Source organism: Homalodisca vitripennis, chromosome 6 (genome assembly GCF_021130785.1).
Source record: "Homalodisca vitripennis isolate AUS2020 chromosome 6, UT_GWSS_2.1, whole genome shotgun sequence".
Classification (NCBI taxonomy): domain Eukaryota; kingdom Metazoa; phylum Arthropoda; class Insecta; order Hemiptera; family Cicadellidae; genus Homalodisca; species Homalodisca vitripennis.
The window spans coordinates 82,276,683-82,420,861 of NC_060212.1; the positions used below are offsets into that span (position 1 = coordinate 82,276,683).

Genomic DNA, 144,179 nt, shown 5'->3' on the forward strand with positions numbered 1-144,179 from the left:
CCATCTCATCTATGTTTTGTTTGTATGAATATTTTGCCGTTACGTTGTATTTAGATATTTAATGTTTTAAAAGTTTTTATTTAATTAGTGGAAATTTACCACAAAATGTTAACGTTGTTGTAAATTTTATGTTGTTTTTTTAGACAAAGTCTTAGAAATGCTTGTAATTGTAGGTTCCTAAACCTAATGTAACTTTTTATAGAAAAACACTTAATTATACAGGGTCAAGACTTTTTAATAGGTTGCCGCAAAATAAAAAAAATATTACAAAATTTAATGAATGCCTTAGAAGTGTTAAAACGTAGCTTTTAAGTATGGACAGAAGCAACGTGAAGCATCTGTTAACTATTATTCATTAAATAATTTGTTTTCTCTTACAGTGTATGTTGCTGTGGTACGTACATATGGCATTGTACTAAGTTTCTTTAAAAAACAGGCGTGCTTCAGTGTATAAAATACAACCTTTAATATTTATCATTTTAGTTTGGGGGTCTTTGGCAATGTTTAAACATATATTTTCTTTAAAATATGTATATTCTGTTTATTTTTAAATTCAACAAGGATAAGTTTAAGTTTCGTTAATTCTGTTAGGTTAGCCATAAAGAGCGTAACAATAAATTAATTTATGGGATTAGTAGATATAAATATTTATAGTGCCTGCAACCGCAAATACACACTTTATATAAATGGACTCATCTGAAGGAATCCCTTATCAGGCTTTGCCTTTGGGACCTTATTTTCTTATTACAATTATATTTGATTTGTCATAACAGAATTTTATATTACGTTAGTATACATTTGTAATACTCATATGGTTTTGTCTTGCTACTTTTATTTGTGTTTTTTTTAGGAAATAAATAATTTATTCATTTAGTTTATAAATCAAGATATCCGATCAATTGTAGACCCATTTGAAATCATATAGCTTTAACTAATTCCCTACCAGACGTAATGCATATGGAAATCAAAACATTTTAACTTTAACTTGCTTTTCAATTCTAATATTTTCTTTAATAATAGTTTTAAATAGGAGAAAGTATCAATAATGATACGAGGAAAACCTGATTATAAGTTTTGCCATTGCTATTTGTTACAAAAATAGAAACTACTTTTCATAGTTCAGAATATAACCTTTTCTTCATATATAATTTTTTTTAATGACAAAGAGGCACCAGAAAAGTTGTATAAACTAATATTTCAGAATTCATGCACACTTGTATATATGAACATCAAGAGCGGTCGATTAAACCCCGAACCATATGAATACACAAAATATATAATAAAAAAAAAACACTGTACACAGAGAAGGCAAAAAGCCGAGGACTATAACATACAGAATGTTACCAAACCAAGGGCAGAGCTTATTCAATTCGTACGGTAATTTTGCCATTTGTTTTTACAGACTATAAGTCTTAAATATTAATTTTTTTCCAGAAGAAGAGAACGGATGTCAATACTCGAAACTTATTTTTCTGTTCAGGACCTGTCAGGTCCTCAATAATGTTTATTCAGTCCCTTTGTGATATACATCTTTAAATAAATGCATAAGGAACTCGGTATATAGGTTACTCTTATTCTATGGAAGAACAGACAATATCACTTTTTGGTTAAAAAAACCGAAAGGAGAGTCCGTCCCCGTTTGTCAGACGGTGTGCGCTATAGCTCCTTCGATAAGTACTGATTGGTTTGTCAATACTCCGTTCTGTTGTTTTATTATACCACAAAACAAAAGAAAATATAAAAAATTATGGTATCCTTTTAAATAATCCATCGTTTTTAATGCGTTTACTACATACTAATCAAATCAATCGCGTGCATCAAATTCAAACAGATTTAATGCTGGTCCCACTGTACAGAATACTGTGCCTCATACCACGTACTACTAGATAACTTGTTGCTTGAGTATCTAAAGGGAATTACTACGAATATTAGCCTGGATCAGTACAAGGATTGTACTGAGGCAGGCTAATATTCTGTACTAGATAAAACATGGCGATTAGAGCTATTGAGGCTACCTTGTATCACACACACACACCATGCATCAATGTTAAGATCCGCGGCCTTTTACATCCAAACCAGTTATGGGATATTGGTGGCCTTATACGGGTTATTAATGTGAAAATCAGCGCTGTTAATTTAACTCCATCTTCTTCTTTTTAAATTTATTATATTGATTTCTGCAAAGTAACTTTAAAGATAAATTAATTCTATTCCTGCAGAGTTTAACTTCTGAACAAATAAATTATGTTAATAGTTTATTTCTTATACATTGTTGTAACCTTCCTGTATGTAATGCTAGCAACAATAGAAATTAAGTGAAAAAATTACAATTAAATTTTAGTAGAATAAAAAGTAATTAATTGAATTTTTAAGAAATATAAAATTCTCATCGGAATTCAAAGAAGAGTAACAAAGGCGCATATTTCAGTAAGTTGCTCCATAGAAATACAGTCTTTAAATATTTAAGTAGGGAGAGAATCACAATACATCCCTTATCGTTCTTGTTCGTGGTCAAATAATAAAAAAGGATATAGAAATTTGCCTGAATATTTGAGTAATCTAGTTCTTTATAATAAAATGATTCACCAAAAAAATTACTGTGAGATTAATTTAAGCACTCAAAATCTAATATTTTTGTTTTATATACTTACTCTTCAATCTTGAAATGACGTTATACTTAGGTTTATTGATGTAATCGGTGACATGATTTATTTATAATAAAAGCTAAAATCTATTAAATAAATATTATGATATAAACTTTGTTAATTCTTTTTTTAATAAGCTTACATTAAAATATACTGCTATAAATACTTTTATCTATGTTTTCTTGTAAGTCTTACATTAAATTAGATGATAATAATCCATTAATACTTTGAATTATATGTCATACGTCAACAGTGTTGTTATGTTTTACTGGAACGATATTAGAATAATATATTGTAAGTTTAACGTAAATATTTATACATGTATACTATTATAAAATTACCTTCAAAAAAATAAAATGAATTACTTTAAACATTGATGACGTAACTGGAAGATTGCTTCTATCACTTTAAAACCATAGAGTTTCATATGTTTGCATGAATATAGTTATGTTATAAAATTCTCATTATAATAAATACTTGGCTTATACTATTCTTACTGAATCTAGTATTAAAAAAATAAAACAATTAATATGTTTATAAAGAGGTTTCGAAAACATTTAATAGCTAAACCCTACACCATTTTGTGAAAGAATGTACAATAACACTGACTCACTAACATTGTTCACACTATACTTCCCTTCGATATGATTCATGTAATTAAACAAAAATTTATAAATGCATATATTGCTAATTATTTATGATGGATTGAATGGTAAGTAACTGATATGTCTACTTCTGTTTGGAACATATTAGAGGACTCCATGATAATACATAACTAATGCGTTCACACAGCAGAGTAAGTTATTCGATTTTGAAAATTTCGTGGCAATAAGCGGGTATCTGCTATTCTCATAAATGAAAATTAATATTAACCCTTTCCGGGCCAGGCGGCAATATATTGCCGCCACAGATCGTGTCTGAAAAGTGCCAGGCGGCAATATATTGCCGTCGGTGACATACGAGAAAAGCGCCAGGCGGCAATATATTGCCGCCTTGATATTCGTCGTTTTCTTAAATAAATACGACGTCAAATGATTAAAGTTTTATGTTTTTTTATTCCCTGGTATATTTGTAGATAATTAATATGAATATCATTTTTATTTTGGAGGTCTATGCATTTTTATTTCGTAATTGTCACGTGACATTATCAGCTGACTCGATCTATTGTTGTTAAATCTTTATGCTTTTAGTGTAATCGTACTATTGTATGCTGGATTCTCCTTTATTATTTTATTTTGTGGTTGTAAATATTAGTAGTGTTAGTAGTTACGTGCTTAGCTATTGTGTGTAGTAGTTACAATGACTGACAATTTGCGATTTCACAGGAGTAAAATTGTAAGTGGCATATTTGTAAATAGAAAAAGTGTAAATAAATTTCAAATAAAATTGTGTAATTATTTCTTGGTAAATAGTGTTTTTAACTGTATTGAAACTGTTTATGGATGCTACAATCATCTGTTTACCGGTACATCCATAATGTGAATATTTATTTTAAGTTTCTTGCAGTGTAAGAGTCAGTTGCTTTATCACTTGTTGCGAAGTACAATTATGCGTATTTATACAAAATGTGTCATAAAAAAATTTATTTATCAGAGAAATAACACAAAATTTTGTATGGTTGTTCCTTTCTAAATGTACAATATAATAAAATAGCTTCCCACGGTAAAATTATTTTTCCTTTTTTAGTTATTTACAAAAAAAAATAAAAAAATAAAAAAAATTTATGTAATCTATTAAAACACTATTTTTTTTAAATTTAAAATTACTTAAAACTAGATCTATATATTTTTTGTTGATAGTATATATCTATACGAGTAATTTGGTGCAACTTTTAGGTAATTCTCTAATTGTTATGAAAAAGTTATAAATTTTAATCTTAGAGACTGCAAAATCGCCAATTTTAGCCTGGCACTTTTGACTAGTCACAGGGGATATGATATGTGAAAAAAATTTTGCAACATCTCATATTTGGTCCTGGCCCTGAAAGGGTTAAAGAGTATTGCCTATTTCTAATATCGAAAAAGGTTGGACTAATTAAGTAAATTACAAAAATAATATCCAATGAATGATTAAATGAAGAAATAGATTAACAAAGTTAATATTTAATGTTTAGTCATAACTGCTCCAATTTCGAATGTATGATACATTATAAACATTATTATTACAGTATCATATAATGTACATAGGACTCTGAGTCCTAAGGTACAATGTATATTTTCTTCGACGGGATTAAGGCCATAAACTATGGAACTGCAAATTCCTTAGACCGAAAGTAGATTACAAGAGTTTGTGATCGTTGCAATCAACTAAACTCATTGAGTGATTTCATGCGATCAAACGTACTGGCGCGCGATGGTTTTAGACCCAAATCTTGGTAAACGTAGACAAAATGACCGGAAGGGTATGGCTACAATTCTGCGTTTCTCAATAGTCCGTTGTAACTCTTGCGCAATCAGTTAATGTGGTTTTTGTCAGTTCGTCACTCTGTAGCAGCGAAAGAGAGTTTAGAATTCCTTTTTCAATCAGGCACTTATATTATCTCCTTTGTGTTTGGCATTTGAACTTTTTCACTTCATTAATTAATTATTATTGTACAATGATTGTTGTGTTTTATTTTCTACTTTCATTTGAGTTGCAGATTGATAATGGATTCAAAACAGAATAAATTAAGCAAAGATTTGTCAAAAGAAATGTAGTGAAGTTAGCAATTTTTTATTACGGCGGAATCTTTGATGAAGAAACTATATGAGTCCTTCTGACCACGACACTATCTCTACCGCAGATAGCAACGAGGAAATGAACTTGATTTACAATGGTAAAACCTAGGGCTGTGAGGTAATCTACTATTGATCATATTCCATTGGAGGAAGGAAATACTAACTGAGCAAATGTGAAAAGATTGAAAGTTCGATCGTTAGTGTTGCCCACAGAACAGGGACATAAAAACGAAAGCTCACTGAGCAACATGTAGTAAACAATTGAATACCGTTGGTGAGGAACACCTGAAACCTGAGCCTGAATCACAATTGGAGTAGATTGTTTAGATTTTCTTCAACAGTGTTATTTATTAATTATAAAAAAATATCTTTATATTTGCTATAAAGTTAAATGGATAGATACAGAGTAATATTTTTAGGTAACGTCTAAACAGCCCCTCAGGGGTACACGTGTTCCAATCTGTTAGAGCTAAACTTACTCTGATCTGTGAATTGTAGCATCTTCACATCTTCATATCGCTAATTAAATTCTTCGTCTATTAATATTGAATTTGAGACTACCACTGTAGAGAGGTTTTGCATCGGCATAGTTCTGTATACATAACTTGATTACTTGGTTTTTAAGGCATCAATTTGATGAATGAGTATTTGTTTTAGTGAGTATATAACATTTCCAAGGACTAACAAGGACCAATAATAATTGATTTAAATTTAGACCGTTTAATACGTAGCCTAGATTGTTAAGTCCATTCTTTACATATACTAGATTTAAAATAGATGTCCAAATCTTTTCTAAATGACAAATTCCTTATATTTTAAAGTTGTTTGGTGATTGATCATGGTTATTGAATCTGCAGATATTAATCTCCAATTTTTTCCAACCCATATCATACAATGACTAATATTTCTACTAATAATAAGTGATTATTTGATAATAACAATAGTTATGATAAATCATAATCAGTGTTGTATATTACCTCATTTGATAACTAGAAAGAAGAATAGGTCCACCCGATACAATTTTTAAACCAACTATTCTTACACTGCACTATAAAGCTTATCGCAGCATCTATTATTGTGCTTTTAATCTTTTTAAAGAGTGGAGTGAAGAAAATTAATTTTAGGCTATATCTTACACTTTTAAAGTATGTGAGTTTTTCACTGAACCTTTAACTGTTTTTAAAATTATTTTGCTATAATGTGACAATAAAATTACTTTGCATATGAAACATTTTAAATTGTCCCAATTTGCGAATATGAGTTATAATGACTTTAATAAAATGTATGTGTACAGCGTATAATTATGATTAAAGTAAATAGTTATAATATGTAAATACTTATTTTGTAGGTACAGTACATGATTATACCGTTTTATGACCTACTCTCAGTCAGATGCCATCCAAAAAACACTACATCTGTACATCATCCTTAACAAACTTTTCTGCACAATCAATGCCACTTTGAGTACACCGTTATCACATAATACGCTCACCTGGTCACTACGTGGCGATGGATTGTTTACTAAGCCTACCTACCCACAGAATGTATTGGGATTTAAATTTAAAAAGAATAGGTTAGAATTAGTTACATGAAAGCATGTATATAAATTACTATTGTCTCAACCTCGTGGACGTCTATAACTCAGGGAGCTGGCAAATTTCTTCTTCTGTATGTTTTGGGGTAAGAAATGTATTAAATTTTCTCTTCGATTGCCGTTCTGTCCACAGGACATCTCGTGAAGTTAAATTAGCTATATATTTAAACAGGACTAAACATTAAACAGGAATAATATAAAATGTAAGCAACAAATAAATTAAACCACATAATAATTTTGTTTCTTAAACACTTAAAATATGTCAAAAAGTCCCAAATAAGTTACAGTAATGTATTGATATCCAAATCCTTAGACAATAGTGAGTTTTCCATTGGTGATGTATTCTTCACTTTTTGTTTCCAATATATACTTTAGTAAAAACGTTTTAATATTATTGCAGTAACCTGAATTGCAGTCACCATATGAGCTACAGCGTTCCATAGTTATATCTTGCTTAGTTTACCGTATGTCTGATATTGTTTTTTTAGGAGATAAATTATTATTTGAAGTGAATAAAGGTACAAATTTAAAACTGTATACAAACCTAACTTTAATTAAGGGGTGTTTTATAAGCAATATAGCAGTATATATTCTCGCTAAAAACACTTTATAACAAGGCAAACTATTAATATTATAACTAGATTAAAATTTAACTTATAATTACATTTAACTTTGTTCCTAAGGTCTTTCGAGAAAAACTGTAGAATCATAACTATTATCCAACTATTAATAATAAAAAGGAAATTCATTATTTCAACTTATATCTCTGTGTAATATAGTACAAAATCAACTATTAATTTGTTCTGTTTGTTATAAAAGACTGTGTCGTTTCAGTTTTTGCCTAACATAAAACTTGAGGCTATTTACTATACTTTTAGTTTATTTACTCATGATTATCTGTATTCTACATGATTTCCGGACTATGTAATAACACTATTTGAGAACTGATTGGTGTATTTAATGACGTCATCTACGATCTCAAGGATTACGACTCTGACGACCCAACAATTTAACCTCCACACATGCAAATTTCAGATGTGAAGAATGTGAATCCGTTGAGAAGTAGATTTAAAATCATCTGCACCTCCATATACGAAGGAAGATACGACCAGGCCAACAAGAATTATTTGAAAGCATTAGAAATAAGTTAAACTTTGCCACCAGATTCTAAAAGTTCAGATAGTCCTAAAAAATGTTAATGACATGTAATTCCTTAGACCACTATAAATGTTTAATACTTAAATTTTATTCGTCTATAAATAAATAAGTACAATGAGTAACCAGAATTACATGAAAAATAATAAGAAGGAACTAAGTGTCCCCTAAAGAAATAAGAAATATTTTGGCATAACTATAGCTATGTCCTACGAAAATGTTTCCAAGAATCCGTATGTACTGGAACCAAGCAACAAGAGTGCCTCGGATCTGAGAAACAATGAGTAGAGACAGGTACTTGCTCCTGAAAAGGAAAATCTAACTATTCAAGATGTTTTCATTTATGATAAGTTTTACATTTTGGAAGATTCAATATTTACTTGACAATCTCAATCTTGTTTTAATATCTCTAGACCTTCTAAAGCCTCGATTGATGAGCAGATGATTCCCTTCTAGGATAGCAGTCCTTTTGTTTCTGCCAGCTCTGATAGGCTACCTTTATACATATATTTCTATAAATATCTTGGTGACACTATTACCGATGATCTTGCCTCTTGCCTGAACAGATTCGAATATGGGAGGCTTGTTTGTAATGCGATTAGCTGCAAATGTTTAAGAAGGCACCACATTGCAAGCCATTGGAACTTAGAATTTTAGGAGCATCCCAAAAGAATTAACATTCAAGTGAAGACGCTGAATGGCTAAGAGCAGTCTGGGAATATTCGGATCAAGTTGTAAATAAACATGATAATAAATCAGTAACAGTAACTACCATAAATGAAGGAATTTTCCCACCTGATATATGTTGCATATGGGATAAAAATGTCTATTTTAATGTTAGCCTTCCGTCTTCTATTAGAAGTTTTAACTTCATCAAGGGAGGAATCAATTTATTACATCGCCTGATCAGCTTCAACAATATGTCTGGGAGTACTAGGAAGTAGATTAACTTCCATTTATCTGATTTTGCATTAGTGGCTACTGGGATTTACAACAGAAGGGAAGAAGACTAAGAAATCATTCCTAGATGTGATGAGCTTGATTCATTAGAGTTTCGTACAGGAATACTTACAGATTTGGTACACTCTTAAAACTCACTGGCTATATAAGTCTAAAAGTTATTCCGTTCTAATCAAAAAGAATGATGACATTGAAAGACAAACGTAGAAGCGCACACTTGCTCATCCTTAGGACAGCAATAATTCTCCACTTACCTTACCTACAATACCTGATGCAGACAAATGGTATTGCTGCAGAATGCTATGTTGTGAAAATAAGTCCTGCTCGCTTTCAGTGCATCGCTTGTAAAATGTAAACTTTGTATTGCTTAAGATCTAACTATTACAAAACACATTATTCATTTAACTGTAGGTTATTTAAAAAGAAATATTGTTCTATTTTACTACTATAAACTACATCAATAAATTTACCTAAGAATGTAAATACAAATTTTGAAAACTAAACAAAATATTTAGAATCAGAGAATAATTGTTATTTATGAATATTGCCAGTAACCATCGTATGGGAGTGACGATAGAGTAAATAACGTTTTACATAAAATAAACTGATGAATAATATGCATATGTAGTGGCTACAATTTAATTGGTTTCACAATAGTAGACCTTACTCATGTCACGTACTTATTCATGTGAACTAAATCTAACTTCTCCACTTCTCATTCAGGCAATGTCAAGCACTGTTTGATTTATGGGTTTGATTTATGAATGTTTCACACATTCCCACCTTACAGTTTGTACACTAAGTATATTTGCTTTCCATCCCAGCTGTTCCAAGTACAGAAAGAATTTGAAAAGTATTTAGTTAACTGCGATGTTAACAAGAAACGCATAAAAAAAATCACCTATATATATATATATATATATATATATATATATATATATATATATATATATATATATATATCATTTATTATGATAATTTGTTGGGTAAAGAACAAATTGTAAACGGTATTATTTTCAGAATGAACTAATATATGTGCACTGGATTTTTAGATTAATGATGTATGAAAACTACGTTTCGAACATTACAACATTATACTTCAAGTATTTTAATCAAAAATAATAAATAATTTTATATAATAGGAAGAAATCTGAAAGAGGAATCAGGTTTATTTATGTACAATACTCCAGGAGTTTAAATCGGGCATTACACTGTGGAGCCTGTTTTCAGCAGTAAATTTACTCATGAAATCTCTAAACAACAAGCATTGGATGTTGTCTGTGCCAGGGCAAAGAAAATTAGGTTCTCCAAACTTAAGTCCCCTTGGGAAATTAAGTCCTTTTTACGCTATTCCGACTGTGGGCATGTTTTGAGGTGGAAGTTTTGTATTTGACGGTCCCTAAATCATAATTTTATGGTAATGATTTAATTCAACACGTTGACTATTGGTTGGAATTAATTTATATTTGATGATCGTGATTGAATCAAATAATTGCATCAAATGTATATAAAGCTAGATGCCTTGTCCTAAACGGACTTAGGCTAACGTTGCTTTGCTAGATAGGGGTTCAAGACTCTAGTGTAGAGATCACTTTTTTAGAAATACAAATTTAGATGAAGCCATATATTATGCAACACCGTTCTCTTGACAAAATGAGCACGTTATGTAAATATTTTTGTGGGTGGAGCAGAAATTAATGTGTGTGCGTGTATGAGTGCGCGTGCGCGCGAGGGCGCGTGTGTGTGTAATTAGAGGTTAGGAAATTAACCCCTTTGGGTACTAAAGTCTCTATATTCGAACGTCAGTCTATAGCGAATGTTTATGTGTGTACATATGTGTGGATGGGTAGGAGCTTCTTGTCAAGACTTATTTTACTAAAATTTATTTTGTGCCTGCCAAAGTCCAGAGTATATAGTGTTTGGATTTATTTATTTAGAAAATATCCACTTTTAATTAATAACTCACTTACGGCCTAGTTAAAATATATTAATAATAATGTGATATATATTATAGTCGTTACAATTGATTCAAATCAGGTAATTCTATGATGTTCAAGTAAGAAAATGGGAGTGTTCATACCCTATTAATTACTTATTAATTTAAACAAAATCTCCAATAATATAAGTTTTTATTTTTGTGAGGCCTTTCGTACTCAATGAGAACATCTTCGGAACCACACAACTAAATAAAAGTAATAATAACAATAATAGCATAAACAATTTTGTACTAAATAAAAACATATGTCATTACAAATTATAGAATATTATCTCTTTGTATTTTTAATGATATATGTTTTTATTTAGTACAAAATTGTTTATGTTATTATTGTTATTAATAATTTTATTCAGTTGTGTGGGTTCTAAGATGTTACCATTGAGTACGAAAGGCTTCAAAAAAATAAAAACTTATATTATTGGAGAGTTTTTTTTAATTAATATATAATTTACAATAAGAAAAGAGCTTCAAGAATCTATTAATTACTATTCGGTATTAAAACCCATAAATTGGTTAATTATAGGGTGTAAAATTTTTAATAATCATAACAGTTTCTGCCGTCGTTTCAAATAACTGTATTGTGTGTAATATTAGTTACCGGTTTGGTTTTATAAAGCTTTTGATGTAACTAAACTACCATGCACGACGTAATTGAAAAAAGTAAGGATTTAACGTACCGAATATGAATGACTCCTATGGATTTTTTAATCGTAATATACTTTGATTACGCATTGCTTTTACCTCATAATTATTCACTTAGTATACTCACTAGAGTGGTATAGATGCCTTATTGTAAATGTATTAAAGGTGTAGGAATCCAACAATCCTTTATTATGTGATATTGGCTACTATTCAATATTTTTTTTCCACAACTCCGCACCTTTGAATTTAAAAAAAGAGCACGACAGAGACGGTCGTGCTGCCTAAGAAGTACGCATTATAACATATACGTGGTACATTACTTCTTAACTTCCGACCCTTAAATCTCGATATACTACAGATTTGGTTTAGAACATTGGTGTGATCATTTGTTGCTTTTTATAAGTTTTACATACAGATTGTTTTAATTTTTTGATAAAAATCACGTATTTAATTTAAAATAATCATAAACACTTCCTACATTTCGTAAAAGTTTTCTTGTATTAGTGAAAATGAATTTTAGAGAAGTCTATCACTAAATAGACTAAAAATCTTAGATTTTGTTAAATTTAGTTATGCTGCTACGTGTTTTTTATAAATAATCTCTTATAGTAAATAATGATGCATAATTAAAAAAACTATAGAACAGCAAATTTCCTCAACTAAAATTTTATTTTAACATCAGAGAGTGGCACAGAATTAAATGTAGTCCTCATTTTAGAGAGAACCATGTCTCCTAATTCAATTTTAATCATAAATGTATAAAGTTCATGTTACAACTCGTTATTATCATTAAATTAAAGCACAGGTTAGTATCTTATAGGGAATTGTTTCCGCCACGACAACTTAGTTCGTTAACAGACACAAAACTCTTCTAGCAGAAAATGAGTTCCACTGAACTCATCAGTCATTAAATCTCCGTTTAACCTCTGTCGGCCACAAATATATAATCATCTACATACAGAGTTATAGACCAACACATTAAAGCTTCTGTAACGAAATATTGTTGAGAGTCAGCATTCAATAACTCACATTAACTATAAAACCTTATATTCACCCTATAATCTTATATTCTTATGTACCACAATATAAAAAATAAAAGTTAATTTAACTCCGAATAAATTGTTATATGAATAATACGGTCAATCCATAAGTTGTGTGTAAAAATTTGTCATGATACTGTATCAGGTATAACATGATGTACATATAAGTTATTGTTGGATCTAATAACACCTTTACGTTAAAGTAAATGCACGCAAATTAGATGAAGTCTCAAGGAAAATATTATAGCATACCTGTATTTTAAATATTATAAAACTAATGCAAATAATATTTTAAGTGATATTAACGTAAAATTCGGCTTCATGAAACCTTGGGTTTTCGGTATAAAAAACAATGTTAGATTTTCAATACATGGTTTATGGCCCTGATTATAAGCCATAAACATTTAGAATGTTGTCTCATTTTAAAGACGAGATAAATCCGCAAAGAATCCGTGTTTCCTATTATTAAATCAATACTATATTAATTTTACTATGTACGTATGAAACTCTTTATTTTTAGATTAATCCACATACTATCGAAAAATAAAGGGTTTATACTGATATTTGTCATATATTTGAAATTAGGCTTGGCAAATAATTCCAACGAACTGTAATAAGGAATTTTAACACGCGATAGCACTTGAAACTTTAGATCTGCTCAAGCAAACTAGTTGAAGCGTGTTATTTGATATATGGTGTGGTATACTCCTACTCCTGCCATATGGTGCGGTGTAGCGGGTACAACGGTTATCGCAAGATAACCAGATCAACCAACGTCGAGCGTGGCTGCTGCTTGGGTGGATAACCGCTAAGTGATGCTTTCCTTGCAAGCAGCTCGCCTGCCGGGCAATTTTTTGTGGTTTGGAAGTCACCTTTAAGCCGTTGGTCTCTAGTTTAAGTGTTAGAGAGGACTTATTAGCCCTAACTTTATCTGGTAAAATAAGAAATGTTTTATTTTTTAAATCTATTACGTAATATAGATTAAAGATATTGTTTTTTAGGCTAAGAGACTTTAATAACTAAACCCAACTAAGGATTTTAATATTACATCTGTATTTATTACTTTTTTTATTTTGTTTAAAAAAGTATTAAAATAACTCAAACTAGGTACACTTATTTTCCTGCAGTCTCCAACCAAGCGAAAAATCAGTATTATATTATTGTATTATGTTAAAATGTGCCGGTTGTGTGAAGCTGTATAGCTTAATACGGTAAAAATGATGAATATTATGAAATGTGTTAAAAAACATTAAACTTTTCTTAAACAAATTATAAAAATTTGTCGGTCAGTACATAATGTAAATATAAGCTTTTAATTTTAGTAATTAACTGTTAACCTGTTTTGAAATGATGCGGTAAATATGTAAACAATGACAATTTCAAATGCACTGCAACCTCCAGCTTGCGTATTAATTCTTAAATGTCCAATGTTTATTATTTAGTTTATAAAAATATTTATAAAATCAGGTATAACCTATTATTATCTTTATAAAATTTAATTGTTTTCTTAAGATTTTAATTGTTTAAGCCATTAAAATTACCAAAATCTTGCTATATTTAAGTTTTATTAACAATGATTTGTCTCTTGATTTTGTTATAATATATACTTGTTTATGAAGTACAATTACAAAGCGCAAAAATACTCATGCAGGCTGACAAAAAGTAAACAAAAAAAAGCTGACCATTAGTTACATTTAGTTGTGAGTTCTTTTCGTCTATTGAATAAACATCATAAAATTTTTGTAGAGAGTTTTATTACGCCCTGTATATAAGAACAATCAAAACTTAAAATATTGATATTTTTATTAAACATAGACATAAACTTCTGTTAAACTCTGATGGCATGGTGAAGAAATTGACATTTTAATTTCATTACTCATAGATAGTAAATAACAACTTAATCTTCTACAATACACTTTTGAACGAATGAAGTACAACCACTTTGCGAGTTGCAACACATCAAGGCGTAAAATGAATCCCATCTTGTGGAATTATTTATCCTATATTTTACAGCGACTCTCCTTTTAAAATCTTTTAATAGATTTATTAAAGAAATTCTGTGATTTGTTTACCACCTCCACTAGTAAACGGAAAAGTTCTGTTTAGTAATATAACTTTTTAAGTCATGAGTAGACACGAAAGAGTGTCACTTATCATTGAGTGTTAATATTTTTTGATAAAGCAATACACACATTATAACATGTATACATTTTGATAAATCTAACATATGCATGTATTGAAATATACATTTGACTGCTGTGTCAATTATTGATGATATGTTTTATGCCTAAAAGCTATTCCTATGACAAATTATATTTAATTTGAACTTATACTTATATTGTGTTTAAAAGTATTATTCACGTGCGTAAATCCTCTGCTTTTGGAATATTGGGGTGTGATTGTCATGTCATCACTATAATAACTATTCAATAATATATATCCAAAGATATATTCATGAATCAGTTTTTGAAATATGATTTTATTCTATAATTAAACTTTTAACTGTGATTAAATTAAATTTATAGTTACAAAACCCAATCATAAAATATAAATATATTATAAACCGACAGAATTAACATGCCAAAAGTCTGTATGTTTAGTGTCTATGTAAATGATTTACATTTCAATCTCATAGTCATATTACATAAACATATTACGCTGAGATAGAATAGAAATTGTTTTGTATATAAACTCAACAAACTGTAAGAAACAAAATGCAATTAAATGCACAAATTGGTTGATTTAAAATAAATATTATTTATAAATTATACCTTTTACGAATATTACATTTCCAGCCATACAGACGGTTGAATAAGTAAAGTTAGGTTAGTAAAGAAAAATTTATAGGAAAGGACGATGCCAATCACAAAAACAGATCTCTTAAATTTACATAACTCTAGTCTTACACTATTTTTATGAATTGCCTTTATTAAGAAAGCTTCTTAAGCTCTATTTGCATATTTGCTCTATGAAGAAAGCAATCGAAGTTAACTAGTGTGTGTATAGTAATAAGTAAGTGTGTTCTGCTATTGACTCTTCCCACCAGAAGTAAGGCCATGGAAGATTAAATTAAGTAATAATTTTGCTCATTATTACGAGATAAAGGCAAAAGGCTGTTTCTTTGAGGAACTACTACTTCTTTCAATTGAACGGCAATTCAACGATTAAAGGATATAAGTACGAGTATTTTCAGTCTACATATCAAGCAAAAACAGTAATATACATATGTATATATATATATATATATATATATATATATATATATATATATATGCTTAAGTTATTATTACTTATATAGTAGGCTTTTTCATTTTTAGCTTGATAATGAGATAACTGACAGCCAAATGGCAAAAGAGATTGAACGTTGTTTCTGAGTTATATATAGCGCAGGATTGAATCTTGACTTTGACTGCACCACGTTTTGTGAGTAACAACGAACTTGTACTGTATCGACTCTCTTTCTTATTATGTTTGGATAGGAACCTCGCACAGGCCAGTGGCTCATTATGTCGGACAGGATACAGTTTAATAAGAAAACGATATCTCCTTTTCATTAACAAGTTTTTTTACTTTTAAAAGTCTATGATTACATTCTGTTATTCCCAAGATTGAAGTTCTATATCTAGGGAGAAACAAAAAATAAGTTATACTACGACTGTAAATTCCAATTTATCTTAAAACGTATTATAAATAAAATCAAACTTCACAAATTTACAGATTTGAAAATATACTCCTTAATATTCTATTCCTTTTAGTGATTTCTACGTAAAATATTAACTTTATTACGTGTTTGGGAATATTCAGAGATGTGTTTATAAAAGAAGTCCGTAAAATAAACACTGCATATAACGGATTTAACTGTAACACCATTATAGTCGTGTAAAGTAGCAGTTCAACTATTCCTGCACAGGAAGTTAATACTGATTGTCTCATTGTACTTGATTGCACAAGATATAAATACAAGCTGCGTGTCAACTGCACACAGATCCACGTTTGACGTCATTTCCGGTCTCTCTTATCCGTTATCTCGTATTTAGTGGTTTCTGAATGGATTTATGTCAGAAAATATTCCAGATCCTAATAGTGAAAATGTAATTCTTATTTAATTTTCCAAATTGGCTGCACTATCTCAGTATAATTTTACTCTCTTTGCCAATATTTAACTAAATGTGATCCTTATAGAGTAATCCATTACTTTCTGTTTTGATATTCCAGAAGCTGTAAATAATGAAAAAGATTGGTTTATAATCGTGCATTAGATATAATAAGCATATTTAATAAACTGGCATGAAATGCATCCTAAACTTTCATTTACACAATCTATGAACTCCTGTATTTATTATATGGGCCACTTATGAATTTCTTAGGCTCACAATATACGGCCAACTACTTCAGGGATAGAGTAGCACCGATGTATAGACACCGAAATCACCTAGAGATTCGAAATTTTAAAAAGCCTAAAAAAATGGGTTATTAATGGTAAAATATAGAGTAACTAAGAACTTTAGCTGATCTTCACCCACTATTCCGTGAGAACTCATAATTTGTTCTCTACATGAATTCAGGAATGTTGGGAAGTAGTATATTGTGGATGGAGGTTCTAAAAACATGAATCTACCATAAACACAGATTTATTAAAACTTACCTGTTGTTCTAAGAGATCAATAAATTCGAGAAAATTTAACCTGAAAGTTTCTGAGGGATTGATAATTTCTAGAGGTTAGCTCTCCGTAAATATTTGGATATGACAGAGAGCCCGTTGTAGGGACAGCATTTTTAATTTGGCAGCTATCACTGTTTTTGGGACTTTCTAGACACTGGCTTTTCCCATAGGAAATCAGTCTTCAGAGTTTGAAATATTCAAGGGGATCTAATACATGCCAATAACGAGCACACATTTCATCTTCATCCAAATCAGGAGTTTTTAGAATTGAATACGTTAATTTTTCTGACCATCTACATTATAAGTGATATTTGTAGGGGTACGGATACAATACAACATAGTAAAATAAATCTTTTAAAACAAACAATAACGAGAAGTAAATGTAGGTACACATTTTACTAAAGTTGCAATCTACAACAGTCTAAAAAATGTTTTCCTTTGTATTAAATAAACTACTAAAAATAGGAACAGTTTTGAGGATGTACAATATAAACATACTCGTATATTATAGTCAGCTAAAAATTTAAGAAGTGTTGGATACTAGTAATGCAAGTACATGGAATCGTTTCCATGTACTTGCCTGTACACTCAATTTTAAAGTGTTTCTCTACAACGACACTGAATCATTTAAGCAACTTAATTCTAAAAGATATTTTGAAGCAGTAAGAACCAAAAACAATACTTGTATTTATCATACCGGTCACGTAAGTTTACTCTTTAAATGTAGAAAAAGCTTATAAAATTTTTATTTCTTAACTTTTTCCTATTTTTATTCAATGGAGGTTGATCTTATCTATTATTACTCACTATTGTATTATTTCTCACATTGTGGAATAAATATATACGAATACGGCTTAAAAAGTGAGTTACTGCCACTCTGGAAGTGATTCTTAGGAAATATGTAATTTAAACGCTACTGTAACTATAATTTGAGAATGGAAGAACAAAAAAGGATTGTACCAGCTCTAATCTATAAAACTATTTGACTGTATTAGAACTAAAACTTGTAAGTGGTATACAAAATAAGAATTATCTTTGCTCGTTTGCAAAAACACTGCCAAGTATTAGTGTGACTAACTAATTACAGTACGCGGGAAACCTTGCTAAAGAGTCTTAACAAAGTACTTCTCGAGGTGTTCCGCTATTAGTGAGTGTTAATTTAACATTTCGAATTACAAGTAAGTTATATTGGTGTTTATGTACAACGGTATTCTTTCTTGTTGACATTAAACGAAGATTTAACTAATAATACGAATGTTAATAATGCGTATTTTGAATGAAATAATAAATGATGTTTAATATGGTATATTATTTATTATTACCGTTAAAAATTTACAATATTTATAGTGATTTTATGGACATTTCGATTAAAAATCTAGTCTATATCTATAAAGTTAAAGAATACCAATTAAATTTATTTCATTTGCAACAATAAACAATCAATTATCCTTTGTAACAACCATAATTGCTTTTGCTAAGTTTCTATTTACTTAAAAGTGTATAATGTTGAAAAATATTTAAAATGTATACTCTTGTGACGTGGTATCTATGTAAAAATTACAAAAAGAAATATTGTAGTGTAACTTTTAAAAACCACATTTTTTGGACAATTTAGGGATATTTTCACATGTAAATCTAGGTTTTATTCTGGTAGTATGGAATAACAACTTATTTGAAAAGAAAAATATTCAAAAACTGTACCATGTAACAAATTGCATTAAAACCTGAATTTCTTTATTATACACTCAAGTATAGGTAGATTTTTATTCATCGCAGTCACAACTGCCTAATTTCTTTAGGGACTTAGAGTAATAAGATTCTTTATAAAACATCTGCAACTATATTATGATTTTAGAAACGTTATTAAAACAACGTACCCGTTGCAAAAAATAATACATAAAAAATGATTTATTGAACATTCAAAAGAAAAATTATAGTTTATTACAATGTATAATGCTCATTAAGCAAGGAATATTACACCATTTAAAACATTTATATCTGTTTTATTAAGAAAGCATTAGTAAACAATTAAAATCAAGTAAGGGCGGGAAAAAGGGAACCAACCCGGGAGCTTGATCGAACATAGTCTGGATCCCTCCCGCTATCTGTAGAATCCCTCTTTTTTGTTTCTGAGTAATTAACACTTGAGTATCAGGATCAATCTGATAGTAGAACTTGCTATTCCAATTTTTACAACAAAATTCACATCATATAAGAAAAAAGGTTTCTATGTCACTATTGTATTAGTTCTTCTTTATTATATAATTCTTATTATTTGTACAACTATTCGTAAAAATATAATAAAAGAAATATCACATTTTCATGTGGGTGCTTAAAAGAAAGATGACGAACATTTAACTTTTAATAGATAAGCAAACCATTTCACGCGTTTGAATGATTAATTTTGTGCATGCCTCACTGAATTAAAATTTTAAATCAGTCTGTTTTATTTTACCCGATGAAAAATTTAAAATGAATTCAGTATTATTTCTTTTTATATATTTATAAACGTGTTATAAATGTGCGACTATTGGATGTTGTCACGTCTCTCTAATAGTGAGAAATCTCATGTGGAAATCCCGATTAGGTTCCATCATGATATGACAGAAATAATAGCCAAACAGACTCAAAGAAATAAGCATAGGCCAGAGCTATGGTTTATAAGAGATAAAAATTGTGTGTTACATGACACATGTTTTAAATTTATATTATGTAATATTAAATAATATAACATAGTATGTAATAAAGACTTAATCAGTTAATACTTTTCTGGTTTATTACCCCTTAAAATTAGTTGCATAATATATATATATATATATATATATATATATGCATAGTACAGAAGAGTACTTTATCACATTCATTACATAACATTTATGATGGAAGTTACAGTTTTTTTGGATTATTTAGGACTGTTTAAATGTTGATTTTCTTTAATTTTAGACTAATATTAGAGCTTAATATACATACTAATTTCATTTAAGTGCTTATGCGGTGTACACGCTATTCATAAAAGGGTGTCACAAACTTCTGTAACTTAAAACTCATAATTAATTATAAACAAAAAGTGTTATTAAACACACGTAAAGAAATATCTGGTTTATTAAAAATTATTATTTGTAAAACATAGGTTTGAAGAGAAAAAGTATTTTGTACTTTTCGTTAATACTAATTGAATGGCGCCTGTTAAAAATTGTTTTTATTAAAATAACCGTCCAGTATTGTCAAAAAATGCGGTAGATATCAAATATATTTATTTATATTTACTTTTTAACAGGATTTCCAAAAATAATAGCAACTAAATCCGTTAATCCGTTAAGCAAGCTCGACTAGTTAGGCTTGCACAAGCCAGTGCTGGAAAATTTTGTCTTGTGATAGACATGAGCTATTTTAAATGAGCTTTAAACACTTTCAAAGAAACTAATAATTTTTGAATTTCGATATCAAATCCAACAGTGCATTGTGTCAACGAAATCCGTCAAAGAATAAGCGAGCACGTCAAATTTATATATATATCTGCACATGTCACAGTTGAGATGCATCACTTGATTGTTTCTCTAATTTTACTGTGTATAGCAATAAAATTAGGATTTAATGTAGTATCCGTGGTTGTACATGTCTCTATTCATATTGGAGTCTGCAGTATCAGCAAAGTCCTTAGTTACTTGTAACTTGCTGGGCTTCAAATGTCTTACCAAATCAACCAAATGCAATATTTTTTTTATTTTATTTACAGTAAAACCTTAACTAATCATGGTTGCCGTTAACTAATCTTGCAACGTTTACCCAAAATTACAACTGTATACCCATTTGTATTTTAATATCATACTCTACGGTTCTGAAATCTCTACTATTCTTATAGTTCACATCAAACTTTATAACTTAAATCGTATATTGCATTTTGCTTAACACTTACATTTTCAACGTTCACCTCAGTACCCTGAAATAAGTTTTAACCCGAACTCTAACTGACTTTGATCGTACGACGATTGCTACATTACTGTATCCATCCTGCAATAATATCTATGAAACCAAAAGCATTTTTTCTACTTATATACAATAAATAGATAAATTAGAGTTAAATATAAGGTTTTAAGTATTCATATAAACTAATTATTAATATATATATATATATATATATATATATATATATATATATATCCAATATAAATATAATTGGCCAAATAAAGAACACAGTAAGAGCATACTTTTTCAAATGCTTTTAAACACTACAATCAAAATGTATTTTTTTATTTTTGAGTCGCCTTTTATGCTCAAAAGTGTAAACTATGTACTACATGTGTAAAGTGTATAGTGTTAAACATAAACCCTTTCAGAAATGGCTCACTGGCAAGCAAACACAAGATACTAGTATAAGTAGTTAAGTTATTTTCTGAAAAAGTTTAATATATTCTAGGCTGCCAGTTATTTTCCCTCCTTTGGAGAATCGTCTTGCAGCTAAACACATAAAGAACTGGTTATTTTGCTACATTTCAGACGCAGACTCTCATAAAGACCTTAACGTCAGAGACTTGGCTTTTACCTAGTGAAGGTGGGAGGATTAATTGCACTTTTTTCCATCTTGTTTATAACTTTAAATTGTTGTTTTTCTACGTAATAATAAAATTAAATACTTCAGAAAAATTTAGTTCACCTTGAAAATCAAGTTTAGGTGTTAGATATGGCTTTTCAACTCTAACTTAGCCTGGTAAAATAAGAATTTTTTTTTTACAATGACGTTGTACTTCTTTCAATCAGATAATTAAGTAACAATTTGCTTAGGTGTTCATTAATTTTGTAATTTAAGTTCGTTTTATTGTTCTATGTCTTTTGGTATGACGACATACAATGAATTGAGCTGGAATAATTACAAACTAGGTTAAAATAATGAAAGTAAATAAGTAAATAAAGTAAATTAGGTTAGTTATTACCTGAAGAAGAGATCGCATTGCAGATCTCGAAACGTAGTGTTACTGATTTATTGTTTTATTCAACGATGGCAAATGTCCGGAAAAATCCTGTTTCCTTCACAATCCTTCCATCGTCTAAAATAACCTTCAAACAAAGGAAGCAATAAGATTTTAAAAACAACTTACGCATCTTCTCTAAATTATATTCGTCCCAAGTTACACTTATCATTTCCAATCCTATAGTGCCTCACTTGGACGCTATCTCTAACCTCTAAAAGTCTCAAAATACCAACTGCACTATCTTCGTAACTTTAAGTTTTATTTAACTGTGTGTTGAGTGAACAAAGATTTGTTCTCACTTTTCTTCTAAGCATTAGGAGGTATAGCGAAATTCCCCTCGCGTGGAATGTACTACTGGCTTATCAGCCACTTTACGAGGTCATGTCTTATCGTGGATCTGAGTGACGTGACCGTTGTGTCTGTGAGTGATAGATAGACTACAGTTCTGTTTTACAGCGGCGCGCTGCGTCACTGCCGATGAGTTTTGCTGTTACAGCCTGGGGCTGTTTACCCTGTATCGTGCTCTACGTAACACACATTTCAGTTCGTGGTAATACAGGTACATCATATTTATATTTATAAATCATAAATTACCGACTATTGTTGTTTATTTCACTATTGTAGTGTTATTTTATGTTCATTGACGTATGTCAAAGTTACTGCCAAACAAGCATCTATTACTGAAATATTTGTAATTAGTTCTAATTAGTTCATTGGCTTATTATAAAATATTTTTCAGAACTCCACTCCACGTGGAGCAACAGGTTTGCTGAGTTTGCAGGCAATAATTATTTTAAGTCTATTACTCATTATACAATCAAGGTGTCTTCCGGACAAAGGAAAATTAGCATATAATCGTAAAAGTACAGATTCCCAAAAAAAAAAAAAACGTAATAAACTCATTACTAAACAAATGAAGAATCATGGAAAACTTTTAGTTTTCATTGGAAATCTTTCTCTACATCTTTCCATACATAAAAATACTTACATTTTATTCATATTCGTATTTGCTTTCCTTAATTTAGATATTATATCTATTTCAATAATATAAACGTCTAAACATTACACATCAATAACATTATTTTTAATTAGAAACGTTAGGCTGCGTGTTATAATATATCACATGATTGAATCTTACGGGCGTATAGAGATCGTTTGAAAGCTTGTCATTATGTTTTGTTCTCGTTGCCATTATTTTCTGTAAAAGACCTTTTAAAAATGTTTGTCAACTCTTTTTTCTATATGAGTCGAGCATATAATGAATGAACGGTTTCAGCGTATAAGTGCTTATCAATGAAACAATTAGAACAATACAGAATTAAGGAATCTTCAGAAGATAAAATTTATATTAATTAATTATTGTTGACGTTCCAGTAGTTAAATATTTACTCTAGTTTAATTCTCATCTCTAAATAGTTTTCCATCCTATCCCATCCTGCACTGCCCTTTGTGTGGATTGATAAATTCAGACAAATCCCTAAGGATGCCATACAAATATTAGGAAAACTATCAGAAAATTAAGTTTTGTCTCACTTAAAAAATATATTAAGTCATAAGCATGCAAAATATCTTTGAGAAATATTAATCTGGTTCAAAGTGCTTCCAAGAATTTTTACAATAGTATTTTTGCTTGAAACCAATCTGAACATACAAATTCCTTTCAACTAAAATGCAAACATGTCCTATAAGACTGTGACTTTTGTAGATAACAAATAAGAACTGAGTAGTTTCCAGTACGTACTCATTTTGTTACAAGTACCAAAGATTTCTGTTGTACTTTTTATAGTATATACATGGTTTCATCACATTTTTTCCTTGTACGAAAGGAATGACCTTATTCTATAACACATATATCAAAATAGGTGCTCATAAATAATTAACTTTGTTAAGATGCTTTATGTTAATCGTATACAATATATCTGCATTAAGCTTCCTGAAGTGTAAAATATCTTTTAGAAATACCAGGTGAAGTAAAGCCAAAGACGAAGAGGCGAGATCTAGAATAATCCGATAACAACTGCCCTCCAAAGTCAATCTAGTTACTAGGGTCTATTATTTTAGAAATACATTACCAGGTGAAGAAAAGCCAAAGACGAAGAGGTGAGATCTAGAATAATCCGATAACAACTGCCCTCCAAATTCAATCTAGTTAACAGAGTCTGTTACTTTAGAAATACATTACCAGGTGAAGTAAAGCCAAAGACGAAGAGGCGAGATCTAGAATAATCCGATAACAACTGCCCTCCAAAGTCAATCTAGTTAACAGGGTCTGTTATTTTAGAAATATTTCACTATGCTTCCAACTCTTCAAAGAAAGTATTCTTCGGAGAGAGGAAAAAATATTTTTAATTATTAGAGATTAATAATTGTGATAGATGTTTCTGTAAGATATAAATAGGTGTGGTTGTATTGCTCACTTAAACTATAGCTCAAGTACAATTTACTTTTTAATAAGTATAATTCAGAACATACCACCAAACATAACGGAATGTTATGTGCATCAGTTTCGTTAATTTAACCGTGTACTTCAACTACATTTCCACATGAGTCTACCAGACCTAATAGCGGAACAATAAACAATGCCTATATTGCAAAAATTTTTATACATTAAAAATATACTTAATACATTTAGTTGATATTATTATTATATTTGTTATTTCATAAAATAGAATTTTAAAGTTCTCACATTTTTCATATAACTAGTTATGGATTCATAAACAAAATTTAAAATATTAGCTAAGTATACTGAACTATCTATCAGTTTCGTAATAACCTGTGATCGACTAAATTACGTAAAACGCAAAGGTCAATGGACTGTTCATGTGGTTTAAAACAAATCGAATTCAGTCAGATTTTTATTGAAAATCAAAGATTTAAGATTGCTGTCACACAACGAACGTATTTAAATAAAAAAAAAACTTGATACAAATATATAAACATTATTTTCTTAATTAACGTGGAACTGCAATCTTTCTAGTTCTTCATTACTTCAAATTGTCTCATTTTCAACACCTGTATTACTTGTATGTTGAAATGTTTGAATGGATTTAATGCAATATGAATTTATAGATTGAGCCTATTTCCACTCAGGATGAAGTAATTATAACTCAATCCCAAACTTCTGGAAAAATACTGTCTGTACATAATATATTATCGCAGTATGGTATTTACAGTAAGGCATCAAAAGGAAATTATTAGAAAATTCATGATATGCTTTCATTTTGTGCAAAACTAACAACAAATAGTGTATAAAAGCTACCGGGGCAATAATTCACGGTATAACAAAGGACAAAGAATGTGTCATACCGGCAGAGGTGTCGAGAAGTGCAGCTATGGGAAGAATGTAATAAAACGCTTTCGGCATTTCAGATTACTGGCTCAATTGACAAGAAATTATTGTCAAAAGACACAGCATCGTAAAATAATTACCTTTGTTATTAATACTGTTAATTAAATTCTATTAAAGCAATCCTTGTGTGTTGTTAATATATTTTCATAAAAGTAAAATAACTCAACAATTGCCAAAATATTGATTATAAACCTTTAGCTTTTAAAACATTGTACGTTTGTTAAAGAAGCGTATTAAAAAAATAAATGGTTATTTTAGATTAGTAACGTATTTTGTAATAAGGAAAAGTCTTATCAGATATGCACAATATTGTATTACTGTACAATATATTATGAAACTAATATAGATAAAGTTAAGTATATTTATTATATTTATAATCTGCGAAAATTTTATTGAAACCTGTCTTGAAGTTTTCAATGCAATAATGACCTTTATCAAGAGTATACGAACTGTTTCCACGAATTCTGATTCAAGCAATGCTGAGTGTCTTTATGCGACGCTGTTGCATAATTCCCCAATGGTCCAAGCCTTGTTGACGAGGATGAGGTGGCCAGTGCAATACGGACAATACAACCAAAAACTTAGCGTGATGTCAACTGTATACCTCAGTCGCTTTTCACAAGCTAGTACAAGTATATTTCGAAATTACTCTATGGATTGATTAATTCATATTTCGAGAAGAAAATTTTCCCTTTCATTTCAAAAGTAACCTATGTAGCCCCAATTTTCAAAGAACCATTTGTTTTTAGCACATAATCATCGTCTTAGATCTTCATTTCCTGAGCATAATATATAATACGAATCGGCTTTTGCAGGTACAAATGGAAACGTCTCTGTATACAGAAGTTAGAATTTTGGGGAAACTAAATTCACCATCGATGCAAATTGTAAAAAATATTGGTTTTAGTTTTTGGGAACCTGGAGATAGGTGAGCAGGTGCAAGTTGAGTTCCTAGATCTGTGTAAGGCACTTGAATGGGACCAATATGAACTTTGATGCATTCACTGGAAGCGATTTGGGTTCGTGACCTCTCGCAATAGTGGTTTGTATCAAACCGCAGCGATAGCAGCCAGACCATGCTGTTGGCCTTTGCCTTATCACAGGAAATAGTGGTGAGCCAGGGAATTCCTAAAGTATCCAGTCTAACTTCTGGGTTGTCGTGGTATATGTCAAAAACTTTCATAAATCCAATCAATATGAAAAAAGTCAGTATGCAAATGACACAACCAATTTCATGAAAACACAACATTTATCTAGAAATATAATCCCAGTTTTAATTACATTCTTTAGTGAACCAAATTTATATCGATATTAAAACTAAAAACCTAAAGTCGATAATAAAATAAAATTAATTAGATGTGTCTGAAGCAGAACTTTACACTGGGTCAGTCTTTACTTAACTTTACACTTGCTGCCAGCATAGTCGTGGATACCAATTTTGAAGTAGTTGAATCTACCTGATTATTGAGAACATAATTTGCACAAAGACTGATCTACGGCAAATATGCCTAAAAACTCTGTACTAGTATTGTGCCATGCATTCATGCCCCATGCTATTCACTTCAGTTCTGTTCGCTGATTTACTCAAAATAGTACAATATATATATATATATATATATATATATATATATATATATATATATACACATATATATATATTTCTTCAACATTTAAATCCATGCAGTTATTTATATTCCCTTCATATGTTAAGTGACCACGGCTTCTAAAGAGGTTTTCATGAACAGAACACTATAGGTCAGGACAGCGGTAGTTGAATGACTTCTCTATCAGATTTTCATCATGCTAAACAATAAGCTCTCGGAAAGTGTAAAAAATATTTAAAGATTTCAGCAATTTCATTCTCATCTAAAATTGCATCTGGTTCCATATAAATTTTACACTGTTAAATAGTTTATGGCGTGTCTCATTTGGTGTTTATGTATGGTAATTCGTTAATTAAACAAGACATAAATGTTTTGTTACAGTTTGGATGTAACGCAGGAATCCTTTGCTATGTTTAATGAACTGCAAAATCCCATCCAAATATTTAGTCATATAATATAAAATTGTATTTAGTATTTATTATATATATTTATTGTTATAATTTAATTAATAATTACCACAAAATCCACTACATTACTATTAAAATTATAATCCTAATATTTCCAGTTCCAAATAAAATGATTACTGATTGAAGTATAAACCACAGACTTCAAGTTCTGCAGTTGTATGTAGCCAATATTATAATTAAAATAATTATAAACAAATCAAGTGATTTTGATAAAGATGCCAAATATGAATTATTTCATAGCATAATACTTTCTAAAACTGTTTTAAGTTTTAAATTCTGGAAAATAATATTATAAGTTTAGTAAAACTTGCAATTGAGATACATTAAACTGTGATTAATTTAGTTAAAGATGTATTAGTAATATTGTGTCGTTTTTACTTAACATGCTTATCTGTCAAAATGATAATGACATTCTGATGTTACAATGGTTTACCAGCATATACATAATAACTTTTTGAAGTCGACGACCTTAAAAAATACGTAAGTACAGTTGTAGCATAGGGAATCTTCTGTCCGGAAAAACAAGCAAAGGTTTTCCATACCATTCAGAAACTAATAAAAAGGTAAAACTGTACATATATACTTATACAGACTACGTTATAAACGTGCTTAAACGTACATTTAACTGAGTCATTAAATAAATTCCCTGTAAACGTGTGGCACTGTATTTACATTCAATATTACTCAATCCGTCCCACAAAGTTTAAATTGAAGAATAAATACTGACCTGCCATCACGTTTACCTTTTATCCAAGCACATTACCATTTGTCGATATTTAAATGAGTTCTGAAACTTGTTTATTGAAATAATGGAAAAACTAAAGTTTATTTGTATTAAGCGTAAAATAAGCTCAGAATATTGAATAATTACGTATAAAATGAATCGTATTTATTTTTTATATTGATTTTATTTTATTTACTGTAAAGGAGGTGCGCAATATCGGATGGTTTCATTAACATTATATAAATATTAAACGATAATTTTAAGATAGTAGATTGTAACCTACCTTTAAAATGTAGTTTATTTTTTATTTTAATTTATAACAAACTTTCAATTAGTAATCGAAAGTATACTTATTAATCTGTTATATCTCAATGTATCTGTTCGTATCAACCATTAAACACTACGCATAAGATTTCAAGAACGAGTAGACGAAATGCTATGAAATGTTACCCAGTTAAGCTTACGGTAAATACAGATGTAAGAATATTTAAATTATATCAAAACTACTAAATGTGCGAGATTTTCCCTTTCACTCTCAACATTTCTTTCTATTTACCTTTAACTTAAAACATTGGAGGAACATCAGGAGATCGTATGAAATTATCAATCAATGAAATTTATGTTGCTATCTTACAAACAGCTAAATTTATTTATTTCCGGCGTTTGGCAACTAATTTAATTCGAAAAATATTAGAAACACGAATCTTAATTGTTTTAGACAGTAAGTAATAAATGCAATTGATCCTTACCAGGCCTCTCAACTTTTATTGTAAAGAAATGTAAGTGCTGATCGATAATTCACATAAAAATGTATTTTTTATTATTTTAAACATATGCCCTTTCTTCTAAAATTTAATAGCAACTTCAAATGAAAATTATTTTGCACAATTAAATATTATCGTGAATTAAGGTAAATTTATGTAAAATTACAAATAAAGCATTCGGTTTTTTCTTAAGTCGTTCTGAATTTATCCAAAAGTATAAAAGTGTTCCTAGTATTATTGAATATTTCTTTTATTAAAAATATAAACCTATTTTTACATTTATTTTAAAGATTACATATAAATAATATGCATGCATTCCATCCCTACGGATTTTAGAAACAGACTCTACCTTAAGACTAGTATGAAGTCAATACTCAAATGCCAGATATTTTATTAAATACACTAGATCAAGTATTTGTGACTTCAAATCAATATGCCATGAATTTTTGGGTGAACAAAAATGTCTTTCCAAGTTCTTGGCTAGAAGTTTGCAATCAGTATATGTTACAAAATTATAACGCTACGTTACATATATTGTAATAAAACAATACGTTTACAGTAAAAATATGTCTGACAATGGCAATGTTCACACATCGAAAACTTTCATAATAATTAATCCATACCTGACGAACAGCATGAGGTGCAGACTGTAGATGTGCTAAGGATAGGTATTAAGGAGTGATGAATTTGAATATTGATAGCTTATAAAATTGGAACGTATCTTCAAAATGTATATTTTTACTCTTAATTAGTGCAGGAGATGAAGTGTTTTAAATTTGCCGTACTTTGTATCGCTCAGCCCACAACCTCAGGGATTTCATTTTCTATCTATGTATATGATTGTTTGAGCTGAACAGACGGAATTACCTCAAATTATTTTATCATCTGATATTGGTTGATTGGTTTGTAATACTTTGTTGACACTCTTTTGTATAATTTTATTTGTATATGTAGACAAAAGATGGCGTTCGATTGTGTCCCTTCATATGATTAGACTAAGCATTAACAAAGACCACTACTATAGAGAAATCTAGAGAATGAATTGAGTTATAAATTTAAGATATTACTTATATTAATGAAATATCACAGATTCCTATTAAAATTCCTTTTATGTCTATATATCCGCCTAGGTGTTTATTTCTGAAGAGTATCTTAAGAACGAGTTAAGCTGTAGAGTAAAATGTTCCAACGTTGTTTCCACATAGGTAATATAGTGAGTGATGATATGCATGTGGCTAAGCTTTAAATAAATAAAGCGTCTGCAGGAAAACAATTTAAAACTGTCTACATTAAGTTTGAGACGTCTATTTTTTTACCAAAGTGTGTTTCGCTACAAAAATTTTAATTACGCAACCCGTATATTGTAAATATATTTTATACACTCTGACCTAGCCTGTAAAAATAGATTTAGTTTATTATTGTAAGATAAAAATCACCTGCAGGTTTTAGAGCCCTTACAAATGAATCAAATGTCTCATTTTTACTAACGTTTTATACTAGAATACTAATCGCAATTCTTATAAGTCATGTACTAAACATACTAGTAAGATAACATTAAAATCTGCAACCGATACACTCTTTTTGGAATACACCCACACTCGTTTTAAATAAATCCCGTGTTATTTACAAGTTATCTTTTTAAAGAAATGATTGAGTCTGTGTTTTAATTTACACTCTACAAATGTTAGGAAACGTATAGCAATTTCTTAAACGTTCATAAGCCTAGTAAACGTTATATCAAATGTAATTAGATAATAAAAATTTGGTAATAACAACACGTAAGAAATAGTATGTGTTGTTTATTAGGGCTAGTGCCCGTTTGCTGAAAAGGTCACAAAGCTGTAAGCAAAAACAAATAACCATAGCAACACTTCCAAACATACTCAAATATCGAAGCTAAACTATAAGAAATGAAACGAAAATTTCTCTGAAATGCCAGAGCACTTTTGAGTATAAAGTATCGTAGGTATGCATCCCCCATCAATCAGTGTATATCTAGGCAAATGATTACAATACATAAGCAAATCGCGCCCTCTCTCTCTCTCTCACGCTCTGATGATAAAGCAATAAGGCCTTCAACTCATGCAGTATATATAATTTATTCAATATATTTGTTGTCAAAACAATCAATAATTTACCCTATCAACATTGATAATAGGCTTTATTATTATTTAATATTTGTGCCTTTTAAGCTATTACGTAATAGAAAATTACTTTTTCAGTACAGATTTCATTACTTTGCCGGCGCATAGAATTATTCCGAGGAATTGTGCTCTCTTGTGCTCCTTTTTGGGTGATTGGGGAAAGTGGAATATCTAAAAGAGAAAACAGGTCTTGCAAAAGGAAACAGAATTCCTGATAGTGGCACTTGTACTAATCCTGTAATTAGCAATATTTGTGGTTTCATGTTTAACAATTAAGTAATTGACGTAAGATTTTATCTTCTTTGTAGAACTTATAAATAATTAATGAAAGCTCTGATATTTATTCTTTAGTTTGGTTATTTATATGATTAATCTTACCATCAATCATACCAGAATGTAGATTTTAATTTTTCATCTGTTTTATATATCTCAGTTAAATTATTAACGTATTTGATCGTACGTGTATGCTGCAAAATTACCAAACCGATTTTCCGTATCAATTGGAACCCATCAATAGAATTTTTTACACCACTGCACTGTTCGAGCAACCCACAACAGCAAATATCTGTGATCACTGTGAAAAGGCATTCGGTTTTGCAATCACGGAAACCGGTGCATGTGAATCACGTGTCGATTAGAGAACATGTCACTTCAGATTATGGCGTAACCGCAGTGTTGAGACCGGGTACTTTGTTGTGTAATCCTGAGATAGACACCGCAAACCAAACGGAGGCATTGTGAGGACGATGTGGTTGAAGAAGAGGAGATACCAGTGGGAAATGTAGATGATTGTAAATTACTTTTTCATTTATAATAGTTTATTATTATGTCTTTTTTGCAGCCAATAGCACTTTTTAGTTGGATAAGGTTTCTTTATGGAACATAAATGTTATACCTCTAAACAAAATAAATCGATTACACGTTTACGAAAACAAAAATAATGTTGGATGACTTAAATGATAAATATGGTAAATATAAGCATTAAACTATTAATAATCCAAGAGAACAACAGCGCAGGGAATACTAAGTTTGACAATCAGCCCTCTGATTAGCTTCGAGGAACAACTTTAACGTTACTAAACAAGGATTTTCTGTAGATAATAAAATCTTAAATCTAAAGGAATTAAATACATTAGCTCATATTCACACTGTCCCTGAAGTCAATTTTCATATATTACTTTACTGAATAGAATGTTCTTGGCCATTATTTTAACCAACTTATTAGACATCACTACATACTGATGGAGAGAGAAAAGAAGATACCTGGATTCTGGCCTATCTGAAAATTGCAGGCCCTACTACTAGTATGTTGCCGCGCCTTGTTTCGTAATTCTATTATTGTTTCACTATTTTGATTGATTTGCGGCGTAATTGTTATGTTTTATAATATATTTAAAATGACGGTACTGTTTTATCAATTAAAATTGAGCAAAGTTTATGTTTGTAATAAATTCTAATAATAAGGCTCTACAGAGTTTGTAAACAAACAATAATAATTAAAGGAATGAATTGCTGAAATTGAAGATTTTTTTATTGTTAAGATAACAATTACTAATGTTCATATATATGTATAATGTAAATGCAGTGCTTTTATGTATATAAAATTTAACATTGATACCTTACTGACTAACACAATATTAAATATACAGTAAACAAAAAAACTCTTACGTAAAAAATAGGAACATTTGTAATTGGATAACAAAAATTTGCTTAAACAGCTTTACAATTACCATGTCAAAAGAAAATAATTACATTCTGCTAAAGTTGTAAATTGTTGAATATGAAACCGAGAGAACACAGTTTAATCCTCCAGTGGTAAGGATGTTCGGAAGATAACATAAAAAACTTACTGTTAGTAATTTTGAAATTAACAACCCATTATTTAAAGTTAAACAAGTGTGTTCACATTTATTTAGAAAACATTTTGTTCTCTGTGCTTGTATCAGTGTCCATCGGCAATGGTACTACTAATTCTTCATCAGTCTCAGGGTCAATAGAGTCATCCGAACTGTCAGAGCTGGAACTATCATCGTCATCTTCGCCTAGTCGTTTGACGAACTCATCTATTGCGTCTTCCGTGATGCCGTCCTTCTCCCAGTACTCCTGTACAATGTGCTGCACGTGGTCACAATAATTTTGACAGACTGAAATAATGGGCGCGTCTAAGATGAGTCACACTCTGCAGGAATGCCACATTACTGAAAACAAATAACTCCATTGCTAGGATAAACATTTCGCAGGGTTGGATGTGGGGCGAAGCGCCTGAAATTACCTCGCGGCAACACACTAGTACACAGCTGTGCGCCGGCACGGGCCAGGTCTCTTCTTTTCTCTCGCCACCAAAAACAAAGTCGGTTTCTCTGTCCCTATGTCCCTTTGTATGCTTAAATCTATAAAACTACGCAACGGATTTTGATGCGCGTTTTTTAATATATAGAGTGATTCAAGAGGAAGGTTTATATGAAGTTAAGTATAAGAAAAAATACCTGAAATATTTTGAAATTCAGAAAAAATTTACTTTTTATGTTTCATAATCCAAATTAACCTGGCACTAAACAGCTGCAGTTCACACCTTCAGTTTCATGTCGACTGGCTAAAACATCTGTTTACATTTAAATTCAATCAAATATTAAGTAAACAGTACTTGATCAGTTGTGTAATGCAGATAGTAAATAAAAGGTTAATATCGAAATTTTACTCCAGATTGCGCTAGTGATGAATTTAAGTCATCTAATAATGAACAAGGTTATAAATGTTTTCACATACGTTGCTTTAAACTAGTGGGCTTCCTTGACATTGTGATATGGTATTTTAACAGTGGCTTATGGGAATACAGAGAAATTAATACTAACATGCCTCAACGTAACAAAAAGGTTTTAATTTTTTAATGTAACGTAACCCTAATAAGGATTTCTGCCTTATACCAAATGTGCATAGGAAATAGGTAGGACTTCTCCCTAGGTCGTAATAGGTCCTACGTATGTGTATATTTTCTTCATCAGGACAAAAACACAAAAACAACCATGTCCCTGGAAACATTTTAAACTGAAAATAGATTACAGAAGCCGATAGTAGACTATAACGACTTGGAGTGTAGATAATAATATTACAGAATATTAATATTGAAATTGTCCATGAGACATTCAAGACGATATAAAATATTTTTTGATTAGTAAACTTCGAGTAAATATTCAGTACAATTTATTACTAAATTGTTAACTATTAAATATTATCTACATAGAAGATTTTGAAAAAAAAAATATATTTCGAAGAACTGAATAATCGAACTATCTAGAATTTGATCGAGGAAATATTGCAAGCTGAAAAGTGACATAGTAAGTGAATTTAAACTATCATAAGTAGGCACTTTTTAACCGAAGTAGGCTTCTCGGTCCTATATAAGTATATATTTTTTCTTCGTCAGGACAAGGCAAAATCATCTATGGTACTGAAAATATCTTAGACCTGAAATATGTGATAAAGGCTAGATATTAGACGCTTTCTGACCGAAGTAGGTTTCCGCGACCTGTGTATTTGTATTTTATTTATCAAAATAATAATGCAGGCTCAGCTGTGAAATTGCAAATATAATTTATACATTTTAACCAGAAATGCACTTCCACGTGCAAAACATGATACATTAATTAAATTGAACTCTGATAATATTTACTATGAACTTAAATATTATCTACTTGATGTATCCCTACTACCATAATTTTACATCATAAGTGCTTTTACTAAGTAATATAGATAATAATAATAATAATAGATAGTACTTTGGTTCTAAAGATTGCGTGCGAAGCCGCGGGTAACAGCTAGTTTTTAATAAAAGAAAAACAAATTCGAAGTAAAAAAGAGAAAATACAAACACATAAGTATATATGTGTGTGTGTGTGTGTGTGTGTGTTAAAAATTTGTTTTATGCATATAATATGTAAGAAGACAGTTACGTAAATGTCATTTTCACTTTGATTAATAATCTGTTATATTATAATCGAATACAGATTTTTCTTACACATTAAAATAAACAAAAGTCTTTAAATTATCGTTTAAAAATAAATACATCTTTTAGAACTAAATATATATCAGTCTCTTTGTGATGTAGTGATTACCAAATGCATGTTGTGCTATATCAATTAGCGCTTTTATTTAAATTGGTAGTATAGACAAATAATTTTAACTAATGAACTAAAATAACACTTGCCAAATGAATTTATTACCTCGTAACTTACCAATCGTTGAGTGAAAATAAACGCGTTTAAACAGGGAGGGTGTAGTGGAAGAGGGGATACGTTGGAAGAAACATTGCAACCCTTCAACAGCAAAAAAGCGGAACGGCAATAATTGAAACGTCGCCTTGTTTTTAAAACAAGCTTTGTTCACAGGCAGATCATCATGAACCTACACTTCGTTTTATCTTAATAATGTTCTTTTTGAAAGAATGTATCCCAATATAATGATATTAAACAGTCATTTTACTAAAACTTTAGTATACCAAATTATAATTTCAATCCATTTAATATAATTTTTATACATGTATTTATTACAAGACTTGTATTTTTATTATTGAAAACTTATTTCTTTTCGATAAAGTATGATAGGAACTTATAAATAAATATAATTATTTATTTATAATAAATACGCACGTCTTTAATGTGAAAATTTTAAACTTTGATTAATCTGTACCAATCTGGGCTGTTTTGATAAAAATGTCTATTAAAAAGTTATTACAATATCTAACTACATCACATATACATTTAATCACACTTCGAACAACCGATAGTGTGTGAGTATAACATGAAGTGATGTGAAATGTAGAGGATGTTTTAAATGAAAACTTACTTAATCTGAAGGTAAAAAAGTTGAAACAAACGATATTATAACAGGTTTAGTATAATTAGTTTTTAAATTAAATTCTGTTGGCCAGTTCCGATATTACACTGTAATTTTAAATTACTAATTTTATAACAAGTATATTTTTTTAATTTACAACTTAATTTATCGTAATGCCATTGAATGTACACTATTTTTTGTTAATCCTTCAGGAGTATACACAAACAAATTAAAATGATTTTCCGATAGGGCTGAAGTATAATAAGTGACCTCCATCACAATCGAATTATTGATATTTCTGAATAGCCTATATAACTACTATCCGAATTAGATTATAGTTATGTAAAGCCTGAAGTATAATAAAGCGGCCACCATCACAATCGAATTATTGATATTTCTGATAGTCTATCTAAACTACTGAATTTCATTATGGTTATTTAAAATTATAGTATAGTATCGGAACTGGCCAACAGAATTTAATTTATCTAAAATACTAAATAAGTATTCCGTATAGGCGCTGAAGTATAATAAGTGGCCACCATCACAATCAAATTATAGATTATTCTGAATAGCCTATCTAAACTACTAAAATGAACAAACTGAATTAGATTATAGTTATTTAAAGGCTGAATTATAATTAGCGGCCAACATCGCAATCAAATTATTGATATTTCTAATTAGCCTATCTAAACTACCGAATTTCATTATCTTTATATTTTATATTTCTTGTGTGCGTGTGTATGGAGCTGAACTCCTCCTAAATGAGTGGACCATCTTGAAATGTTTTACATTGTATCCAGCAGAATGCCGCTACGATCACAGTTTCAAAAGTTTATATTTTAATTCCAGATTTTCCTGACAGTTTGTGCTGCTATCAAATATGTGTGTTGTTTTGTAACATCGTGTAATTATTGTGTGAGTGCTAATTGTAAATATTACATTGATAGAGATTAAAGATGTTTGAAGTATATAAAAAACTATAGTTATATATTGAAGTTATTGAACTAATTTTTAAAATTTATTGAACAAAGTGAGTATATTGGTCGCATAACCTAAGTAGCATACAAATCAAAAGGTTGTGTTTCTATGTGTGAATAACTAACAGTTTGGTCACATAAGTTCAAATTAAGTAGCATATAAATCACATTATTGAATAACTATTCGTCCTCTTCCACGAAGACGTGGCATTTTTCTGTAAAAATAAAAATCTGTATAATAGTACACAATGAATATGAGTTTCTTATTGAATATGTAATTTTAATTAAGTAACTTCTAGATAAAAATGTATAACAACGTAGACTAAAGTATCTGAAATACTAAATAAGTATTCAATATAGGTCTGAAGTACAATAAGTGGCCACCATCACAATCGAATTATTGATATATCTGAATAGCCTGTTTAAACTACTAAAATGACGATCTGAATTAGATTATAGTTACTTAAGGGCTGAAGTGCATTAAGCGGTAACCATCTCAATCGAATTACTGATATTTCTGAATAGCCTATCTAAACTATTAAAATGACGATTCGAATTAAATTATGGTTATTTAAAGGCTGAAGTATAATAAGCGGCCAACCTTACAATCAACTTATTGATATTTCTGATTAGTCTATCTAAACTACTGAATTACATTATAGTTTTTTACAATTACAATATAGTATCGAAACTGGCCAACAGAATTTAATTTATCCAATATACTAAATAAGTATTCCCTATAGGTCTGAAGTACAAAACTACTGAATTTCATTATAGTTACTTTAAATTACAGTATAGTATCAGAACTGGCCAACAGAATTTAATTTAAAACCAATTCCTACATTATTAACAATAGTTATTGGCACATGTAATTCTCTATTAATTTAATATTACAATTAGCACTCACACAATAATTATACGATGATACAAAACAACACACAAATTTGATAGCAGCACAAACTGTCGGGAAAACCTGGAATTAAAAATAGAAAAACATTTGAAACTGCGATCGTAGCACATTCTGTTGGATCCAATTTAAAACATACCAAGATAAAATACAATTTATTTATAAACAAAAAAATTAACTGATCAATCGCTGCACACTTAATATTTACGAATTTCAGTTTAAAAGTGTATTTTACTAAAACTGCCAATTTTATATCTGGATAACCTCTATTGATATTCCTGATTAGCCTAACTAAAACTACCGAATATCATATAGTTATGTAAATTTACAGTATAGTATCAGAACTGGCCAACAGAATTAAATTTAAAACCAATTCCTACACTATTAACAATAGTTATTCACACATGTGATTTGTATGCTACTTAATTTGAACTTATCTGACCAATTTTGACTGCAGATTAAAAATGTAAATTACAACAAATTATTTTAAAATCCATTAGTTTAAAACTTGATTATCTAAAAATGTTAACAATAGTTTTATTCACACATAGAAACACAACCTTTTGATTGGGTATGCTACTTAGGTTATTCGAGGTAAATGCGAACCAATAATCTCTAATTAATGTACTATTACAATTTTAGCACTCACACAATAATTACACGATGTTTTATTTTTTATTTTCTTCTTTTTGCCTGTTGGCTTTTATAAACTTATAACGCGGCCACGTAGTACACTTTTTATAACTTCATTCTATTATATTTTAATGTTATTTGCCGTATTTACTTTTGAAAACATGAACCTTACAAAACAACACACACACATTGATAGCAGCACAAACTGTCAATTTCAGTTAAAAGCTAAAACTTCCAATTTTTATATCTGGATAATATCTATCCTCCAAGTGAGTACAGAATATATTGAAATAAGAAGTGGTGTTATTATTATATTTTTTTGCTTACTCTATGCTTTCAAGACTATTATTGATTAAACTGTTGTAATATTATAATGTTTACATAGAACAATTGGTGAAAATTTCACTTTGCAATCTGCATTAGAACTACTGATCAAGCACTTTATAATAATGTAATCTAAATGTAAAACAAATGTTTCTGCCTCTTTGGTGAACTTCAGCTGAAAATATTCACAGCTGTTTAAGTATCAGTTCACTTTGTATTACGTGTCGTAGTGCAGTCTGTCGTATCCAATATAAAACACTCCAACATCAACAACAATTTATAATTAAAAATTTAATTATATTTGACCGAATAAATCACTATAATGAAATTCAGTAGTTTGGATAGGCTATTCAGAAATATCAATAATTCGATTGTGACGGTGGCTGTTTATTATACTTCTGCCTTTAAATAACTATAATCCAATTCGGATAGTAGTTTGGATAGGCTAATTCAGAAATATCAATAATTCGATTATGATGGAGGCCACTTATTATACTTCAGCCCTATCGGAAAACATCTAATTTGTTTATGTACATTCCTGAAGGATTAACAAAAAATATTGTACATTCAATAGCATTACGATAAATTAAGTTGTAAATTAAAAAATATACTTGTTATATAAAATTAGTAATTTAAAATTACAGTGTAATATCGGAACTGGCCAACAGAATTTATTTAATTTAAAACTAATTGCTACACTATTAACAATAAGTAGTTAGTCACACATGTGATTTGTATGCTACTTAATTTGAACTTATGTGACCAATTCTGACTGCAGATTAAAAAAATGTAAATTACAACAAATTATTTTAAATCCAATTAGTTTAAAACTTGATTATATAAACTGTTAACAATATTCACACACAGAAACACAACCTTTTGATTTGTATGCTACTAGGTTATTTGAGGTAGGCCTATGCGACCAATATACTCACTTTAATAAATTTGCAAAATGAGTTAAATAACTTTAATAAAATAACTATAGTTTTTTATGCACTTCAAACATCTTCAATCTCTATTAATGTATTATAACAATTAGCACTCACATAATAATTACAGAATGTTTACAAAACAACGCACAAATTCGATAGCAGCACAAACTGTCGGCTGGAATTAAAATAGAAAAAACATTATGGCTGTATTGTAATATTATTATAATGTGTACGTAGAACAATTGGTGAAACTTCATCTTTGCAATCTGCATTACACTACTGATCAAGCACTTTACAAATTTAAAATATGAACTTTCTAAATTTTTAAATGTGAACAAATGTGTTCTGCATCTTTGATAAACTTCAGCTGAAAATATTCACAGTTGTTAAGTAACAGTTCACTTTGTATTACGTGTCGTGGCGCAGTCTGGCGGATCCAATGTAAAACACTCCACCATCAACAACAATTTATTATTAAAAAATTAATTAAATAAACTATTAAAATTGGACCGAATTATGAATCTAAACTATTCTCGGATCCAACTGAAGACACACAAAAAGTTTCATTAAAATCGGTCCACCCGTTTAGGGAGGAGTTCATTAACATACACACGCACACAAGAAATATATATATATATATATATATATATATATATATATATATATATTATTTGCAAAGCACCTACAAACCACTATAGCAGTTATGGTATTCTTGGAGTCCTACTATGTCTTATACAATTTGACCTGAATTTGTATCAACTAATTTAAGTGTAAATAAAAGAAAAAAAACGATAACCCAGATAAGTAACGAACTTGTATTTAATGAACACACTCTTGATCCGTATCTTTCCGCTGTATAAGAATTATGTCTTTACAGAGTACAATTGCATACGATTCATCTTTTCTGCAAATTTAGAAATATCCCTAGGGATGTACTGCAAAAGTAATCGCTATCGTTAGGGAACCTCCTCCAGAAACTTAACCTCACATTCGATACATTTTTTGGACCCTCTAAAACTCATTTAATAACCCATAATCCAGTATCATTTGATAAGCGTTTACAGTATATAAATAACGCGCATACTTCATTTTAATTTCGGTTTTCAGTGTGTGTTTATACTATAGGAATTTGGAAAATTATTCATCCCTTTAACCCTTTCTTCATTACTAAATGGAATTTATTACATGTATCACTGGTCAATGCATAAATGGTGAGAGACTTACAAGTACTCTACTATTATTTTCGTTTACTGGAGGAACTCCTATCCCCGAAGAGCAACGTTTTTTTCAAACATTTGTAGAAAACTTTGGCACTTAAATATTAGGTGATATCAATACATTTTGAAAACCTTAATAAATTATTCGGTTATTAGGGATATCAAATTATGTATTATCATTTCTTAAGTTATGGAACCGAAAAGAACAACGCTCAAGGTCTCTATATTAAACCTGTGTTGGATTGAATATTTCTGGCTCATTTTTAATAACTACTATATTAGATTATGATATAACTAATAACTTTTTTGTGTACTGTTTTCTGTGCTCATTGCAAGATAGAAAATTTTAGGTGTAAAATAACTAACTAAACCTGTTTGTGTATCTAACTAATCCCTATTCATCGGAGGCCCAATAACATACACACCACTGTGAAATGTGACATTCGACCATGAAGCTTAATTGCACTGTTTGTAACTTGAAACCAGTGAATTTTAAGTTTTTGATATTTTCAATGAAATGTACGGTACACAAAAACTGAGTTAAAAAAATCTGTGAATGTTATCATCATCATCATGACCTGTTAACATAACGTTATTTGAATAATTTGCTTGAAAGGAACGTCAGTCTTTGAACGAAACGTATAAAAACTACATTCAGTTTATAAAGTATTTTAGTAATTACCAACGTCATCGCACGTAATTTTGTCGGCAATACACGTTTACTAGTAATTCAGTTTTAATTGAGTTATATTGCTGACGCTATTATATTTGAGTTTACCTCGTTTTCATGTTCTCAAAAATATTTCAAAAAGTGTATCGTTTTAACGACATAATTTATATTCCGGTCTAAATTTACCCTGTCTATAGTTGATTTTGAAGTGTTTCAAATATACACACATATATATATATATATATATATATATATATATATATATATATATATATATATAAATATATTATATATATATATATATAAATATATAATAAAATTTAATCACAAAAACTGAGGTAAAAAGTCTGTGAATGTTATCATCATCATCATCATGACCTGTTAACATAACGTTATTTGAATAATTTGCTTGAAAGGAACGTCACTTTGAACGAAACGTATAAAAACTACATTCAGTATATAAAGTATTCTATATTACCAACGTCATCGCACGTAATTTTGTTGGTGCGTGTGTGTATATATGTGTGTGTGTTAAAGTATAATAAATCTTTTAATTTCCTTATCAGGTTATTTTCTTATTCTGTGTTCAAAAGCGATTGTTTGAAATCAATTGTTTCAAAAGCGAAGAAATGATTGAATTCAGAAGTGTCGGTAATATATAGCTTACATTATGTTTTCAAACTTTATATGTATACAAATTTTTTATTATGCTTAAATTTATCAAAACATACGTGTGTTGTCATGCCACAACGTTTAAACTAAAAAGATGATTATATTTAACAGACTGTTTTACTTAATATTTCTCAGCTGTAGAGACCGAGATAGAATATTTTACTGCTTTATTGACCTTTGGGGCTCAAAGGAGTTTTTGATATATAAATTTCCCTATCATTATCCTATGGTCTCTGGTATAACCCTACAAAAAAACGAACAAACACTAGTTCATTTGTATTTCAAATATTATTATTGTGTTTATGTTATATGAAATTGGCGTGTGATGTTTATTAAAAAGTAAAATGAATATTACTTGTATTTCTTACAAAATACAATATTATATAACTAACGTAAGCCATTTTACTATAATATGTCGTGTAAATGTTACTATATTAACTAAAATTTACCCAGTAAACTGTATCTAATAAACCTACTGGATCAGTTTTAATCCTTTAAAACTAACTTATTACGTACGATACTATATAAAATTGAAATGAGAATATTAATACCAATGATGTGTTAGATCGTAATATTTATCTTTTATACTATATTGATATTTGGAATAATAAAGGAAGCAATTTGTGTATCACATAACTATAATTTGATAGCTATTATATGTTCTGTACTTGTTATGTTTCTATAAATGTTGAGGATGATAACTAAACTTTTTACTAATAGAGCACACAGCGTAATAACATAAATATTTAAATTTTATGTTAATTAGGTATTTTTTTATTATTATAATCGAGTTTGAGGTTTCTTTTTAAATACACTTATTAGTATTATACGTAGAATCGCACTCTTAATATTGTATTTGATGTTCAACACTATGTCCAGTCAAGGTTTGTAATGGAATAACTAAGTTACTAAGTTACCGACGTGGTTATAACCATCACTGCAAGGTGTTAACGAACGTACACTGGTGTATAGATGGTGGGAGGAGGGTGGCATTCTATATGCACCATGAATATTTCCGCCATAATTTCCATAAGATTTAAATAATAAGTAATATTTGCACATTCGGATAAAAAATATGTTTCGGACCTAAGCTAATGTTTAATAAGTAATTTCTTAAGTATTATTCTCATTTTAGTGTTATTAAAGTACTACTGTATTATCATTATTTTATTTCACGTTGAACGTATATTGTACCGTGTGGATATTAAATTTAGCTCAAATTAATTTAGTGCCGCGGCTGATATCAGACACTGTGAGAGACTTGGATCCTGGATTTTGGACTGTCATGAGGGATCCAAAACTATGTATGAAGTCGGCCTGATTTAATCCGACACATAAGATCTGTGTGTCGTTTAATAAGCAGCCGTCCACTGCAATCCAGATGAAGAGGGGTTTTTGATGTTTAGTTAGGTGAAAATGTAAGTGTAATACGATGTTTTACACACGATCGTAAATAAGGATGAATATCCGAGTATTATATACATAATATAGTTTTAATAGACATAAATGATTCAATTTAAATTTTTCTTAAGTTCCAAAAAGTTCAACAATTCCTTGTAATTTATTTTGAACTAGATATTTTACAATATAGGTAAATACAAAAGTACAAATCGCGTAACAAACTTTGCTTGAGGAATTGTCAAGATTCTCATGTCATTCTAATTTCGAGTTGACAAAAAGACAGACAGCCCATAAAAATATAAAAAAATAAATGTTTACATAGCCTTTAAAGAGAAAGAACAGAACATTTTACCAGAAAACTGAACCATAGGCTTGAATTATACTCAGGAATATTCCATATTTGGACACTCACCATCATAGAACTCTTTCTTGTTCATTTAGAAATAAAGTTCCATACACAATTTAAAGTCCAAAAGTTAAATCTTCCTCGAGATATTTTACCACATTAAACATTACATTTTTGATATACACTATTTTTATTTAACAAAATCCATACACCAAATTAGCGAAAAATGATGTATGATTTGGGAAAATTAGTATACGTTCTCATATTTAATTCCCATAACATTTTATTCTAAATATACATTTAAATATTCTTAAGTTTTCTCGTTTATATCTTACATATCAATAGGAGTAACATTAAAATGCACGGTAATTTAACTGTTGTCTTTATCGAAATGAATATTTATAGAAAGGGTTGTGCTTAGGCCAGTTTTATTTTTTGAACACAGGCACAAATAGAAAAACAGAAATAATTTTTTTAGCCTTCTGAGTGAAATTTTCGATAATTTTAAGCGAAAAAAGTCGGACATGTGCATATGGGGAAATAATTATACTTTGTTTAATATTTAAGAAGAATAAAATAGTTTTTCCAATTATTTTCATTAAAAATAATACAGTAAACAGTAAATAGTCCTTTAATCCGTAACTTGTAATATTTGTTTATGTTCTATGAAATGTTTATTACTGTAAAGTTTATTAAAACCTACTTTTATGTAAATATTCTTAGTAGTTTTTATTTTATTAGATACTTTTTTTTTAAATAAATACAGTACATATTAATCTACACATAATATGTTTACACTCTTATACAGCCAAGGAAGTGAAAATAAAAAAAACCATTTTGATAACCGATCATTATCTCACTTAAAATAATATTTACAACCTTGTTCGATACGAAATCAGAATTCTGACTCGAATCAGATAACCTTTTGAGCAGTAGAACAATCAGAAACTTTATGCTCGATGTGCGTGCGTATAGGAAAACCGTTAGCTTTCAACTTACTCATTGTAATAATCTGTAAGTAAGTTAAAACCTTTTTTAATTATTTCTTATAATTTTTTTTATGTAACACATTCCAAATATTGTATATATAAAATATCTCAATATAGTCGTACACGCTAATGCCTAATTCTCATAGACAACCACAAGTACTAATTATATAGTACAATTTTTATTTCACAATGATTTTGTAATATATAATTGCCGCAGCCTTGTAAATCCCAAATACTTATTAGTCAAAGCTCAGTTGTGGATATTCAGAAGTCACTTGTAAATAGTAAAGTTATGGAACTACCTTTTCCTGTTGTTTATAGCAAAGAGCTAACGCTAACTTTAAACGTTCGGTAAATATTAGAAGATTATTTACATTATATCTATATTATCTTATAATATTTTGTATGGTCCAGTGCTCATAACCAATTCTGAATTGTAATCCGACCGTAAGAGATGACTATAAAGAAAATAATCAACGTATAAATATAAAGCTGAGAGAAAAACAACAATATTCCTTGGCATCTGTGACATCAACCGTATTTGGCAGTCAACCAATTTACGTGAACAAGCTTTAAGCCTTTTTCACGTGGAAAGACAATACGAGTGACAGTGGTATTGTAATGTCGGAACAGACTTATTTGATTGTATCGCTCAGTTTTATTGGTATATGACTGTGATTGAATCGTCAACTTCACTAAAATTTTCGACTCGGCTATCTTGAATTAATAAAAAATCATTTATATATTACAGCTGATTTATCTTACAATACAGAGTTTTCATAAGGTATCGAATAAGGCCATACATTTGTTTAAGTTTTCATTTATTCTCGGTTTAATGTTAAGTCATTTATCATTGAAATTTATTAAGGTACAATAAAAAATTAAGTATGCTGTTAGACTTATTATGTATGGAAATTGCAATGTAAGGAACCGAAAAACCTTGAAATAAATAATATAAGTAGTTCTTGAAATTAAACGAGTTCTAAAAAGGAATTCAGTAGGTTTACAAATAGGTAACATAATTTTGGCGAATAATAAATTAAGGAATAATATGAGATTTACGGCGATGACGTCTTCACCCTTGCATGGAATTGCAGAGCACAGATTTTGTCCACGGAAATTCCTCGGGTATGTTTTAAATATAAGTATACTACTTAAATCAATCGTCATTATACTAATACAATAGGTTAGACGGAACAAAATATAATATGTAGGGGCTAAAACATGAATGATTTCCTGTCATACTAATAAACTAATCCTCCACCAAACTAATGGTGTTAATCAACATCCATTAACTGGCGTGGTTTATAAAGTGATCAATTCACGTATTCTTACTTTAATACTACAGTTTTGTATCGAAAAAAGTACCACAGTCTATGCTTTTTACACCAATAAAATTTATACCCACGTACTTAAAAGGAAAGAACCTATCTTATTGGCTCAGAAAGAATTACGTAAATCTAGTATCTTGGAATTTAAAACATTGGAATTCTGTAGACTTAAAGCTTAATATGTTTATTTCGATGTATATTGGTGGTGAGTTATAATGTGACTTACATATTACTTTATTACAGACTATGAATAAATATCTATAATAGGTTTTTGTATGATTGTATGATTGGAGTGTGTAAGGGGGTTTTCCCTCTCGCACTAAGAGTATCTAACTATTTATGTCCCTTATCGCCCCTTTTGTGATGTCGGGGGATGAATACGCCAGTCCAAGAGGAACCGAGCATATGGTTACACGCAGGCTCAACACGCTAATGCTGTGTGTCGGGGGCTCAGCACGCACGTCCAGTGTTCTGAGGGCTCAACACGCCCATGCTGGGTATCGAGGGCCAAACACGCCCATGAGGGTTGTAAGGGGCTCAATACGCCCATTAAGAGTGTGGGTGGTTCAACACGCCCGTCTGAAGATGTCCCTCTACTCCAGCGGATAATCTAGTAAAATGGCGAGGGGGTATTCTTGAATGGTGGGGGCTGGTAAGCAGCAGGGCAGAGTTTGACTTCGTATTTTATAATTTTCATAACCCATTTAGTTAAATAATACTATTTCTTTCCTTTTTTGCGACCAAGTGTTTTCTCCGACCCTCCCCCCACCCCATAAATACTTGGGGATCTCAAACACTTCGTTACGAGTGTAAATTTAGACATAATCCTTATAGTTTTTCATATATTTTTAAACATTATACACATTATTTTATTTCAAATTATAATATTGACATTTTTCTAAAAAATACGTAAGGTATCGTTCCTACTAGAAATTAACTGATTACATAGTGTATTCAGATAAATAATCATGAGTTTTAATCTGGTACTTTAAAACACATTGATCATTATGTACGAAATACATTTGAACTATCATAGAAAATTTAAAACAATCACCCATTTAACAATGGAATAAACTACCTTTTTTATAATTTGTGTATGATTTCTCACAACTGTTTTTAGTTATATCTATAAATTGATCAGGATATCAGCTGCAACTAATAAAATAAACCAGAGGGTCTTATTCATTATATTTTCAGTTATAAAGAACAAAGCTTTAATAATAAAAATGTATCACTCTCTAAATGCTAGGGCCAGGAGCATTTTCTTTCGTCAAAATACGATGGATCCATACTGGTACATTCAAATAAGAGCGTTACGTAAATTGCATTCAAACACATTCTGCAAACAACATCTTGTTGTGAATAAATTTCCGTATACATCTTCTTTGTTCTTCTTAGGGAGTGTAACGTTTTGAAATATACTAATCACCTATTTACATTACATCCATTGCATGTTCTTTCTAATGAAACTTGCAATACAATACAAATTATAACATTTATAACTAATATGCAAAAATTATTTAAAATAATTCACCTAAAAAGTTTTTGGTAGATAAAGCAGAAACTACTATTGGCCAGGTAGCATGTATGTATAAATAAATTCAAACTATAAAGGTAAAATGTTATTACATTTTATTTGCACACTTAGACTATTATGTAAAACATGATTACTTTTCAATCTATTTTTTTTTAGTTTGATGGAAGAAACAAAATTTCATATATGGGTTCTACAATTAAATATCTTTCACAATAGTATATATCCATGATCTTGAAACTCTAAACTAATAAAGCCTAATATATCTAAGGATTCTAAGAACGTAGACATCTTTTTTTTATTCAAATGTAAATTATAATAGTAAATGAACCCCTCCAAGTTAGACGACTAGTGACTAGTTGCTAAAAATGCGTCTCAAGTTTTGAAAAATTTGACACTAGACAATTTTGCTTTCAGCTATTTAGTTAGACTGTTTTATCGAAAATACAACTTAAGTACTTAATGCTATATTGGGATGTATCACAGATTATTTTGATACATACTCTATTTAATAATAATTCGTAATACGCATGTACCTAAATTATAAATTGGCAATAAAAATATTGTTTTGCTGCATCTTGTCGCGCACTTCGAGAGAACGGGAATAACGGGACATTTTCCCTATACTTTTGGTGCGGGAAATTTCGTTTAGGAATGAAATTGGCTACATTACTGTGCTTAGACATTCTTTTCAACAAGATCATCTATTTTAAACATCTTTTCGTTGGTATATGTTGTAAAGAAAGACCTTCAACGAAACCATTGTTTGGGACATTTCTTTAATATTAGACGACGAGTATCAAACAACATTTCTTGCGATATTTAGAATAAATTGGTATATACATATTTATATATCTGTAAGGAATAAGTAACTTATAAGTACCTTTTTTATTAAAGTTTATAATTTTGAGAATATTATAGACAGCGTATTGATACACAGCCATTAATACACTTATCAAAAGTGTATTCTTAATATTAATAATAATAATTAATTAATATTAATATTAATAATTTAAATATTAATACACTGATTTGGATCTCTTCAAATGGATGTTGATTCCAGATTTCAAGAGACAAATCTGTCACAGCGTTTGACTACAAATGCTCCACTAAGTGGAAGATTTACCGGAGCTGAAAATTATTCTTAATGATTGTTTTTACTATATAACCACATTACAGGAAAAAATAATATTATTATGACAAAGAAAGCCAAGCATTAAAATATTGATAAGTTTACGTTTGGTTATAATGAATGTAAAATGTAGAAGAACAAGGAAAAATGCAAGGCCAAACTTCATAATCCGCCATTGTTCTGTTGTTACTGACAAAGTTATAAACCGGTTAGCAAATTGTCATATGAAGAGACACACGTGGTGGTTTGGTCAAACTATTAACAATCATTGACGTTCAACGATGAATATCGAGTTTTGTTATTTAACAAAGAAGTCAAAAATCCTGTATTGAGTTTTTCCATATAGATGCCCAAATTAGGCTTTTAATGTGACGCAATAAATTAATATATCAAATCTATATACTCGTATTTTAAATATACGAGAATAATTAAAAATCCGCTCCTGGGATACACTTCTGCAATTGGTTACTTTAAAATACAAGCAAATTACGTCACGGGACTAATTTTTTTTTATTTTTAGTGTAATAGAAAAAGCATTGTTTTATATACATGCTTCAGAAGCAATATTGCATAGAAATTCAGCTATGGATAAGGAAAGCTACATACTTATACGTGTCCTATTATTTATAAAATATTTTAATCGATTGAAGATTTAGAACAATGTTGTAAGGTATTGAAACGTGATAAAACGACATTAACATAATAAACATGACACGTACTAAAACTAAATGTATATTTTAAGTAATAAACGTGAATAGCGGAATCAATATTATCACTAAAACATTTTGTTATTTGAATATGACCTTTCTTTTATGGACTAATATTAGTTTTATTGATATTTTTTCAAGACACTACTATACATATTTTTCATGTGTTCCAAAATTTACTAATTTACTACATGATTTGTATCCACTATAACACAGGATAGAATGTTTTTTTAACAATTTCAAATATTGATCATTGTAATATCACTTTAAATTGTCTATAAAATATCTGCTATTAGACATATTTAGATAACAGTGTATGTAGAAGTTAGTTTAATTAAAAAAAATTAATTGAAAAATTATTTTCAGCATTGTAATAATAAATAATGTCATATTTTTAAAAATTGTGTACGGTTTAGAGTGATCTCTTTATTTTTTTCGTGTACTGTATTAAATACGATAATTTACGAGATGACGACGTATTAGGTATAAATATTTGAAATCTATTGACCGATTAATTTTGAAATACGATATGACTCAGAAAGTTTTAGATTGATCTAAAACCGTAGGTGTAACAAAAAGTAAAACACAAGGTCATTTATAGTTAGTTAAAAATGTTTTAGCTCAATCAAATATTTTTCGATGTTGTGTTTGTATATCTACTAAAATATTGTTAAGCATTAATCTAATAAATATTGTAAGCATTAGTATTTGCTATAATTTCATAATAAGATTTTGCTCTTTTGAGACAGTAAAATATCTGCGTAAACCAGATGAAGTTATGTTTGGCCTACTTGTCTCTGATGTCGATACGATGCACACAAAAAATTACGATCTCATTACGTGACCGAAAGTATATTTTTAATACTGAAATCATACCAATTACTGAGTACTATTATCAATAGAGAAATAAAATAGAGCTAAACTGAAAATTCGTACTGAATAGGCCCTACTCATAATAGTTACGTTTAGTTGCATGTAGGCCCGTTTTCTGTTTATATAGTACAGAAAGTTAAAACGTTTTATAGTTTACACTGTATAGTCGTAATAACATACGTTAATGTTTAATGTTCGTAGGCTTTAAAAGTAAATGCAAACATTGCAATAAGTTATTTAGCATTATAAAACAAGCTAGTTTTTCCAAATTTTTAACCAAAATGTGTTTAATAACACACTAGAAAGACTACTGGCAGTGGTATTTTGTTTTCTAAAAATTTGAAAAGGATTTGTTTCGAATATTAAAGTCTTACTTTACTAAACAACCCTCGTCCTGCCAGAGTTAGACGCTCTATAACCAAGTTTAACTTGACAAATAAATACCGTTGTTATCTGGAGTTTGGATCCAACCTGCACAGATTGAGATGCAGATCAGCTCTAAACTTGTTTATGGAAATACGAGTTTCCGTTCATTTTGGCTGCATTAACTACGTCTTAGAACAACACTGAGGTCCCCAATGTGTATTTCAAAAATAATTGAATGATTAATTTATTCTAACTGATTCACTATTTATTGGTATTGAAAAAAAATTCATATTCTATATTAAATATGATTTATCTCACTTTTGACTTATTACATGTGTATAATATACTATTTCAACTGTTTAACTGAAAAATAACTAACCTAACAGGAATGTTTAATAAGAGGACTTCTCATACCATATAGTGACAATTGAAAATACGAATTTCAAATCAAAGCTGCCATCTTCAGAATTGGCAACAAATCTAAAAATTTATGTAGTACGATACAATTTTGTATGCCGTTGAGTATATAAAACATGAATCTATGTACATTTATTTCTGCCAATTATCTTATTGGAATTTGGTTTTATCTGGTACCTCTTAATTGTGTTCTCAATACAGGTTTTAATGTGTTTGAAATCTCTAGTTTGAAACATTTCCAAGACAATAGATATCTACACACATATTGTTACGAGGAATATTAAATCCTGTACATGTTATGTAATGTTATATCTGCTAACATGATTATAATAACACTATGTCACGGAGATAAAGATGGTAGCCAAAAAACGAGTGGGTTTGTGCTAAGACGGCTATATTTCTATTTGTGCGGATAAAGACTTACATAGCGAAACTACAAAGACATATTTTTTATCACATTAGGAGTTGGTCGACAGTGAGTCTGGAGAAAAATTTTAAATGTCACAATTTGCTTTCTCGTAGCAAATATTGGTAATAAAACACATGTCTCAATACTGTGGAATAGCATGCAATCAAGTATATTGTTCTATTATGCAGGGATTGGTTAATGAAACTTGTTTCTACTGGCAACAATCAATTCAGGTATAATGATTATGTAAGTAGCTGTTCATTTCCATTCTGTGATGCTATACTGTTTAATTTATTATTGTGTATTATTGACATGTATAATAATTAATAATATGGCTACTCTATTGTAATACAACACGGTTAAATTAACTCATTTCATTAGCCCATAGGGGTATCAATATCACATATTGAAATTAGTGTCTTACAATATTTATTATGTATGCGACTTTCTCTTTGCAATCGTGGTTATCTTTATGAATAAAGTTAAAATTGTATTAATGTGCATTACAATTCTAAGTAACGACATGTACGATAAAGAAAATATACGTTGTTTACATAGAAATGACTCTTAAAGTTCTTTCTGTGGATCAGTTTGTTACTGAAAAGTATGGAGACAGACAGAGAACAAGATATAACTTTTTGCCAGCTCCTTGAGCGTCAGGCGTCGCTACTGATCATGCATTAGGGTTAAGTTCTACTAATATGCAAGTGAATGATAATCTTTAACGATGGTTATACTATATATATATATATATATATATATATATATATATATATATATATATATATATATATATACTATATATATATATATAATAGTAGAACATATTAGTAGTACATATTAGTTGAACTTAAACCTATACATAGTTTAACCCTCATTAAAGATTATCATTCGATTGGCAGGTGCACACGTTTTTCTACGGTAACAGTTATAAATTGTTATATGCAAGAGGTTTTTTGTCTACAGGGCATTTCAGGAAAGAAATAATACGATTATAATATAATAATCTTGGAACATTTAATTCGAGCTCAAAGAAACCTGTTACTACTATGTTGTACTATTATATTGTAATTTTGATTGCAGTAGTAATCAAAGTGTCACTTAATGTTTATAGTTACATTATTGCCTGTTTTAATGGTACAAGGTAACAGTTTGCACCACACCGTGCCTCGTAACAGACTTCACCAAGTTGTATGTAAAATTTTAAATCCATACATCTTATTTAGTTCTCTAGATGTCTTGTGGACAGATATGCAGAAATACTTACAACTATAAAGAAAAGAAGTATTTACATTGCGTCAAAAGGCAATATATAAATTTGTAAGGTTACTGAATGACAGGCATAAATGACGCTAAACTAATTTACATAGTCGAATTACCATGCAACACTTAAATTGTACGGACATAATATTACTCAAAATATCTTGACACAATAATTTAACATTATTGTTTCGTAATTTAGGTTTTCTTGGGGGTTTTAAATGAAAATTGAGGTAAGCTAGTTGGAGCGCTAAAATGTAAGAGTGCTAATATATCCACCTTATTTTAGCGTAGACAGATGTATGTAACATTTTCTTTTTACTCGATAAATAAAAGCCTAACCTGTTAAAATGTTAGATTATTGTACACAGTTTTTGAATGAATTTATTTCCTCATTAAATCATGGTTTAGATAAATTTTAATTCGTTTTTGAGATATCGTGCAGAAACTCTTAAAACTAGACAGATAAAAATGATATTATTACTAGCTGCAATATTGATATCCAATTACTGGCCAATGCCGTCCTATGATCATTACTAGGATAATCTAGAGCCCAAGAAAGGCTTACTCGCTTTTAATTGACGTTAATTTTAAGTAATCAATACTTACGTTATTTTATATAAATATTTATTTTAGCCTCGTGGAACTTTTTTTGGTTTTGTCTGTGGCAGAATACACTAGACTAGATTATTTTATAAATCTGTAAATTAAATATAAACATTATTTCGGGAAATAAAACATGAATGAAATGTACATGATAGCTTGCTATTTACAAATATTTGTGTATAGTACCAACCTAACAACATTCAACCACAGGACCAACCTGGGCTAAAAATATTGGTTTCGATTTTTAAAGAAGCACTCACAAATTTCAGGAATAATGTAATAAAAATTTAAACATACCCGTAACGTGTTGGAATGTATTTGATTTTTTTTTAATTCACAGAATAAAACAGACATATTGCAATATAAATTAGAAACACTTGTGTGCTAATAAGGTACTTAAATTCTCTTGTTATTAAACACCATCTAAACATTAACATATTGAAAGTAGTAATAATGTCAGAATATTTAGCTCCGATAATTACTCTAAGGTATGAGTACAGTCTGTATGACATTATGCTGGTTCTGGATGGCAGACTAGAGAGAATGAACGATACGAGAGCTATGTCAACAATTGAAACGCTTGACAGACTGCCATGTTATGGGATAAATGTGTAGTGTATCAGGTTCTGTGTGGGAGTGCTCATTAAACTAATAGCATACCGAAGTAATTATCTACACTTTAAGGCCATCATAACTAATACACTATTAGTATTATACATGTGAATCGTTGGAAACATATGCAATGCTTCGTAATGTAAATCATAAAATCAAAGATCCAATGCACAGATACCTCTTAAAGTTTATAGTCAAATTACTTAAAAACGCTCTAATTTATTCCAGAATAAAATATATTCCCAGTGACCGTTAGTTACAAGTGTTTATCATACTAGATCTAAAATGGTTATGCTTATCTATTCATTTTCAGTTATGAAATATCTATTAATTAGGTGAGAATCCCTGAGGAATTTTTTATTATATCTTTAATATTCGTTTATTTGCCTTCCAAGGCCATTATTTAAATATTTTACATTTTTGAAGTTTTTTTGGTATAGCTTATATGCCATTGATGCGTTACCTATTATATAATCATTTGAAATATATTTAACAAAGTTACAAATGGTACAACTAGGCACTTAATACAAAAATTATCTCCATTGAAAAATATGTTTATTTAATGTAAATCTCGTGATACATTTTGCATTAATTAATAATGCAGTTCTTTAAAAATGCATATATGGTATGAATAATAAACAGTATTTAAAGATAATATATTTGACATAATCTCCTGAACTTACCTTGTATTACTTTAATATCCAAAATATTATTAGTGTGAAATTTATTTTATACATTATTTAGTATAAATGAGTGGTTCTAAAATAAGGAAAAAACCTTTACGTTTATTGTTAAAACCTATCGCCATCTAAATAACATTTTTGTATTAAAATTAAACATGTGAAATTCGGGTCATACCTATTTTCCAGTCAAACTAAATAAAAATCCAATGAAAATCCTTTATATCTGGTTCTGTTTAGAAAGCATGAATTGGTGAGAAGTGTGGAGCATGGTTCTTAAACTGATATATCAATGATACATTTCTTTCAGACTTCACTTCCGGTTATATGGAGTTGGCGTAACAGAGTGCACTGACACATTATACCTCAACCCCATCCTTCCTGCTTACTCATCCGGAACCACATTTACTTAGTCGCCAGATAAAAAATGCTTATATTTTTTATACAAATATGTGATACAAATGTGTCTTCGAACGAGTCAACTTTACACGGTTTTTATTACGGTCAGTATCACTTATCATTGTCTTATATATTAAATACTTTCTTTCAATATAATTACTATAATTATAACTAATTTTTATGCTGATCGTCAACTCTATAGGTTTTATTCGTTCCAGGGGTATTAGATCTAATTGTCCCCGTCGACTTTGCGTAATCGAATATTGGAATAGTTCTAATCTTTTCTGCTTAACTTGAAACTTTATCAATTACTGCTATTGACTGAATCTACTGTTATTGTAAATAAAGCTATAAAATAAATACTCTATTCCTGAGTGTTATAGAATTCCAGTTTCCAAATCTGATTGTCTAGAAACATGTTGTTATCGAAATATTAAAACTAAATTTTAGCATTCCTCGAATCCTTGGTTCATTACCGTATTTATTTTCCCCAACTTGAGTTTAGTTGTAATTGTTGGCTTGAGAATAATTTTGGCATTTCCAACTGTTATTAGACTTCCAGACTCCCTGCCTTTGGTAACATTTAAATAAACGGTTGTCATAAAAGTTATAACAATGTGTTCATCTGAGAGTACCACGATGAGAATATTTATTCGCACTACATAAAATGTTCTATTAGAATATTTGCTGTTCCAGAAAAGCTGTTCGGAGTAATAAATTAGTATCGTCATGACAAAGATTATGAGTACAGCATCATAAAATTCAGGCATGTTAATAAATCCTAACGAGGTTCAAAGCTATTTTATTTCAAATTTTCAATCATAGCCACCATATATCTCAATTTTTGGACTGTGTTAGGGGCATAAAGAACTGAAAAAGTTGTCCTATTATAAATGGTGAGGCCGGTAAATAAAGTAAAAAAATTTCAGTGTCAAGTATTTTTATCCAAAGGTTTTTTCAAATGAACTTAAGCCTTTATTTTAACTTAAAACGTACCAAGGTTAAAGATTTACCTTCTTTAGCACTTCTCATTGTAATATAAAGTTACCATGCAAATAAATGTTTACCTTTTCTATCAATATTATGTAAGTGACAACGAAAATATGCTAAATCAGTATTGTTCATATGATCTACCAGAAAGAAATATCATGTAAATTATTTAAATAATCAAATGATCAGTACAAAAGAAAATAATGCAATTTTAATAATACTTACCTACGATTATAAATCAATTTGTGACAGAGATGGAGGCTTACGGTGTTCATCCCTCAAAGCTGGGCCTTAAAAGCTATTGGTACAGGTGTACAGTTACGTCCGGATATGAGGAATTTGTACCTATTACTTTAAATCTCACTTAGGGATTCTATAAAGTTATATGCTGTATATAAAACTAATATTTTGAAAATATATTTATTGTTTGTCAACATTTATGATTCAGCCAAAATGGTTCATCTTGTAATACTTAAATTGTGTACTGGATTGAGATAATGCAAGGCAATCCTCCTAACAAATACATCGTTAGGTATTGTTTTCAAAACTAAAATGTTATTTACAAAGTTTTACAGTTAAATACAATCCACTGGTGAACAACTGCAGAAAGTAAATGAGTTATTTAGTCTGCGGCAGAATACATCTAAGTCATGATAAAACGCACACTTGTGTGACAAGGAAAATGTAGCAACTGTAACATTTTTTCTGTAAATGTTGTAGTGGACAATTAAACACTTTTTTAATAACTGAAAATATTTCTTGCTGAAAATTAAGAAGACTGGTACAGGATCTCAGGCTTTAACTTGATAATAATTATAGGATTTAAGTGAAGGTTACGAAATAAAAACATTTAGGGCATCTAACGGTAGCAATAAATATTTGTAAGGTTTTTTACACAATTTTACGCCTACACCTGAAGTTAGAATAAGAATTTCTTGATATCACACTGATATATATATATATATATATATATATATATATATATATATATATATATAAATTGTACTCTTGTGTTCATAACATGTAGCATAGCTAGGCTTCTAAGAGCCGGGGGATTAGAAGCTAGAATCTTCTGGATTTCAACAGTTCATACCCTCTGTGATATATTGATATCAGTAGTATTAAAAAATCTAGAAGGTTCTGAGAATTTTAAGACCTTCCATTACGCGTTAGCCATTTTAACAGTTCAAGATTTTACACAGCTTTAATAATGTTTCGCCACAAGGCGATCCGTAAAACTAATAATATTGTTTTAATACTTACCATTTTATCGTTAAACTATGTCTTATGAGATAATAAATGTCAAATTTAAGTTAAGAGCATAAACTCGCGTATAGACTTTGCTAAAATATCCCACGGAATGGTTGTGTTAGTTAATGAATTTCGTCTTGTTCCATCGGCGGAAGGGTATGCATTCGAACAAAACAGTTTACTACTTTTAGCAGTGAAGAACAAAAAGGGTCATGTTATTCGTATAAGGCAATAATGATCATAATTTGATTTACATATCTCTAATCCGTATAATCTGCTCTAGTGTTTTCCTTTCTTATTTTAATTTTATCATGTATCGTATTATGAAGGTTTATCAGTCTATTAAAAGAAGATAAAACCGTGGTACAAATCGTGCAAGAGTGGCATTGAATGTACACAAAGGTAAATAAATTTTATATGGGATATTTCTGTCGCGCGATATTGGAAAACTATATATTTTATGGCACAGCAGCGACACGGTGGCCGGCCACTGGGGTTTATCTGTAAGTCACTGATCATGACTGCCTTTTGTTGTGTCGTTGGTACATTGAATACGTAACGTAACGAGACATGTCTATTCTTTAAACTGATGTCGAAATTAAGTATTTACATAAAAGTACTGCATCTTTTAATGTATGGTGAAAGTCATGTCTTACTATTTTCATTTTCACGTAACTATCTGGGTGTTTAACTGTGTACTACAGAAATATTATATTTTAATTATGATTATATAGAACTGAAATGACGTGTTCAACATGTAAGTGCTTTAGAACTTTCACGTTAAATTCTCAAGATATGGAACAATATGACTAAGAAAATCCGATTAACTGATATATAAAACGCTAAAAATGTATGCTTGTTGTAAACAATTTTATATTACACATTTACTATTATATTATTCTATTTATCATTCAAACACTAATCAATTTTTTAACAGTTACAGTACATAAACACACATTAATTGATGGAAAATCTACAACAACAAAAACTAAAACTCCAATTTAAGTAGAATATTGCCTTATTCATGAGAAATTGGAGAAGAGAGAAGAATATTGGCAGGACTGTCTTGTGGTGCTCGGCGGGGATCAGCCTGAAAGGGAACTGACAACAATAGATTGTTGGAGAGCTCATTGTCGGCGGTGATGCTGCGTTATGTCATTCAGCAGAATCTATGATCAAAAGGGTTTATCAGACACTAGCTGTTACCCGCGGCTTCGCACACAATCTTTAGAAAAGTCCTTATATTACTTAGTAAAAGCAATTATGCGCGATTAGCCGCGAGTAACAGCTAGTTCGTCAATACATTCGTAGTATTTTATAACGAAAACTCTTGATTTTCAATAAAATACCAATTACAACCAGATACCCAGTTACCCACGGCTTCGCACGCCATTTCCTGCAGAAATATTGGGACATAGGAGGCATATTTCTTTTGAACGTCCTTATTACCCTTCTGAGATAAATAGTCACTGAAAGATACTCCAAGCTCATGAACTATTTAAGATTTAAATTTTAAAACAGTCTCAATATGCACTTGTGAAATAACTGGAATTTTTCTCTAATATTCTATGATTTTTGTATACATTTGAACTATATTAGCCCAGCGTGAGCAGAAGTCAAAAGTCGAATTCATTTGCACACATACGATGTAATAAATGATGGCGCTCAATGTAATTTTAAAACGAAAATAGGCATATATTAGGTACATATTATTACAGTCTAATGATTATGAGCTCCAGATGTTTAACGAAATTGCGTATGGTTTTTATTTTATTGAAACAAAATTTGCTGATTCTCTTAAGCTTACTTTATGCTTTTAAACTATAAATGTAAAGAAATTTAAAATCGTAATTAAATTATATAAACATATTTGTTTGTCGCATTATATATGTTTACAAAAAACAGCTGATTAAATTTGAACAGGCTCTTTCACTTAATAACATATGTTTGCTGCAATGCATTTCTTACGGGTATTTCCGTAACTTTTAGAGACCAGTGGGGCGGAATCCTGAATCGGGAACGGGATAAAAAGTATCCTATGTCCTTCTCCCAGTCCTTAGCTACCTCCCTACCAATTTTCAGCCAAATCGGTTCAGCCGTTTTTGAGTTATAAATAGTGTAACTAACACGACTTTCTTTTATCTATATATATAAAAATGAATGTTTGTATGTTTGTCCTTTATGGAATCGTGAACTATTGGACCGATCATGATGAAAATTTGTACGTATATGTATTTTTCCACGGAGAAGGTTTATAAGCTATGCCCATCCCTTTCCCGATTCAGGATTCCGCCCCACTGGTTACAGAAATACCCATAAGAAATGCATTGCAGCAAACATATGTTAACGTCTTTTCAAATTTTTAATCAGCTGTTCTTTGTAAACATATATTACACTTATAGTTTTAAAGCATAGAGTAAGCTTAAGAGAAACGACAAATTTTGTTTTAAACTGTTTTTGCAATCACTGTTAAACATAGACTTTACTATCCAGATAATACAATTCAAATTTGACGTAAAAATTCACCTTTAACTGCAATATTTATTTAATATAAACCATGCTCATGCTTGATCAGAAGAGTAATGCAGATATCATAATTACTATCTTACGTTGGCTACAAATATAAAGAATGTTATAAAATCAACCTTAGTTGTTTTTTTTTGACAGAAGTATGGTTCTCAAAACTCCGTGTGTACATATTCTCTCGATCGAGACAACAAAGCAAGCTCAATCGTGGCATTGGAGATATAACTAATTTAATCTAAAATTTATTATAGTAAAAAAAAAATTTACTAAGTAATATAAGGACTTCGGTTCTTAAGATTTGCGTGCGAAGCCGTGGGTAACAGCTAGATAGAGGCAGGAATATGGTACATACCTTCATAATACGCCCAAGAGGCTCACGATGGAACGACTATCAATTATCTCAGCAATGTTTAGAATGTGATAGAAAAAGAATAAGTGAATATAGTGTACTGTTTTCAACGGGAAATTGCGTGCGAAGCCGCGGGCAACTTTTGCAAAAAATTATTGAAATGCGCAGCAAAGCGCGCCGGGCCCGCTAGTATATATATAGATTAATGCTGGTCATAATATAGTAATAACCATAAATGTTTCGAAGAAGTTTTCTACAGACATGTGATGCTATTATTCCGTAGTCTTGATAATCGTTATGCAATCTGGGTGGACACCCGGGTGGATGCTTCTATGATGCGGTTACTTTATATATCATACGAATGATATTAAACATTCAGTTTGTCCTCTATATATTTTAGGCATTTTTAGACATACACCAAAAATCTATGTCCTGAAATGTTTCATAGATCCAAATCTATTTAATTAATACGAAATATATGAAAATACGTGACAATATTGTATTATACCCTTTGGAGCGCAATTATAATGTTATACAGGATACAAAACTAGTATTAGTAATTACTAGCATAACTGAAGTTGCTTGAAAATGTGAGAATTGTTTGCAAATAACTTAGCGAGCCAGAATATATCACTTGCTCGTATTATATTTATGTCAAAAGTCATTCCCTTGTCAAAATGGTGTCGCATGACCTTTTAGAACAATGGGTAATGTGTCGCTATCTCTTTATGTCGAAACCATTATATGAGACTCAAAGGTCAGGACGTTTAGCAACGTTTCATTAAACGTAAATTATTATAGTTCTAAAGATTTTATAGCCCTTTGGCAACAAAGTAAGGAATAAAAAGTAGCTAGGAATTTTAAAACCTTCGATAAATTTATGTTAATACAAGGTAAGAGAACGACACATTACCTGGTGCGTAACGGGCTTCGCAAGGGTTTGTTACGTAATTTAAAATCGAAAGCTCATTCATTATCGTGATGTTTCGTGGACAGATAGACATACAGAATATTCATAAAATAAAGATATTTTTACATCCCTATTGCTGACAAAATTGAAATTGTGACAGCCAATTGAGTCTCTGTGCTTGAATTCAATGACGATCAGCCAAATCGCATAGTTGGGCGTGAGCCATCATTGAAATAATTGCTGTATACTTAATGAAAAAATAAGGCAACATTAATTTAATATATACAAATGAAATCTTTCTTGAGATATCTTACCACATATTACATTCTCATTTTGGTTCATAAACAAGATTTCGTACCAGTATGGGTGATTATTACGTAAGGTAGTACAACATAAAGAATGTACTGCGATGAAAACTTGTCATTGACTTTTAATGTTTTTCCCAATATATTTGTTTACACATGTCACGTGTTACTAAACTGCGTACCTCAAATAATATATGAAGCTTCCTTTCCTTACAGACGACTCGAGAACCGATATTAGTTTTCTATCCAAAAAAATCACACTCATTTCACATGGTTTTTATGTAAATAGTAGATAAAACTGAATTTGTCTTATAAAAAATACAAAGAATAAACCATTTATATCTTCCCGTCGATACGTATCTTTTCTAAAATATGTTTTACTCATATATTAAATGTAAAATACATTTTTAATTGTAGTACTTTTGTGTCATTATAAAATATGATGGCAATCAAAATTATTTCTAGTTGGAAAATACCGTATCTAATACTACTTTTCATACTGCATCACTAACATTCCTCACAAATAAACTCTACTGTAAATACATTCACTTCAAAAATGAATAATGTTTAGTATAACTTTAAAATGAACTCAATAAAATCCGGAATGCATTATACATGCAAATATAGGAAATATATTACTTTCGTCTTCATTATAAAGAAACATAAATATAAATTTTAATGTTTTCTAGATTACTTCTATCGTGAAAAACTTTTAGATATTCTTTAATCACAAATGTCATGGTAAATAAAGTAATAAAGCTTTTGTTGGCGAAAAATTACCTACTTTTTCTGACTGGGCAGTAATTAATATTAAATAAAATTTCATAGATTGGTCTAGTAACTTTATTTAAAGAAAAGAGTATAGAATAAACATCTTTACGGTAAATGAAATATCTTTTTATATATCATTTTACTAAAGGTAGAGTTGCTGTTGGCAATAATCGTACCCAACAACAAGCGTTATTGCTTCTGTCTCTTACTAAGCAGTCACGGGTATCATTATCGTTAACCGCGTGCAGTTACCATACTCCGTTAATTCTGAATTGATACATTATCAGAATATTTTATTACTCAAGATACTATTCCGATTATTGCATTCTGTATATTTTGTGAAATCTGTCTATGGACGTTGAAATACGTAGTTTAAATTTAATTCTACTCCATTTAATAGCATTGTAGTAATTTAAGGGTTCATGAATGAATATAAATTAATTTACTATCTAATAAAGTAGGTATTTAAAATGAATTAAGTTGTCGATTTGGAGTTAATTATCATTTTAATGTAAGAATGATATAACTAGAATATATACAAGGTGTTACTATTTTACTGTTAAATGTTTTCCTTCTATTAAATCGTTCAATACACAAATAACTTATCTTTTTCTTCAAAGTATATTATATTGCTGTTATTATTGATTTAAAAAAGTTTGTAGTTGATTTATTTTCCTGTAGATTCAAGAAAACAGTTTTTTGTGTGTTAGCATTAAAGAAATATCACAAACATTTTCCCTTGGCTATTAAGCGTAAGTTTAATATGAAAGAATGTAAAAGTAACAACACACACACACACACACACACACACACACACACACACACACACACACACACACACACACACACACACACACACACACACACACACACACACATATATAGATATATATATATATATATATATATATATCATATATAAAAAATATCATATATATACTTACATTATTATTTTATTTATTTCAAACCTCTTTTATGAAAACTAAACTAAACACATTAGAATAAACAATACATGACCGGTATGAACAACTAAACTCAATGTTGCCCATTCTGGGATATTTGAAGATCCTATACTAGTTATTAAACTGTACTTGTTTGCTTCTGGATTTAGGTGAAAATACACTGTATCAGATGGAAAATTTAAAATAAATAATGCATTTTGTTTTGAAAAAGTATCAGTGACATTTTAAACTAACTGTATTACCTCCTACATGTCAATTTATTTTTAGTATTTATCTATATCGCTGACCTCACTACTTGTAAAAGAGGTCAGTGTAATTTTTCTATCATTGTTAAGTTAATTCTATGTTGTAAGTTTATAGGAAAATAAATCATTTATTATCATATTTTATAACAAATTTATAATGTAAAAAATATAATGTATTAGAATTAAATTTTATTGTATTGAAGTATACGATCTACTTAATTTGTATGCTTGAATATAAATTCAGCATTTGATTATAGAAATAAATACGAATGTTTGAAAACAAGAACGGTTATACTATTCCATAAATCTCTTGAGTGTTACTCTACATTAACATATTTAAGTGTTTCCGATGGAAGAGTGAAAAAAATTCATGCAAATCACAACATAGAGTAATTATAATAAGTTTATTAAGAAACAATTTTGAGTTGCTCATATTAGTTGAAATTAAACATTTATATATGTGTTGAATATTTTACAATTGTAATGGCTAGGAACTGTATTCTACGATAGAATCTTTAATGAAATAATTGTATGAACTAAAAAAAGAGATATTAAAAATGAAACTTCTTTAGATTTTCTTAAGATTAACTTATTTTATTTGTAACAATTAATCAACACTCAGAACTTTATTCCTATATTTGTTTCATTTCGAAGATATCTAACTGCAAAACGTTCATGTTGAACATATGCTTTACACTTACAACTAATTCATGCCTTAAACTTAATCAAATATCTTAACAATTTACCTGTTATGAAGAAATAGTTAAGTGTATATTGTTAGGCTGTATACATTTCGGCTAAATTGTTTTATTTTCTATCTTAAATGAAGTTTACATTTAAAATCAGATTTCTTGAAAATTTAGACAGTATATGCCTAAACATGTTATGTAATTTACGAATTACTTTAATTAAAACTGATAAAGCAGTAATAATTTAAGGTTATAATTATTTTTAAGTTCGTAATTCCATTAAAATTGACAAATAACCTGTTTTAACTGTTTCGTTTAATGGTTAGTCCTTAAAACTTCAATAGAAAACTGTAAAGCTTTAGGAGCTGCTCACAATATTTACTTACAATTTGTGCACTTCCATATATAATATATGTGGTCTAAGAACTCTAAACTAAACAGCAAGATTATCCAAAAATCTATTGAAAAAAATATCATTAATTTTTGACACGTAATATTGAAATTACAGTACTTACTAGGCAGTAATTATTTCTTTATGTTCTTGAAAATGCTGGACGGCACTTGTCAAAAGGCTCATCTAACGCAAATAAATGTAAAAAAAGTAAAGATGTCTTATTTTACCAGGTGAAGTTAGGGCTAAGAAAACCCTCTCTAACACTTAACCTGGGGATCAACGGCTTAAAGGTGACTTCCGAACCAGCACCAATGGCCACCAATGGCCGAACCACCCTAAAGGACAGGATCGCTCAGCGGTCACCCATCCAAACAGCAGCCATGCTCGACGTTACTTGATATGCTTATCTTGCGATAACCGTGATACCCGCTACACTACACCATTGGCAAATGTCTACTATATAACAATTTAAATGTGTAAATAACATGTTGTTTTTTCTCAGTACAAACTATATGTGAATTTTTTTTTTAAGTTTGGATAAGTCTAATTAAATCTCTAATATATGAAATCTACAAAGTAGGCAATAATAGAATTACGAGATTAAATGTGTTCGATATCTAATATTTATTTTAGTAGGAAATTAAAATTACCACACAATTAATATATACAAATAAATAATTCTATTTACAATATCAAGTTCCGTGAAGCATCTGTTCTAAAAAATGTAATATCCTAATGAAATAAATTTTTAAATTATGGTTCATCATCTCCTAACCAATGATTAAAATAAAGCTTTAATATTTCAAAAATGTTTACTCAGAGTAAAATTGAAAATTTACATTTTCGATACCTAATTAAAAAATTAATTATTTACACATTTTCAAGTTATTTTTCTAAATCAATACTTATGACGATTTTTAAAACTAAGAATTACTACACTTTAATATATAAGGTACTAAATATACTATATATGACAACTTGTTCCAAAAACCACAGAAACCATGAAATAGAGGAATCTTGTCTGTTGATACATTGCTGTTCTGTTTCAATGCTCGGCTGCTTCTCGAGTCAACAATTTACCTCAGGATTCACGCTTCAATAATCTTCAATGTTTCTCCTACGAGAGATTCCCACAAACAACTCCTCTTCTACGTTTAACGGTGGAGTGAATCTTTCAGAACACACTCAGCATTATTCTTAATGTTCACACACTCACTAGTTAGTAATACAACGACAAATAAAATAAATAAACCGGTGAATAACTAATAAATGTTTACGCATGTTACCATTGATGTAGAATTCATGTTAAATATATTTTTCAAATGACACATATTGCAGCGAATTATATTCCTAATAAATTTACTGCTGTGTAATTGGTATTAAAACAAGTTTTAATTCCTTTATTGGACAAAACGGTTTATTTTCATTTAAAAAGTGGTGAGTGTAAACAGTTAAACTAAACTACACAAAGAGTACAAACTTGAAAATTGTGTTTTAATGTAGGTTTATTGACCTAATATATTTTTGGATAATCAATCAAAACACGAGTATATCGTATATCATGTAGAAGAATCTTGTAAATAAAATACTATGCATCAATCGTCCTACATTTTTCTGTTATTTGGGAATAAATGTTTAGCATAATTTACTGACAAATGCACATTTACAAAACAACGAGCAAGCTTAAAGAGTGATAAATGTAGGACAAGTTAACTACCACATGTCATGCGATCCACCAATTCTATCACATACACCATATATCCCCTTTATCCTTAAATATGAAACATTTAAGCTTACCACTGTTAATACCAAAATGAAAGTTTTAGTTACATGTAATAGTTTTATTACAAATTATTTTATTTCTTCCTAATGGAAACGTAGACAAACGTATAGATCTGTGTCCACTATTTTATGAAATAAACTCTATAAATTTATAACCCTTTGGTACGTAACATTGCTATTTATTAGTTTGCAACTGTCGTAAGCACCGTCATTTTAACCTTAAAAGTTGCGTTATTAGATTAGTATAAATATTTTATAATAAATACTGACTAATAAATACCTACAGTTAATAAATGACAAAAAACCGCATAAATTTGAATTATATGCCATAGTAACACGTATAGCGTAGCTGCAGCAACACATACAACATCATACATTTGAAACTCATCTCTTAGACTATTGAAAATCGCAATAATATGCAATTAGAGTATATTATGCATGTGTAAAAATATTCCGAGCATGACTGAATCTTTAAACACTGTAAGTATTTTTACTCTTCTTATGAGAAGCTATGATACGTACAGAGTAAAACATATGTTGTCTTATTCAAGCTAAAAAGACTACCAAAGTAATTTACCAGGACTTTTCTGTACTATTTCACACAGAATTCCAAATTGAAACACACCCACCGTAAACCAAATGTGTAAAAAGAAAGTATATCTACAACGTAAGATAGTGTGTAATATTCACTGTTTTGTACTACTGCAATTTAATCATAGGTGAAACCCAATTCCACCCATTCAATATGTTCCGCTAATATAAATACTTACGACTTTTACTCATGTGTTTTAAAATTAGACTTTTATGACAACAAAAAGTTTTAATTCATATTTTAACAGTTAACTTCTCTAGGAGATGTGCACAAGATTTTCTAATTGAAAATTGCAAGTTATCTGATTGTATTAGTTCTACGGAAACACTTGACGATATTGAACTATAAATTATTTGGTTTGCAGATCTCATTGGACAAAGTCATAGATGGTGTGATCTTCACAATATCCATAATGCATTAACCACATGATTCTGATAAAAATTTTAGCTTATACATGTATCAAACAACAACAAAATATTTATACATGTGTTGTCTCATTATCCTGTATGTACATTCATGTACTTAGTATAATGTAATTAATTATAATCAGTCTAGGTGATGTCTGAAATGTTACAATCAACAAAAGAATTAGTTCCTTCTTGTGAAAGATCTTAGAGGATTAAAAATAAACAACTTATAATGTAGTACAGAAAGCATCGAACAAAATCTCATAAAACATAATATTATTCAAAAACATATGACTAATAATTATTGGAGAATTTTGCGTTTCTTACAAAGAAATGGTAAGATAATTTCTAATTAAGTTATTACGTTTCGGTAAACTATTAAATCCATAAAAAATTAGAAACCTAACACTTTACACGCAGTGAAAAATACTTTATTAAGAATAACCACATACTAATGTAGAATTCACTAAGGATTTGATAATTTTTTTTCTATAATATTGTATTGAATACAAATAGCTACTTTATAATTTAAAACACTCTTCTGAGGTAGTGTAGGGAGTACTATGCATACATTTACTATTTATATTATGGTTGAATTATAAAAGAAAGATATTTGAAATTCTTAGTACTTTACGTTTAATGCAAAATAATTACATTGGATCATTATGATAACTTTATTTCAGTAGATTTATGTTTTATCAGTAGGATTGTTCGGAGAGCCACTATAAATCAACAAAGCTTTCTATAATGTATTATGGTAGTATGTTATTTTCCAGGTTCAAAGAGCCAAGACAAGATGGAGGTTACGGAGTTAGTGGAGTTCTCGAACCTGACCACTAATCTCATCAATAACTTGACGGATGATTGGAACCTGACGTTACCGACTCTTGCACCCAATGGTATCTAAATAATTACATTGGATAACTTTTATGTAAAACTAAAATATTATTAAAATTAGGACTTTTTACTGAACGATGATGGCCAATAAATGGCGGGTAATATTTATAAAAATGGCTCATTGCAGTCTGTTTCTCCTTTTAGTTTTTCTGTCTCGTTAGGCCGTCTTCTTTTATGTACGAGATGCTTTCTACCCTACTATGGGATAAGGATGTTTTTTCCAAAAGCAGTATCCACAAGCTTCCAGTTTGTTTAAAGTGTCAGTAGTATAAGTTGGGATATTTTCTAAAACTAATGTTCCTATTTTTAATTCTCCTTTTATAAATATTTTATATCAGGTTTTAGTTCTTACCATCAGGACGCCTAAGGAACCGTAATGCGTATTGTCTTATTTAAGCAAAAAAAGACTATCAAAGTTATTTACCTGTGCTATTTCACACATAATTGAAGGACTGCTTTTGTACAGCAAAAATGTACTATATTTATAGATTCCAAATTAACTTTAACTAGTCGTTAGTTACGGATGGAATTGATAATCGACCAATCTAGATAGTTTTATGATTTTAATATAAATACGGTTGAATGAAGTACCAATTTAATCAACTAATATGGTGTCACATATCTTTGTAAAATTGTACAAAATAAATTTCATACTCTTAGATGTATACTGATGTAAAAAGGAAAAAAAATTAACAACTTTCAATTAAATATTAATATCCGAATTAAAAAATACTTCCAAATAAACCACGTTAAGTACGGTAAAATATAAAAGATTTTTTGTCTCCATATCTAAATTTATTACTAAGCTTCATCATGAAAAGGTTTATTCTATTTTAGTGGGCATTTGTAGTTTTTTATTATTTATATTTTTAATGGGTGTTAAATCACAATGAGAAACTGAAAGGGAGGGGGGGGGGCAGAACAAAAATACCTTAACAACCTTAGATGTCGGGTACATATAATAATAGTACTGATTTTGTAGATATAAAACAACATTTGGTAAAATAAAAAAACTAAAATATAAATCAGAAATAATAATTATAAAGTTTAATTTAATTTCAATTCAATTCAACCGTGTCTACTAGATAATATTACGGAAAATATACATTTATAGAGTATGGTTATATCGTAATTTCATGACGTTTAGATTTCACTTAACTGTCAATATACTTTTAAGCATTTCAATTTCATAGCATAATAAAGAAATTATTATATTTGAGCTGGAACGGATGTGATTAAACATAAGATAAAGTGTCACCTGAATTAGTATTTCTACGAGAAATTAAATAAAATCTTATGAAACATTTTTAAAATAATAATATTAAATTCCTTATTTAAATTAAAATAATTAATTATTTACTCTATCTTCCGCGTCTAGGGATGGTGTGCAGCACCGGTGCGACAATAAAGCTGACCAATAAGTGGGCACTTATAGGCCTTGGTCGGTGGCAACGTACTCGCTATAATCTAATATTGACAATTTTCTTTCCCAAAAACAAATTATTTAAAAATTCAAGTAGAAAATTAAAAATTTCATAAAAGTCTGTAATGTTCGATATTTTTTATATGAATCTTTACTTTGCTTGATATTTGTCACATATGAAATCTTACCTAATGAAATGAGTTCAACAATTATATCCAGTAAATTAAAAGTGATTTTACTAAGTAAGTTTAGTAACCTTATCCCTGAAGATTTACGTTTTATTAGCATTATTGCTTACCAAGGAACTAAAAATCATGGAGAATTCCTATGAATTACTAAGGAAGTATATTATTTTCCATATTTAGTTGGCCAAGACAAGATGGTTGTTACGGAGATAGAGGAGTTCTCGACCCTGACCACGGATCTCATCAATAACTTGACACTTGATTGGAACCTGACACTACCGACACTTACGCCCAATGGTATCCAAATAATTACATTGGATTGTTTTATATGTACCGCTAAAACTGACATGTTATACAAATGCGGACTTTTTTACGGTGGTAGCCGATAAAAAGCGAGTAATATTTATGAAATTGCTCATTGTAGTCTGTTTCTTCTTTTAGGATTCCTATCTCGTTAGGCCAAGTTTTCTGTTATCTAAGAGATGTTTTCTATCATACTATAGGGTAGAGATGGTTTTCCGAACAACAGTTTGAACAAGCTTCTAATTTGTTTTAAGGCTCAGCTGTATAAGCTGGGCTATGTTCTACAACTAATGTTCCAATTAATTACTCATCGTTTTTAAAATATTTGTATATACAGTTTGAACTGCTACCATCAGAACCACTAAAGAACCGTGACGTGTGTAAACATGTACAGCCAAAATTTAACATATACTTTGTTTCTACATTTACTTGAACAACTCATTATTTACGGATGGAATTGAGAATCGACCACATTTGATTAATTTAACATAAATACAGATGCATGAAGTAACGATTTAATCAACCAAAATTTTTAAAAATATCTTTCTAAATTTATTTAGATAAATTTATGATTTATCGCATTTATGCTGCCTTCTTGTGTTTATATTAATGTTAAAACACCTCTTTAATTTAATTAAAAAATGAAAGTTGCCCTGTAATGTGAATATTGAAGATTTTAATCATTAGTAATTTACCAAATAAAAAAAAAATAATAACGTCCAAATTAGGTTAATAACCCTCTCTATAACAGAATTTGAGTGTCCAATACCGAAATATGTTTAAAATAGAGTTATACAATCAATTTAAAAGTTAACTTGATGGGTCTGAAAACTAGAGATACTTTCAAAAAGAAAGGTCTAAGTTCCATGATGTGATGTGCTGCTGCGGCCGCACTCGGAACGTTTATTTCCGCCGCAAATGATTACTCACCTTCTTCGTCTCCCGATGCCATGTCGCCATCTTGTTTATTGTTGAGCACTTCAGCGACGATCTCCGCGTCTGTTATCTCACCACATACTGCAACATCTTCATCCACGTTAACAAAATCTTCAAACGAAATGGCAGGGTCAGTAATGACGTCCTCCCAGCCGTCAACTGAAGGTACCGCTTCCGCTATAATGTCGTTGGCTTTTTCCTCCTTTTTTACAACACCAGCTTTTATAAAGCAATGTTTGATCGTTTCGGGCGTTACTTTGTCCCAAGCGTTCTTCCATTTTCCATTACTGGAATCGTGTTGTGCGCAGTACAGTTGTCTATAAACAAGATAACTTTTCGTTTTTCTTTTATGAACTTTTTGTCTAAGTTCAACACCATTTCTCAAAAAGGTGACTGGTCACCCCAGCTCTTGCGCTGTTCACATACTCCACTGATTTTGATTTGACGTTCTTCAAACAACAGGGACTAGCCGACTTGCCAATCATTAGTAAAGGCAGCTTTTCTGATCCATACATGATTGCACCAACCAGGAGAATAATTCTCTCTTTACTCAATTTTTCACCGTGGCATTTTTCTACTTTAAATACGAGTGTTTTGTCAGGGGTGCATTTAAAAAAGTCCCGTTTCATCAACATTGAAGATGTCCCTTTCGCCCTGATCCTGAATCAGCTCCTCCGAATCTGTTTTCCATTGGTTGGCTTCTTGTTGATTACCGCTTCCACTTTCACCACAAATGGATTTCAACGAAATTTTGTTGCGATCTTTGAAACCGTCAAGCCACCCTGAACTAGCCTTAAAAGTTTGTTTCCCCAATTCAATAGCAAATTGTTCAGCTTTGCTTCTTATGAGAGGACCACTCACTGGAATCTCCTGATCCCTAGTTTGTTTGAACAACTTTAAAAAACAATTGTCCAAATCTGGATTTTCTGGCTCCCTTAACCTTTTCCGGTCTTTAATGTTCTCACTTTCACTCCCGAGAATTTTTTCATTATTCTTTAAGTAGGTGGACAATGTGTTAGGAGGAATTCCAAAGTCCTTGGCAATCCCAGATTTTTTCTTAACCCCCTTCTCTACTTCTTTGATTGACGCTATTTTCTAAGCCAAAGACAGTTTTATATGTTCGAGGATAACGAGGCGAAGACGTGGAAGTGTAGTGGGTGGGGGTGGAGTGAGTGATCTGCAGGCAGCGCAGCTTGTGCCAGTCGCGATGAGTCACGTCTACAAAACAATAGGCGCGGAAGCATAGGGCCGAGCCGGCCGGCCGGGCGGGAGGGTCGCTAGATCTATGTCTTGAAGCAAGTGCCTTGTGATTAGAAAGAGTGCAGCGTCGTTTCGAGAATCTTTCCACTTTAAAATCGGCATCGAGTTCGAATAAAAAGTTTGAATTATCCAAAATAAACTTCGAATGACCCACGATATTTTTGCATTAATTATATAGAAAATGCTAGGGACCAATATAAATATTCGAATTAAAGAAGATTTTGAATTATAGAAGTTCGAATTAGCCAGGTTCCACTGTATATATATATATATATATATATATATATATATATATATATATATATATATATATATATATATGTAATCTGGATGTAACGTGATTGCATAAAATACAACATTTACGTAATACTTGCTATGATTTTATGCATTTCGACAGATAAAATAATAAAGAATAAGCTGGGACAAACTAAAATAAACTTGGAATAACGTGTCATCAAATTGTAAATTAGGTCTATGAGACGTAGAGTTCATTTTTGCTCTTCATCCGAGTCTTGAGATTGCCAGCAGAATCGCTTAACATGGTCCCAATATCCGGCTCTGCCAGAGATAAGACGAACAAGAGCGGGATACTTCTCGGCCTTGGTCAGCGATAACGTATTAGTTACAATCTAATGTTGACCATTTTCGTCACAAAAATAATTTAGCTAAAAATAATTGTTTGCGAAATGGTCCGTGTTACTATTCTTTGATTTGCTTGAAATTTGTCACGTGTTCAATCTTGGGTTATCACACGACAATTAATTGTAGAACGATATCCAGTAAATTATGAACACTTAATCTAAGTCCCAGTAGTTATATGTGTTATAGTTTTAATTACAATAAGAGCAACTATGAAGTACCATGGAAGTATGTTATTTTTCAGTTTCAATGGAGTTAGTGGAGTACTCTACCCTGACCACGGATCGCATCAACAACATTACAGAGAACTGGAACCTGATGCTACCGGCACTTGTGCCCAAACGTACCCCTTACTACATAAACATAACTTCAAAGGTGCCCATAGAGTATGCTATGCCAATGTATGGGTAAGTATTTCTTGTAATATGTGGGAAGATTCTTGATTGGAATGAATTTATATTATTAAACATATTTTATAATAACTAAAATATAATAACTAAAACGGTGTAAAATTCAAGCATTATTTTATTCGTGCTAGGATAGATCAGAGTTTTGTAGTAAAAATTTTAACCAGTTCTATTGCATCATACTAGTAAAGATGAATGGAATATTTAAAGCTGAACATAGTATTATATAAATAACATTTGGTAGCACCTCACTATATTTCCATAGACATAAACATCAGTCCAATGGCGTGAGTTGGGTAAACGTGACATATACCTTAAAAATATTACGGAAAATGGTATTTGCTAATAACGTAAACGAAAATAAACATGAAGGTAAACGATATGGAAGAGAAATCTGAAATTATTATTTATGAAGAGGTCTTATATCACTGAAACGTAACTTCCTCAGCCCATATAAGAGGTAGCTTTATTGAATTCCTGAAATTACTTTGTTACATAGACTATTGTGGTAAAAGGACATAACGTGACATAAGCACTCAATATAATTTTCTTCAAATTGATACAGGATACTTTTCTCCGAAAGAACTCGATTGGCAGCCATTCTAGTTTCGGTGAATTGAAGGTTTGAACTGTTATTGTATAATAAGGGTGTGCAAGAATATATCAGTTTTATCTCTGACTATATTCTTCATTACATTTTGTCTTCCGAAAATCCGATTTGATAAAAAAAGCTGGTATTCTGTTTGTACAAGTTTTATATACTTTTGGGTCCAAGGATGTTGTACAAAAGTCATGATTATTGATTCACCTAGCCATAAACCGGCTATTATTATGCTGTAGAACCATAACTTGGACTTGAAGTAGGACAGTACCTTCGCCGGTTACACGTAATCTTGTAAAGATGCTATGTGTTCTGTCTATACTGAGATACGAGTCTGGCCTAAGTCATCCTAACCGGTACAACTTCCGCTGTTTCAGAAGTAGAATTTAAATAGTTTAATTACATTATTTTATATTTTGGCAAAGTCACAATTATTAAAAGTATTATTTAATTAAAAATCCAAGGAGTGGTTCCAAAAGTTAAGGTTTATAACTTAGAAGAGCTAAGAGAAGAGGGCGATTTAGTAAATTTATTTGATTAAATAAGGGTTAGAGCAGATTATTATATATGATTACCGTTATTAGAAACTTGAATCAGAATAGATTACGTAATGTATCAATATTCTTGTGTACTGTTCTTCAAAGCTGAAGAGTGAGCTCAAACTAAACTCATTCTTTGGATACATTACCAATTATCATTTAGTTTACAATATTTAACTGTTATGTTTAACTGTTTTGTCACATACTGTAGTAGATTTTTGTAGATATTTAATCAAGTAGATAAAACATGAGACCTACTGGTATTATCAACTGTATATGTGATGACTTCAATTTCTCTGACACTAATTATACATAACAATTTGTAACTGCAATCATAATTTTTGCTTTATTTAGAAAATCATAAAAATGGACATATTTAAATTAATATGAATAAGGTTAATATTTTGATATATATATATATATATATATATATATATATATATATATATATATATATAAAAACATATGTTACCGGACAAACCCGATTTTAGGACAAACTAGTTTGGACTAGGATGTTCTAGTTTTTCCTGACCACACTAGGATAAACTAGTTTGGCCTTATTGATTACAGGCTGAACTGGTTTGGCCTAATAGCGTTAGGATAAACTTGTTCAGCCTGGTAGAATTGTTAGGCCGAACTAGTTTGGCCTGGTAGCGAACGGATAAACTAATGTGGCCGGGTTCAAGGTCAGGCCAAACCCAAGCAGCCGGGTGGTGGGGGTTGCAAGTCTCGACGTGCTCGTCGCATTACATTGTTTGCTCCTACCGCTCACTCTCTCAGTCAGTATCCGCTGTGCGTGGAGTGCGAATATGAGTGCGTCTTAGTTGTTATTTGGTTGTTCGTTGTGCTTTACACCGTGCTTTGGAGTGTGTCGTGTGGGAGTATTAGTGTTAGTGAGCTAAGAGAGTGGTACAAGTAACGTATACTTTAGTAGGTGGGACTATGGAGGAAGATTCTGTTAGTGGTGGGCATAGCCAGAAAGAATGGAGAGAAAGATTCATAACTACAGTTTTACAAAGTGAAAACGAGAAATCAACACATTTCAACGTATTGACACAAGATAAGTACCAACAACTTATAAATGAAGTCGAAACTGCTGCAAACACAGATAAGAAGACCCCGTTGCAGCAGAGACGCCTGAAACGATTTGGTGTAATTGACATCGGAGGAGTAAAAAAAATGGTGGCAGCCGGTGAGAGAAATCAAGACATCAAGTACTATTTGACGGTAGATGAACTGTACGATGCTGCTCACGGGGCAGTTGGTCACGGTGGCCGTGATAGAATGCTTGCCGAAACGTCAAAGAAATATGCCAATATTACGAAGGAAGAAATACAGCTTTATCTGTCAATGTGCCAAGTATGTAACATGAAAAAAAACAAAAAGAAACGAGGTCTGGTCTCAAAACCAATTTTACATTCGGAAATGAATAGTAGGTGTTAAGTTGATCTTATCGATTTTCAGACTCAACCAGATAACCAGTTTAAGTTTATAATGGTTTACCAAGATCATTTAACAAAATTTGTTTTGCTTCGTCCATTGCAAAGCAAAAGAGCTGAGGAAGTTGCCTACCAACTGAATGATATCTTTTTAACTTTAGGAGCCCCGTGTATTCTACAGTCTGATAATGGAAGAGAATTTGTTAATAAAGTTATTTCTGAAGTAACACAGTTGTGGCCAGAGTTGAAAATTGTGCATGGTAAACCTCGGCACAGCCAAAGTCAGGGCTCAGTTGAAAGAGCCAATCAAGACATCGAAAACATGCTCGCATCTTGGATGGCTGATAACAAGACAACAAAGTGGTCTGAGGGGTTACGGTATGTACAATTCATGAAGAACAGAGCTTTCCATTCTGGTATTAAGCAATCTCCTTATAAAGCTATGTTCGGCATGGATCCTAGAGTCGGACTTTCTACTTCATCTCTGCCCTCTGAAATTTTCAAAGATATAAACGATGAGGAAGATCTTAAAAAGGTTATAAACAATAACCTAACACCTGCAAGTGAAACAGCTGACGATATCTTAATGGAAGAAGATGAAAATATGGTTCAGACCCATACCTCAACTGAAAATAAAATAAAAAATTCAAGAAAAACCGCTGCTGAAGGTCTAAGAAAACAAGCAAAAAAATGAAATCACACAGTGACAAGTCACATCCACCAGCCAATATTGGAGATAACGTCATGATACCCATTCCCGATGTGGACAAGTCTAAAGTTGACCTAAGGAATATCATTGGAGTTGTTATTGATATCACTGATGAGGGGCTGTACAAAATTGGAACGAAATATGGAATTCTTCAAACACTCTATTGCAGGTAGGCATATGTTTAGTTAATTATGTTAACGTTAACGTTATAGTTATAGTTATGTTAACGTTATAGTTTCAAAAATGTTTTTTGAACCCGTGTTTGATCTCACAATTTTACCCTCATCGTCCATAATTTTTACCCGAATTCAACGACTTTTCATTTAAACCAGCCTAAATATAAGTTTACAGTAAATTACAAATGTTAAAAGTTTAAGTTTACTTAATTGTTTATCAAGAATACAATTTGCGGACTTTTTTCAGAACCCAGTTTGACGTGAGTGCCCAAAGATTCTTCACTGAAAATGACGTTAATATGGAGAGCGAGATTTCTTTAAGAACCGCAGCAACAAAACATTCCATTGGTAGCGGTCAAGGATTTCTAAAATGTTCTTGTACAACAAGCTGCAAAACAAATAGGTGCCTTTGAAAAAAGAAAAATGTACTATGCAATTCTAAATGCCATTCCAAAAAACATGTAACAATAAGTAATCAATAAACACGTTTAGTTTTGTTCCTCAGAATATCGAAATGTGAATAATTCATTAAACTTAAACATTTTATGATACTCTAATATAGTTTAAACCCCCACTCCCCGGCTGCTTGGGTTCTCTCCATTATCAGACTGTAGAATACACGGGGCTCCTAAAGTTAAAAAGATATCATTCAGTTGGTAGGCAACTTCCTCAGCTCTTTTGCTTTGCAATGGACGAAGCAAAACAAATTTTGTTAAATGATCTTGGTAAACCATTATAAACTTAAATTATTTATTTGGTTGAGTCTGAAAATCGATAAGATCAACTTGGAACCTACTATTCATTTCCGAATGTAAAATTGGTTTTGAGACCAGACCTCGTTTCATTTTGTTTTTTTTTCATGTGACATACTTGGCACATTGACAGATAAAGCTGTATTTCTTCCTTCGTAATATTGGCATATTTCTTTGACGTTTCGGCAAGCATTCTATCACGGCCACCGTGACCAACTGACCCCTTAGGAACATCGATAACATCGTACAGTTCATCTACCGTCAAATAGTACTTGATGTCTTGGTTTCTCTCACCGGCTGCCACCATTTTTTTTACTCCTCCGATGTCAATTACACCAAATCGTTTCAGGCGTCTCTGCTGCAACGGGGTCTTCTTATCTGTGTTTGCAGCAGTTTCGACTTCATTTATAAGTTGTTGGTACTTATCTTTTGTCAATACGTTGAAATGTGTTGATTTCTCGTTTTCACTTTGTAAAACTGTAGTCATGAATCTTTCTCTCCATTCTTTCTGGGTATGCCCACCACTAACAGAATCTTCCTCCATAGTCCCACCTACTAAAGTATACGTTACTTGTACCACTCTCTTAGCTTACTAACACTAATACTCCCACACGACACACTCCAAAGCACGGTGTAAAGCACAACGAACAACCAAATAACAACTAAGACGCACTCATATTCGCACTCCACGCACAGCGGATACTGACTGAGAGAGTGAGCGGTAGGAGCAAACAATGTAATGCGACGAGCACGTCGAGACTTGCAACCCCCACCACCCGGCTGCTTGGGTTTGGCCTGACCTTGAACCCGGCCACATTAGTTTATCCGTTCGCTACCAGGCCAAACTAGTTCGGCCTAACAATTCTACCAGGCTGAACTAGTTTATCTTAACGCTATTAGGCCAAACTAGTTCAGCCTGTAATCAATAAGGCCAAACTAGTTTATCCTAGTGTGGTCAGGAAAAACTAGAACATCCTAGTCCAAACTAGTTTGTCCTAAAATCAGGTTTGTCAGGTAACATATATATACATTGTTTTATTTTCATTTCAATCGTTTTTGTTTTGTTTTGCTTAATAACAAGTTGCCTTGTTTGTTGCATTAAGTATTAAAATAAAACAGAATTATATTTGAATTGTACTTGTTTACTTGGAATCTCTGCGTTATTGTATCAATTTCTAATCTCATATTTCGAATTTTAGATAAAAATCTATAATACGTTTCATTTATTTTGAAAAGTATGTTTTTAGGTATGCAGTACTGTTCAAACTCAGCACGGCTGATGATCAATAAGCCTATCAATTAGGTATAGCAATAAGATATTAGTTTCAAATCGTTGACTGGAAGCAAAGTTTAAAATTCGCTCTTAATAAAGTAAAACCTACACACAAATTTGTATTAATTATAATATAAACTGTCATAAATGTACAATTGATAGAATTTTTTAGTTATTCTATGTCTAATACTATCATAGTAGAAATTAAAATACAATAATACTGATACCTCCCTATACATTAAATATTATTTTATGAATAAATTGTAATCTTACTTCTTGTTTATAGCTCCTATTCATTAATTTATAAAGAAGTTTCTTCTTATATCAAAAATATATTGTAACTTTAGCTTATGAACTTAATAAACTTGGTCTATATAAATGAGCTTTGCTCTGTTTTAAAGAATTGAAGGTATTTTTATTTTTTTAATTCTAGAAGGAGTAACTATCTATTAAATAAGAACATATTCACAATATTGTAAAAAGTTTCCAAAATTTTTTAAGTTTATTTTTGACGATGTAGGAATTATGAAAGTAACTTCTCAGTCCTTATCTAGACGTTGGTGCGATCGGACCTCGTTATCAGATAGTCCGGTCGAGCCTGTTTCTGTCCGTTCCGATCTTTACAACCTACTACATATTGTGTTAATTCATTACTGATTATATATTGTGTTATTTCTAAAAGTTTATAATTGTATATCAGTATTTATATTTTCACATTGTGTTGTAAACACTATGTCGGACACGTTCGGTTTGTGTTGCGGCTGTTAATGTAGACGGTGCCGTGGACTCTGTCAAATGTGGTCGCTGTGGTGATGTATTTCATGCAAAGTGTTGTGGAATTACTTCAGTGTAAAAAATTTCTCGCAAGACATCGTATTGGTGCGGAAGATGTACCAGGGCGTCGTCGGTGAACAGCGATGTGGAGGACAACTCAGGAGACAACAGTGTTCTGAGGGCGATTAATGAACTGAGAGATAATTTAACACAGAAGCTCTAGACATAGCTCAGTGTCATGGATGAGAAGGTTAATGCCACGTTCAATGTCATTCAACAGAAATTCGCCGATTTGGGCCAATGTTTCGAAAATTCTTGGCTATAATAAAGGCTGAAAATGTAGCCTTGCGTGAAGAATGTGAGGTCCCGAAAAACAAAGTTGAAACTCTCAGGAGAACTGAACTGCGTTAAAGATCAGGTTCATGACATGCAGCAGTACAGCAGGTTGAATAACCTCGAAATGATTGTTGGTGTCCCCCTGACCGACCGAGAGAATATTTACTCCGTTCTCAACTCCCTGGCCAGAGCTATCGATACGCCTTGGCGTCGAGAGGACGTATCAATCGCTCATCGCCTTCCCAGTAACAGGAAAGATCGTCCACCGAGCATCGTCATCCGTTTCGTGAGCAGATCGATCAAAGCGGCCTGGTTGGCAGCAGCTAGAAACAAAAGGAACTTGAGCACCGTGCATCTCAGCTCCAGCTTCCAGCCGGCTCCAGTATTTGTCAACGAGCATATGACTGCCCACGTAAAGTCACTATTAAGTCAGGCTAAGAAAATGGTCAAGGAAAAACAGCTTGCCTATTCCTTGGTTAAAGAAGGTAGGGTCCTTGTGAAAGTAACTGCAGATGGGCATACCATGAGTGAATGGTCCTGACGACCTGGTGTCATTTATGCGTCCTAAGTTAAGCGAGAAAACAAAATTGTGAGCTTGTTTTAATTCCATATGTGATGTTGCTGATACTAATCCCATACAAGTTTTTATTTGTTATTATTATCAGGCTAATATATAACAATTTTACTGTGCAGGTCACACCTAAATTACTGATTAGACACGAGATTAGATATAGATACCTCATAGGATTAGTTTATTTTATCTACACATTCATAATAAGAATATTGATTTTTCACAAAGCTAATAATCTGTGTAAGCATTAAAATCAATAAAACACAATCTAATCAATAGGTAGTTAGTTAAATAAATAATTGTATCACCAGTTGTTTTGATTATTACTGTAACATTTCATTATTATAGTACTTATTTTAAATACTTTTATAATGGAGGAGGGACTGAATGAAAGGTTAATTTTGTCAAGAAATGTGTCTGTGTGAGTGCGTGCGTGCGCGTGCGTGCGCGTGCGTGCGCGTGCGTGCGTGCGTGCGCGCGCGCGCGTGTGTGTGTGTGTGTTTTGGTGATGGCATATGTAATGTGAATAATCAAACAATTAGTAAATGTTTATGACTGTATGAATTAAATTGAGTATTTGATTATTTATTATAAGAAATCTAATGTGCACCATTTTGGAAAAAATTTAAATCTTTATTTTGTGGTTTAAATTTAATACTGGCGTAATATACATTAATTTTACCAATTTTATTATAAAGAAGCATGACATTATTGTTAAACTATAATTAGAAAGAGTTTACTATTTTTCTTTTTACTTCGCATGTTAGTTAATGAAGTACCTACTTAGTTTGGAAGTAGATTGGGTCACTGTTTAATGATAGTTTGAGAATTTAGTTATATTCTTCTACCGTAAAAGGTTTAGATGTCTCCTTGTCGTTTGAATTGAACATTGATATGTGATATACGGACATTAAGAATAATTATACCCATTTATGTGTAGGAAATATGATTTGTTTTGTTATATAAAAACTAGAATTCATTTTAATATTTTTTCTTGTCCATGTTATTTAAAATTACTAATTTGTATAGCGTTATTATTAGTTATTAAAAATTTGTAATGCGCAAATTACTATTACTATTTATTTGTACTTATTGAGTAGAGCAATTACTTTTTTTATGTAGTTTAATTTTCATGTGCAGGGTACCAAGTATTACTACACATGTTACGAGTCTTTTGCTTAATATGCACATTGTGTCATAATAATACCTCAGTTTTACTAATTATTTAGTTTTCTAATATTTATAAGCTCCTGGGCCCGCTGGATGTGTCAGGCGAATGTTAAGTAAGCAAATAATTTATGTATGCATTGTGTACAGATTAGATAGTGATTACATAGTTATTCTGCTAAGAGGTAATTGTAGGTATAATTGTACAATTACATATTATTGAATATTGTGATGGGAACGAAGTCAGTCATAAAAAGTACTAGTTGTTGTAAAAATAATTAGGCATATACTTTTCCGACTGTAGTTTTGAGCACTGTATTTTTTTATAATATTTTTTTTAATTGGTGTCAATTTTTGTAATATTTAATAACAATGCGGGGCGGTGGGAGGGGCTTGGACTGTCTGTCTGTCGTTTTTTTTTTGTCTGAGTCTCATTTATAAGTCATAAGTGCTTTACTTTTTTTCGGTTTGTTACGTATATAAAGTGGAATGGATAAAATGATCAATTTTTTTTATAAATATACAGATTATAGAGAATAATTAGGAAACAGGTATTTTTGGGTCATAAAATGGGCTTAAGATATTCAACTTGAATATAAGAAGTTTTCATTAAAACTTCGACAGTTTAGTGATTTATTTAGAGGGTATGAATACGATATAGGACCTCATTATACTGGGGGAGACTTGGCTCGGTGAGGATGATGTCGGGGTGCAACTCGATTGCTACAAATTATATAAAACGTATAAGGGGAAAACAAGGAATGATGTGTTAGTGTTTGCGATTGAGCGTGTGTGTGTGTGTCAGTGCGAGAGGAGGATCTGGGCGACGTGTATGGCCTCAGCCTGGATTTCATGTATAACAACAAACAATGTAACGTACTCGCTTTGTACAGGACTCATGACAGTGACCTAGACATCTTTACTAACGCTTTAAACCAATACTACTCAAATACTGATAAAAGCAAAACATACATCGGTGACATCAATGCAAACCTAATTAAAGCAGAGAACAAAACTGAACGTTACTTGGACGTGATGTATGAGACTGGTTTTTTGTGTGGTATTACGTAATTGACTAGAGTCGTAGGGGACAGTAAGACTTGTATAGACCATATATTTGTGAAGCACAATATCTATGATCAGATTAAAACTGCTGTTATAGCGAATAATATTACAGATCCTTACAGTATTGTGTTAAACACTGAAATAAATTACCCTCGGTCTAATCCAAGCTATCCAATTTCCACTAACTACATCTTAGACAAATATAAATTGCAACATAACATAAACGGTTGTGACTGGACTCATTTTATTGACACGGCGGATCTCAATACTAGCGCTAATCTGTTTTTAACCACTATAAAAGACTATACGGACAACGCGTGTTAAAATTTTACTAATCCCAAACCGAGACTACGTGAACTGAAACCTTGGACTACAGAAAGCTTAGTACGGACTATCAGGAAAAGAGATAAATTGAGTAAGTCTTAGAGAAAACAACCACTTAATACTGATTAAACTTTATTTCATGACATACAGGAACAGACTGGACAGACTTATAAGGACTACTAAAAAGAACTACTTTAGGACAAAAATTAACAATAATTGTAATAACCCTAAAATATTTTGGCAAGCCGTCAACGAAATGAGTGGAAGAACTAATAAAAATGACGGATTTCCTCTAGAACAGTATACAGGTAACAGACAGTACGCGACGATGAATGATGTAAGTAAACAGGTGGCCGACGAGGTCAATGTCTATTTCTCACAGGTTCGATAACTTGGCTAGCTTAATTGACACGAGTGGTTCGCTTGTTGTAGACGATAACGACTATACTGTGGACTCTGTTTTTACTATGAGAACTGTACGGAACAAGTCTTATACATCTGTGTCAGTAGCCTACGCGGAGACTCAGCTCCTGGGTACGATTGCATTTCCGCTTCCTTTCTTAAAGACACCTTTCAGCTGTCTTGTGAACCTCTGCTACACATTATTAACAGTAGCATACGTTCTGGAAGGTTTCCCGATGCTTTCAAGGTTGCTACAGTGATTCCACTGTTTAAGAGCAATGATAGTTCGCAAAAATCTAACTTCCGTCCAATTAGCTTACATAGTATGTTCTCTAAAGTGTTAGAAAATATTATAAGAAATCAACTCACGGATTATGTTGAAAGACTAAATATTCTTACAGACCGCCAGTTCGGGTTCAGGGGATTTAAAAATGTGGCCGATGCGCTGTTCTCAGTAACGAAAGATATCAAATTGTCATTAGGCAAAGGTAACCGATGTTTATTAATATTTTTAGATATAGAAAAAGCATTTCATACGGAAGACAGGAAAAAATTACTTCAGGAACTTCATTTGATTGGCGTACATGGAACATCGTTTAACTGGTTCCAAACATACTTGGCCAACAGCGAGCAGTTTACAGCTATCAATGTTGTTAATAGTGACCTGAAGTCTGTCAACTATGGTGTAATCCAGGGGAGTACTCTTCGACCATTATTATTTTTAATCTACATGAATAATATTTCAAAAATCAATATTTCCGGTAGCTTGTATCTTTTTGCTTATGACACTGCAATTTTATTCCACGCGGAAACGTGGGACGATATTCTCGTAAAAGCAGCCCAAACATGAAAAAAAAATGGTTGGATCAAAATTTGTTAACCTTGAACATTGCTAAAACAAAATTCATGCCCTTATCATTACGCGAATCCACCGACACTTCGATTAATATTATTAAGCTCCACGTATGTGACGACATCACTCATAATACTGATTGTCCTTGTGACATAATTGACCGTGGTAATGAGTATAAATATCTTGGCGTTATGTTCGACAATCGATTGACGTGGGCTGTACACATAAGTTAAATAAATAAGAGATTAAGAAAAATTATTTTCGCGTTTCAACAATTACATAAAGTACTGGCATAATTATGATGTCATATTTCGCATATGTGCAGTTAATTATTGAGGGGGGAATTGACACAATAATTGTAAGCATGGGGAGGTGCTTACAGGACAATTATAGATTGGCATCTCGTCACACAAAAATCTATTATGAAGGCGGCATTGGGGAGGTTTTAAAGGTACTCGGATACTTTGTACAACGAAATGCAAGTTTTGGATGTTAGACAGCTTTACATCAAAGCCCTTGTTATTTTAGTTTTTAAAAATCAACCAAACCTATTTGACTCTTTGCTTCATGAGTATTCCACAAGATATGCTACTGCAGGACAGACTAGAGTTCCGAGATTAATTAAAACCTGCTTTACTACTAATACATATTATATAGCACATATTATTTTCAATAAATTGCCGGATTCCATAAGAAATACTAATTATATAACAATGTTTTCTTTAAAAAGAAGAATAATTAATTGGCTAAATTTGGTGGGAAGAGATCGTACTGAATTCTTGATTACATCAAATTATAGACAATAGATGATGTGAGTTAGGATGGGAGGCGGAAAAATGAATATAATTGTTAGTGTAACAGGCATGTAAGGATATAAGCGACAGTGCGTGGGTATGTTTGAAATATACTGGAAGCATATGGGTTTGTTTGGACAAGTATATAGCTAGTATGATTGTATGTATGTTGGATTGTAAGTATGTATTAGAAAATAGATAGTATAGCGTGAGCGAGTTTTAGTTTTAGTTTTTGTGTACATATGAGTGTGCGATGTGTGTGTGTGTGTGTGTGTGTGTGTGTGTGTGTGTGTGTGTGTGTGTGAATTTGAGTGTGTGTGTCTTCTGGGGGAGATCATGCGACACTAATACGTTGATGCCATAAATATAGATAACAACCCGCGATGATATGGAATGGTGAATTTTGTACGCAGTTGTGCTGATATCCGTCTGTTAACTAAGAGTTGCACCAATGCCTGTCCGTGGTCTTGATCTCCGACAGTTGGTCGTATTGTCCTTCTAATAATTATTTCCATTCACTTACTTCATCTAGAAACATTCTCACGTTAGTTTTATTTTTCATTCTCTAAAACATTATTTTTACTTTATTTTGTTTTACTTAATTTGCTTTAAGATATAACAAAATTTTTAAGGTTTTAAATACCAATCGAGTACTTTGTGGTGACTCGTTCTCACGCACAGGCTTTAGTAGCCCATTTGAGAATATTTCTCAAATAAATAAATTAGAAATATACATTTATTTTATACAATATACGTTAAAAACCAAATATTTATTGTAATTGTATATTTTTAGACAATGAATATATTAATATATATATCATTTGTAAATTCTTTTTCGAAGAATAATCGATTTTAATTTAATTGGTTTTCCGTATATTTTGGATAAATTTTTAGTCGTTGGTTTCTCAGTGCAATGTATTATATTCTTTAGTACGGTAACTATATACACATGTTGCTTTATTTTAAGTAAAATCTTTGTAGGCAGCGTCCTTTGAGCTGACATAACACTCTTTGCCAGCCGTATCTTGTTTATATCTAAAAGCTCTGGTATGGTTCGTTTATTTCTAACATTTATTGTAGTTATTTTTTACGTAAGTTACCCATCTCAGGGAGATTTATGATGTTGAAACGCTGTGATATCTGCTTTCTGCTCTGCTCCTTAAAATATATTTTCTAGCAGCGTAATAATTAGATGCATCATGGTAAATCTTTTTGTTCATTTAAATCTTCTGTAACTTTTTTGAAGTTTATTTTCTAATCTTAAAATATGCCAAGTTATGTGACGCCTTTCTTGCTGCCGATCACCATAGTGGCCAACACGCTGATAGTAGTTGTACTCAGCAAGCGACACATGCGGACGCCCACTAACGTCGTGCTGATGGCGATGGCTCTCTCAGATATGTTCACATTGCTGTTCCCCGCCCCGTGGCTCTTATACATGTACACGTTCGGCAACCACTATAAGCCTCTTACCCCAGTGGGGGCTTGCTACGCTTGGGCCTTCATGAATGACGTCGTCCCCACACTCTTCCACACCACGTCCATCTGGTTGACCCTGGCCCTCGCTGTCCAGAGGTAAATACAATTTCTTAGTTTTTATTATAATGATTATTTTTAAAAGATTCCATATTGTCGGAATACTGCTGCTTAGAACCTGGATTGTGTCTATTTTATAGAATTATACTAGAGAGCTTAGTAAAATGTTTATAATATTTTTATACTTATGCCAAAAGTTGCTAAGCCTTGCTAAATTGATAAGGTGCAAAAATAAAATGTAAGCTATCTTAAAACATTCAGATGAATCATAAGCACTTTTTTTAAAGTGATAGCTCACACATCGATAACAGTTATTGGGATATTTTAAGAATAAACATGAATCGCTAATTCGTGTTACTAAGTGAACGTTTTGTGAACAGATGAACCATTCTACCTATTAATTTGTTTATAAATATATAAGTTAAAAATGGAGCAACGTTGTGATGAAGAGAAAAGTAGTTAAGGTTTTTGAGAATAGTAAAGAATTCGGGACAATAATGAAAGTATTTAAGACGTAATATGAAGTTAACTGGCCCTAAACATGTGTTGACATTTTTTTCAAATGAATTGGAAAAAGGAGGCACAATTTTTTTTACACTTAAAACTTTTAAATATAATATTTCACTGCTTAATGTAGTTTGAAAAGACTAAATTACCATCTACGTTTTACTACTGAATGCGCAAGTGACAAGTAAAAAATATCTAACGCATTATCAATGCTATTTCAACCGTATTATAAATCCCACCTTACTTAACAAAACTGTGAATGCTTACACATAATGGTATCCGAAACTGGTTGGCTCCCTTGATATTGTTTATGAGATATTTAGATTGCTATAAGACAGGAAGTGAATATAAACTGCTGAAAATTATTGAACTCATTAACTTTATATTTATACGAAATTATGTAATTTCTTCATCGCTATGAAAATGAAAACTCGTCTATGACACTTGTAATATTTTACACCGGAAGTATATTACAAGGACAGTGTAGTTGTTGCTTTTTGACTGAAGTAGGTCTTCAAAACGTACATACTCATATAACATTATTCCCACGATTTTGTATTCTACTATTTAGACTTTTCACGTCCACCATCCGTAAATAATGAGCGCTTTAGAAAACACATTAGATTAAATTTTGTTTGAAAATGACCTGATACCTCTTAAAAACATGTTTTAACTATGATTAATTACAGCTGCATTAAATAGGTTCTGAAAAGTTTTTGAAAAAGTCTCTCTCATTATGGAGTCGTAAACGTAAAAACATTGAACTTTTTCAAGTGACATAGGATATAAATGAACTTTTAAAGCAATCAGTAGCCCTTCACCACCTCAGGGGGCTGGGCTGTAAGCAATGTGTAGAAAATCTTATTTGGAAGCATAGTTTGATGTGCATACCATTTTAAAGTTCTTAATTAGTAGAAGACCATGCCGCAAATTAAACCAGAATCGTATGTGCTGATCCCAGAACGTCCTAATTTTATTTTAACTATAGCAAATGAGGCAAAAAGGCTTCATGTATGATTACTGAAGTCTTATAACACAACGCAAAAAAGATGACACAAACACCTAATTTAAGATACATTCAATGTCCTGCTATCCTTCTAATAGAATGGTCTACGAGAATTCAGTAAAGTTCTTAATGTAAGCACAGGTTGGTATGAAAATAAGAATGCCGCATACCGCACTACAAAAGCTTTATCCGTTACAAAATGGTTCAAGGTTTTTTAAAGGAAACTGTAAATTCAGTATAAAATCGGGAAGTTTCTTAAGTAGCTTAATATAAAATGAAAAACATTTGTTGGTATTGTTACTATACATTAACGTTTGCTTATGTCGTGTTCACAATTATTCTCGTATTGTTGGTCCTTCTTAGAACGTTTTACTCCCGCTGCCTGTAAATTTACTGAGAAATAAAAAAAGATTAGTACAAACCCCGTTTTGAATGAACGTAGTACTTATTTCATAAGCATATATGCATTTTCTGAAAGTGGAATTTTTGGATTCAAGGAGAATCAGCAAAGAAACTCAGAACCAGGAATTTAGTGATGAAGGCGGTTGAAATGGGCAGATACCTATTAAATCTAACTAAATATAAGGGTTGTTAAATTAATATTTTTAATGTTATTTCAGATATTTAGGCTAACACCAACAGAATAAGCTGATATTATCTGATGTCCTCAGGTACGTATATGTGTGCCACACACCAGTGGCCCGTACATGGTGCACTATGCCACGCGTGCTGCAATGTGTGGCATGGATAGTCGTCCTCGCAACCCTGCACCAGTTCCCCAGGTTTATTGACAGAGTGTACGAGCCAGTGAAAATCTCGTGGCGTGGACAGGACGATGTCACGGTTTGTAAAGTAAGTTTATCCTGCATTTACCTGTACTTCATCTGAATTTTGCTCCATATTATATGAAATGAAATGGTGGATATGCTCTATGTTAACACTGTTTTAATATAATGATAATAAGTGGTGTTTTGTCTTGAGTTAAAATATAGGAATCTTAAGAAGAATGAAACCCCTTGTTGGATTTTAGTTTTGTTTCTTAACCACTATTTATACTAATATTGATATATATATATATATATATATATATATATATATATATATATATATATATATATATATATATACATAAATTCATGTGTTGAAATACACAAAGAGACAACGGCAAAATATTTATCCTTGAAAATGTCTTGTTTCCAAGCCGTGTTAAACCTATTAAATACTAAAATAGTAGGTTATTACAACAAACAAAACGTATCAAGATTTCATAGTTTATTATTTCCGTAGCAGGAGTTGACTGTACGAGTTGTAGATAATAAATGTTAAATATTTACATTTTATAATACAAATAATTGCCGATGTTCCCGACAGGAACGTTTCGCTTACTGGGTGAAGCATTGGTTGACTATTGACGTCTACTTCACCTGGTATTTTGGGTTCCGTGTGATCTTCGTGCACATGGTTCCCTGCATCTGCGTAGTAGCACTCAACGTTCTGCTGTTCCGTGGTCTACGAGACGCCCAGCTCAAGCGTGACAAACTGCTCAATGAAAATCGTAAGAGAGAGTTCAAGAAGCTGAGAGATTCAAACTCTATCACGCTCATGCTCATTGTCATCGTCACTGTCTTCCTGTGCACGGAGATCCCGCTCGCTGTTGTAACGGTATGTTATTGACTTAACTCATGAAAAAACTATAAATTTATTTTATGATGACATCATAATTGCATCATTAAATGTTTACTCAAAAATATTTTTTAATAAAATTCTTCGATGCATGATTTCTCTGATTGCGTATTATGATAGATATTTTTTGCTTTGCGCCAATAAAATACATTTTAAAGCTATTTTTATCTATATGGATTCTCTTTATTCTGTATATATGTGTTAAAAATGTAACTTGCATCACTGATTCATATTATAACATTAAAAATCCTTAACTAAAATAGAAGAGTGAAATTTGAATCATAAAAATCATTGAGCTCTGTACTAATAAAAAGGCCATATTTTAAACGAATAAAATGTTTAGAGAATAAACACACATCTCAAAATACATTTGACAAGCAATAATCCAAATAAAAACGACAGAAACCTTTGTAGTAAATTAACCCTCCATCAGGCGCTTAAAATTAGAAACACCATCAGGCGCTCACGGAGGTTTCCTCCAGGTTAGCGAATAATGGATATCATAGTCGTTTAAACTGTTTTTATTTGTTTAAATATTCATACTGATTTAATTACAATGTAATATATTCATTTTTAGAAATTAAATAAAAATTACTCTCTTATGTAATGAATTTTCCGAATAAGAAATTCAAAATCTTAAAAAATGTTATTGTGTAATAACAGCATGATTTATTTTAAGGAATAATGCAATTAATTGTAAAAATGTTTAACCTACTGTAGTAATATATGGAAATTAACTTAGTTTTTAACTTCTTACAAAAACAACTTACTTCAATTCTTGAGATATTATACAATTGTAATGTCAATTATTACTCTAAAATCATAATTTATTCTTCACTTAAAATTTTTTTAAACACTACACAAAGTTTCAAAACATTTTCCTTTTGGTTCTTATAACGACAATCTTCACTCCATAAACAGTACTGAAATGTTCCCTAGCACACGGGTACTGATACTGACAAGTCTCTCGTCTTCATTCTCCATTTCACAAAATTCAAATAAAATATATTGTAAAACTTAAAAAGAAACCATCACAGGTCACACATTTAGGCGCACACGGATTATTACTCCATAAAAACTAAACACTATAAGACGCTCACGGAGAATTCGTCCAAGCATTACAAACACAACATTGGGCGCTCACGGAGGAATCGTCCAGTCTCGCACGGAAGTAGACCTCATACTGACAGATTTTGACAAAGATAAGCGGGAGGCTATTGTTTCGTTTCCCCGAAAGATGCTATAGAAATACACTGCGGGAAACGACTGCCAACATCAGAAAAGTAGTACTATTTTTAATAATAAAAAATACACGGAGGAAAACTCCGTTTAGCGCCCGATGTAGGGTTAAACTAGGTATATAAGTAGTATATTTATAAGTCAGACATATCATATATTGGGGACAGAAACAAAAACGCATGAAAAATTAAATCTCTGTATAACCAGCATCCATTTATATCGTAATATGTGCAGGCACTCTATTTGTATAGTTTTGTTTGATCATAAATAATAACAAATAAACAAGAACGTGTCAAAGATGTCCAATGACATGAACACTACTGACCTAAATCAATATTATTGTTATATTTCGTTTATGTTCACTACTTTTTAGGAGTACGTCAGACGACTTTTCTGTAGCATGCGTCACTGAAATTGCACGAACATTTCATGCATATAGATCATATAGTTTTAAAGATATCATCTAATGAAACAAACAGAAAATAACTTTCATAAATCCCTCCGGCAGATTAAAGACAGAGGATTATCTTTGAGGAACTCACATGACAACATTTAACTCTGTCTTGCCTATGTAACAATGAGCTGATGTAATGGAGTTTCGAAAGATGTGAACAGTTTCGAAAAAAATATAATATATAATCCTTAATATTTCAAACATTGAATTTATTATTTGGATTAGATTTTAGGCTGAAGCATGAAGTTGTACAATATCCTTTGTAGATATTTATGTAAACAAATATAATTAATAGATAAGTAGTTCTATAGTTAAAATTATCAGGAGACACTTGCATACTATATGTTCTTAAATTTTCTTGATTTTCATATGGAAAAGTTGTTATGAAGTTGTACCAAGTTCATAATCCGCTCTTACTACGTAAACAAATATATAATTGTATTACACTGGACATATTGTATATCACCAGGTTCGTCACCATCCTTAGATACTTCACCGAATTGTAAAGTATTTATTTTTTGTCTCATGTTGCAGATTCTCCACATATTGTCCTGCACTACCAAAAGATTCCTGGACTACAATGTGGCCAACGTCTTAGTACTCTTTACCAATTTTTTCATCATAGTCAGTTACCCCATAAATTTTGCCATTTACTGTGGTATGAGTCAACAATTCCGAGAGACTTTCAAGGAGCTGTTCATCCGGGGAACATTACAGGTCGCTCGCCGCAACGACGATGGCAGTTCTGGGAGCTCTCACGTCAATGAGCCCAGGTTTTCCGCAAAAGAGACTAGTTTGTAGTACGACCGTTCCGTATGATCAGAGCTTAGTGCCTGCTACCTCACTTGAACTGATTTTTAACATATCTGGATGCTAAGAGCCATGTATAGTCTCATAACAGAATCCATGAGGAACCGAGGATAAGTACCTACTGTATTGAAGTTGCATTGTAGAATTTGACAATCTAGAGTTTCTGCCGTTAAACATGTTTTGCATTGATCTTTATTGTTCCTGTATCGCATTATTGTTTTCGTTTTATTTCTGTAATTAAAACAAATGTCTTATTCCTTAATCACTTCCAGATGAATGATTACTCATTTATTCTCATGCAAAAATTCTCAAAATTTTTTTTATACTTGTGAGATAAATAACACTTTACATGTGCTTGTTTTCTGTTTACCGATTTATAAGTTATTTTGTCTACTATAAACTAATAAATTCGTATTTCTTAACGTTAGACGCATTTATTATCGCAAGTAATTAAACAAATTTGTAAATTTCGTTTATTGCAAAGAAATGTAGTTATTTAATGAAATATTTTAAGATTAGTACAATAGTAGTAAAACTTAACAATGAGGTAACGCATGAAAAAAGCTGTATGCTGCATTTTAATTACTGTGCACATATATTAATATGTCTTACACTCATCGCTCAGACATGTAGGGCGGGGACGGCCCGATCAAAGAAACTGACCCAACACACTGACCGCTGCCCTTTTAACAACGCTTTCATATATTATCCCTTTATAGTTATCGGGAGTTGGCCCGTTTGTTTGAAACATTAATTCACACTCTCATAGTAATATCATAAACATAAGTAGGTCTCAAAAGAATACTTTGGTTAAAAGGTGTCCTTTAAAGTACCACATATGAGTTTGCTTTATTGAACTAATCAATCAGCTTTATACGTATAAATATAATATCTATATGAATTCTAATACGGTGAAAAGGTGTCTATTTCCTATTTTTGTAAACTGCTATTGGCGTAAGATATTTCCAGGACCATAGGTGAATTTGTCGTGTTGTCCCACTGAAGAAAATAAACATACATATGTATGATTTACAATTATATTCTTGTCCAAGGAAAATCTATTCCAATATTTATCTATTTTCAGTACAATGGATTAAGCCTTATTAGGTTTATGACATTAACTATTGTTTATAAATTTTCGATTTCTATGTCATTTTTGATTTGAAAAGAATGCATCGCCAAAGCATTTTAGTGTTTATTTTCTGTGTTTCCTTAAGCCATTAATAAATATCATATACAATTTCAAGGGAGCCTCATATTATAAATTACATGTACACCTTTACTGCTTAGTTCATTAGGATTTGTTTTATAACATGGTTTAAATAGGATTTACAAAGCCAAAACGATTTTTTATTCGTAAGTGGTGCAATCTAGATTAATATGCAAATTAATACTAAATTTCAAAAGCTGTATTCAAACGATAATTTGTAACTTTAGACACATTTTATTGCTAACTACTCTCTCTCTCTCTCTCTCTCTCTCTCTCTCTCTCTCTCTATATATATATATATATATATATATATATATATATATATATATATATATATATATATATATATATATATATATTGTATATACACAGGGTGATTCAAAACTAAACGGCAATCTCTCGAGAGCTTATTCTATAGCTAAAAACAAGTAAAAAAGTTCATATAACCATATGCCCGGAAACGCTTCGTTAGCGAGTTACGCCTAGCGAAAGATTTCGCCCGGATTTCAGAACCCTTGGTGAAGTCAGCCCGTATAAAAATGGTAAAGGTAGTTACAAAGATACAAATACGATTGTTTTTTTATGTTTTTATATCTGAAAAATTTATTAAAATTCGTCCCAGAGCTGTAAATGCAATACTTTCATAGATATCTTACGTAAAACACAAGAATTGGTGCAAAGAAATAACACATTTTTGTGTTTAACGTAAGATTACTTCCATAAATGTTAAATAAAGGTAATTTTTTTCTTAAACAGATTTGTAGAACATTTAATTCTGAAAAGATTCATGTAAATTACTTAGGGAAAAAATTAATAATAGGTATTGAAATTTAGCTTTATTTAAAAATAAAACAGACGCACAAAAATGCATATTCTTAACTGCATAAAATATTAACTAATGTTTAGGTTGTGAGTAACAGCTGATCATTTATTCAACACTTTTTATCGTCATATTTTTTCTTTCAAAGGTTGGCAATATCAGCTGATCAACAATTAAGTTCATGAAGTAATATTTGAATAACCTTTATGGAGGTTTTTGTATTGTGGTGTGTGAAGATTGTATTTTGTGAGATCCTGTGATTATTTGGAAATATTTTATACAAGTGTATAAAATATTTTATTAAATATTTATTTTTAAAATATTTTATTAAATATTTTTATAAAAGTGTATGTAATTATATTAGTAAATAATGGCAGATAATGTAAATGGTATGTATTCGTTTGAAGAGTATACGGACATGATACTGATTTACGGCAAAGTTAACAAGAATGGTTTAGCTGCAGTTCAGGAATATCGTGATACTTTTCCACATCGAAGAACACCTGATCGCAAAACATTTGAAAGTGTGGAGAGACGACTTAGAGAAACTGGTAGCTTTAAACCGAATAGATACTGGTCGTCAACGTAGCGCAAGGAACTATAATAATGAGCAAGCAATAATAAATGCTGTAGAATTATCACCAACCACAAGCACCAGACGATTATCACGTCAGTTAAATATTTGCCAGTCAAGCGTATGGCGGACACTTCATGAAGCACAGTTGTACCCACTCCATATAACACGTGTTCAAGACTTATTACCGCAAGATCTTAATAAACGGAAGATGTTCTGCCGCTGGTTAAGAAGAAATTGTTTACGACATCAGTATTTTCTTCGGCGTATTCTCGTTACTGATGAATCCTGTTTTACTAGAAATGGAATTGTAAATTTTCGTAATACCCATACTTGGGCGTACGACAACCCACATGAAACTGCGACGAGGCATTTTCAACATACATTTTCAGTCAATGTATGGCTTGGTGTTCTGGGTGATAATTTGATTGGTCCATTTTTCCTCCCTAATCGACTTAATGGAGTAGCGTACTTAAATTTTTTAAGAACAAACCTGCCTACCCTCTTGGAAGATATTCCTGTTCAAAACAGAATAAATGCATGGTTTATGCACGACGGAGCACCTCCACATTTTTCTAATGATGTGAAAAACTATTTAAATGATACATACGGTAGACAATGGATTGGTCGAAATGGACCAGTAAAATGGCCACCACGTTCTCCTGACCTCACGCCAGCAGACTTTTTCTTATGGGGTTGGATGAAGTCAATTGTTTATTCAAAACGGATTAACACCATAGAGGAGTTACGTAATCGCATTACAGAGGCGGCAGAAACTATCAAGAATGCTCCAAACGTTATGAAACGCGCTAGAAAAGAGTGGATTCGTCGTGCGAAAACGTGCATTGCTAACAACGGAGGACACTTTGAGCAACTATTATAGGTGATTATTACAGTTTTATAAAGGTAAATACATTTTATGTTAATGTTCAGTCTAGAATAAATGATCAGCTGTTACTCACAACCTAAACATTAGTTAATATTTTATGCAGATAAGAATATGCATTTTTGTGCGTCTGTTTTATTTTTAAATAAAGCTAAATTTCAATACCTATTATTAATTTTTTTTCCCTATGTAATTCACATGAATCTTTTCAGAATTAAATGTTCTACAAATCTGTTTAAGAAAAAAATTACCTTTATTTAACATTTATGGAAGTAATCTTACGTTAAACACAAAAATGTGTTATTTCTTTGCACCAATTCTTGTGTTTTACGTAAGATATCTATGAAAGTATTGCATTTACAGCTCTGGGACGAATTTTAATAAATTTTTCAGATATGAAAACATAAAAAACAATCGTATTTGTATCTTTGTAACTACCTTTACCATTTTTATACGGCCTGACTTCACCAAGGGTTCTGAAATCCGGGCGAAATCTTTTGCTAGGCGTAACTCGCTAACGAAGCGTTTCCGGGCATTTTTGTTATATGAACTTTTTTACTTGTCTTTAGCTATAGAATAAGCTCTCGAGAGATTGCCGTTTAGTTTTGAATCACCCTGTGTATATACAATATATATATATATATATATATATATATATATATATATATATATATATATATATATATATATATATATATATATATGGCTATTTATGTGTTAAATGCCATAACAGTATTATCTTAAAAATAAAAAAAAAGTTACTCAATATTATTTATAAAAACTTTATATTTATCTAATCCATCAATAGTCAAGTATAAACACATTAGTTAAAATAATTAAATACTTATCAACTTTATGGATTTAGCCAAGGCTTTAATTACGGAAGACGGGAAAATCTATTTATTAGACAAACTCGATTACGTATTCTACGAATATACTTTTTGGTTCGATAGTAACTTTGATAAACGCAGGCAAGAATTATTTAAATGGTAATAATGATCTAGCGGATTTGGGATACGGAGTCTTATAAGGAAGTACCCTTTATTAATTCCTATTCAATATAAATGTATTATATATGAGATATATATAGGTATATATAAGTAGATATGAATATGCCGGTTCTAGACCACTTTTGGATTTAGTTAAAAGATTTTTCTATAACAAATAGAACAATCTGAAAACATTTGACCAGAAATTGTGCTGATTTGTGTCAAAAATCACTACTTCTCAAAATTTAATTTTAACAAATTTTTGCTCTTTAAATAGAACAATCTGAAAACATTTGACCAGAAATTGTGCTGATTTGTGTCAAAAATCACTACTTCTCAAAATTTTAGTTTACAAATTTTTGCTCTTTAAATATGGAGCGGAAAAAGATAGAGTGCCCATACTGCAAAAAAGACAATTTTTGAACATCACTATACTCGTCATTACAATTCGAAAAATCATTTGAAGAACAAAGAAATTTATAATAAAGAACTAAATTATTTGAGGACTTGGGCTAAAGAAAATCAAATTGCCGATCACCAAAACAATGTATAATATTAGAAAAATTGCTGGAATTAAAGAAAAGCTTTTACAGGAAGATAAAAAAGATCTCAATCTATTTAATGAATGAAAAAATCAATCAATCGCTGCAAAATTGTCCTTAGAAACAAACGATAAAAAACTAAGTCTGAAATGATCGAAGAAATTGACAAAACTCTTAACGAAAAACCTAAAAAATATCATTGATGTAGAAAGTTTTATCCTCAATACACGGTCTTTTCAAGCAATACATTTTAACGAATTTAAACGATAAGTTCATGTCAATTTACAAATATCTATCAATTATGAGGCCAGAGATTAAAAGTTTAATCGAAAAATTTCAAGAAACCGTTTAAAAATATGAAGGGCTATCTCTCTTTAGAATGCGAATACGAACGAACTTTTAGTGAACGGTGAAACACAAACGTGTCCAATGTACTTTACTATAAAAGCAGACGAAATCTTCGACGTAAACGACTTTATTACTAAGCAATTTAATAAATTAACACAATCGAGAACAAACGAATAATCCAAATAAAGGTTCCCGGATGGACATTTAAAAGTTGTAAACAACTAGTTTTGAGCCTTAACAAACATGAATTTATGAACGCAGGATCATATATCGATTTACCAAAGGAAATCAAAGATAAAAAAAAGCTTGTGTAAATATCAAAAATAAAGATGATTATTGCTTTATTTACTCTATCCGATGCGCTATTGAAAAAACCCGAGACTCATGTTGACAGAGCAAAACAATACGAAAAATTCGTGAACGATGAGATATTTTCTGGATTCGACTATCCTATGTCTTTAAAAGATATACAATTATTTTGAAAAACGAAGCAGCAAAGCAAAGTACAAGTATCCGAAAATGTCTGTAAATGTCTATACTTTTGATGAAAAACTACAACATAGTTACCGTTTTGCAAATTTCAGAAGTTTATGACGCCAAGTTAGAAGTTGATTTATTGTATGTTAAACAAAGATGATAAATCCCATTATGTTTTGATAACAGATTTAAGTAGATTAGCGAGTTCACAGATATCAAAAAATGCTCACAAGACGTTCTTGTGTCGAAGATGTTTTAAGCCATTTCTTACAAATATAGTGCTTTATCAGATCATTTAGAAATTTGTAAGCAACATGAAGTTTGCAAGCCAATTATGCCGTTTCCGGGTCAAACAACTAAATTTACCAATTACCAAAAGAAAATTTAGCCATCCGTACGTTATTTATATGGATTTTGAAAGCATATTAGAGAAGATTCCCACATGCAAAAACAATCCGCAAAAATCGACTACAACCAAGATTCAGAAGCACATTCCTTATGGTTTTACTCTATATTTAGTGTCTAATGTGACCAATCGTATGTACAAGCCGATATGTTATCGAGCAAAAAATGAAGAAGAGTTGCCGAACGTTCCTGCAAAATTGTTTGAAGAACTCAATAAATTATCGAAGTACATAGCTAAAAAATATAATTCAAAAGAACATGAAGCCCATGAAATTGACTGACGAAGAAGAAAATTTCGTATCAAAATTCAAATCTTTGCCACATTTGTGAAGAAATATCGTATCAAGACACTGAAAAAACTTTAGGGTTTTTACCAGATAATTGGAGTTCTGCTTATGATGCATTCAAAAAAATGCAGAGATCACTGTCATTTGACTGGAAAATTTCGAGGTTGCAGCTCATAGAATTTGTAATCTGAATTTGAAATTTCCTCAGAATATTCCCGTTTTCTGTCACAATATGTCTAATTACGATACGCATTTGTACATAAAAGAATTGGCAAAACACATACGGTAATGTTGATTTGATTGCAAACACCGATGAAAAATATATAAAATTATTCTGAAATTCTGGATATGGCAATGAATTCGAAGGTGATAAGCCAAGAAATTCATCAAGTTTTCGTTTGTAGACACGTTCCAGATTCATGGCCTCGTCTATAGAAAAGTTAGCTAAAAATCTAAAAGAGAGAAGACTTCAAACATACAAATCATTTTATACAAGATGGACTGAATGAGATAACAGAAGACAGCCAAATGACGACGACGAGATTTTTAAAATTCTATCTGGAAAAGGAATATTTCCCTATGAATTTAATCGACAGTATTGAAAAAACTTGATTACACAGAAGAATTGAGAATTCAAGATTTCTATTCACTTTTGACAGATGAGAGCATATCTGAGAAAGATTTTCAACACTACTTAAATGTTTGGAACAAATTAAAAGAGAAAAATCTAAGGAAATTACTCTGATCTCTATAACATTCAAGATGTTCTATTGCTCGCTGATATCTTTGAAAATTTTTAGGAATATTTGTTTGAATTGCTATAAGCTTGATCCAGCACACTATCTGACTGCTCCTAGTCTTGCTTGGGACGCTATGTTAAAATTAACGAAAATTGAGCTTCAGCTAATTAACGATTATTATATGTATTTGATGATTGAAAAAGGCATTCGCGGGGGGGCATTTCTCAGTGTATTAAACGATATGTGAAAGCAAATAACAAATATTTGAAAGATTTCGATAAGACAAAGCCCGAAAACTATTTGTTATACGTTGATGCTAATAACCTTTATGGGTATGGCCCTAATGCAAAAACTGCCGTTTAGTGATATCAAGTGGATGGATCCAAAAAAACTTACACAACTGCAGAATGGAAAGAAACAATTTTGGAACTCACTGGCGGACGAAGATTATGGCTCTATTCTCGAAGTTCGATCTTGGATATCCAACAAATTTACACGAACATCACAAGGATTTACCTCTTGCTCCAGAACATTTTAAAAACAAACTTTGCACAACTCAACTGGATAAAACTGAATACGTTGTTCATTCGAGAAATTTGAAGTTCTATTTGGAACAAGGTATGATTTTGAAACATGTGAATAGAGTTATTGCATTCGATCAGAAGCCTTTTATGAAAGAATACATTGATTTTAACACAAACATGAGAACCAAAGCTACAAGCGACTTTGAAAAGGACTTTTATAAGCTGATGAACAACTCAGTTTTTGGAAAATCTATGGAAAATGTGAGAAACAGATGTGATATTAAGCTTGGAAATGAAGAATTTTCAATGAAACAAGCTAAGAAAACAAATTTCAAATGCTTTAACATCTTTTGACGACAAACTGTATAGCGAGTCACATGTACAAACAAAAGGTTAAATTTAACAAACCGATTTACATAGGATTTTCAGTTCTCGACCTCTCAAAATTGCTAATGTACGAGTTTTATTACAACAAATTAAAGAAGTTTGATCCAGATTTGAATCTGTGTTACATGGATACAGACAGTTAATTTCTAGAATTGAAACGAGATCCTTTTAAAATTATTAAAAGAAAATATAGATGACTTTGATACAAGTGATTATCCAAAAGATCATGAATTTTCACTACTAAAAATAAGAAGGTAATAGGGAAATTCAAAGATGAGTTAAATAGCGAAGTTTTAGAAGAATTTTGTGGTTTAAGGTCTAAGATGTACTCGTACAAATATCTAGATAAAAACCCAGTTAGGTGTAAAGGAATTAAGAGAAGCGTTGTAAATAAAACAAATAAATATCGAAAACTTGAAGAGATGTTTGTTCGAAGATAAAGAAGAATTTAGGGAGATGACAGTCATCAAAAGTTATAAACATGAGTTGTACACTGTTACCATAAACAAGCTGGCACTGAACGCTAAAGATGATAAGAGAATTGTCCTAGAAAATAAGATCGATACAGTACCGTATGGCTATAAAATCTGATATATTAGACGAATTAAATAAACTTGGAAACTTTGATATGTAAATGGAAGATGATTTAATTCACTGTCACAAGTGTAAAAAGAAAACGAAAATATAGATTCAAAAAATCGTTCAAACTCAAAATGGATTGTATAGAATTGCTGCAAAATGTTCAAAATGTAAGACAAACAAGAGTAAATTTATAAAGAATCCAAATGAAAAAACAAGTAAAGAAAGAATCTAAGAATAAGGAAGAAAATCGAGATTGAAGCTAGAGAAATTCATGCACCGGTACGAAAAAAGTTTAAAAAGAGAAAAATTATAACATTAGGAATTGACGATTTATGGGCAGCAGATTTAGTTATAATGTCTAACTATTCAGATCAAAATGATGGATTTAAGTATATGTTAAATGTTATTGATACTTTCTCAAAATATGCTTGGTCAAGAGCTATCAAAAGAAAAAAACGGCAAGGATATTTCAAAAGCTTTCGAAGATATAGTAAAAGATGCCATAAGGATCAATCACAAACCTCCTAAACCTACTTCATACAGATAAGGGTTTAGAGTTTTAAAAATAAAGAATTTAACGATGTTTTTTGAGGAAATACAACATTAAGATTATCATACTGAAAACGAAGAGAAATCAAGTATTGTAGAGAGATATAACAGAACTCAAAATGAGAGAATGAAAGTAATTTTTGAGATTAATAAAAACTTTAAATGGATCGATATTCTTCAAAAAATCGTAAACAATTATAACGATACAGTTCACACAGCACAATCAAAATGAAACCGAAAGACGTAGATAAGGATGCAGAAAAGGAGTTATTAGAGTCGGTTTTTTAAGTATGTTCCACCAGAAATTCACACGAAAACTAAATTTAAAGTCAATGATCATGTAAGAATTGTTAGTAAAAAAACAAACATTTTCGAACAAATATAAGAAACAATTGGTCAAGAGAAATCTTTGTGATTTATCAAAATTAATAACACAGATCCTGTAACTTATAGTATAAAAGATTTAAATAATGAAGAAATAACCGGAAAGTTTTATGAATATGAATTGAGAAAGTCAAAGATTTTTTCTATATAAATGGAGGCCCAAAAGAAATGTTCAATGTGCAAAGAATAAAAGGTTTTGAAGAATTTTATAAAGATAAGAGTAGAAAAGATGAGAATTATTTATAATTGTAAAGATTGTTATAGGAAGTATCATAAAGAGCTGTATGATAAAATAGAAAAATTAACTTTGGAAGAGAAAAGAATGTCTTAAATGTAAAGAAACTAAAAAAATTTCAGAGTTTAATAGTGATCAACTATAGTAGAGATAAGAAAGACTCATATTGTAAAGATTGTGTAAAGAAGAATCACCATTAGATTTATTATGAAGATACTCAATGTGAATGTGGAAGAACTATAAAATGGTTAAATAATTATCAAAAACATTTACAAACCAAATATCATAAGTTAAGAGTTTAACATTATTCATCGTGTAATAATTTTTTCTATATAAATGGAGTCTCAAAAGAAATGTACAAAGTGTCAAAGAAGAGAATAGAAAAGACTGTTATTGTAAGGAATTATATGATAAAATGAACAAATTAAACTTTAGAAGAGAAAAAGTGTTTACTTTTTGTAAAGAAATTAAAAATATTTCTGAATTTAATAACTGGCAGTATAGTAAAGATAGAAAAGATGCTTTTTGCAAAGATTGTGCTAAAAAAATTTTCAGCGAAAGTTATAAAAACGAAATGCCTTGGTGAATATGAAAAAAAAATTCTACGATGGTTACCTAGTTATGCTAAACATTTACAAACAAAATATAATAATCGAGAGTTTTTAGTAAAATTTAGAAACATTTTCATCGTGTAATTTAGATATTCTATAAATCAGTCGAGATTCTGCCATATTTGTAGTAAAATTGATTTCCGTTGTATAAAATATTCATAGATTCTTTCATTTGGTTATACAGATTGATAGAATTTGGTTCGTCAATCAATGAACAAAAATCTCTAATTCAGGATAATTTATTTTTAGATGTTTTAATCGGTTTGGTATTTCTCGTTTCTGAGCTCTGATAACATAATAAGGCCATTCCCACATGTGATTCTTCTTAATTAATACAAAAAACATGGTGCTTTTTCATATCAAAATTTTTACATATCATATCTCTCTTCATTAATTCCATTCGCAATTCTTGATTCTCTATTTTCAAGGATTTCATTTGACCTGAAATTTGTTAACTGTTTTATTCATCTTTTAACTGCTTATTTTCGTTTTTGAGTTTGTACTCACCATATTTTCTAATGGAAGGTAATACTTCTTTCGTAACCCAATTTTTAAACAATTTCGCTTCTGGTTTATTGCGATCTCAAAATTAAAGAATAAGTCCAGATTCATTAACGAAAACAGTGTTATTTGGAAGTTTGAAGGTAAGCTATTTATAGCCCCCCTTATATTTAGATTAAAATAGAAGTTTTTATCATCTTCGTCAACGTTTATTCTGATCGTTTGCATAGTAAATTTTCATATTCTAGAATTTTTGCTACGTCTTTAGCCTTAAACCAGATCACATTGTTTTCGTCAACAATCGTAAAGATATGTTTGTTATTGAATTTTAGTTGATTATTGAGTAGGTCTACAACTGACTCCATTTAGATAGAAATAAAAATTTAACTAGTAATTTTTATTTCAGTATAAAAAGTCCAGATTCATTGATAAAAAACAGGGTTAGGATGAAGATTGTTAAGGGGTCTATGGGATAGACTCCTGTAATTTATACATTCAAAAGTTGTTTTCTTGAAAAATTTGAAGGTAAGAACGATTCGTTCCCCCCTTGATTCATCATTCTTTCGACAATCTTAAATATATTGTTGTTTTACTCTCATTATTTAATAAATTTCCCTCAGAGTCTTGAACAGTTAAGACGATTTTTTGAATTCTTTTCATATTTTTTCCTAATTGGAATATAATCGATTTCATTCGGTTTTTCACTGATTTTTGATCCATAAGCAACATTTGGGAAAAATGTGTACAAAATTTCAGATTCTTTGTGTAAGTGTTCGGTATGATTTTTCAAAACTAGGTTCAACGAGATTGCAGTGCACTTCAATTACATCGAACGGTCTAAATTTTGGCGTTTTATTTCCTAAATATACCTGATTTTGGCTCAATAGTTTTCTTGAACAAACCCTAACAAATCTACAATAATTGCTGAAAACATTATTTCTTACTGGTGATTTTATTTGAATTTTATTTAGAGAGATAATTTTTTTGCATTTCAAACTTGTTTTCGTCAAAGTTTAAAGATTTATCTGATTGTTTGAATGTTTTTCAGATAATTTTTAAGGGAATTTTTTTATTTGATCGAAAGTATAATATCCTTTGTTTAAACCATAGTATTTTGTTATGTTTCTTCTCACTAAATCCTATACAATAAGGAGAACTTTCACTAATATTTATTACAAAATTGTCAGAATAAAAGCCGCTTAAACCGATAAAATAATTTGATTCTTCCTCTAAATGAATAGGATGTTCCAAGTTTAAAACTAATTTAGAGCTTTCTGAAGTCAACTTGAACAGCTTCATTTTCGCAAGCGTTGCTTCAAGATGAAAATCTTCTATTTTAAATGGAGAAATTTTTTAAAGCAAAAAGATCAGATAAAACTTCAAAACGTTTGAAGAAAATAAGAAAGATCAACCAATCAGATTGTTAATTGTTGGTTCAAGTGGAAGTGGAAAAAAACAACTTTATTATTGAATTTCATCTACAAATAGGTTGATTCCTTATTCCATTTGTACGTCTTTAGTAATCTTTAGAACAAGACGCCTATAAAAAATTACAAGAAAAGATTTGAAAAATATTGAGAAAAACTTAAACAAAAAAATATCACATTTTTATAATGCTTCTGAGGACATAGTTCCGTTAAGCGAATGTAAACCGAATTCTTTAATCGTTTTTGATGATTGTATTTGGAAAATCAAGACGTTTATTAAGGAATATTTCGTAATGTCCCGTCACAAAAAATATCTCTTGTATCTATCTTTCTCAATGCTTTTCAAAGGTTGATAAACAAGTTATAAGAAATAATCTGAATATGTTGTGTATTTTTAAGCAAGATGATCACTATTCGAGAAAGATTTATAACAATTATGTGGGATCTGATATGAGTTTTAACCACTTTATTGAGTTATGTGATAAAATTTGGAAGGAAGACTACGGATTTTTAACTATTAATCTAACTTTGAAGCCTAAAAATGGCAAATATTTGAATAAATTTTCCAATATAAACGTGTGATAATCTAGTTGTTTTCATGTTTTTACGTTCACGTTCCACGTTCACGTTCATGTTTCACGTTCATGTTTCACGGTCACGTTTTACGTTCCACGTTTCCGTGTTCTCGTTTCGTGTTCACGTTTCCACGTTCACGTTTTACGTTCCGTGTTCTCGTTTCGTGTTCACGTTTCCACGTTCCACGTTCACGTTTTACGTTCATGTTTTCACGTTCATGTTTCACGTTCATGTTTTACGGTCGTGTTTACGTTTCACGTTCGTGTTTCACGTTCGTGTTTCACGTTCGTGTTTTCACGTTCCACGTTTCGTGTTCTCGTTTCGTGTTCACGTTTCCACGTTCCACGTTTACGTTTCAAAATTTTCCTAAATAATGGCGAACGTAACTTCAGAAGAAGCAAAAAAACTTGATCAAATAGAAAAGAAATTAATCAAAGAATTTAAAGAACAGATTCGAATTGATGAAAAAGAACAAGAATTTATTCAAAAAATTAATCAACCTGTACATCTGCAATAAAAAAATGTTGAGGGCAAAATTGAAAATGTTTTAAGCGATAATCAAAATTTGATGAATTTGTTTCCAGTTGTACGACAATTTGCTGATATTTCGATACCAGAATCTGAAGAGTTTGAATTGCCAAAATTACCATCTTCAACACCATTTTAGACCTCGAATCATTGAAGGACTCTACCATAGTTGAACCAATAAGTCCTGGAACAACGGATATAATAATTGGTGAAATTGGTAAAAAATGTCTTCCTAGAGCAAAGGATGATAAATTTGGTTTGTATTGGGACAGAAAAAAGAAAAGTTTTATGATTGGAAATTTGCCCGTGATTTTGAGCATAATGATATCATTATTAATGAAAAAAACATATGAAGGAACTCAAGGTTTTATGGAGATTATTAACAGGCACTGATGTTCCAAAAGACGGTTTATATTCTGAAGAAGACTTGAAAAAGTATACTGAAATTTTATGGAAATCTGATTCAATTTACAAAAATAATGATCCATCAACTAAGAAACCAAAGTCAAGTAAAGGTAAAAAATATCTCAATTTGATTAAACCAATTTGGGAAAAACGAATCGAAGGATCTGGTATAAGAAAATACAGTGATAATAAGATTGAGTACAGATATATCGACGATTTGACAAAACTCGATGGAATTATAAATTATATTTATGCTCAAGAAAAGGCTGGAAACAACAATTTTGTGAACGAAAAGAAAGCGATTAAAGATTTTATTTCGAACAAAACTTGATTGAAATGATTGAAAAACCTGATGGAATTAAATATTTAAAACGAGTTTTGCCGGCAATAAGTTCATCTATGATTGAGGGTAGTGGACTTTTGAATGATTTTATCAACAATTTACCTTTTGAATTACACGTACCAACTTATCAGTATCTGGGGCCTGGCACAAAACTCGAAAAAAGGACTAAAAAGAGGAGATACTGGTATAAATAAATTAGATCACGCTGCTATGGAACACGATATTTTTTTATGCAAAACATAGAGACACAAATTCCAGACATATCGCAGATAAAGTTTTGCAAGATAAGGCAATGGATAGATTTTTATCAAAAGATGCTAGTTTAGGTGAAAGATTTGTTGCGCTTCCAACAGCTGGAGCAATGTTTTTGAAGAGAAAAACTAGGAATGGGAATCGAAGAGAACTTGAAATTTTAACTATATAAATGGAGGTGAACGAAAACTTCAGCAAAAATCAGAAAGAAAAAATAAAATCCGCTTTTAAGAAGAAAATACCCGTTAGTATTCAATTTAAAAATAGATCAACTAAAAAATGGCGAAGATAAGATATTTTTAACAAATAGACAATACAATAAACTCGAAAAACATAAGAAAAACAATAAAGGAACCAGAATAGAATTTTCTTATAATCAGTTGAAAGAACTTAAAAATGGTGGACTTTTGAAAGATTTATTAGATTTTGGAGAAAATATTCCATTTAATAAAAATGTTGTTCCTTATGTTCGTAAAGCTGCTCCAATCGTTTTAAAAAGGATGTGATTCCTATTGTTCGAAACATTTTAAATTGGTTAGATAAAGAGTTGGAAGATGTTACAGGATCTGGATTAGATGAAAAAAACTTTGAATTACGTGAAATCAAAACATTGAAAAAAAAAATTTAAACCTTTAACATTCGGGGAATTGGAAGAAATCTGCAAAAATATTAAACATTTTAGAGGAATCTTCATGAGAGATACATTACCTGAAAAAGTTAAGAAATTTGAATGTGGAATTGTGAATTTAGACTCGATTATGGGAAGTGGAAACGCATTGGATTTGTTATTATAAAAATGATAAGAATGCATGTTATTTTGATTCGTATGGAAGAATTGAGGACAAACCAACTATAGAATTGATTAAAATATTTGAAAAAATCAAGCGTCTACTACAATGATTCTCAGATTCAAGACTATAAAGATCCCCCAATTTGTGGTCATTTATGTGTTTTTGTTTTGAATGAACTGAGTACTGGTAAAGATTTTAAAGAAGTTGTTAACAAATTATTGCTTAATAAATATGGATTCACAAAATATTTTTGACGTATTTGGAACACAAATTATTCAAAATGTAGATAATAGTTTGAATTTTGATAGTTTGAGAAATGAGTTTGATAAACAAGTTAGAAAATGTATTACAAAACCTTCCAGATTCAGATATGTTTGCTGTCGAGATTGAAGATTTTAAAGCAGAATATGATAACAAAACTTGCAAATTTCATGAGTTCAAATGAAGTTGCTGATAAAATAAAAACATTGGAAAAAGAAGTTGATGATGGTGTAAAAAAATTATTTACCAATTTAATGTCTCATATCGAAAAAAGCTGATGAAATTACTGAAGCGATCAAAAGTTGAAAAGAATTATGTTAGTTTTGGCTAAATAGAAAAGAATTGTCGGTGTTCGAACCTGGTATTGACAAACATGATGTTGTTGTTAAAGAACAAATTTTAAAACCTCTAAAATTATCAGAAAAACATCGATATTGTTGATTTACATGATCCGAATGTTAAAAATGCCTTAGATTTTAAAAGGAAAAAGAATTAGCGGTGTTAGTAAAGGAATTAATCCATTTGATGTTGTTGTAATGATTCAATTAGAAGATCCTATTAAAATGTTTTAATGAACTAAAACAAAATTACGAGAATCATAAACAGCATGTTAAATATTTTACAACAGAAGTCTATGAAAAACTTGAAGCGAGAAGTAAAAGATCAGTAGACGATGTTGGTGAATTACTTGATAAAGTAAATAAACTAGAAGAAAACTTTAATACATATAAAAATAGTGTTAATGTATTAGTTGGTGAAGTAATTAACAAAATTCTGGAAGATTTTGATACACATTTCAATGAGAAAATAAACATTTTTGAAAATTTTGGTACACGTTTAAATGAGCAAATAACACATAATAATGAATTACTTAAAAGAATAGAAGATCGATACTCTTTATATCTCGATAAAGTAAATAAACTAGAAGAAAACTTTAATAAATTTAAAGAAGATGTCGATAAAACTTTTGAAAACATCGACAACAGATTTAATGGAGTAGGTGGTTACGATGACTAATTTTCCTTATATAAATGGCGCTCATATATTGTGTGAGATGTAAAGAGAAAACTGCCACAAACGATATAAAATACTATGCAAATATCAATGGAGTTAAGAGAATTTCTGGAAAATGTGCTGAATGTAACGCAAAAAAGAGCCAATTTATAAAAACTTGATTTTGAAATTTTTTCTTAATAAATAGAGATGGCGGGACATTACAGTGCTTTCGATCTTTTTATAATGCAACACGAAAGAGATTTGAAAAAAGAACATTAGGATGACATTTCTCAAAAATATGAATTATCCGAAGATATGATGAGATTATACGTAAACAAATTGAATTGGTATAACATTGCTAAATATCAAACTTTATCATCAGAGTTCATTCAAGAAAATATACATTATCAATTAAAAAGATCATATGTCTGTTCTTTGTCTCTATCAACACTTGAGTATAAAGTTTTTTGGATGAAAATAAAGATACAGTTGATTGGAACAATATTATAGATAGCGGTTACTATCCTGTGCAGATTTTATTGAAATATGTGACCGAGATCGCAAAATTTAAGGAAGAGAGAATCCTGAATATGACGAAGTAGATCATTAAAAATGACTCTAATCTTTTTAATTATTTTACTAAAAATTTATATCTTTTCTTATAAAAACGTACATTAGATCGATGAAAAAATGATACACGATGTTTTAAAATTTCTAAATTTTCTCTTATTAAATGGCGGACTACAGAAAATATGCTAGTGATATTGAAAGGGCGGAGTTTAAAAAATTTCTATCCAATTAGTAAACAACATTTGAATGAACCGAATAAAAGAACTGAGTTTAATATTGATTTTGGAGATAACTTTTGCTCGTCTAACTTCCAGTTTTATATTTCTGGAACTTTAACAAAACAAGATGGTCAAGCATATCTTGGAACTGATAATGTTAGATTAATCGATAATTTTATACCGTTTTTTATTTTCTAAGATTGAAGTAAGAAAACACAATAAATTGATAGAAGAAGTCGAAAACTGTGGCCAATTAAGCACAATTAAAGGAACTATTTCGTATTCAAAAAGTGATGTTATTTCTCAAACTTCTAATGGCTTTGAATCAGATTTTAAATTTGGTGTTTTTGAAGCAGCTGGAAATTTATCTCATTTTGGATTAGGATTTTTTGAAAATGTTACTATTCCGATCTATAAAGGAGGATTTTATCTAAGTTTTATAAGAGCAGAAGACGATGATGTGATTCTGAAGACTGCAACTGGAAATGTTATGCCTGTTGATGGAAAAATAACAATTACAGATTTTTTTATTAGAGTTCCAATGATTGATTATAAAACCACGAGTAAAATTAGATTGATTGATGAAATTACAAAAAGTCAAAAACATTATGTTTAATTTTCTAGATTGGCAATGTATTGAACAAAAAAGGTATTTCCGGAACAACTTATTCGTTCGATATTACAAACATTTATAGAAATATCTTCAATCCCAAGTTCGTTATCATAGGTTTTCAAACAGATAGACAGAATAATCAAGAAAAAAAATCCTTCAAAGTTTGATAGTTTGGATGTAAAAAATATCAGAGTAAAATTGAACGGTTCTTATTATCCAGATGAATTACAAAATTTAAACATTTCAGGAGGTCTTTTCAGAATCATGTATCAGATGTATCAAGATTTTAAGAAAGTTTACTGTAATAATAAGGAAATGTATTACAATCCTAAAGAATTTTTAGCGAATAGACCTATTTATGTCATTGATACAACAAAGAGTTTGACAAATATTTCTGGTTCAAAGAACGATATAATTATCAATATGGATTTTCAAAAAGCTGTTACAAACTCGACATGTTATGTGGTTGTGGTTTCTGAGAAATTTTTAGCCTATGATGTGATTAAGAACGATATTAGAGAAATTCAGTAAAAATCGCGTTATTCGTCGGATAGTTTTAAAACTTTACAGAATTGTTAAAGACATTGATAAAAGTTTACATTTTAAATTGCATTAAAAAATTTTGAAAAAATAGGGATGATATTAGGAAAAAAACTATTTCAAGGTCATGGACCGGAAGTGGTGATTTTAAAAAAAAAATACTTTTAATATTTACTGATCCTATATACCAAATTTCATCAAAAAAGCTCCAATAGTTCTCGAGATATAAGAGTTTAAAGATAAGGGATGATTGGGGTAGATTTTGAAAATGTTGTTATTTTCATGAAATTTTAAGTTGAACTCGCTTGTTTTTGAAAGTTTCAGATTTGTCTGATAATTTTTTATATTTTTGTATGAATATTAAGAAATAGGGGATGATTTCACCCTTATGGATAAGTTAAGTCGAAAGAGTTAAGTATTTACTATATGTGTACCAAATTTCATTAAAATCGGTTGAGTGGTTTTTTTAACAACAAGGTTTGAAATAAATATTGATATTCACTTATTTAATATACATTGGAAACTATAACAGTTCTAATATCGATTGTAACCATCGATTTTTATTATCGATATAAAACTTCGATATTCATAATCGTTTATCGCACGGAAAAAAATTTTCATCATGGGGCGTTGGCCACGTATAGTCAGTCATGCTTGATCCTCCTCTATTTTAACGAAATTTAACAAGATATATCATCAATTAGAAGATTCTAATGTATTTGCAAGTTGAAGAAAGAAGATATAGACTTTATATGAAGTAAGAAGATTGTGTGATGTTCTGTGTTTTCTTGTTAAAAGTGAAGTGAAGTGTTCCACTGGGCGTTGCCATTCATAGTGTTATTATATTTTATAAGTTTACTTTTATATTTGGGACTCGAAGAAAGGAACGTTACAAGAAGATTGTGAATTTGTGTAGACATTCTAAAACTGTGATAAAACATTGTGTGAAAATAGTGATGTAAAGTGTTCATTTGTAATACAGAATTAAGTGTTTTTACAGTGATTTCATTGTCTCACACGGCGTGAGAAAAAGCAAGGTCATTGTTTGGTGTCACTACTGTCCTTGTACCACACACGGGCGTGTGCAAAGCAAGGTCAAGCGTTAGTGACACAAACGCCTCTCACATGTTTCAATAAAATGAGATTCGAGGTCAAGCGGTTAGTGGTACAAACGCTCACAGCAGACGTCACAAATCTAGAGTTGATTGAAATAAAACATATGATACCTTTCTTCTTCTCCCATTCCCAATTTCTTAGAAGTTAAGTAGATATCGCAAAAACACGCACACTAAACAACACTCATTTTGTATGTCTTTCATTATATCGTATTGAATTGCTGAATGACAAACGTTTCTCTTTTCTTCGTCAGAATCACACACACACAAATATATCTGTTTCGTAAATGTTTTTTCCATATAATTTATCCCAATCTACAACAAAAAGCGTGATCTCTGTATAAATTCCTTTGATAAATCTTGTTGTTTACAAAGACTTGTTAAAAAACTAGCTGTATGCATATTCTTTGGACTTCTCAACATTTCAACAAATAAACAATGAAATTTAGCATAAAAGCGATGAAAAAATGTCAGATTGTTGGTGTTTTAGTTTATTTTGTAAAAATCGGAATATTTTTCTTATTTGTTTATTATTTAATTTAAAATCTCCTATTACATTTAACATATTTTATACTATCTAAGTTGTCTGTAATAAATTGCATTGAACACTTTTTAGTACTTAAAAGTTCTCTGAATTCGTTTTTCATTTAAGGATTCGTTTTCACTTAAGGAAAATATCAACATTTGTTTAACATATTTAGGTAATTCAAAGAAGTCTTTTATAACTATTTCCTGTGGTAAGTTCTTTAAATGCTAGAAACTGAAGTGATTTTGGAGAGTTCATGTTGTTTGGTGACTATTTAGTAGAAAAGTTTTTTATTTAAGAAAAATAATTTGCTAAATTCATATTATTCTCTTTCATTCCTTCTAAAACTTCAAAAAATATAACTCTTTCGCTGATGAAAAATCTCGATTTCTTCCGGAATAATCTTTGTAATCATAGACAAAATATCCTAAATAGTTGTACAGTAGAATGAAATTATTTCTATTTATCTCTGTTGTAGAAATGTAAACACAAACATTTGCGCTGAAAAATTTATATCTCGGCAGACTTAGTTCCATAATCTCCATTTATAAAAAAATCTTTTTGTTTAAATGGAAGAGTATAATGCCAACTGTTACAAGTGTTCTAATAGAGGAGAAATTATCGATAAAAGATATTTAGTTGTAGAGGTTGTAATTTAATTTTGTTAGAAAGACCTAAACCTAAGAAATTTCGAAATAAACTAACACATTTGAATAATCTGCTTACAAAATTGCAATATGGAGACAAGAAGCAAACAAAATTTGTTACAGAATTTAGAAAACAGAATAAAAATTTTTACTTATCTCTTGGAACCATTGACAAAATTATTTTCCTTTTCAAAGAATACATTAGGTTTGTTGGTTTAAATACACACGTTTATTATGAAAAGATATTACCTGTATTTTTTTATTATCTAGATGTAGAATTTGTTTATGATTTTGAACCAGAAATCCTCGATGATTTTATAGTACATTTGGAGAAATTAAACGAAGAACCTCGTGAAAAGAATGCGGTTTTACTCACATTCTCCCCGACTTCTCGAGTGATTGTTAGCAAATTTCATTTTTTCCGTCTTTAAATTTTTTCTATTTAAATGGAGTTCTTGAAAGAGTTAAATGATATTGGAGAATGTAAGTTTAAAGAGTATAAGAAATTAGTGGAATTGGAAGAAAAAAAGAAACATAGAATCTTGAATTTGGAGAAAATGAAAGATAAATTCGGGTTTACAATAATTGCCGAGTTGGAAGATTGTAAAGTACACTTGCCGAACAGATTTTTGACTGTTTTGGATGAAAAAAAGATTAAAGAATTAAACAAAAATGAAAAACTACACTTGATTGTTACTGGAAAGAAGACTATTAAAGATAAAGACTGTGTTACAATTAACTTTGTAGAATAAAGATTTTTTATTAAGATTTTTTGATTTTTTCATTAAAACAGCTTATAAATGTAGAAGCAAACATTGAACAGTAAAACAGCTAAAGATTCGGTTATTTAACATTCGTGCTTTCCTGTTAGATTTTATTAAATTTGTTTATGGTTCAATGGACAGTATTTTACATTGATTTTCTGTCTGTCCCAAAAGTGGTCTAGAACCGGCATATTCATATCTACTTATATAAATGTATATATATATATATATATATATATATATATATATATATATTAATGAATAAATAAATATAAATATTATATATAATTTCAATAATTTCAAATTATTGAAAACGCATATGTGACAGATACGGCCAAATATAAAATAATTAAATTCTAAAAAGTGAGGGCTCTGTGGTGTAATGGAAGCACATCCAACCGGCAAGTGAGAGATCCGTGTTCAAGTCCCGGCGGAGCAAGTACTTTTTGCGATTCAATGTTTATTGAAATTAAATAAGGCTATTGTCATATATACAAATTCAATGTAAATAAATATCATTTCACAGGTTTTTGATCTTCCGATCATTTGTTAGTTTGGTTATTTAAACGCATATGTGACAGATACGGCCAAATACAAAATAATTGAATCGTAAAAAGTGAGGGCCTTGTGGTGTAATGGTAGCACATTCACCCGGTAAGTGAGATATCCTGGTTCAAGTCCCGGTGGAGTAAGTACTTTTTGTGAATCAATGTTTATTGAAATTAAATAAGGCGATTGCCATTTATAAAAATGTAATATAAATGTTTTATATATATATATATATATATATATATATATATATATATATTTTAAATTTATATCAATATTAAAATCTTCCTTTTCCTGTAAGATATTCCCTTTCTGTAACCGGCTGGTACGTGGAAACAGATGGTTATATACAGGTATCCTAGGATTTTATGAAGATTAAAAACCGGTTACATTACTATGTACTTTCAATTATTGCTGATAGACAATGTGCCTAGCAATACTATCACACAGCGACTCGTGAACTCAGTGCTGAGGTTACATTCCTGTGTTGTTTCCTGTGTGTGATCCGCTATGTACTGTTTACAGCTGCGGGATTACTAAACACGTGGATTAGAATAAATATTTATTTTTTATTAATTTTAGATTACAGACGTACATGGGTTCCACTTGTTAATTGATAAAACAGGGACCCAAACGCGGCTGCGTAAGCTGTTGTGAATGGATCAATTCAAGATAATATATTTTACCTATGTCCAGTCGGTTTTGCAGTACAGAATTTGGGCGTAGGGCAACACTTATAAACCCATTTTGGAGCCGCAAAATATTTATCACAGGGTAATACTTAAAATTAATTTGATTTAAAAGAACGTTACCAAACTCGTTAATATTTTAGCGAATTGCCTGCACTTAAGATAAGGCATATTTAAAAAAAAAAAAAAAAAAATTATTGTACATCAAACACAAAAATACACTTTTATGTTCAACTTAAATGCTGGACAAGAAACAGAAGTCACTTGGTTTAAGATTCCCCAAAGTGAAGTACAATGTCAAAATATTTAATTCTTATCGTACAGCGCACTTTTTATATTGAAATATTCCTCGCGATGTAGCTTAAGCAGAAGATCTCGCAGTCTAAAAGTGGTAGTTGGGGGAGTAGTTGCTTAGTGTTGGTCTAGCGGCAGCAGAAACGCTGATTAAATCACTTTAATTAAATTAACTATAAACTATATAAATATGACTCTATGTTCAATGAGCTCCTTTCCAAATACAGGCGTGTAGTCTTTGTAGATAATCTTATTCCTTAAAATAGGATATATGTAACTCTGTACATACAACAAAATTGGTCCTACCGTACTTAATATTACCGCATTAAACAACATTTTCGATTATTTTTATTTTTGAAAAGGAAATGTAATTATAAACTTCGTAAGAAATACAAAACTATAAGAACTCTTTGGCTATTGATTATAACTAATTCGCCTGCCTTGTTTACAACAAAAAAAAGAAAGTATACTACTTCAACTCTTTGTATTATTTCATTTAATTTTTTCGTCTAGCAGACGCATAAAACGTTGCTGGTATATGAAGTATCTATACTATTTACTATACAATATACTGATTAAAACAACTTAATTTATAATTGTTTCTTATTAACATACGGCTTACTTATATCGTATATAATACAAAGACAAAATATTAAAATTTATCATAAACGAAAAGATCAAATTTGAAAAATTCAAAATAAAATTAAAGTTACAGTGATTTGGAATCCACAGGTTTTGGTGACTGCAAAGTTTATGAAATCGTACAAGCAAAGACTCTCTATAGAACTTGCTTTTTCGTTATATTCAGGATATGGGCCACATGAAAGCCAATACAACGCGTAGGAAATCAAGTCCTGTTGATGGAATGCTCCAAACTCCCAACACAGAATCAAATAAGGCTTGAGGTTGAGCGTCACATTTCTCAGTCGACAACACGTGTCCACACACTCTAACTTCTATGCTTGGCAGACATCCTGAATGCAGCAATTCCTTTTCCTGTTCTTTTCGTTTTTTCGTATTTGAATAGTTTCCTGACTTATGTGGCGTAAGGTTACCTGTCATATGCAAAAGCAAAATAGTTAATACTCTTATTACTTATAATTTTAATAATAATAAACACTTTAAATTTCATCACAATATAAAACATGTTAGCCTATAACTATTTTTTATTTTATTTTTCAAATAGATGGATTATTGTGTTAAGTGCACATCTGTGTGATCATTGTGTGTGTTTGTGTTAAGGTTAAGTGTTAGATAGGGCTTCTTAGCCATAACGTTTCCTGGTAAAATAAGACTGCTTTCCTTTAATTTACATTGACCACACATTGCAGATAGTCATTGTGTTCACGCAGATTATGTGCACAATTATAAAGTAGTAAAACAATCATTAAATACTTAGCCATCCAAGAAAATATATAATATTTACATATTAAAAAGAAAAATAAATATTTAAATTCTTAAATTTTACAACCATTACACTTTTTTGTTTCGAGGTTTTATCGTGTTATCTAATGATCATCAAAATTTAAGGTTATCTAATAAAAATATTTTACATTTGTTTAAGGATATTTACCTTATTTAATCGTTATGTAGAGTTAAAAAATAAATTGATAATTATAATTGATTTAAAGTGTACGACGAATCATTTGTAAAACATTCTAACTCAAAATATTAACCTGTATTTCATAATTATGTCCAATTTAGTGTATTTATTATGACTTATATTGCAGAACAAGTAGTTTAAATTTCATTGAGAGAAACTTCAACGAGTTTTAGATGACATTCGCATATTGAGAATGAATACCTATATGAAGAGATGTCTCCCTGACGAATTGGTTTTTATTATAATATTTGCCTAGTTACATAAGTTATACAGACATGAGTTTTTCTCCGAATTGTTTCGAAACGAAACTTGATTACATTATTAGTTGTAAATAACCAGTTCATTACAGTTAAACTTGAATTTCCAGCTATCGTATCATCCTTTCAGAGCTAAAAAGGAAATATTATTGGACAATTGCAATATCTTACAAAGCAAAATTGCAATATGTTTAAAACCTAAAAAAAGTTACAATTTATATTAAATGTTTTGTTAACCCTCCATCAGGCGCTTAAAATTAGAAACACCATCAGGCGCTCACGGAGGTTTCCTCCAGGTTAGCGAATAATGGATATCATAGTCGTTTAAACTGTTTTTATTTGTTTAAATATCCATACTGATTTAATTACAATGTAATATATTCATGTTTAGAAATTAAATAAAAATTACTCTCTTATGTAATGAATTTTCCAAATAAAAAATTCAAAATTAAAAAAATGTTATTGTATAATAACAACATGATTTATTTTAAGGAATAATGCAATTGATTGTAAAAATGTTTAACCTACTGTAATAATATAAGGAAATTAACTCAGTTTTTAACTTCTTACAAAAACAACTTACTTCAATTCTTGAGATATTATACAATTGTAATTGTCAATTATTACTCTAAAATCAAAATTTATTCTTTACTAAAAATTTGTTTAAACACTACACAAAGTTTGAAAACATTTTCTTTCTGGTTCTTATAACGACAATGTTCACTCCATAAACAGTACTGAAATGTTCCCTTAGCACACGGGTACTGTACTGACAAGTCTCTCGTCTTCATTCTCCATTTTCACAAAATTCAAAGTAAAATATATTGTAAAACTTAAAAAGAAACCATCACAGTCACACATTTAGGCGCACACGGATTATTACTCCATAAAAACTAAACACTATAAGGCGCTCACGGAGATTTCGTCCAAGCACTACTAACACAACATCTGGCGCTCAAGGAAGAATCGTCCAGTCTCCCACGGAAGTAGACCTCATACTGACAAATTTTGACAAAGATAAGCGGGAGGCTATTGTTTCGCTTCCCCGAAAGACGCTCGTGAAGTACACTGCGGGAAACGACTGCCAACATCAGAAAAGTAGTACTATTTTTAATAATAAAAAATACACGGAGGAAAACTACGTTTAGCGCCCGATGTAGGGTTAACTGTCCTCACAGACACTCATATGATATTACATCTACATTTTTCAATGCATTTGATAATAAATCTGTTCTTCTGCTTACTTTTGGACAGGAGCATTTTGAACTCCTGACTGAACTTAGTCCTAAAAGGATCTTTGCGTTGCCCCCCTAGTGTTAGTATATTTAGGATAAGCGCGGTTTGGGAGGGACCTTCAATTTAGATCAAAAAAGGGAAATGAAAATAACTTTGTCGGACATGTCACCTTAGAAGAAGAGGAGCATAATTTTGTCCTAGCCTCTTCCAGTCAAAGCAAACGATAGGGCTCATACTGCAACATGTTTGGGGTTTAAATACTTTTAAAATTAATCCCAACTCTTTTAGTTATATTTTTATGCTATATTTGATTTTACCTTATTCTGACCATTAAATTATAAAAATATGTTGATATTATAAACCTACTAAAGTCTAAATCGTGTACTTCCGGCTGTAGTAATATATTTTTATATATAATTTGCAATTTTATAACTGTTTTATAGATTAAGAGTAGAAAAAGATCTGCCCATATTCACGTATAGAGACAGAATTTTATAATTCCTACTATGAAAATTATTATAAATTTATATCAATTGTATTAAAATCCCTAATGGTACAAGGTCAGATTGAACTGTTATATTAAATAAATTACCCAAGATTATATAACTCATACTATCTATCCCTCAAAACGAACACCCGTAGTACACAGATCTAATTGTTTAAACCTTACAACACACTGTAAGTGTTATGATTTATATACATATGACTATATAATAATATATTTTTTTATCAAAATTTCAATTGAACGTCAATACTATGTAATATATATTATAAAGATATATACTGTATTGTGTTTCTTATAAGACACGTAATGTCTCATATTAGTGACTGAATATACTAGAATCTATATTATTACAACTATTAACAGATTACGAGTTACATACCTGAACTCTGTAAGATTAGCTAATCTGGAACTGAATATCTATCTCTGCTGCCGTTATACATCAAACTGTTGTAATATTGAGACAAGCGCTCAGAACACTTCTTATCAGGTTATTTGGTTTTTATATGCAAGTATCATTCTCTCACTAAACTCAGTAGTAAGCAAATTTTGAGTCAAATCTATAATCGAAAACAGTTCAATGATTTCTGTTTAAAGTGTTTTACATTCAATTGTATTTAAAAGTAGTAGTAGGCCAATTACTAAAGCAAATTATGAAATTTATATAAAATATTTTAAAAAATTCGCAATTCCGACGCCTTCGTTATTTGTTGAAAAAGTAAAATAATTTATACCGAACCTAAGTAATTGTGTCACTGTTTTTATTAGGATTGGGTCAATAAAAAAATGTATTTTAATTCTTCATTAAATAAGAATTCCGTTGTAAATAAATAAAAACTAACAACTAACAAAAACTGAATATGAATAATAAGTTTACTAAAGTTTTTATGCGATGTAAGGAGTGCATTCTTACGATTATAACAGCGGAGAAAACTAAATGTAATTCTTGCACCTATTATCATATGCCACAACCAAATAGGTGGACAAATATATAAAATAATTAAAATGAAGTAATTGCTACTCCAAAATGTTCAACATTAGTTTTAGTGTCAATTACAGATTTTGTAGAAATCTTGAGTAAAGATAAGTAGGGGAAGGAACATTACCCTGTTTAAAATTTTAGAAAAAAACACTGTTAAAACTTATAAACTTTACCTTGACTTGGATAATTGCTTGATTGTTTAATGCAAGCGAACGTAAGGCAGGGTTCCCGCTGACAATTGGCTCTTCAAAATTCTATTGTTGTCTGTTCCATTGAGGGTGAATTTTGCAAGGCAATATAGTCTTATTGTGCTTATTATTTCTTTATAAATTCAAAATACAGTAAGGTGTATTCCCTATTTATATATCAGATATTTTATTTTAATCCTAATAGCTGAACTTAACTCATAATTTAAAGAATAGACACAGATTTGAAACAAAATTTCGTTGTAAAAATACTATTTATATAAACAGGATTCGTAGTATTTTGAATAGTTAGGAATGAATATTTAATTATTTAATTCCCCATTTCATTTAAATTAAACGAAATACGGTTCATTATTTTTTTTTTATTAAGAGGAAATATTAAAAGGGCATTGCTATTGAAACACAAAATTAAATAAATGATAATCTGAATATAAGGGGAAGTACACATAAGGACAGTAAGCTTTTAAAGCGCAGCTTAGAGGTTTAACCATTCAATCACTGGTAACTCCCATAGGGTGAAGTATCGTCAGCTGGGACCACCGTATAATTTACGTGAATTCTAAATTTACATTAAAAACTAAGGTTAATTAATGGTTTTAATTTATTAACATTATATAATAAATTTTCTGCTCCAGATATCCGTCTTGGTAAAGACACTTGCAAAGTTTATAAAAACTAATAAAAGATAAAAGGATAATAGGATTTCGGACATTAAATTTGCCATCTGTATGTATAGCAAAATGTACAACACGACATTTTTAGGATTGAAATCCCTCCTCTTCGTCATGTGAAAGGGTAAATTTACATTAAAAAATAGAACAGGAAGAATATAATTAGGGAAAGAAAGGGTTAAACATACCCAAAAGCTACACAGGACGCAATTCCCTAGGACAAGTAACGAGTACGGTAATATAAGAGCACGATCACACTTCATACCAGCACAAGCGAAATTATGATACAAGACAATCAATCCCGGCTCTTACTTCGCCACCACGTAGTGTTGTTTGAAACAATGGAACAGAAAGGCAATGATCAGAAGATGGATTGTGTAAATACGAGTCGCTTACATCCCTATATTTTCGTCCTAGGTGGTTCTAAATTCTCACCATTTAGGTTCTGGAGGCTGAGTTCCGGTGCCTAAATGGGGGAGGCGGCGCATTGGGTATGAAGGGGAGGATTGGAATCTGTGTGAACAGTGTTCAACAAGAAACGCCTTCCAATAGCTACGGAAGAACAGGTATAATATTTTGAACAGTATATGAGAGAAGTTATGTCCAACACCTACGGAGCTATAGACCCATGACGTTGCTGCGCGGGTAGAAAAAAAGTAAAATAAGTCATCTCAACTGATACTCGACAAGTACTTCCTTTCTAATCCTCATGGAGGAGAGAGCCGCAGTTGCGGCCTGGAGGTCGTGTGTGATAGCTGTGAAAGGGTGTGACATGCTTTGAATAATTTAAAAATATCTCTGTATAAAGATAATTCTTTCGAAAATTTGAAAGTTTCAAACGGATTGTAAAGTTTGAGTAGATATATTAAAATAAGAGAAACTGCTGACGTCAGTGACAGTTTCTTACGTAACTGTAATGATAAAATATTCAAATGTAATAAATGAATTGTTTAAGTAAAAATTTATTAACCTGAAGAACGGTGGTAAAAGTGCAAGAAGTGAAGTCTGACACTTAACCTCCACCGGACAGTTACTTTTCCACTAATAACTCAGTATTGGGAACGATTCAACGAGCCTCCCCCTAATATAGGTTGAACAGTTTTTTTTTTAAATATTTTATGTGTTAAAGATTAAATATAATAAGTTTTTTCCATAAATCTTACATACTCTGTATACTAATGTAATATTTCATAATAATCTTGATCTCGTAATCTAACAACGTTTCCAATTCATTTGAAACTATTATTGCTGTAATTGTACATGTTGGAAGGGACTGAGTAGATAAAAAATATTAGGAAAAAAATACTAGGATCACCAAAAAAAAGCTTTCGTCATTTGCTTGTGACAAATAATAAAACAAAAACCAAAAAACATTGTGTTTTTTAGGGTGGTATAAACTTTAAGTAAATATTTACGTATATAATTAATGTATTACAGTAGAATATTTTATCATTATAGTTACGTAAGAAACTGTCACTGACGTCAGCATTTTCTCGTTTTTTAATATATCTACTCAAACTTTACAATCCGCTTTAAACTTTCAAATTTTTTTGGAATTATCTTTATACAGAAATATTTTTAAATTATTCATAAAATTCTTTTCAACATATCTTTAAAGTACGTATATTAACTCTGTTATGTACCTACGATTAGTTAAAATATGATCCGGAGGCAGTTGCAAATACCTTGATCCAAAATCGATAAACGGTGTTGGGTTGTACATAATTCGGTAAACTTTAATGAACATAATGGGGGAATCAGATTTGTACTATCTTTATTAGGTTTTGATATACTGGTACATATATCAGTAGTCTCAGAAAATATGCTGCGTAATAACGTCTAGGGCAATATTTCTGGAACATAGATTCAGTAAAACCAACACCAACACAAGGTAGGATTAAGACACACAACGTGTCGCGTTAACAGGCTTTGCTGTGGTTTCACGCATAATTTTAGGTTTAAAGCTCATATGATACTGATAAGCTACATTTGGTACAATAAAACCTTATATTATTTAACATTACTTAAATAAACTTAATGATAAAATCCCGATGGCTGTACTCAATATATAACGAATTTATTTATTGTGGCACTCTATCGTTGCCATTATTGTCACCACTGATACTGATTTTAAAACTGTTCTCTAGTGAACATTAAAATCTAGTATTTTGACATAAACTAACATGAGACTTAATGTTGCCTGTATATAAATGAAGAATTATGCAAAGTTTAGTCTATTAGACAGTTGAACTAGATATAAAATCTAGGGAAAAAGAAATTGTATCAACCCTTAAAGCAAGAGGTTACGTTATTGCTCAGCACATTATAATTGTGATTTTTATTGGGATGAGTATTATGTGTCATTATTAACATGAATTATCTGACTGTGTCGTTAGTGTGTTTTGAGTGAACATGTATTGACAGTGGATATATTTTATTAATTTTTCCTCAGTCAACAATATTAAGGATTCCGTAATAATTAACAACTTTCTGGATTTAATTAGGAATAAATTATCCATTATATTGTTCTTTGATGTCTGACGTCACGTACGCTCAGGGTGTCCAGTACGCCATCTACACAATTACAGACTTATGGCAATCCACCTGTAGTATGGCAATCCAATGAAAGGCAGGTCGCCTTCTACTAGTCTTTAGATAAAACATTAACAGATATGTGTGTTACTATTCGTCACTACGCTTGAAGGCGTTAACAAATTCTCTACATATTGGCAATGGCTTCAGAGGATGACCGTATAATCCTGCCGTCCGGTTTATTCTTTATGTTTTTATCTGCATTATTAGGATGCCATTGTTTAATATTATTATATTATTTATCTAGTTTATTTTCTTATTATTATAATACTAACTCGTTTCATATATTTATTATTATCGTTTATATTTATCTATCAATAACTGTTACTGAAATAGCACTTATATCAATCTAATTGTTAAGTTAATTTATCGTGGTTTTACTATTAATTTTCATATTCAAATTCCCTATGTAATAAATTACAGGCTTATATTTATTCGTATTTTATTAGTAATATACTCATTGGCATTACAAAATGTTACACACGAATATATAAACCGTTACGTCACAGTCAACTTTGGAGGGAAGGCCGTTAATAATCTCATTCCCTACATTTCTGGTCCTTATTTTTTTACAAATTTTACGAAGTGTTAACTAAAGAAAGAGTTGTATTATTTGCGTGTTATCTAGACACATTGGTGAACAAATTCCATAGCTGGATCTTCTGCATTCAGGAAAAGTAAGATTTAAATAATACGTTACAAAGGAGTTTTATGATTAATCATTTGGTCAATTATCTTGTAAAAACAGTTCTAGAAACCGCGTTGTTTGCTACAATAAATCATATTTTAATTTATTCCAATATCGTAAAGTAATAAATCCACTGAATCATTTTACCTGGTCAATGAAGAAATGTCCAATTATTAACAATACTAATTATTAAACATTAAAATCCCTTTCTAATAAAGTAGTAACTTAAGGCCACCTGATTAAAACGTTCGGTATATAATTAAATTTATTTCACCTGGCGTACAGCTATGACACATACTAATTGTATATAAAAACCAATTACGGCATTTGTAATTTACAGAAAACTTAAACAAAAAATCCAAATTTGTTACAAAATATCGATTTATAAGCTGCAACAGTAAATAGATATTGAGAATTATTTATATTTTTGCTAGTATAATTTATTATACTTTTGAACACATATGTTATTACAGTTATTTTTCAATCATATATTTGAGTACTTATTTATACCACTTTAAAGTGTATGTATAAAATACAAACCATATTATTTAATGTTTTTATGATTTTGATAATGATTTTGGACTTTTGATAGTAAATTTGTTTAAGGTTTTGCTTTTTCTAAAATTTTTTAAAATTATTGTAAGGGTACCAAAATTATATAAATAATATTGAAAGCGTTTTTACTTAAATGTTTCTGTCGTAAATGATAACCATTAGTCCTAAAATACTAAATCACTTTAAAATTTTGTCGAAAAATCAAAGAACAATGGACGTTAAAACCACTGACTCAGGTAAATCCCAGTTGCCGGACGCTGCTGCGTTCCTGTCAAGTTATAAAATTTATTGTTTTCCAATATGAGGCAAACATTTTATAAAATGTTTCCTAACATTTTGGATAGAAAACAATACAACATTTTGTATAGTCAATATACAAAGTAAAAGTTCGTACAACTCATAGGGCGCAGTTACTCTAAGAACTGGTACCGTAGATGTAACATTTATGTAAAAAAGGAGTTATATTTATTTATTTCTGTTGTCAACTAGATTTTATGCTTAATAATTACTAAGTATAATTTTCTCATCTTGAAATAATTGGAAACATTTTTATTTAAAAAATTAGCATCAATAAGTTACGTTCTTTATTGTTATAGTATTATATTAAATAACTCAAAACAATATCAAGAGCAAATTGAAAGGATATGCTGCATTACCCCTAAGCTGTACAGTACGCATAACACAATGCAACATGGAAGTAAAACTTGAGCTACTACTAAGGCCAGTCGCCTTTGTTGTGAGTGTGTTTCGTGGGTGTGCGAGTGACAGTGATGCAAAGCGTTTCATTGGGTAGTAGTGATACAACCGATTAAAAATATCTGATTCTCCCAATTGTTGGAATGCCCCGATACTATATTGTAGTTTTTGTTTTGTGTCGAATGCAGTTTTCATTCAGCTGCTTTGCTTTAACGAATAACTAGTAGACCTGTTTCAGTTCATTAATTTTATTCTATCAACTGTTTTTATTTAGTGGCTAATAGAGAGAATCCATTCAACTGCAATTTATTTGAATTTTACTATATTTATCCTATACTTTTCAAACAACTAACGTCTTCCACTTATTGTTGCAATTTTATTGCAGATATATGTTAGCGATTTAAACTTACGGGCTTTGTATTTGAAGTAACTAAAACAGATCGACTAAGTCATAGAATATAAATATACACTGTTATTACAAATTATATATATATATATATATATATATATATATATTTTTTTTTTTTTTTTTTTTTGAAAGCTTATTGAAAGTAACTTTTTTTTGTAAAAATATTTAATTTAATGTATAGTTACGACACAGAAAATTTGTTCGTTTAATTAAGTTCGAATCAGTGATTTAATTAAATGGATATTTTTTGACCTGTTGGAATTCTCTTCAAATTGTTTTTTTCAATAGACTGACATCTGTTCGGAAGTTCCAGTCGGTTAATTTATTCTTTCAACTGTTTTAATTGAGTGTCTTAAGTGTATCCAACCAACTGCATTGTATTGTTATTTCACTAAAACTACAATCTAATTTTCAATAGTATGAATTTTTTAACCGTTATCTAGTGAGTGTTTCTAGGACAAGTTTTTATCGAGCGTAATAGGATAATGCTAATGTATGTTAGCGTATATTTTATTTACATACTAATATATTCAATTTTTTTTAGTTAACATAAAGCAGATTATTTTACCTAATTTATTTTAAAGTACCTTTGTTAATAACCGCAGTAAATATGCATTTTAACTCCATTTCCTTTCGAAAATTTTCATTGGTTTTGTAATTGTATGTAAAAGTAATTATTATTTTATGACATTAAATAGTCATTAATTGTTTCATTCAACTTAAAAACTAACTAATATAAAAATAACCAATTAAAATGGTAGTGGTTTAATTGAATTGGTTTTTCTATCACTGCTGGTGAGGCGACCCATACAATAGAGGAGGGGAGCTACTCAGTAATCAACGATACGCTCATTTTGATGGAACACCATAACTTCACATTTCACAATTGAATACCCGAACAATTTTTATTTTTATTTATTTATAGACAATTTATACATTACTGGTTCTGCTAAGTTATACAAATTGTCACCAGAGTTTAATATACAATGTAAATATTTATACGATCAAAATAATATTGTATGTATTAACATTACTTCATTATTACTTTATTTATTGTCCCTAATTAAAGTATATAGCACTGGATGGGCTTAAAATAACAATTAAAATATTGGCTAGTAAAGATAACTACCGAAACCAAAAAAAAGGCCGACATATCGTCCATAATATAAATAAAAAAATAGATCTATTCAAAACAGTAACAATACCAATAACTCAACAAGAACAAAAACAGTGAGAACATATTAGAAACATTACAATAACATAAATAAATATTATTGGAAATCGAGTACAAACATACGAACATTCCTTTACTTTTTAACAATAGTAACAACAATATGTTTAATACCCGAACATTCCTTTACATTTTAACAATAGTAACAACAATATGTTTAATACCTTTTAGACAACTCTGTTTTTATATATATATATATATATATATATATATATATATATATATATATATATATATATAATATATATATATATATATATATAATATTACTTATATTATATATAATATAAGTATATAGTAATTATATATATATATATATATATATATATATAATATTGCTTATATAACATACCTTCCTTTAGGTATAGAGCAACAACGCAGTAAATTGTACCCTGGGATCATGTAGCTGTCAGAGGATGCGACAGGATTAAGACAGGTCTCCGTCATCCCGAAGAAATGGAAACCGAAATCAACCACCAGTGATCAAATCTTTTCAGACCCTGTGTTTAGTGATCACAGTTGTCACGGTCACCGCCCCTAAGACACCATTCGGATACGGGAGGGAACACAACTGTCCCCGCTCCACTCCGGTTACATCGCGGAGAGGCTGGCTCAGCAGCAGAACACTGAGAGCCACAGTAACAGCCTCCACCAAAAGCCTCCTGAGACGAGCCTTCCGACCACTCCTATTGAAGTTCATCCAATTTATAAATAGGACCCTCTCCATCGCAACAGTATGCATCGACAGGAGTAGCCTCAAAGTTGTTAAACATTATTTCAAGATAGACGTTGAAATCATTCAGAGCTTCAAAGCCATATCTTACCGAACTGGCACACCGTCAATAAATATTTGAAAGCTTTGGATACTTGTTTGTTTTCAGTATAAAACAGGCCCTCCATACTGTGAAGTTCCTCTCGTTTACCGGAACTACCATTGTACGCTGAACTTACCCAATAACCTTTCCTCACACTGTTACTAAACTAACAAAAATAACTTTTAGACTACCAAGCTGTCTGACAAAGGAGCCGGATTCCAGCCGTTATCGAGCTCGCCGCTCCTCAGCTCGCAGACACCGCACATCAGGCCCCAACACGTCCACTGTAATAAGGAGGACCTGGCGGTTGGCTATCGGCTGAAAAGTTTCTCCTCCATCTCAAGGATGCATTTATCAGTGTCTACAGCAATAGAGCTAGTCGTTGAGTCCGAATTAAACCAATAAAAAGTAACCTTTTTCCCAAATAATGATTAAAGTGTATATAAAACAGTATATGTAAATATATATCAATACTAAATAATAATTTTATTTCTCAAATAAGGCTAAAAATAACGAGTAAAATATACATTAAAGATAACAACAATTAAAAATAAATATAAATACAGTATTAACAATAAAATAATTCAAATTTTAATACTTTTAAAAGCTCATTAATATCAATTACAACTAAAAATATAGTAACACTATAGTAAGATATAGTGTGATATGTCTGGGGTTCGAGCTAGTGATAGCTTGACAGAGATGAATTGACAGCCACCGTCCGTAATAACTGAGCTAAAGCACGCCTAGAGATGAGCGGTCGGTCAGTTGTAGTCCTAGCATCACAGATTGTAAGCCCACGACTAGCGTGACAGTAGGCCAGTTATTCCAGGGTAACCTGGTCTGTTTCAGCCGGTTTACATGTTTACATTTTACTTATTAAAACTAAGCAGAATACTTATAGCAGTTTTGCAGCACTCAAACAAAATATAAAATCGCTAAACAGTTCACAAATTAGATGTTGATAGATATTTATAAGAAATACACGTTATGCAGAATTTTTACAAGGTAGACTCAGATGTAACTAAGTATTTATTTGTCTAGCAGTAGTACGAGGACATTTATACTACAGGGAGTGGCATGGGCCTGAGGAGATAAAATATCAGCCGAGATTCATACAGTACCATTACCAGGAGAAAGAAGATGACAGGGATACAGTAGAGGGCATGCGGTTTTAGGTCCATATGACACGCCTCATCACCAGTGAGGGTGAAAATATTCTGGATAGTGCTATGCTAGTACCCTTTGATAAACGTATGTATGGTAAATAGTTGTAAGGGAAACATTAAGAGTTCAACTGTTTAAAAACTTAAAAATTAAGTAATGTTTAGAATTAAAGTTGGGAAAATTATTAATTTCATCTGTTTTTAACCCTAAGAAACAGATCGAAACAGACAGTAACAGTGTCAAATATTTACTTCTTTGATATTGAATTCTGTCATTTTATTTATGTTTACTCTGAGTACTGATGAAAACGTCATAAATCTGTACAATAGTTTATGAAAGAGCACTGTTTTTAAAACTCACAACTGATGTTTTCGGCAAGATTGATAAATGAAATACGAGGAGGGGTAAGAAGATGCCCTAACCCGCTTCTTTGAAATATCTCCCCTGTACCCGTCTTGCGTCGGTATTTCTCTCCTGGCGGTAAAATAAACTAAAGTAACGATGTTTTATTTTACTAGGCGAAGTTAGGGCTTACAAGCCCTCTCTAACTTTTAATCTGGAGATCAATGGTTTAAAGGTCACTTCCGAGCCACCACCAATGGCGGTCGGACTATACTGATGGTAACAATCAGATGTCAAAATGTAGGGGTAGAAGAGCCTCACTACCATTATTGTAAACGTCAGAACGAAAACACCCGCAATAGCGCCACCGAACAGGTTTTCAGTGTCATATTTCATGTAATATTTGCTAGATAGCAACACTATTGAGTACATTAGTTTCACTTAAACCTATAACTTAGCAATGTTCAATGAGGTCTTATAATCCATAGTAATAAAGTTTCACGATATTACGAAATATATCACTGAAAACTTTGATAAGTATTTGTCTGTTTTAATGCATTCATACATATATTTACTAGTTTATTCAAAATATAAATTATTATAACGTGCTTTGGTTAACCTGCAACTTCGTATAACCACATATCTGCTTTTAACCACATTTAAAATTACCACGAAATTAAGTACACCAAGTTTTTTTCATTCATCATAGAACTAAATTTAATTTGCAAGAGAATTATATCATGTTAAACTATTATTGTTCGCATGTACCATGTACTTTCAAAAACAATACAACAAGAAAAAATGTGTAATATGTAAAATTACGGAACTACCAGTACTACAAAATCAAAAATTGTAATAATAACTACACTACTTCCAACGGTGGTGATAAATCGCACTGTGACAGTGATTGAAGGCTTACCGTCTTTAACCTTGAAAGCTGGGCTTTAAAAGCTTTCGGTCTCCGTTTACATTTACGTCAAAGCATTTTTAAGCATTATAGTGAACCTCACTATACATATTACTCAATATACATAAACTGTACTATATTAGTTCTTGTTATTCTTTTTTGAAGTTTATGCTTCTGCACAGAATCCTTCTTAAAAACCACTAAAATGTATAAATTATGAAGTAGATGGACCTTGGGGCAGTCTATGTTCGTAATGTGTATTATCGTTAATTACTCTATTCAGACTTGTAACACTAAGCACAAATCATTATATCAACATAATACTAGTTGAAGAAAAATTGCAGAAAATTAATAATAAGCTAAGTTTTTTTATCTACAGCAAACTGATTTTAAGCGTATGATTAATCGTAATAACGTAACCTTGTAATAATTTCGGTCAAATAAAATGTAACAACCATAAATAAGTTTTATCTCTAAATGTTTTTCTATTCAATTAATGATATTAGTTTCAGGAGTTAAACATTTATAATGTATTGCGAAGTCAGAAGAGAACGAAATCCTACTCCACAGTTTGACAATAGTTATAAGAGAAAAATCTCAATTTATAAATAAATGAGTTAATGTTATATACGATAAAAATTTATGTAAAACTGTACCTAATATAAACATGAAATAACTCTATGCAGAAAGATTAGACAGTTAGGTTAGTTACAGTTTGTTACGTTCATCTAAGTTTTGAGCCAATCCATTTTATCAGGCGGGTTACTGTTGAGATTGCACAATAAGACGTATCTAAAGGCACTGGGTTTTTGGAGGAATTCAGGAAAAAAAATTATTGGTATTCCCTTTTGGTTCTTTGGGCCTACCGATTATCTTGACCCATGATATATTTTTGCTTCTAATAAGTCTCAGCCTGCATCTCTTTGCGTAATAGTTTGTGGTTTGTGAAGACTTCCAGGGATACGTATATGGCATTTGTTATGCCATATACGTATCCCTGGATTATGGATTTTAATATCCAATTCGGCTTGATATATATATATATTTCTCCCTGCTTTAACACAAACAAACAATCTTTTTGCAACTCCAGTTCTTTTAAAATATTGATCTCTGGAATATAATAAACTGGACTCAAGTACATTCAAAGACCTACCTGTTAATGTTCTAAGGGAGTAGTGTAAGTATATGTACCATTATTCAGTTTAGTAGTTCTTGTCGTTACTGTCCACAGGGCGACTGATATACACAGTAACAATTTCAAGGTATTGGTTGTCAGAAAGGTTCAGGATAGTCGCGACACTTTTTAAATGTCAACAGTTTTAGTAGGGCAATAATATAAAATGTAATCACTGTTCAAATCCACATTTGTATTATTACCCTTCTTACAAAATTATAGTCTTATTCCAGAGTTAGGATTTTCTACCTAGACCTTTAAATTTTATTGCTTTTATCGGCTATAGTAAAATGACAATGCCTCAAAATATTTCGATAATTCTATTGAATTCAGTTATTACCTTAACATATCTAATTTTCTCAAATAATGTATTATTTATTCGTTGTATGTAAGATTCCCACATAATTATTAGTGTACTTAATAAAAATAAATATACGCTACACTCTTAAGGAGAGTGATATTGTCCAAGCAAAAGGTAAAAATGTTTTATGGAGTATGTCTGTATCTTGTTATCGGAAACAGTTTATTTTACGACTCAGCAGCGAGACGGTGATCGACCACTAGGTTTGTATGTCGGACACTGACATTAACTGTATTACGTTGTATTGTTGAATACTACTATGTAACCTACTGAGTATTTTTGTATTGATACAATTTTTTAACACATTTGAAATAAAAATAAGAGTTTTTACATAAAAATATTTAATTTTTGTATGAAAAGTAGTACTTTTTTTATTTCTTAGTAAGTAATTTGAGGGTGATGCGGTTTACATCTGTGATAATTTATTTCTATTAAAATTATTACAGTTCTCTAATAGTGCTTTAGAATTGGCAGGTAACGTTTACGATGTATCAAACATATGACGAAAAAAGCTTGATGAAATGCTACCAGATGAAATACTAAACATGTGTGTCTGTAAGGATCATTACTATTATTTATAACTCATTTAACAATACATTATTCTGTTAAATGAATACATCTTTACAGTTGTACTCTATAGAACACACCTCAATTGATATAAAAACCTATATAACAAATAAAAATATAATCAGCTTGTAGCGTTTTTAAAGCTACATTGGTTTATATTTTTTTAGTAAAACTTAAATTAAATAAAAATTTTCGGAACGAAATATTGGGATTTAATTTTAGATTACATCGTGAAAAGTCAGAGTAAAAAAAGAACATGTAATCCTTTGGCAAGTTAGTACTGGTAGTTTTAAATTGTTAGGAAGGTAGGGTGACTGCCTTGAATTGATTAGAACTTGCCTTGTTGCGAGTATTGTTCTCCTGGTTTGATACAGCTGGACCAATGAGAGAGCACCGAGGATATCCTGCAAAGTTGATTGGAAAGGGAAGTATTTAAGCGCCCGCTCATTCTTTGGTTAATGTCGTGAATCAAGTTATTTACAGTGCGCCGTGTTTCTTAAATCTTTTTCCGCGAGGGATTTTGAGGTAAGCACCAAATTTACTGTACGTTTTATTGAAATTGTCTTCCAGATAAGATATTAATTTAATTTTGTTGTCTTTTTATAGGAAAAAATTTAAATTCATAGAAACTGTAGAGCAATCTGAATAACTTATTCTCGAGGAACAATAGAGCATAATAGAATCATACAAGTTACATTTGGTGCATGCTTGCAAGAGAAGTGAATTAAAATTGAACTTTAATTGAACAAAGAATTTAATTGAGATTTGGAAAAGTAGTAATTTATTAATATTTAACTAGAACTGTTTTATTGTGAATTATTAATTGGAAATTAATTGAACATTAATGATTGTTTGAGAGAGTTGTAATCTGAATTGCAGAGACTTTAAAGTTAAGGTTCAACTAGTGTAAAGAGAAGTTTAAATTTTTATTTTTTGAATTGTGAGTGAACTTAGAAGTGAACATTTTTATTTTAGTTATTTCCAAGTCGTATTTGATTTTTATTTTAAAACTTCAATATTTTATTTTAGAAGAGAGCTCTGATTTTTAGTTTGATATATTTGATTAATAATTTTATTTCTTGCCAAAGGAACTTTTAAATTTACTAAACGGTTTGTCAATTCTTTGTGGAAAATAGAGAGACAAAAATTCTGAAACGTTGAAATTATTAATTTGCCAGTTTACAATAAATCCATTATTTTACTAAGAACTGTGATTTTTATTTTAGCCAAACCAGATAACATTTAATATTTAACAAATTTAGTAATAAATTGTACTGAATATTCACTAGGAGCTTACTAATAAAAAAATATTTGATATCGTCTTGGATGTCTCATTGAGAATTTAAATATTAATACTCTGGAATATTAATATCTACAATCCAAGTCGTTATACAGCTGTAATAAATTAGGATGTTGCAATGCTTTTCAGAAAAAGAAGAAGATTGCCTTATGGTGCTTGGCGGGGATTGGCCTGACAGGAAACTGACAACAGTATATTGTTGGAGGGCTCATTGTCGGCGGCGATGTTGCTTTCTGTCACTGAGCAATCGGTATGAAATACAGTTTTATGATTCAGTAATACTGTGCATCACTTTCATCACGAACAAATCGTGTTTCGAAGTAATCAGCCGCATAATTGTAATGAGATTTGCTAAGTAGTGCGAGTAATTATTATGTTTATTACTAACCAAGTAAGTAGTAGTCTTTGTAATGTTATATAATCCAGTTGGACACGTGTATAGTATATCTCTTCTATTTAAAATATATAATTTATGTTGTAAATTTAATTTGTTGTTTAATTAGCTGAGCTTCAGCAAAGCTTATCTTTAGGAGCAAAAAAGTTATCTTATTTGGCTGTCCCTACGGTTCCCTGGAAAACAAATTGAGCAATAAAGTAAACAGTTATCCATAAGGATTCATTTCTACATAGGCGACATCGTTTTCCAAGATGGTGCATGTTACTTTATGTGATTTGGCTATACTTTAATGCTACTTTTAACATGGTATTATGTGTTACTATTATTGCAACGAGATAGTCACAAAAACAGGGAATTTGTAAAAAAAACTATTTACAATATTATATTAAAAGTTTAAATGTGATGTAAGACGTAAGGAGATGTATTTAGCTTCATTTCTAAATAGGCAAAACTGAGTTCGAATACTGTGCATGTTGGTTCATGGTACTCGGCTGAGCGTTGTTAGTCATTTTAACACTGCTCTAATAAGTAAGGATGATGCCAATGACAAAATCAGATAGTAAATTAAACTAAAAACACTAAGAATGCTGTTAATGATATCATATTTTAAATATGACAAGATAACACGTGAAGCTACGGACTTAAAATCTTACCTGCAACATCAGCAAGATACCTACCTTACGCGATAACACTTACCTTCTTTAGAATGTGTAATATATCGATTTCAGTGATAAACCAAGAAAAAAATAGATATTTTTAGTATATTTGTCTACACCAAGAATATTTATCCTTACATTTACTGTTGATGTAAATACTTTATTTTAGTACGAAATTCAAGGAAAAAAACGAGTGAGAAACGTAGTATAGCTTGCGGAGCGCAGAGTACCTTTCAAAACTATATAAGAAATCGGTATTATTCAAACTTGAGCGAAAGATTATTATATCAATTAAATCATTATTTAGCTGAAACATTGCTATCATAAATACTCTTTTTAATTACCGTAGAATGTTAATTACTTTTCCAAAGCGTGTGTTCTTGAGCAATGGATTATGTGTCGCCATCTCTCTACGTCGCAAGCGTTATATGAGAGTAAAAGGTGAACACGTTTCGCACTGTCCTATTCCACGTGAATCATATCACAGCCCTGTAATGTTTACTGTCCATTACAAAGCACTAAGTTCACCCCATCTCGTAACTGACTTTTACATTATGTTAGTGTGTACCATCATAAATATATGTATTAGTTCACAGACTGAAAACATTTCTATATTTATGTTGTAATTAAAATGTATTAAAAACTCTTTAAAGTGTTATTTACTATTTGGAACTTATCTGGCCAATGTGGAAGTTGTGTATTAAACTTTTTGACAAAGAGAGAAATATGGTCGAATTCACACATGTAATCGTGTTGCTTCCATTAGTATAATAAAATGTATGTAGTTAGAAAGTTAACCGGGGCTTTACAACTTCTGAACTATGTTTAATAATAGAAGTGCCCAGTACGCCACACAGCGCCTCGCTGAGGTTGCTTGTAAAATTTGAAATCGTTAGCATATTTTCACTCTTGCTGTGCAGACTTACAGACAATCACGTAAAAAATGAAAATTGATCAGCATATTGAGTGGTAGGTTACAATAAAAAAAAAAATTACATTCAAAAAATTTTATATTTTTACATACATCATCGAGGCACTAATTCGATTAAATGTGGAAAATAAGAATTCATTCGAAGTTCTAGTTCTATCAGATATTAATTTTTTACACTTTTCTCATCACATGATATTTTGGCGTGCTTGTTCATTTAGGTAGGCAGAACGCATGTTTACATGTATTTTCATTGCAATGTTTAAAAATAAAACTTACGGTAGAGTAGGGTGGTTTCTTATGTTTAGTATTCAACACATATGCTTGAATATCAAATATTTTAATCATTAGTTACTGAAATTTTTTGGGATGACAAATCAATTCTTTTACTTCAATTTGGTAATATCAATCAATAATTATTTTAATAATTTTCTGGATTCTTTGCAGATCATTCTTCTTAATATACTCTGATCTATTATATCCCAAAATATTAAACAAAATTATGCAAAAGTATTATACATTTTAAATGTAATAGCAGAATTACGTGTTAAATATAATATATTTTACCAAACAGAAAACAATTGGAAAAGGAAATGTTTCCTATATAACTTCAAACGTATTATTGATATATATATATATATATATATATATATATATATATATATATATATATATATATAAGTTTTAAAATATAACTAAGATAAAATGATGCATATTATCGTAGATAAAACTTTTAACTCTTACTTTTACGTAAAATAAATTTAGCTAAAAAATTGTGTTATCACAAGTGCAACACTATTTATAATCATGATTGATATTACTATCTGTATTGGTTCTAAATTTCTTTTAATATTAGGATCATGTGACTTTAAAAATTATGTTTCTAACATCTTGTGGATATACAGTAACCGTAAAGCACACACTTGTAAATATTCCCCACCCTACACGTCAAGGGAAATAGAGTTCAACCAAGCTGTGTTCATAGGACAATCAATTTTGGTTTTTCCCTGAGTTCATAGTCATCGGTCTAACTGTGAGTGTGTTGTCCCCTTTCTCATTTAATCTCATCAACATAAGTTTCATTGCAATTTTTATTTAATTAAAGATTTAATATTTCTTTTAATATTTCGGGTAGAATATAAAGATTTCAGGTCACCGCATTTTTTGTCCTAATCGTACATTTTTCCTGTCGTTCATGGATAAGACTCATGCGTTTAGATCAGAAACAGAAATATAAGACTCGTGACGTCTATAGGATGTCTGAATTGTTATAAATTTGCCTTAGGGCATTAATTACATCTACCTCTCACTCAAAACGGGAATTTTAATATTTTTTCAAAAAAAAAAAAATATATAACATTATCTCGAATTTAACAAGGGCAACGTTGGTTATAAATAATATATTATTCTATCTCAATGATTACAGTTCTTAGCAAAGGTTTTTGAGAAGATTTTTTTATTTGAGATGTTCCTAAAAACTGTGCAATATTTACTACATATCTCCTCAAGTTTAAATTAACAACATAAATCTACAATTGATGTATTCAATAACCCTGCAGACTATATTTTCGATGGCTTAGAAAGGTGATAAATGTACTATTTAGAAATTCTATTTTAGCAAAGTGCTATTTTAGGTTGATGTCATTTAAGAAGCGACTATTAATAAAGGCCTGTTCTGAAGCTAAAAAGGATTTTTGTAGGAAATTCACGGCGAAGGGATCGAATTCGCTACAATCATTTAGAATTTCCGCGGATAACTTAGCCTATCAGCCTGCAATAATTGCAGTTAATGAGATAATCACCATTCATCACAGGCCCAGAACACCCGAGATATACCGACTGTTCAGCAATCAGTGCCGTGTTATAATAGACTCAGGAAAAACTCATTTTTATAGACATAAAGAAAAATATTTGTAATCTTTAAAATATCGGCCTTTCTGAATAAATTCCTTACTAATCTGATTTCATTTCGACTTAAAACCAAGATAGTCTTATTACTTTCTAAGGGCTCTCTTTAGGACCGGACTGAAACTAATGCATTTTACAACGAAAGTCAGCACGGGCCCAGCACAGGGCTGGTCTGAAACGTACTAAAGGAGCGTTATGTTTTTCCTCAAAACTTTTTAGGGCCCTTCCAGGGCTACACGAAAACATATCCAAATCAAATTGACTGTGGTTTTTCACCAACAATGCCTGAGACACTTGCGGGGGAAAACGTAAACAGGGTAAAATTTCCGTTTGTGTAGTCCAAGAATCTCTTCTTAGCATTTCCAGGGGTTAATAAAAAACAGAACAAAATTGTAAGCTTGGCTGAGTACAAAAAATTGTCGTGGTCCTTTAAAACTAACTTAAAATAGAGAACACTGGGGCCTACGCTAACCAAGAATGCATTGAGGTCCCTACAGAATAATACATGATACACTACTACGATTCTTACTGTTGTCTAATAATTTGGAATATATTGGGGCTGTAATAAAAAGAAATAGATTTAATTATTTTTCTTGAACGTAAATAGTAGCAAAATACTCAAGTTTACTATAAGATACACTGAATTTTATGCACTATAAATTAAAATATAATATCTGTAAACTTACCAGGCTGACTAGCCGGATTGATCGGTTCTTATCTGGATGCCGGTAAGTGCGGTCGATTCTTATCTCTGCTAATTAACCTGTTCTGCCGTGTCGCCGCTTGTACTTATAAGTGTGTCCACGTGATATTATTAGTGATATTATTAGTGTAGCCAATTTCAAATTTGTTATTTATATTTAGTTATTTCAAACATTTTTAAATCTATCTCCTTGCTTAGTATAATCGGTAAAGTGCTTGAAAAATGTGTAAAAAAACAATTTCAAAATTATTTAGAATCCAACAACTTAATATCGGAATTACAATTTGGTTTTAGACAGAGAAACAAATACTTCAGACTCCTTTTTCAAATTAATAAACAAATAATGCATTTACTAAATGAACATTTAAAAATTCTTAGTTTTCGTTGACTTAGCTAAAGCCATCGATTCAATTGACAGAAATTTCTTGATTAATAAATTACAATATGTTGGTGTAACAGGGAATGCATTACAATGGTTCGAAAGTTATTTAACTGATCGGAATCAATTTGTAACAATAAATAATCGAAATAGTAGTCCATTGGAAGTAAATTATGGCGTCGTTCAAGTATGTACACTTGGTCCATTACTCTTTCTCGTTTATATAAACAACATAGTAAAGCTAAATATTCCTGGAATGTTACAACTGTTCGCTGATGACACAGTAACTGTTTCCAAAGGAAGAACCTGGCAAGAAGTTTATCAGGGTGCTTCGAACGAGCTAACGCAAATACAAAATTGGTTTCATTCTAACATACTAACCGTATACTTCAGTAAAACAAAATTTTTACCAATCGCATTAAGGAATGTGAGTGAGCCACCCGCGGAGCTGCAATTAGTAATGCACTCGTGCGGCGATTCAGCTAAAACAGCCTGTCACTGCCAGCCTATCGAGAGGGTGGACCAGTACAAGTACCTAGGTATAATTATTGATAAAAAACTTAGATGGGAACCTCACATTAATTATTTAAAACCTAAACTTAGAAAAAATGATATACGTGTTTTACCAGTTAGGGAAATTTTTAAATTATAATGAATTAAAAACTGTTTATTTGCATATGTTCAGTCTATTTTACAGTATGGAATAATAGCGTGGGGAGGAGCGTTCAAGACTATCATTGATCCATTAAATGTTATTTAGAAATCTATATTCAAGGCAGCTCTAAATAAACCTAAACGTTTTTCATCAAATCAGTTGTTCATAGAATCAGATATTCTCACGATCCGTCAGTTATATATTAGAAATGTGATGGTCTACGCCTATAGGCACAGGGAAGCGGTACTCAGTCGAACTACTCACAGCTACTCTACCAGGGCCGCTGTGGGGGGTGGTGTGCGGGCTCCTGTCATCGAGATGACTGTGAACCTGACGAATGCATACTACGTGGCGAGTACATTGTACAGGCGCTTGCCTCAAGTGATAAGGGACCTGCGGGTCGAACCAACTGGTCTGTTCAAACGACTGATTACTACCTGGCTGCGGAGTCTCTTCTCACTCCCACTTACCGTTATTAACTACATTTACTAAAACTACTTTCAGTTGCTGTGCCGTCGTGTCAGCATATACAACATGTTCAACCACTTGCTTAGATATTTTTGTTTTCGTAACTTTTATTTCATTTTATTTTGTGGGACTGATTGTGTGAGCAGAATTTTGCTTATTGTATGGATTTATAAAAAAGTCTGTTCTATTAGAATTGTTGTAAAATAAGAGCTCGCCGTCACGAATAGGCCTCGGCCCATGTGACAGTATTTTCATAATAATAATCATGTAATTGTAATTATTGTATATTTGAAAATAAAGAGTAATTTGATTTGATTTGATTTGATCCTAGACTAGTAACTAACTAGTTTGTTCAATGGAGAAGAGGGGTGTCTAGCATGAGTAGTGTCTCAAGACTAGCGACTGAACAGCCGTGCCCTCCCAGCCCAAGCTTCTGCTTGCAGAGCCAACCTCCATCACTCTCCCTCAGCAACAGAGTATTTGAGCGGTACAGACTAGGCCATAAAATACAGTATCATTATTATTACTATGCAATTTCCTACCTACAAAGTGACTTTTTTACAAATATTTGCCTGCTCACATTATACCAAACATATGAAATACTAATTATAAATATATTCTTCTTGTAACATTATACCCGAGACTGTTATATACTTGAATTTCACAATTGGACAATTTAAAAGACTATAAATTACTGATACTATCTACTCAAGAACACTGATAAAACGAACTCCTGATACCGATAATTATATGCAGATTCCAAGACATATATACAACTATTCATCTTTTTCCTCTCCACTCTTAGAGACGATTCATTCCTGGCCAAATGAGGTCCAAAGCCATATGGAACAATGCACACTACAAAAGTTTTCTTTTAAATATGAAATAGGGTACAATATCCACACCCATTGTTAAAAAGCAGAGCTAATTCCTAAGAAATATTTTCCCAAAATTTTAACATTAATCCCTAAAAGGTGCAATCTCACTTCAATACAGTGGTCGTAAGTCGTTTTTCGGTCAACCATCCTTCATAAAGCACTACATACCAAACCACACGATACACCAATTGCATATTTAGAGCTTATATAGTGATCACCGTAAAAGAATATATTATTTTCACTTTAGAAATGAATAGTTAACTTTTTAATAAAACAATATAAAATAAAAATTGCAAATTTAAATATTACCTCCTATTATACACACAAAAAATATTACTAACATTAAACTTGTACTGAACTTTAAGTTTTAGAAAATTTATTTTTAACCATCATATCTTTATGACTTTATTTGTACATCATTGATGACGATTTATTTAACCTAACGTTAAAATATGAAGATTACATTTCTAAAGTATTTATAAGATTTTGTCACTTTAATCCACAAATAATTGACTTTACAATATTAATACATTAATTGAACGGTACGAATCAACCGGGTAAATGATGATTAATTGAAATGGGATAAGCTTCCAAAGTACGAAGACCTGTTTGTAGTGAAGTTTTGTCCCTATTACTCCCACATCAGCTTCTGAAACTGGTAACCTAAAACTGATCGTAATAGCTTCGAGAAACAGAGTGATTTGTATTCCCCTCAACACTTCTCATAATACCCCACCCCCCCCCCCCCCCACCCCCCCCCCCCCCCACCCCCCCCCCCCCCCACCCCCCCCCCCCCCCACCCCCCCCCCCCCCCACCCCCCCCCCCCCCCAAGCTTGGATATCAGGACCTGTTATACTCAGTGCTGTGAACTTTTACAGAGTAATTTATAAACTAACGGTAGATATGAATTTGAGTCTATAACATGTATCATATTCCAACTAAAAATATATTAATATGTGTGGCAGGATCAGAACATCAGGAGACACAAGTAACTACTAAGCAATTACATTTAGTGTTTGTTCTCATACACAGAACTAAATTAACTTGTATCTGGCCTCCGTGCGCTGTGCGTCTCATATTAACCCAAAAGTAATAGAAACACGCAACGTAATTTTTTAATAAAAAACACGTTAAAACAGTTTTTGAGCCTTGACCTAAGTGCACCTCCAATCTATTCTTAAATATTTATAAACACATTACAATTTGAATTTACTATTCATTTCTTAATAAAAGTAAAAACATGGTATTAGCTGCAACACTTAGTAACTATTTAACATAAATATTCTAATCAGCAAGTAATTCCGCAATTGAACATCTCAGGTAGATTTAGAAGGACATTTTCAATTTGTACATTTAATTTATTTTATACCGTGTATAGTACCTACTTAAATCGATAAAATCGGTCCTAGAATTGTAGAAGACTTCCTGCATTCAAGAAATTAATTTGTAATTTGTATGAATTAATATGTAGTGTATGTGATGTATACAGGATATCGCAAAAATTTTTACACGTATCACCTATACTTTATTTTTAGGCCAGTTTTAGTAAATTTACATAATTTTCAGGTAAATCTCATGTACACGCTAACATCTCAAATAATTAGGGTTTTTATAAATCTGTAAAGAAGTTTTTTGAAAAATACGAAATACTTACATCGTACTTGTTTAATACCATTCGAGAGACAAGCACTTTTGGCTAATGAAAGGCTTGAAGTTATTGGTCAGTTCGTATAAAAAGGTTAAAAATGTATCAGAAGCTATAATAACTTCTAAGTGAAAAATGGTATAGACTAGGGATCTAGGGTAATACTAATTAGTAACGAGTGATTACATTGCACAAAACACTGGAAAAAAAATTGAAAAGTAGCTTTTAATGCAGGAATACTGTTCATAGTGCAATGACAGTAGTACTATAATACTACCTATTATATAGGGAGAAATATTGAAGCCTATAACTCTACATTCATTTCTGTTTCATTTATTGGTTTTTAAACACTTTTTCCTGTTTTATTTGGACTTAGGCCACTGTAATATTATTTTATGCGCGTATTTGTCTGTTTTGAGCTTGATATATAAGGAACGAATTGAGTTATGGACATAAAATATTATATGCAAACGCTATTTTCCCGTATGAAATAACGTGTTTGATAATATGCATGTGGCTGAGCGTTTAGAGCGTAACTCTCTGCAAAATGATCCTAGAATTATTTTCTTTAATCCGTTAAATTCGACATGTCTGTTTCATGCAAAGTCTGTTACCCGACACGCGATGTGTATTTTATATATATGCAAGCAGAATACATTCAAAATTCAGCTGTAAAAAATAGGTTTAGTCTGATGATGTTTGTTTTATAAGCATATTTATGTTGTGTTTCATCACATTGAAACTGAATCCTCCTCAATGTTATTGTAAAGAAAAAAACGCCTGATAAATTTATCCCATGTTTCAATTTTACTACATTTGATGTACTTACGTAGTAATCACATTTCCATATTTTGCTTAAAGGGGTGTATTAACCAAATTAATAATAAAACTTTAAACTTCGCAGCCGATTCTCCCTCTTCGAAGGACGCGCAGACTTGTTTCAAATATTTGTTATGTTCACAGCAATTTTACTAAAATAGGTAAAAGTAGTTTATTATAATTTTTGTTACCGAAAGAGGTGCTTGCCTATGTAAAAATGTACAGCATTAGTGTCCATAAGGTTAAAAAAAAATACAAATGAAGTTTAGTAAAATCTATCCTTAAATAATTAAGGGCATTAACTATTTTCCTTTATCTTTGCTTCTATTTTACTAATTGATTTGCATAATCCACTGTATAAGTAAGTATTTACGTCTAATATTTTAAAAGATTAGAACAATATGATATTGAAAGAATTTATTAAAACAAGGT

General features: G+C 30.6%; 1 protein-coding gene across 1 annotated transcript; it reads left to right on the forward strand.

The window, feature by feature from the left end:
• The first annotated feature begins 22,823 nt into the window (after positions 1-22,823).
• On the forward strand, positions 22,824-93,163 carry LOC124364476 (sex peptide receptor-like). The gene is made up of 7 exons (XM_046819995.1): positions 22,824-22,941; positions 68,611-68,733; positions 73,722-73,884; positions 86,935-87,234; positions 89,380-89,560; positions 90,080-90,370; positions 92,619-93,163. Exons 1-7 carry the CDS (start codon positions 22,860-22,862, stop codon positions 92,883-92,885), a joined length of 1,407 nt encoding a protein of 468 aa, XP_046675951.1. The 5' UTR covers positions 22,824-22,859; the 3' UTR covers positions 92,886-93,163.
• Positions 93,164-144,179: the final 51,016 nt, after the last annotated feature.

Bases quoted from the DNA above. Each gene is read 5' to 3' on its own strand.
- LOC124364476 (XM_046819995.1), top strand. From the start codon at position 22,860: ATGAGTTTTGCTGTTACAGCCTGGGGCTGTTTACCCTGTATCGTGCTC. The intron at 22,942-68,610 runs GTACATCATATT...GTTATTTTCCAG, and splicing joins TTCAGTTCGTGGTAATACAG to GTTCAAAGAGCCAAGACAAG. The intron at 68,734-73,721 runs GTATCTAAATAA...GTTATTTTTCAG, and splicing joins ACCGACTCTTGCACCCAATG to TTTCAATGGAGTTAGTGGAG.